The sequence below is a fragment of the Pelobates fuscus genome, chromosome 8 (assembly GCF_036172605.1).
Source record: "Pelobates fuscus isolate aPelFus1 chromosome 8, aPelFus1.pri, whole genome shotgun sequence".
NCBI classification, from domain to species: domain Eukaryota; kingdom Metazoa; phylum Chordata; class Amphibia; order Anura; family Pelobatidae; genus Pelobates; species Pelobates fuscus.
In genome coordinates this window covers 120,763,000-120,907,178 of record NC_086324.1, presented here as the reverse complement: position 1 = coordinate 120,907,178, position 144,179 = coordinate 120,763,000, and the positions used below count along the sequence as shown (strand labels likewise).

Below are 144,179 nucleotides of genomic sequence, written 5' to 3'. Positions count from 1 at the left end.
GTTCTTGCCTCCATCAGTAGTCTACAACTAGAGTGGGCGGAGTAACTGTTAGTATTTATTTACATAGCACATTTAATTGCAATGTTGTTGCCCAAAGTGCTTCACAGTTACATTAAAACATACAGTTATAAAAAATTAGCAGGTGTAAAAGGCTTTGTCTATGACATCACTTGCTGCTGCAGCCTTGCACAGGTCAGAGTATTTTGGCGGTTGCCATCTTCAAACGGTCGTATTTTAAAAACTATAATTCCTACAGTGAAGAGCTTTATATTGTGAGAATCACAAGACCCAGACCTACATTTTGATGTATAGTATGTCTCTGAGATATTAACAATGAAGGCACAGTCGCAGTTTAGAAATTGCCCTTCAAATGTGAGCTTTGCAGAGTGGAGTTTCAATGAATGTCAATGGAAGGCGTGAGTTGCAAACAAATGGTCATATTGTGAAAACTATCAGGACTATGGCTTAGCCGTGGACATTTCTAGTGGCAGCAGGGATAGCTGAACGTTTTGATATAAGATTTGTGTAGGTGGGCCTGAAAATGAGGGAGTGGTGGCAGTTTAGAAATCATGTCCTGATTTTTCAGCTTTTGCCAGCTCCCACTCTAGCTTTGCCATTCATTCCTATGGGACAAATTTCGCCACAAGAACGACGATATTCCGTGAACCATTCGGCGAAACGTTCCACAAAGTAATAGCAATCCGATCGGGAACAATCTGCACGTTTTGGTATATTTTTGTCTATGTAGTGTAAAAACTGTGGGAGGAGTTAGGGTGGCAAATTTGGCTATAATAAGAATAATAAGAATAATAATAATAATATATATGTGAGATAACATTAAGTGGTCTTGCTATGCAAGAACACTTAATAATATATATGTGAGATAACATTAAGTGGTCTTGCTATGCAAGAACACTTAATAATATATATGTGAGATAACATTAAGTGGTCTTGCTATGCAAGAACACTTAATAATATATATGTGAGATAACAGTAAGTGGTCTTGCTATGCAAGAACACTTAATAATAATAATATATATGTGAGATAACATTAAGTGGTCTTGCTATGCAAGAACACTTAATAAGAACTAGAAAAGCTACAATTTCTGGGGAAATTGTGTGAAGTGTTCTTGCCTCCACCAGTAGTCTACAACTGGAGTGGGCGGAGTAACCTTTATTATTTATTTATATAGCACATTTAATTGCAACGTTGTTGCCCAAAGTGCTTCACAGTTACATTAAAACATACAGTTATAAAAACATTAGCAGGTGCAAAAGGCTTTGTCTATGACATCACTTGCTGCTGCAGCCTGGCACAGGTCAGAGTATTTTTGCGGTTGCCATCTTCAAACGGTCATATTTTTAAAACTATAAATCCTACAGCGAAGAGCTTTATATTGTGAGAATCACAAGACCCAGACCTACATTTTGATGTATAGTATGTCTCTGAGATATTAACAATGAAGGCACAGTCGCAGTTTAGAAATTGCCCTTCAAATGTGAGCTTTGCAGAGTGGAGTTTCAATGAATGTCAATGGAAGGCGTGAGTTGCAAACAAATGGTCATATTGTGAAAACTATCAGGACTATGGCTTAGCTGTGGACATTTTTAGTGGCAGCAGGGATAGCTGAACGTTTTGATATAAGATTTGTGTAGGTGGGCCTGAAAATGAGGGAGTGGTGGCAGTTTAGAAATCATGTCCTGATTTTTCAGCTTTTGCCAGCTCCCACTCTAGCTTTGCCATTCATTCCTATGGGACAAATTTCGCCACAAGAACGACGATATTCCGTGAACCATTCGGCGAAACGTTCCACAAAGTAATAGCAATCCGATCGGGAACAATCTGCACGTTTTGGTATATTTTTGTCTATGTAGTGTAAAAACTGTGGGAGGAGTTAGGGTGGCAAATTTGGCTATAATAAGAATAATAAGAACTAGAAAAGCTACAATTTCTGGGGAAATTGTGTGAAGTGTTCTTGCCTCCATCAGTAGTCTACAACTAGAGTGGGCGGAGTAACTGTTAGTATTTATTTACATAGCACATTTAATTGCAATGTTGTTGCCCAAAGTGCTTCACAGTTACATTAAAACATACAGTTATAAAAAATTAGCAGGTGTAAAAGGCTTTGTCTATGACATCACTTGCTGCTGCAGCCTTGCACAGGTCAGAGTATTTTGGCGGTTGCCATCTTCAAACGGTCGTATTTTAAAAACTATAATTCCTACAGTGAAGAGCTTTATATTGTGAGAATCACAAGACCCAGACCTACATTTTGATGTATAGTATGTCTCTGAGATATTAACAATGAAGGCACAGTCGCAGTTTAGAAATTGCCCTTCAAATGTGAGCTTTGCAGAGTGGAGTTTCAATGAATGTCAATGGAAGGCGTGAGTTGCAAACAAATGGTCATATTGTGAAAACTATCAGGACTATGGCTTAGCCGTGGACATTTCTAGTGGCAGCAGGGATAGCTGAACGTTTTGATATAAGATTTGTGTAGGTGGGCCTGAAAATGAGGGAGTGGTGGCAGTTTAGAAATCATGTCCTGATTTTTCAGCTTTTGCCAGCTCCCACTCTAGCTTTGCCATTCATTCCTATGGGACAAATTTCGCCACAAGAACGACGATATTCCGTGAACCATTCGGCGAAACGTTCCACAAAGTAATAGCAATCCGATCGGGAACAATCTGCACGTTTTGGTATATTTTTGTCTATGTAGTGTAAAAACTGTGGGAGGAGTTAGGGTGGCAAATTTGGCTATAATAAGAATAATAATAATAATAATAATAATATATATGTGAGATAACATTAAGTGGTCTTGCTATGCAAGAACACTTAATAACTAGAAAAGCTACAATTTCTGGGGAAATTGTGTGAAGTGTTCTTGCCTCCATCAGTAGTCTACAACTAGAGTGGGCGGAGTAACTGTTAGTATTTATTTATATAGCACATTTAATTGCAATGTTGTTGACCAAAGTGCTTCACAGTTACATTAAAACATACAGTTATAAAAAATTAGCAGGTGTAAAAGGCTTTGTCTATGACATCACTTGCTGCTGCAGCCCTGCACAGATCAGAGTATTTTGGCGGTTGCCATCTTCAAACGGTCGTATTTTAAAAAACTATAAATCCTACAGTGAAGAGCTTTATATTGTGAGAATCACAAGACCCAGACCTACATTTTGATGTATAGTATGTCTCTGAGATATTAACAATGAAGGCACAGTCGCAGTTTCGAAATTGCCCTTCAAATGTGAGCTTTGCAGAGTGGAGTTTCAATGAATGTCAATGGACTGCGTGAGTTGCAAACAAATGGTCATATTGTGAAAACTATCAGGACTATGGCTTAGCCGTGGACATTTCTAGTGGCAGCAGGGATAGCTGAACGTTTTGATATAAGATTTGTGTAGGTGGGCCTGAAAATGAGGGAGTGGTGGCAGTTTAGAAATCATGTCCTGATTTTTCAGCTTTTGCCAGCTCCCACTCTAGCTTTGCCATTCATTCCTATGGGACAAATTTCGCCACAAGAACGACGATATTCCGTGAACCATTCGGCGAAACGTTCCACAAAGTAATAGCAATCCGATCGGGAACAATCTGCACGTTTTGGTATATTTTTGTCTATGTAGTGTAAAAACTGTGGGAGGAGTTAGGGTGGCAAATTTGGCTATAATAAGAATAATAAGAATAATAATAATAATATATATGTGAGATAACATTAAGTGGTCTTGCTATGCAAGAACACTTAATAATATATATGTGAGATAACATTAAGTGGTCTTGCTATGCAAGAACACTTAATAATATATATGTGAGATAACATTAAGTGGTCTTGCTATGCAAGAACACTTAATAATATATATGTGAGATAACAGTAAGTGGTCTTGCTATGCAAGAACACTTAATAATAATAATATATATGTGAGATAACATTAAGTGGTCTTGCTATGCAAGAACACTTAATAAGAACTAGAAAAGCTACAATTTCTGGGGAAATTGTGTGAAGTGTTCTTGCCTCCACCAGTAGTCTACAACTGGAGTGGGCGGAGTAACCTTTATTATTTATTTATATAGCACATTTAATTGCAACATTGTTGCCCAAAGTGCTTCACAGTTACATTAAAACATACAGTTATAAAAACATTAGCAGGTGCAAAAGGCTTTGTCTATGACATCACTTGCTGCTGCAGCCTGGCACAGGTCAGAGTATTTTTGCGGTTGCCATCTTCAAACGGTCATATTTTTAAAACTATAAATCCTACAGCGAAGAGCTTTATATTGTGAGAATCACAAGACCCAGACCTACATTTTGATGTATAGTATGTCTCTGAGATCTTAACAATGAAGGCACAGTCGCAGTTTAGAAATTGCCCTTCAAAAGTTAGCTTTGCAGAGTCAGGGCTGTCTATAATATGATTAGGACCCTGGGCAATGCATTTTCTTGGGCCCCCTGGGCCCTGCTCCTACCATTCCCCCCCCCCCAATTACGCCCAATGCGCAATCACACTGACAGACGTACTGGCACATACAGACACAGACAGACATTAAAACATTCACAGATACATACTGACACACACACAGACATACATACACACACAGACACATACACTGACATATACTGATACACACACACACATACACTGACAGATATACTGACACACACACTGACAGACGTATTGACACACACACAGGCATACTGACATACACACAGACACACTGACACACACACAGGCATACTGACATACACATAGACAGACGTACTGGCACATACACACAGACAGACATTAAAACATTCACAGATACATACTGACACACACATACACTGACACACAAATATATACTGGCAGACATACATACATACACACACACAGACACATACACTGACAGACATATTGACACACACACACACAGACATACATACAAACACAGACACATACACTGAAAGATATACTGACACATACACATACACTGACAGATATACTGACACACATAGACACATACACTGACAGACGTATTGACACACACACAGACATACATACACACACACACAGACACATACACTGACAGATATACTGACACACACAGACACATACACTGACAGACGTATTGACACACACACACAGGCATACTGACATACACACAGACACACTGACACACACACAGGCATACTGACATACACATAGACAGATGTACTGGCACATACAGACAGACATTAAAACATTCACAGGTACATACTGACACACACATACACTGACACACAAATATATACTGGCAGACATACATACATACATACACACACAGGCACATACACTGACAGATATACTGACACAAACACAAACATATACACTGACAGATATACTGACACACACAGACACATACACTGACAGACATATTGGCACACACACGCACAGACATACATACAAACACAGACACATACACTGACAGATATACTGACACACACAGACATATACACTGACAGACGTATTGACACACACACACATACATACAAACACAGACACATACACTGACAGATATACTGATACACACAAACACACGTATTGACACACACACACAGACATACATACAAAAACACAGACACATACATACACAGACAGGCCTACTGACATACATACACACACACATACATACACAAACAGACATACTTACACAAAAGCATACATTTAGCCACCCTCCAGGTTCTTACCTTTTTCTGGAGGGTGGTTTCCCTGGTCCAGTGGCAGGCTGAGGCCGATGGGAGTTCTCCTCTGGAACTCCGCTCTTCCTGCCATTCTCCTCCCGCGCGGCTCTGATCTTCGTCGGGAGGAAGTGACGTCACTTCCTCCCAGCCGGTACAGGAAGGGGCCCGATCGCGCTGTTTAAGCGTCACAGCGCCAGACCGGGCCCCTGCTCACACATGCTCTCCGGGTGGCCCTTAGTGCATAAGCCACCCGGGGGGCCTCCTTAGTGTGCGGGCCGGTGCGGCTCTGTACAGCCACACTGCCCGGTCCATGGGGGCAGCGCAAAAAGCAGGGCCCACGGGGCAGCTGCTCTGGGCCCCCCAGGAGCAAATGGGCCCGGGGCAGCTGCCCCGTTTGCCCCACGTTACAGACGGCCCTGTGCAGAGTGGAGTTTCAATGAATGTCAATGGAAGGCGTGAGTTGCAAACAAATGGTCATATTGTGAAAACTATCAGGACTATGGCTTAGCCGTGGACATTTCTAGTGGCAGCAGGGATAGCTGAACGTTTTGATATAAGATTTGTGTAGGTGGGCCTGAAAATTAGGGAGTGGTGGCAGTTTAGAAATCATGTCCTGATTTTTCAGCTTTTGTCAGCTCCCACTCTAGCTTTGCCATTCATTCCTATGGGACAAATTTCGCCACAAGAACGACGATATTCCGAGAACCATTCGCTGAAACGTTCCACAAAGTAATAGCAATCCGATCGGGAACAATCTGCCCGTTTCGGTATATTTTTGTCTATGTAGTGTAAAAACTGTGGGAGGAGTTAGGGTGGCAAATTTGGCTATAATAAGAATAACTAGAAAAGCTACAATTTCTGGGGAAATTGTGTGAAGTGTTCTTGCCTCCATCAGTAGTCTACAACTAGAGTGGGCGGAGTAACTGTTAGTATTTATTTATATAGCACATTTAATTGCAATGTTGTTGCCCAAAGTGCTTCACAGTTACATTAAAACATACAGTTATAAAAAATTAGCAGGTGTAAAAGGCTTTGTCTATGACATCACTTGCTGCTGCAGCCTTGCACAGGTCAGAGTATTTTGGCGGTTGCCATCTTCAAACGGTCGTATTTTAAAAACTATAATTCCTACAGTGAAGAGCTTTATATTGTGAGAATCACAAGACCCAGACCTACATTTTGATGTATAGTATGTCTCTGAGATATTAACAATGAAGGCACAGTCGCAGTTTAGAAATTGCCCTTCAAATGTGAGCTTTGCAGAGTGGAGTTTCAATGAATGTCAATGGAAGGCGTGAGTTGCAAACAAATGGTCATATTGTGAAAACTATCAGGACTATGGCTTAGCCGTGGACATTTCTAGTGGCAGCAGGGATAGCTGAACGTTTTGATATAAGATTTGTGTAGGTGGGCCTGAAAATTAGGGATTGGTGGCAGTTTAGAAATCATGTCCTGATTTTTCAGCTTTTGTCAGCTCCCACTCTAGCTTTGCCATTCATTCCTATGGGACAAATTTCGCCACAAGAACGACGATATTCCGAGAACCATTCGCTGAAACGTTCCACAAAGTAATAGCAATCCGATCGGGAACAATCTGCCCGTTTCGGTATATTTTTGTCTATGTAGTGTAAAAACTGTGGGAGGAGTTAGGGTGGCAAATTTGGCTATAATAAGAATAACTAGAAAAGCTACAATTTCTGGGGAAATTGTGTGAAGTGTTCTTGCCTCCATCAGTAGTCTACAACTAGAGTGGGCGGAGTAACTGTTAGTATTTATTTATATAGCACATTTAATTGCAATGTTGTTGCCCAAAGTGCTTCACAGTTACATTAAAACATACAGTTATAAAAAATTAGCAGGTGTAAAAGGCTTTGTCTATGACATCACTTGCTGCTGCAGCCTTGCACAGGTCAGAGTATTTTGGCGGTTGCCATCTTCAAACGGTCGTATTTTAAAAACTATAATTCCTACAGTGAAGAGCTTTATATTGTGAGAATCACAAGACCCAGACCTACATTTTGATGTATAGTATGTCTCTGAGATATTAACAATGAAGGCACAGTCGCAGTTTAGAAATTGCCCTTCAAATGTGAGCTTTGCAGAGTGGAGTTTCAATGAATGTCAATGGAAGGCGTGAGTTGCAAACAAATGGTCATATTGTGAAAACTATCAGGACTATGGCTTAGCCGTGGACATTTCTAGTGGCAGCAGGGATAGCTGAACGTTTTGATATAAGATTTGTGTAGGTGGGCCTGAAAATTAGGGAGTGGTGGCAGTTTAGAAATCATGTCCTGATTTTTCAGCTTTTGTCAGCTCCCACTCTAGCTTTGCCATTCATTCCTATGGGACAAATTTCGCCACAAGAACGACGATATTCCGAGAACCATTCGCTGAAACGTTCCACAAAGTAATAGCAATCCGATCGGGAACAATCTGCCCGTTTCGGTATATTTTTGTCTATGTAGTGTAAAAACTGTGGGAGGAGTTAGGGTGGCAAATTTGGCTATAATAAGAATAACTAGAAAAGCTACAATTTCTGGGGAAATTGTGTGAAGTGTTCTTGCCTCCATCAGTAGTCTACAACTAGAGTGGGCGGAGTAACTGTTAGTATTTATTTATATAGCACATTTAATTGCAATGTTGTTGCCCAAAGTGCTTCACAGTTACATTAAAACATACAGTTATAAAAAATTAGCAGGTGTAAAAGGCTTTGTCTATGACATCACTTGCTGCTGCAGCCTTGCACAGGTCAGAGTATTTTGGCGGTTGCCATCTTCAAACGGTCGTATTTTAAAAACTATAATTCCTACAGTGAAGAGCTTTATATTGTGAGAATCACAAGACCCAGACCTACATTTTGATGTATAGTATGTCTCTGAGATATTAACAATGAAGGCACAGTCGCAGTTTAGAAATTGCCCTTCAAATGTGAGCTTTGCAGAGTGGAGTTTCAATGAATGTCAATGGAAGGCGTGAGTTGCAAACAAATGGTCATATTGTGAAAACTATCAGGACTATGGCTTAGCCGTGGACATTTCTAGTGGCAGCAGGGATAGCTGAACGTTTTGATATAAGATTTGTGTAGGTGGGCCTGAAAATTAGGGAGTGGTGGCAGTTTAGAAATCATGTCCTGATTTTTCAGCTTTTGTCAGCTCCCACTCTAGCTTTGCCATTCATTCCTATGGGACAAATTTCGCCACAAGAACGACGATATTCCGAGAACCATTCGCTGAAACGTTCCACAAAGTAATAGCAATCCGATCGGGAACAATCTGCCCGTTTCGGTATATTTTTGTCTATGTAGTGTAAAAACTGTGGGAGGAGTTAGGGTGGCAAATTTGGCTATAATAAGAATAACTAGAAAAGCTACAATTTCTGGGGAAATTGTGTGAAGTGTTCTTGCCTCCATCAGTAGTCTACAACTAGAGTGGGCGGAGTAACTGTTAGTATTTATTTATATAGCACATTTAATTGCAATGTTGTTGCCCAAAGTGCTTCACAGTTACATTAAAACATACAGTTATAAAAAATTAGCAGGTGTAAAAGGCTTTGTCTATGACATCACTTGCTGCTGCAGCCTTGCACAGGTCAGAGTATTTTGGCGGTTGCCATCTTCAAACGGTCGTATTTTAAAAACTATAATTCCTACAGTGAAGAGCTTTATATTGTGAGAATCACAAGACCCAGACCTACATTTTGATGTATAGTATGTCTCTGAGATATTAACAATGAAGGCACAGTCGCAGTTTAGAAATTGCCCTTCAAATGTGAGCTTTGCAGAGTGGAGTTTCAATGAATGTCAATGGAAGGCGTGAGTTGCAAACAAATGGTCATATTGTGAAAACTATCAGGACTATGGCTTAGCCGTGGACATTTCTAGTGGCAGCAGGGATAGCTGAACGTTTTGATATAAGATTTGTGTAGGTGGGCCTGAAAATGAGGGAGTGGTGGCAGTTTAGAAATCATGTCCTGATTTTTCAGCTTTTGCCAGCTCCCACTCTAGCTTTGCCATTCATTCCTATGGGACAAATTTCGCCACAAGAACGACGATATTCTGTGAACCATTCGGCGAAACGTTCCACAAAGTAATAGCAATCCGATCGGGAACAATCTGCACGTTTTGGTATATTTTTGTCTATGTAGTGTAAAAACTGTGGGAGGAGTAAGGGTGGCAAATTTGGCTATAATAAGAATAATAAGAACTAGAAAAGCTACAATTTCTGGGGAAATTGTGTGAAGTGTTCTTGCCTCCACCAGTAGTCTACAACTGGAGTGGGCGGAGTAACTGTTATTATTTATTTATATAGCACATTAAATTGCAACGTTGTTGCCCAAAGTGCTTCACAGTAACATTAAAACATACAGTTATAAAAACATTAGCAGGTGCAAATGGCCCTGTCTATGACATCACTTGCTGCTGCAGCCTTGCACAGGTCAGAGTATTTTTGCGGTTGCCATCTTCAAACGGTCGTATTTTAAAAAACTATAAATCCTACAGTGAAGAGCTTTATATTGTGAGAATCACAAGACCCAGACCTACATTTTGATGTATAGTATGTCTCTGAGATATTAACAAGGAAGGCACAGTCGCAGTTTAGAAATTGCCCTTCAAATGTGAGCTTTGCAGAGTGGCGTTTCAATGAATGTCAATGGACTGCGTGAGTTGCAAACAAATGGTCATATTGTGAAAACAATCAGGACTATGGCTTAGCCGTGGACATTTTTTGTGGCAGCAGGGATAGCTGAACGTTTTGATATAAGATTTGTGTAGGTGGGCTTGAAAATGAGGGAGTAGTGGCAGTTTAGAAATCATGTCCTGATTTTTCAGCTTTTGCCAGCTCCCACTCTAGCTTTGCCATTCATTCCTATGGGACAAATTTCGCCACAAGAACGACGATATTCCGAGAACCATTCAGCGAAATGTTCCACAAAGTAATAGCAACGCGATCGGGAACAATCTGCACGTTTTGGTAAATTTTTGTCTATGTAGTGTAAAAACTGTGGGAGGAGTTAGGGTGGCAAATTTGGCTATAATAAGAATAATAATAATAATAATATATATGTGAGATAACATTAAGTGGTCTTGCTATGCAAGAACACTTAATAATAATATATATGTGAGATAACATTAAGTGGTCTTGCTATGCAAGAACACTTAACTAGAAAAGCTACAATTTCTGGGGAAATTGTGTGAAGTGTTCTTGCCTCCATCAGTAGTCTACAACTAAGTGGGCGGAGTAACTGTTAGTATTTATTTATATAGCACATTTAATTGCAATGTTGTTGCCCAAAGTGCTTCACAGTTACATTAAAACATACAGTTGTAAAAAATTAGCAGGTGTAAAAGGCTTTGTCTATGACATCACTTGCTGCTGCAGCCTTGCACAGGTCAGAGTATTTTGGCGGTTGCCATCTTCAAACGGTCATATTTAAAAAACTATAAATCCTACAGTGAAGAGCTTTATATTGTGAGAATCACAAGACCCAGACCTACATTTTGATGTATAGTATGTCTCTGGAATATTAACAATGAAGGCACAGTCGCAGTTTAAAATTGCCCTTCAAATGTGAGCTTTGCAGAGTGGAGTTTCAATGAATGTCAATGGAAGGCGTGAGTTGCAAACAAATGGTCATATTGTGAAAACTATCAGGACTATGGCTTAGCCGTGGACATTTCTAGTGGCAGCAGGGATAGCTGAACGTTTTGATATAAGATTTGTGTAGGTGGGCCTGAAAATGAGGGCGTGGTGGCAGTTTAGAAATCATGTCCTGATTTTTCAGCTTTTGCCAGCTCCCACTCTAGCTTTGCCATTCATTCCTATGGGACAAATTTCGCCACAAGAACGACGATATTCCGTGAACCATTCGGCGAAACGTTCCACAAAGTAATAGCAATCCGATCGGGAACAATCTGCACGTTTTGGTATATTTTTGTCTATGTAGTGTAAAAACTGTGGGAGGAGTTAGGGTGGCAAATTTGGCTATAATAATAATAATAATAATAATAATAATATATATGTGAGATAACATTAAGTGGTCTTGCTATGCAAGAACACTTAATAACTAGAAAAGCTACAATTTCTGGGGAAATTGTGTGAAGTGTTCTTGCCTCCACCTGTAGTCTACAACTGGAGTGGGCGGAGTAACTGTTATCATTTATATAGCACATTTAATTGCAATGTTGTTGCACAGTTACATTAAACCATACATTTATAAAAACATTAGAAGGTGTAGAAAAGGCTTTCTCTATGACATCACTTGCTGCTGCAGACTGGCACAAGTCAGAGTATTTTGGCGGTTGCCATCTTCAAACGGTCGTATTTTAAAAACTATAATTCCTACAGTGAAGAGCTTTATATTGTGAGAATCACAAGACCCAGACCTACATTTTGATGTATAGATATTAACAATGAAGGCACTGAGATATTAACAATGAAGGCACAGTCGCAGTTTAGAAAGAGCCCTTCAAATGTGAGCTTTGCAGAGTGGAGTTTCAATGAATGTCAATGGAAGGCGTGAGTTGCAAACAAATGGTCATATTGCGAAAACTATCAGGACTATGGCTTAGCTGTTGACATTTTTAGTGGCAGCAGGGATAGCTGAACGTTTTGATATAAGATTTGTGTAGGTGGGCCTGAAAATGAGGGAGTGGTGGCAGTTTAGAAATCATGTCCTGATTTTTCAGCTTTTTCCAGCTCCCACTCTAGCTTTGCCATTCATTCCTATGGGACAAATTTCGCCACAAGAACGACGATATTCCGAGAACCATTCGGCGAAACGTTCCACAAAGTAATAGCAATCCGATCGGGAACAATCTGCACGTTTTGGTATATTTTTGTCTATGTAGTGTAAAAACTGTGGGAGGAGTTAGGGTGGCAAATTTGGCTATAATAATAATAACTAGAAAAGGTACAATTTCTGGGGAAATTGTGTGAAGTGTTCTTGCCGCCACCATTAGTCTACAACTGGAGTGGGCGGAGTAACTGTTATCATTTATATAGCACATTTAATTGCAATGTTGTTGCACAGTTACATTAAACCATACAGTTATAAAAACATTAGCAGGTGTAAAAGGCTTTGTCTATGACATCACTTGCTGCTGCAGCCTTGCACAGGTCAGAGTATTTTTGCGGTTGCCATCTTCAAACGGTCGTATCTTAAAAACTAGAAATCCTACAGTGAAGAGCTTTATACTTCGAGAATCACAAGACCCAGGCCTACATTTTGATGTATAGTATGTCTCTGAGATATTAACAATGAAGGCACAGTCGCAGTTTAGAAAGTGCCCTTCAAATGTGAGCTTTGCAGAGTGGAGTTTCAATGAATGTCAATGGACTGCGTGAGTTGCAAACATATGGCCATATTGTGAAAACTATAAGGACTATGGCTTAGCTGTGGACATTTTTAGTGTCAGCAGGGATAGCTGAACGTTTTGATATAAGATTTGTGTAGGTGGGCCTGAAAATGAGGGAGTGGTGGCAGTTTAGAAATCATGTCCTGATTTTTCAGCTTTTGCCAGCTCCCACTCTAGCTTTGCCATTCATTCCTATGGGACAAATTTCGCCACAAGAACGACGATATTCCGAGAACCATTCGGCGAAACGTTCCACAAAGTAATTGCAATCCGATCGGGAACAATCTGCACGTTTTGGTATATTTTAGTCTATGTAGTGTAAAAACTGTAGGAGGAGTTAGGGTGGCAAATTTGGCTATAATAATAATAATAATAACTAGAAAAGGTACAATTTCTGGGGAAATTGTGTGAAGTGTTCTTGCCGCCACCATTAGTCTACAACTGGAGTGGGCGGAGTAACTGTTATCATTTATATAGCACATTTAATTGCAATGTTGTTGCACAGTTACATTAAACCATACAGTTATAAAAACATTAGCAGGTGTAAAAGGCTTTGTCTATGACATCACTTGCTGCTGCAGCCTTGCACAGGTCAGAGTATTTTTGCGGTTGCCATCTTCAAACGGTCGTATCTTAAAAACTATAAATCCTACAGTGAAGAGCTTTATACTTCGAGAATCACAAGACCCAGGCCTACATTTTGATGTATAGTATGTCTCTGAGATATTAACAATGAAGGCACAGTCGCAGTTTAGAAAGTGCCCTTCAAATGTGAGCTTTGCAGAGTGGAGTTTCAATGAATGTCAATGGACTGCGTATGTTGCAAACATATGGCCATATTGTGAAAACTATAAGGACTATGGCTTAGCTGTGGACATTTTTAGTGTCAGCAGGGATAGCTGAACGTTTTGATATAAGATTTGTGTAGGTGGGCCTTAAAATGAGGGAGTGGTGGCAGTTTAGAAATCATGTCCTGATTTTTCAGCTTTTGCCAGCTCCCACTCTAGCTTTGCCATTCATTCCTATGGGACAAATTTCGCCACAAGAACGACGATATTCCGTGAACCATTCAGTGAAACGTTCCACAAAGTAATAGCAATCCGATCGGGAACAATCTGCACGTTTTGGTAAATTTTTGTCTATGTAGTGTAAAAACTGTGGGAGGAGTTAGGGTGGCAAATTTGGCTATAATAATAATAATAATAATATATATGTGAGATAACAGTAAGTGGTCTTGCTATGCAAGAACACTTAATAACTAGAAAAGCTACAATTTCTGGGGAAATTGTGTGAAGTGTTCTTGCCTCCACCAGTAGTCTACAACTGGAGTGGGCGGAGTAACTGTTATCATTTATATAGCACATTTAATTGCAACGTTGTTGCACAGTTACATTAAAACATACATTTATAAAAACATTAGCAGGTGTGTAAAAGGCTTTATCTATGACATCACTTGCTGCTGCAGCCTGGGACAGGTCAGAGTGTTTTGGCAGTTGCCATCTTCAAACGGTCGTATTTTAAAAACTATAAATCCTACAGCGAAGAGCTTTATATTGTGAGAATCACAAGACCCAGACCTACATTTTGATGTATAGTATGTCTCTGAGATATTAACAATGAAGGCACAGTCGCAGTTTAGAAAGAGCCCTTCAAATGTGAGCTTTGCAGAGTGGAGTTTCAATGAATGTCAATGGAAGGCGTGAGTTGCAAACAAATGGTCATATTGCGAAAATAATCAGGACTATGGCTTAGCTGTTGACATTTTTAGTGGCAGCAGGGATAGCTGAACGTTTTGATATAAGATTTGTGTAGGTGGGCCTGAAAATGAGGGAGTGGTGGCAGTTTAGAAATCATGTCCTGATTTTTCAGCTTTTGCCAGCTCCCACTCTAGCTTTGCCATTCATTCCTATGGGACAAATTTCGCCACAAGAACGACGATATTCCGAGAACCATTCGGCGAAACGTTCCACAAAGTAATAGCAATCCGATCGGGAACAATCTGCACGTTTTGGTATATTTTTGTCTATGTAGTGTAAAAACTGTGGGAGGAGTTAGGGTGGCAAATTTGGCTATAATAATAATAATAATAACTAGAAAAGGTACAATTTCTGGGGAAATTGTGTGAAGTGTTCTTGCCGCCACCATTAGTCTACAACTGGAGTGGGCGGAGTAACTGTTATCATTTATATAGCACATTTAATTGCAATGTTGTTGCACAGTTACATTAAACCATACAGTTATAAAAACATTAGCAGGTGTAAAAGGCTTTGTCTATGACATCACTTGCTGCTGCAGCCTTGCACAGGTCAGAGTATTTTTGCGGTTGCCATCTTCAAACGGTCGTATCTTAAAAACTATAAATCCTACAGTGAAGAGCTTTATACTTCGAGAATCACAAGACCCAGGCCTACATTTTGATGTATAGTATGTCTCTGAGATATTAACAATGAAGGCACAGTCGCAGTTTAGAAAGTGCCCTTCAAATGTGAGCTTTGCAGAGTGGAGTTTCAATGAATGTCAATGGACTGCGTGGGTTGCAAACATATGGCCATATTGTGAAAACTATAAGGACTATGGCTTAGCTGTGGACATTTTTAGTGGCAGCAGGGATAGCTGAACGTTTTGATATAAGATTTGTGTAGGTGGGCCTGAAAATGAGGGAGTGGTGGCAGTTTAGAAATCATGTCCTGATTTTTCAGCTTTTGCCAGCTCCCACTCTAGCTTTGCCATTCATTCCTATGGGACAAATTTCGCCACAAGAACGACGATATTCCGTGAACCATTCAGTGAAACGTTCCACAAAGTAATAGCAATCCGATCGGGAACAATCTGCACGTTTTGGTAAATTTTTGTCTATGTAGTGTAAAAACTGTGGGAGGAGTTAGGGTGGCAAATTTGGCTATAATAATAATAATAATAATATATATGTGAGATAACAGTAAGTGGTCTTGCTATGCAAGAACACTTAATAACTAGAAAAGCTACAATTTCTGGGGAAATTGTGTGAAGTGTTCTTGCCTCCACCAGTAGTCTACAACTGGAGTGGGCGGAGTAACTGTTATCATTTATATAGCACATTTAATTGCAACGTTGTTGCACAGTTACATTAAAACATACATTTATAAAAACATTAGCAGGTGTGTAAAAGGCTTTATCTATGACATCACTTGCTGCTGCAGCCTGGGACAGGTCAGAGTGTTTTGGCAGTTGCCATCTTCAAACGGTCGTATTTTAAAAACTATAAATCCTACAGCGAAGAGCTTTATATTGTGAGAATCACAAGACCCAGACCTACATTTTGATACATAGTACGTCTCTGCAATATTAACAATGAAGGCACAGTCGCAGTTTAGAAATTGCCCTTCAAATGTGAGCTTTGCAGAGTGGAGTTTCAATGAATGTCAATGGACGGTGTGAGTTGCAAACAAATGGTCATATTGCGAAAACTATCAGGACTATGGCTTAGCTGTGGACATTTTTAGTGGCAGCAGGGATAGCTGAACGTTTTGATATAAGATCTGTGTAGGTGGGCCTGAAAATGAGGGAGTGGTGGCAGTTTAGAAATCATGTCCTGATTTTTCAGCTTTTGCCAGCTCCCACTCTAGCTTTGCCATTCATTCCTATGGGACAAATTTCGCCACAAGAACGACGATATTCCGTGAACCATTCAGTGAAACGTTCCACAAAGTAATAGCAATCCGATCGGGAACAATCTGCACGTTTTGGTAAATTTTTGTCTATGTAGAGTAAAAACTGTGGGAGGAGTTAGGGTGGCAAATTTGGCTATAATAATAATAATAATAATATATATGTGAGATAACAGTAAGTGGTCTTGCTATGCAAGAACACTTAATAACTAGAAAAGCTACAATTTCTGGGGAAATTGTGTGAAGTGTTCTTGCCTCCACCAGTAGTCTACAACTGGAGTGGGCGGAGTAACTGTTATCATTTATATAGCACATTTAATTGCAACGTTGTTGCACAGTTACATTAACCTCCCTAGCGGTATTCCCGAGCGTGACTCGGGGTTAATTTTCGCTGCCAGAAGCGGTAACCCCGAGTCACGCTCGGGGTAGAAAACTCAGAGTCTCCTTACCTTCTCCCTGCGATCCAGCGATGTCCCCGCTGTGATTGCCGGTGAGAGCCCCGGCGGATGCCTCCATCTGCCCTCCCGGATCCGTCTCTTTGAGCCGCAGAGGCTCATGGGTGCGGAACTGGGCGGGTAATTCAAATGTCTAAAAGTTCTAAAAGTGACACACACAAAGTTAGGTGATACAGTGTAATCCTGTCAGATTACATTGTATCACCTCAGATTTGACACAGTATCACCTCAGATCATCCTACACTGCCCTGCCTGCCCCTTTTGCTGTAATTTCTGCCCATAAAATAATTTTTTTTACCATGGCATCAAAGCGTCACTTTAGCATCTCCAAAGCGGCTTTGGATCAGATGAGTGACAGCGGCAGCGACACAGAGCCCCTCGCAGAATTGAGCGACGGCGATAGCGATTCGTGGCAAGATTCGTCATCCGACTCTGACAGTGACCAGAGTAGTGGCGACAGCGACGATTCTGCACCCGAGCTCAGTTATGTGCGCACTTGGTGCCTTATTGATTGCGGTATGGATGAGGTACCGCCGCCAAGATTTCCGTTTACTGGATCACCTGGGATGAAGGTAGACGTTGAGCACAATGATCCTTTGGCATACCTAAAATTATTTCTCTCAGAAGACGTCATTGAAAAGATTGTCACGGAGACAAATCGCTACAACGAGCAGCAATCAGCTACTCTGCATAGCAAGTTTTCCAGGAACAGAAAATGGAAACCGGTGACTAACGAGGACATCTGGAAGTTTCTGGGGCTAATACTTCTTCAGGGGGTGGTGGGGAAACCCCAGCAGAAATGGTACTGGACTACCAATAAATTGCTGGCAACCCCATTTTTTGGCACCATCATGTCCGAGTACCGATTTTCCCTCATAATGAAGAATTTGCACTTCACCAACAACGAGGAATTTGACGAAGCCACACATCCAGCGCCAAAACTCAAGAAGATCTGGGAAGTATACCAAATGATCCTAAAAAATTTCCAGCAGGCCTATGTGCCAGATAGAGACATCAGCATTGATGAAAGTCTGATGGCTTACAAGGGACGCCTCAGCTGGATTCAATACATCGCATCCAAGAGAGCACGGTTTGGAATAAAATCCTATATGCTCTGCGAGTGTGCCACTGGCTATATATGGAATTCCGTCATATACACCGGTAAAGGAACACAATTCAACCCCAGGTACAGCGGCTATGGGATGGCAACGTCATCAGTCCTTACACTGCTTGAGCCATTGCTGAATCAGGGGTATTGTGTGACAACGGACAACTTTTACACATCGCCTGAGCTGTACGAGTTTCTGATAAAACACAAGACTGATGGATATGGAACCGTTAGGGCCAACCGACGTGAACTGCCATCTATGTTTGCCAAGCAAAAACTGAAAACAGGAGAAATGGTTGCCTGGCAGAAAGGAAAGATGATGGCAATGCGTTGGCGTGACAAAAAAGACGTATGCCTAATGAGTACAGTGCATAACACCTCCACTGCCATGGTCCACACAAGAGGTGGGAAAGATGTCATGAAGCCACGACTTGTGATTGACTACAACAACACCATGGGAGGAGTCGATAGAGCTGATCAGGCGATGACATTTTATCCGGCTATGCGGAAACAACAAAAAAAATATTACAAAAAAATCTTCAGGCATCTACTGGAACAATGCCTCTGGAATGCCTATATACTGCACAAAGGAAAGAGTGACATGCCTCTTGTTCATTCTGACTTTATCTGGAAGGTGGCGGAGCGGATTTTTGTGAACTACCAAACGGCATCAGTGGCCGTGAACAGATCTGGACGTCGTGCTGTTGACGTTGTCAACCCAGAACGCCTGACTGGTCGTCACTTTATGGATTACATCCCGCCAACCGCAAAAAAGGAAGCACCTACAAGGATGTGCGTAGTTTGCTGCTCAAAGCGAGATAGCAATGGAAAAAAAATCCGAAAGGAAACCAGATTCCATTGCCCTGATTGTGATGTCGGTCTCTGTGCAGTCCCATGTTTCAAAATTTACCACACCCAGGATGTTTACTGAATTTTCTTTGTTTGACAAATTTCATTATTTATTACATTATTGAATAAAATTATATTATTTATTAGATTATAATTCATGATTTTATGTTTCAAACTTTATCACATCTGAGAGTACTTTTGGTCAGGTTTAAGAAAGTAATTACTGGCCTACAATACATAACACCAAATTTCCATGCAAAAAAATGGTACCGCTTTTGGTACAAAATTCCTGACATAATCATACCGCCAGGGAGGTTAAAACATACATTTATAAAAACATTAGCAGGTGTGTAAAAGGCTTTATCTATGACATCACTTGCTGCTGCAGCCTGGGACAGGTCAGAGTGTTTTGGCAGTTGCCATCTTCAAACGGTCGTATTTTAAAAACTATAAATCCTACAGCGAAGAGCTTTATATTGTGAGAATCACAAGACCCAGACCTACATTTTGATGTATAGTATGTCTCTGAGATATTAACAATGAAGGCACAGTCGCAGTTTAGAAAGAGCCCTTCAAATGTGAGCTTTGCAGAGTGGAGTTTCAATGAATGTCAATGGAAGGCGTGAGTTGCAAACAAATGGTCATATTGCGAAAACAATCAGGACTATGGCTTAGCTGTTGACATTTTTAGTGGCAGCAGGGATAGCTGAACGTTTTGATATAAGATTTGTGTAGGTGGGCCTGAAAATGAGGGAGTGGTGGCAGTTTAGAAATCATGTCCTGATTTTTCAGCTTTTGCCAGCTCCCACTCTAGCTTTGCCATTCATTCCTATGGGACAAATTTCGCCACAAGAACGACGATATTCCGAGAACCATTCGGCGAAACGTTCCACAAAGTAATAGCAATCCGATCGGGAACAATCTGCACGTTTTGGTATATTTTTGTCTATGTAGTGTAAAAACTGTGGGAGGAGTTAGGGTGGCAAATTTGGCTATAATAATAATAATAATAACTAGAAAAGGTACAATTTCTGGGGAAATTGTGTGAAGTGTTCTTGCCGCCACCATTAGTCTACAACTGGAGTGGGCGGAGTAACTGTTATCATTTATATAGCACATTTAATTGCAATGTTGTTGCACAGTTACATTAAACCATACAGTTATAAAAACATTAGCAGGTGTAAAAGGCTTTGTCTATGACATCACTTGCTGCTGCAGCCTTGCACAGGTCAGAGTATTTTTGCGGTTGCCATCTTCAAACGGTCGTATCTTAAAAACTATAAATCCTACAGGGAAGAGCTTTATACTTCGAGAATCACAAGACCCAGGCCTACATTTTGATGTATAGTATGTCTCTGAGATATTAACAATGAAGGCACAGTCGCAGTTTAGAAAGTGCCCTTCAAATGTGAGCTTTGCAGAGTGGAGTTTCAATGAATGTCAATGGACTGCGTGGGTTGCAAACATATGGCCATATTGTGAAAACTATAAGGACTATGGCTTAGCTGTGGACATTTTTAGTGTCAGCATGGATAGCTTAACGTTTTGATATAAGATTTGTGTAGGTGGGCCTGAAAATGAGGGAGTGGTGGCAGTTTAGAAATCATGTCCTGATTTTTCAGCTTTTGCCAGCTCCCACTCTAGCTTTGCCATTCATTCCTATGGGACAAATTTCGCCACAAGAACGACGATATTCCGAGAACCATTCGGCGAAACGTTCCACAAAGTAATAGCAATCCGATCGGGAACAATCTGCACGTTTTGGTATATTTTTGTCTATGTAGTGTAAAAACTGTAGGAGGAGTTAGGGTGGCAAATTTGGCTATAATAATAATAATAATATATATGTGAGATAACAGTAAGTGGTCTTGCTATGCAAGAACACTTAATAACTAGAAAAGCTACAATTTCTGGGGAAATTGTGTGAAGTGTTCTTGCCTCCACCAGTAGTCTACAACTGGAGTGGGCGGAGTAACTGTTATCATTTATATAGCACATTTAATTGCAACGTTGTTGCACAGTTACATTAAAACATACATTTATAAAAACATTAGCAGGTGTGTAAAAGGCTTTATCTATGACATCACTTGCTGCTGCAGCCTGGGACAGGTCAGAGTGTTTTGGCAGTTGCCATCTTCAAACGGTCGTATTTTAAAAACTATAAATCCTACAGCGAAGAGCTTTATATTGTGAGAATCACAAGACCCAGACCTACATTTTGATGTATAGTATGTCTCTGAGATATTAACAATGAAGGCACAGTCGCAGTTTAGAAAGAGCCCTTCAAATGTGAGCTTTGCAGAGTGGAGTTTCAATGAATGTCAATGGAAGGCGTGAGTTGCAAACAAATGGTCATATTGCGAAAACAATCAGGACTATGGCTTAGCTGTTGACATTTTTAGTGGCAGCAGGGATAGCTGAACGTTTTGATATAAGATTTGTGTAGGTGGGCCTGAAAATGAGGGAGTGGTGGCAGTTTAGAAATCATGTCCTGATTTTTCAGCTTTTGCCAGCTCCCACTCTAGCTTTGCCATTCATTCCTATGGGACAAATTTCGCCACAAGAACGACGATATTCCGTGAACCATTCAGTGAAACGTTCCACAAAGTAATAGCAATCCGATCGGGAACAATCTGCACGTTTTGGTAAATTTTTGTCTATGTAGTGTAAAAACTGTGGGAGGAGTTAGGGTGGCAAATTTGGCTATAATAATAATAATAATAATATATATGTGAGATAACAGTAAGTGGTCTTGCTATGCAAGAACACTTAATAACTAGAAAAGCTACAATTTCTGGGGAAATTGTGTGAAGTGTTCTTGCCTCCACCAGTAGTCTACAACTGGAGTGGGCGGAGTAACTGTTATCATTTATATAGCACATTTAATTGCAACGTTGTTGCACAGTTACATTAAAACATACATTTATAAAAACATTAGCAGGTGTGTAAAAGGCTTTATCTATGACATCACTTGCTGCTGCAGCCTGGGACAGGTCAGAGTGTTTTGGCAGTTGCCATCTTCAAACGGTCGTATTTTAAAAACTATAAATCCTACAGCGAAGAGCTTTATATTGTGAGAATCACAAGACCCAGACCTACATTTTGATGCATAGTACGTCTCTGCAATATTAACAATGAAGGCACAGTCGCAGTTTAGAAATTGCCCTTCAAATGTGAGCTTTGCAGAGTGGAGTTTCAATGAATGTCAATGGACGGTGTGAGTTGCAAACAAATGGTCATATTGCGAAAACTATCAGGACTATGGCTTAGCTGTGGACATTTTTTTTTTTTTTGAATTTGACAATTTTTATTTTGCTGTCAAGGGTAAGGGATACAGAAGGCAAGAAGGGAACGAGGGTTAAGTATATATTCATACGCAATATTTCAGTGATGATATACTTAAGGGTAGGGGGGTACAGAAGGCAAGAGGGAGACAAGGGGGGTAATGCACATATCCATACTCAGCGTTTCCAACAATGTGAACTGCCTGTCCAGATGTATACAGGTGCTGTCTAGTAGCTCGTTCGGGGGCTGCCCTTGGTTATAATCAAATACTTATTAAAGTGAGCCATCCCGTACTTCCTTGTTTCTTTGTGTGGATCGAGCTGGTGTGGAATGTGGGTGTAGGGTTTTCCCCATTATCGGTGGTGGGTATGTTGAGGTTTATAGGGTCAGGTTATGGGGAAGTAAATGTGTGAAGCACGTGGGGTAGTGTAGTCGTGGATGCAGTATGCTGTTGTGTCTCGTAAATGTGTGTAGTCGTAGTGTAGGTGCTATGTGTGTGTGATGCGTGTATGTGGTGTGTGTGTGTGTGAGCCAGCTTGTATATAGTTAGGTTGCCTCCTGTCGTGGAGGTCTCTCATTTTGAGGGGTTGCCGTTGTTAGTGTTTCATTGTGGGTTAGGTGGCTTGTTTCGGTCCCAAAGATTCCATGCTTCGGTCCAGTAGGGATTTGTTCTGCTGGATTTCCGTGCCATTATTTCATATGCCTTGGATGTTTCTACCGCTGTGATGCATTGAGTGATCGTTGGGGCTTTAGATTGTTTCCAATTTCTACTAATAGCTGCAAGGGCCGCTATACAGATGTGGTACAATAGATATTTGGTGTGTATGTGCTGTGTTGGAGGTAGTAGTAATAGTAGGAAAGTTTCCGGCATGGGAGAGATGCGCAGTTTGGTGCATCTCGATATTAATTCTAGTACTTGTGTCCAATATTGTAGCAATGACGGGCATTGCCACCAGATATGCAGTGAGGTACCTCGGTCTTGTTGACATCGCCAGCATACATCCGTTGTCTTCGGGTAGCTGTGTTTGAGGATGGTTGGGACCAGGTACCATCTGTACAGTATTTTGCGGGAGAGTTCTATGTGAGTTGTGCAGAGGGTGAGTTTCTTGTTGGCTTGAAATATGGTTCTCCATTGATCTTGCGTGAGTTTATGACCAATGTCCTGTTCCCATGCCTTTTGAAAGGAGGTCAGTTTTGCTGGATCTTTTGAGTTTGCGGAAGCATAGATCTGTGAGATGAGTTTCGTTGGCGGTTTAGCTTTGGTGCATATTTGTATTAATTTAGACCATTGTGGGTCCGGTGGTGTCGTGGTTTGTTGTGGTCTGTGGAGAGTGATCCAAGATTGCAGTTGGATATAGGAGAAGGTCGCTGTGTTGTTTAGCTTGTATTCTTCGCGTAGATCCGTAAGGGACTTGAGGTTGTTCCCCTGTAGTATTTGTGATAGTGTGTATATGCCATGTCTCTGCCAGAGTCTGTGATTAAAGTCTGGAATAAGTTGTCGAATTGTTTCAATCGGGGTCGCTGGCGAGAAGGGCTTTGTTACCCCTCTCTTTCGGCAGTAGTCATCCCATACTGAGAGGGTTAGTTTGGTAGGAGGCAGTAATTCTGATGGTTTAGGTCTGAGGCTGTTCGGCATCCATGCTAGCGCTGGAAGGGAGATTCCTTTGGCGTTATTCATCTCCAGTTCTTCCCAAGTCAAGGGGGTCTGTCGATGTGATGCTGCAATAATTGGAGTTATGTTGGCTGCCCTGTAGTATTTCTCTATGTCTGGTAGACCCATTCCGCCCTGGTCATGGGGCTTGTACATTGTGGTCATAGCCACTCTTGGCTTTTTGTGATCCCATATGAACCGGTTTATACTACTTTGCAGGTCCCTTAGGTAGGTTTTGGTAAGTTTGAGTGGGAGTGAGCGGAATAGGTATTGGATTTTTGGCATGATCACCATTTTTACTGATGCTATCCTGCCTGTCCACGATATATACTTCCCCTTCCAGCTGTGTAACAGAGCTTTAATTTCTGTGTGTAGTTTGGTGTAGTTCGCTTTGAATAGGGTATTGGTCGAAGGGGTAAAGTAAATTCCAAGGAATTTAATATGGTCATGTCTCCAGTCATATTTAAAGTTCTCCTGGAGAGTTGTCAATGCTGGTTTTGGGATGTGAATGCCTAGGGCTAGGGTTTTGGAGACATTTAGCTTGTAGTATGAACATGCACTGAAGCGGGATAGAATATTGTGGAAGTTGGGCAGAGATATGTGCGGCTGCTCCAATGTGAGCAAGATATCATCCGCAAAGATTGATAGTTTATATTCTTGGCCTTTGGATTGTATGCCATGGATATTCGGGTCGTTTCTTATTAGTTGTGTGAGGGGTTCAAGTGCCAATATATATAGTAGTGGGGAGAGTGGGCAGCCCTGTCTAGATCCGTTGGAAATATTAAACGGTTTTGATGCAAATCCACCATTTACCACCCTGGCTGTTGGTGAGGAGTATAGTGCTTGAATGACAGCTAGGAATTGTGGTGGGAATTCGAATTTTTGAAGTACCGCTTTCAGGAAGGGCCAGTGGAGCCTATCGAAGGCTTTTTCAGCGTCTAAGGACAGCAGGACACTGGGTTTCCTGCTTTCTTGTATCACATAAAGCAAGTCTAGGGTTTTTCTAGTGCCGTCTGTTCCCTGTCTGCCCCCGACAAACCCCACCTGGTCCTCCTGGATTAGGGAGGGCATGATGTGCGCTAGCCTGTTGGAGAAGATTTTTGCTATGATTTTAATGTCCGTGTTTAGTAGGGAAATAGGGCGAAGGTTTTGGCTCCTGTTCGGGGGTTTCCCTGGTTTGGGAAGAGTGGCGACATGGGCCATCAGCATCTCTTGTGGTAGTTGCCCTGTTTGTATGGCATAGTGGTATACCTTTTGCAGGTAGGGTGCTAGGATTGGTGCGAACTGTTTGTAATATGTATTGGTTAGTCCGTCTGGGCCAGGGGATTTTCCTGGTGGGAGTGAGTTGATAGTATCTATGATTTCCTGTGTAGTGATCTGGTGTTGTATGTCATCCCTTTGGGCGGTGGAAAGTGTTGGGAGTTCTACCGTTTGGAGAAAGTCATCTATTTCCCTAGAGGTCGGTTGATGCAGGTTGGGGTCTGTTTTGAGGTTATAGAGGGAATGGTAGTAATCTGCCATACAGTCATTAATGTCTTGCGGGTTATGTATTTTGTCACCTGCAGCTGTAATCAGATGTGGTATTTTAGAGTTAGTCTGTTGTTTTTTAAGTAAGTTGGCTAACAGCTTCCCTGCTCTGTTACCTTGAGTGTACGTTCTCAGTTTCAGTTTTGCTAAGATATGGGACGTTTTTTGGAATGTTAATGTGTTGATTTGGTCGGTGATGTCTTCTATGTCTTTTGCTTGGGCCTCAGTGGGGTGCAATATTTGGGCAGAGGTGGTGTCTCTTAGTTTTCGTAGGAGATCTAAGTGTTCCTTTTCGCGTTTGCGTTTTAGATACGATGCTCGACTGATGAGGTAGCCCCTTATGACCGTTTTGTGGGCCTGCCATATGGAGAATATTGAGGTCTCCGTGTTGTCATTAGTCTCGAAGTAGTTTTTTAATTCAGACGCCATTGATACTGTGAAGTCTTTGTCGAGGAGGAGGGACTCGTTGAGGCGCCATGGTGGTTTACCTCGGTGCAGGTAATTGGAATTTAGTGTCATTGTCAGTGGAGCATGGTCAGACCATACTATGTTTCCTATAGAGCATTCTTCTATGCGGGGAAGCATGTTACCAGAGGCTAGTATATGATCTATTCTTGAGTATGTTTTGTGTACTTGTGAGAAGAATGTGTAGTTTCTGTCCGTGGGGTGCTTCGTTCTCCAGACGTCATACAAGCTATTTTCGTGGATGAGTTTTGCAAATGCTTTATTGTTCGGGCCTAATTTAAGGTGTTTGTCTGAGGTGCTTGGGGTGGTCGAGTCCAGACGGGTATCCATCGTATGATTATAGTCCCCACACAGAATTTTGGGATCGTTTGTGTCGTATGGTAGTTTATTGAGGACCTTATGGAGAAAGTTGCGTTGGTGGTCGTTGGGACTATACAAGCATGCTAGGATATATGGATGGTCATTGATTCTACAGTGTAAGATGATGTATCTTCCCTGGGTGTCCTTTTTGACTCGTAGTGTTTCTACCGTTAGGGAGTTGTGGAGTAGTATGGAGACTCCTCTGGATTTGGAGGTGTGAGTCGCATGGTATTGCGTAGGGTATTCTCTGCGGGCAAAGTTAGGGACCCTATTGGTTACGAAGTGCGTTTCTTGGACGCAGACCACATCTGCTTTAATTCTCTTTATATCATCTAGTAGCATGCGTCGTTTATGTGGCGTGTTAAGGCCTTTGGTGTTATGTGAATAGATTATCATGTTCGGTGGTACTTGTTGTGGCGTGTGAGGGTTTTGTCTGTGGGTTCAGCAGTATTGACTGGCTCTTTCGTGTGACTGTGGTGTCGGGGAAGTAGTGGTGGTGGTGTGAGTGGGGTTGGGTGTTACAGTACTATGTACAGGGACCGTATGGTCTGGCGCGCTAGTCGCGCCGCGGGGTTGAGGAGCTAGGGCTTCCAAGTACGTGGCTAACGGGCTCCAATTTGTGTTTTGGCGTGGAGCTGAAACCATATGTCTTAAAGTGGTAAGATGAACCTGATAGTGTAACATAATAACAGTACAATATAACAGTAAACAACTTTGTAAAGAGGTAAGTGAGCAACGGTATGTTCTTCAACATTATAGATTAAGTGATTCTGGTATGTCCTATTCTTTTAGATAACCTGACTATACCTGGCCTCCCTGGCCTTAGTGTAAGCCTGCTGGCCTGCGGCAATTCTGGTCACCATAGATTACAGTGGACTTATGAAACATTGATCTTCTCGCGCCCAAGGGTTTAGCTTTGCAACTTAGGACGGGGTATGTGCCCTAGCTGTGCATGGGCAGCCCCCATTTGGGATCTCTTTACTGAGCTCCTGGCTCTCGTTATCGTTGTTAAGCAACAATTACCTCGGGCCTAGGGAATGGTCTAGTGCAGGCGACTCGATCTATCGCAGGGATGTCGTCTAGTCAGCCCCCCTGCGGCAGCAGTCCTAACCTAGGAGGGTCGGATGGGTTTAGGTGCTCGCAGGGGCGCTGGGGAGTCGGTATATACATATTAGTAAGGGGGACATGTTATACACGTGGCATATAAACAGTATGCATATACATTTAAGCTGTAATCTATTTGCAAAGAATATATTTGTTTAGTCAATGATACTTGCGGTAAGCGCTTTCAGCGCTTCCAGAGAGGTATGTCAGTTCATGTTCGTTGGTCGGTGTAGACTGCGGTCGGTGGAGTAGGCGTCTTCAGGGGGCTCCCTCAGAAGGCCCCATTTTTCCAGGCATTGCTGTCCTTCTTCTGGGGATGATATAACAAACGTTTTCCCTTGTCTGGACAGAATCAGCTTCGTGGGGAAGCCCCACCTGTAACGTATGCCTTTGTTGCGGAGTGTGGTGGTGATCTGGGTGTAGTCTTTCCTCTGGCGCAGCGTAGCTGATGATATATCCGCCATGAGGCGCACCGATGGAAAGTCTTCGTGCGGGGTATCCCTGCTGCGGTATGAGCGGAGGACCAGCTCCTTGATGTGGAAGTAGTGAGCTCTGAGGAGGACGTCGCGTGGGATGGAGTCTGGTAGGTTTTTAGGCTTCGCCACCCTGTGGATCCTGTCTATCAGGAGCATGTCCGCAGGTATGTCCGGGGCATAGGCCTTCATGAGACCTCGTGCGTGCGCTTGCAGGTCGTCTTGGAGGATTGATTCGGGTACTCCTCGGAGTCGTAAATTGTTCCTTCGAGCTCTATCCTCGTGGTCCGCCATGCGTAATTCCATGATCTCCACTTTGCAGCTCAGCTCCTGTAGTTGCTTGGAAACTGCGGATTGTGTGGAGGCTAGTTCTTGGCATTGATTTTCAACTACGGAGGTTCTAGTTGTTAGGTCCCTCACCTCTTTCTTTATCTGGTCAGCCGTTGACTGCCATGTGGAAATCAGTCTTGCTGCCATTGCTTCCATTGCCTGTTCGAAAGTGCTTTGAGTTAAGTAATCCATAGGCTTAGGATACTCCGGCCTTGTTGGCGTCGGGCTTGGGGTGGTATCCTCCGCGCCCTCGTGTTCCGCCGTCCGCATAATCTCTGTTGTAGAGGAGGTTTTTTGGCCGAAAAAGTTCAATTTTTCTGCTTTGAGTGCAGCTTTCCTCGCTTTAGATGAAGCCATCAGGTTTTATGTAATATATAGGTTTCAGCTCATCGATTATCGCAATTTAGTGGAGCCCTCGTGCCGGAGCAGAGATTCAGACGTCCATCTTGCTCGGCGGTTAGCCACGCCCCCAGCTGTGGACATTTTTAGTGGCAGCAGGGATAGCTGAACGTTTTGATATAAGATCTGTGTAGGTGGGCCTGAAAATGAGGGAGTGGTGGCAGTTTAGAAATCATGTCCTGATTTTTCAGCTTTTGCCAGCTCCCACTCTAGCTTTGCCATTCATTCCTATGGGACAAATTTCGCCACAAGAACGACGATATTCCGTGAACCATTCAGTGAAACGTTCCACAAAGTAATAGCAATCCGATCGGGAACAATCTGCACGTTTTGGTAAATTTTTGTCTATGTAGAGTAAAAACTGTGGGAGGAGTTAGGGTGGCAAATTTGGCTATAATAATAATAATAATAATATATATGTGAGATAACAGTAAGTGGTCTTGCTATGCAAGAACACTTAATAACTAGAAAAGCTACAATTTCTGGGGAAATTGTGTGAAGTGTTCTTGCCTCCACCAGTAGTCTACAACTGGAGTGGGCGGAGTAACTGTTATCATTTATATAGCACATTTAATTGCAACGTTGTTGCACAGTTACATTAAAACATACATTTATAAAAACATTAGCAGGTGTGTAAAAGGCTTTATCTATGACATCACTTGCTGCTGCAGCCTGGGACAGGTCAGAGTGTTTTGGCAGTTGCCATCTTCAAACGGTCGTATTTTAAAAACTATAAATCCTACAGCGAAGAGCTTTATATTGTGAGAATCACAAGACCCAGACCTACATTTTGATGTATAGTATGTCTCTGAGATATTAACAATGAAGGCACAGTCGCAGTTTAGAAAGAGCCCTTCAAATGTGAGCTTTGCAGAGTGGAGTTTCAATGAATGTCAATGGAAGGCGTGAGTTGCAAACAAATGGTCATATTGCGAAAACAATCAGGACTATGGCTTAGCTGTTGACATTTTTAGTGGCAGCAGGGATAGCTGAACGTTTTGATATAAGATTTGTGTAGGTGGGCCTGAAAATGAGGGAGTGGTGGCAGTTTAGAAATCATGTCCTGATTTTTCAGCTTTTGCCAGCTCCCACTCTAGCTTTGCCATTCATTCCTATGGGACAAATTTCGCCACAAGAACGACGATATTCCGAGAACCATTCGGCGAAACGTTCCACAAAGTAATAGCAATCCGATCGGGAACAATCTGCACGTTTTGGTATATTTTTGTCTATGTAGTGTAAAAACTGTGGGAGGAGTTAGGGTGGCAAATTTGGCTATAATAATAATAATAATAACTAGAAAAGGTACAATTTCTGGGGAAATTGTGTGAAGTGTTCTTGCCGCCACCATTAGTCTACAACTGGAGTGGGCGGAGTAACTGTTATCATTTATATAGCACATTTAATTGCAATGTTGTTGCACAGTTACATTAAACCATACAGTTATAAAAACATTAGCAGGTGTAAAAGGCTTTGTCTATGACATCACTTGCTGCTGCAGCCTTGCACAGGTCAGAGTATTTTTGCGGTTGCCATCTTCAAACGGTCGTATCTTAAAAACTATAAATCCTACAGTGAAGAGCTTTATACTTCGAGAATCACAAGACCCAGGCCTACATTTTGATGTATAGTATGTCTCTGAGATATTAACAATGAAGGCACAGTCGCAGTTTAGAAAGTGCCCTTCAAATGTGAGCTTTGCAGAGTGGAGTTTCAATGAATGTCAATGGACTGCGTGGGTTGCAAACATATGGCCATATTGTGAAAACTATAAGGACTATGGCTTAGCTGTGGACATTTTTAGTGTCAGCATGGATAGCTTAACGTTTTGATATAAGATTTGTGTAGGTGGGCCTGAAAATGAGGGAGTGGTGGCAGTTTAGAAATCATGTCCTGATTTTTCAGCTTTTGCCAGCTCCCACTCTAGCTTTGCCATTCATTCCTATGGGACAAATTTCGCCACAAGAACGACGATATTCCGAGAACCATTCGGCGAAACGTTCCACAAAGTAATAGCAATCCGATCGGGAACAATCTGCACGTTTTGGTATATTTTTGTCTATGTAGTGTAAAAACTGTAGGAGGAGTTAGGGTGGCAAATTTGGCTATAATAATAATAATAATATATATGTGAGATAACAGTAAGTGGTCTTGCTATGCAAGAACACTTAATAACTAGAAAAGCTACAATTTCTGGGGAAATTGTGTGAAGTGTTCTTGCCTCCACCAGTAGTCTACAACTGGAGTGGGCGGAGTAACTGTTATCATTTATATAGCACATTTAATTGCAACGTTGTTGCACAGTTACATTAAAACATACATTTATAAAAACATTAGCAGGTGTGTAAAAGGCTTTATCTATGACATCACTTGCTGCTGCAGCCTGGGACAGGTCAGAGTGTTTTGGCAGTTGCCATCTTCAAACGGTCGTATTTTAAAAACTATAAATCCTACAGCGAAGAGCTTTATATTGTGAGAATCACAAGACCCAGACCTACATTTTGATGTATAGTATGTCTCTGAGATATTAACAATGAAGGCACAGTCGCAGTTTAGAAAGAGCCCTTCAAATGTGAGCTTTGCAGAGTGGAGTTTCAATGAATGTCAATGGAAGGCGTGAGTTGCAAACAAATGGTCATATTGCGAAAACAATCAGGACTATGGCTTAGCTGTTGACATTTTTAGTGGCAGCAGGGATAGCTGAACGTTTTGATATAAGATTTGTGTAGGTGGGCCTGAAAATGAGGGAGTGGTGGCAGTTTAGAAATCATGTCCTGATTTTTCAGCTTTTGCCAGCTCCCACTCTAGCTTTGCCATTCATTCCTATGGGACAAATTTTGCCACAAGAACGACGATATTCCGTGAACCATTCAGTGAAACGTTCCACAAAGTAATAGCAATCCGATCGGGAACAATCTGCACGTTTTGGTAAATTTTTGTCTATGTAGTGTAAAAACTGTGGGAGGAGTTAGGGTGGCAAATTTGGCTATAATAATAATAATAATAATATATATGTGAGATAACAGTAAGTGGTCTTGCTATGCAAGAACACTTAATAACTAGAAAAGCTACAATTTCTGGGGAAATTGTGTGAAGTGTTCTTGCCTCCACCAGTAGTCTACAACTGGAGTGGGCGGAGTAACTGTTATCATTTATATAGCACATTTAATTGCAACGTTGTTGCACAGTTACATTAAAACATACATTTATAAAAACATTGGCAGGTGTGTAAAAGGCTTTATCTATGACATCACTTGCTGCTGCAGCCTGGGACAGGTCAGAGTGTTTTGGCAGTTGCCATCTTCAAACGGTCGTATTTTAAAAACTATAAATCCTACAGCGAAGAGCTTTATATTGTGAGAATCACAAGACCCAGACCTACATTTTGATGCATAGTACGTCTCTGCAATATTAACAATGAAGGCACAGTCGCAGTTTAGAAATTGCCCTTCAAATGTGAGCTTTGCAGAGTGGAGTTTCAATGAATGTCAATGGACGGTGTGAGTTGCAAACAAATGGTCATATTGCGAAAACTATCAGGACTATGGCTTAGCTGTGGACATTTTTAGTGGCAGCAGGGATAGCTGAACGTTTTGATATAAGATCTGTGTAGGTGGGCCTGAAAATGAGGGAGTGGTGGCAGTTTAGAAATCATGTCCTGATTTTTCAGCTTTTGCCAGCTCCCACTCTAGCTTTGCCATTCATTCCTATGGGACAAATTTCGCCACAAGAACGACGATATTCCGTGAACCATTCAGTGAAACGTTCCACAAAGTAATAGCAATCCGATCGGGAACAATCTGCACGTTTTGGTAAATTTTTGTCTATGTAGAGTAAAAACTGTGGGAGGAGTTAGGGTGGCAAATTTGGCTATAATAATAATAATAATAATATATATGTGAGATAACAGTAAGTGGTCTTGCTATGCAAGAACACTTAATAACTAGAAAAGCTACAATTTCTGGGGAAATTGTGTGAAGTGTTCTTGCCTCCACCAGTAGTCTACAACTGGAGTGGGCGGAGTAACTGTTATCATTTATATAGCACATTTAATTGCAACGTTGTTGCACAGTTACATTAAAACATACAGTTATAAAAAATTAGCAGGTGTACTAAAGGCTTTGTCTATGACATCACTTGCTGCTGCAGCCTGGCACAGGTCAGAGTATTTTGGCGGTTGCCATCTTCAAACGGTCGTATTTTAAAAACTATAAATCCTACAGTGAAGAGCTTTATATTGTGAGAATCACAAGACCCAGACCTACATTTTGATGTATAGTATGTCTCTGAGATATTAACAATGAAGGCACAGTCGCAGTTTAGAAATTGCCCTTCAAATGTGAGCTTTGCAGAGTGGAGTTTCAATGAATGTCAATGGAAGGCGTGAGTTGCAAACAAATGGTCATATTGTGAAAACTATCAGGACTATGGCTTAGCCGTGGACATTTCTAGTGGCAGCAGGGATAGCTGAACGTTTTGATATAAGATTTGTGTAGGTGGGCCTGAAAATGAGGGAGTGGTGGCAGTTTAGAAATCATGTCCTGATTTTTCAGCTTTTGCCAGCTCCCACTCTAGCTTTGCCATTCATTCCTATGGGACAAATTTCGGTACAAGAACGACGATATTCCGTGAACCATTTGCCGAAACGTTCCACAAAGTAATAGCAATCCGATCGGGAACAATCTGCACGTTTTGGTAAATTTTTGTCTATGTAGTGTAAAAACTGTGGGAGGAGTTAGGGTGGCAAATTTGGCTATAATAAGAATAATAACTAGAAAAGCTACAATTTCTGGGGAAATTGTGAAGTGTTCTTGCCTCCAACAGTAGTATACAACTGGAGTGGGCGGAGTAACTGTTATTATTTATTTATATAGCACATTTAATTGCAATGTTGTTGCCCAAAGTGCTTCACAGTTACATTAAAACATACAGTTATAAAAACATTAGCAGGTGTAAAAGGCTTTGTCTATGACATCACTTGCTGCTGCAGCCTGGCACAGGTCAGAATATTTTTGCGGTTGCCATCTTCAAACGGTCATATTTTTAAAACTATAAATCCTACAGCAAAGAGCTTTATATTGTGAGAATCACAAGACCCAGACCTACATTTTGATGTATAGTATGTCTCTGAGATATTAACAATGAAGCACAGTCGCAGTTTAGAAAATGCCCTTCAAATGTGAGCTTTGCAGAGTGGAGTTTCAATGAATGTCAATGGACGGCGTGAGTTGCAAACAAATTGTCATATTGCAAAAACTATCAGGACTATGGCTTAGCTGTGGACATTTTTAGTGGCAGCAGGGATAGCTGAACGTTTTGATATAAGATTTGTGTAGGTGGGCTTGAAAATGAGGGAGTGGTGGCAGTTTAGAAATCATGTCCTGATTTTTCAGCTTTTGCCAGCTCCCACTCTAGCTTTGCCATGCATTCCTATGGGACAAATTTCGCCACAAGAACGACGATATTCCGTGAACCATTCGTCAAACCGTTCCACAAAGTAATAGCAATCCGATCGGGAACAATCTGCACGTTTTGGTATATTTTTGTCTATGTAGTGTAAAAACTGTGGGAGGAGTTAGGGTGGCAAATTTGGCTATAATAAGAATAATAAGAATAATAATAATATATATGTGAGATAACATTAAGTGGTCTTGCTTTGCAAGAACACTTAATAACTAGAAAAGCTACAATTTCTGGGGAAATTGTGTGAAGTGTTCTTGCCTCCACCAGTAGTCTACAACTGGAGTGGGCGGAGTAACTGTTATCATTTATATAGCACATTTAATTGCAACTTTGTTGCACAGTTACATTAAAACATACATTTATAAAAAATATTAGCAGGTGTAGAAAAGGCTTTGTCTATGACATCACTTGCTGCTGCAGCCTAGCACAGGTCAGAGTATTTTGCGGTTGCCATCTTCAAATGGTCGTATTTTAAAAACTATAAATCCTACAGTGAAGAGGTTTATATTCTGAGAATCACAAGACCCAGACCTACATTTTGATGTATAGTATGTCTCTGAGATATTAACAATGAAGGCACAGTCGCAGTTTAGAAATTGCCCTTCAAATGTGAGCTTTGCAGAGTGAAGTTTCAATGAATGTCAATGGACGGCGTGAGTTGCAAACAAATGGTCATATTGTGAAAACTACCAGGACTATGGCTTAGCTGTGGACATTTCTAGTGGCAGCAGGGATAGCTGAACGTTTTGATATAAGATTCGTGTAGGTGGGCCTGAAAATGAGGGAGTGGTGGCAGTTTAGAAATCATGTCCTGATTTTTCAGCTTTTGCCAGCTCCCACGCTAGCTTTGCCATTCATTCCTATGGGACAAATCTCGGCACAAGAATGACGATATTCCGTGAACCATTCGGCAAAACATTCCAAAAAGTAATAGCAACGCGAGAACAATCTGCACGTTTTGGTAAATTTTTGTCTATGTAGTGTAAAAACTGTGGGAGGAGTTAGGGTGGCAAATTTGGCTATAATAAGAATAATAATAATAATATATATGTGAGATAACATTAAGTGGTCTTGCTATGCAAGAACACTTAATAACTAGAAAAGCTACAATTTCTGGGGAAATTGTGTGAAGTGTTCTTGCCTCCACCAGTAGTCTACAACTGGAGTGGGCGGAGTAACTGTTATTATTTATTTATATAGCACATTTAATTGCAACGTTGTTGCCCAAAGTGCTTCACAGTTACATTAAAACATACATTTATAAAAACATTAGCAGGTGTAGAAAAGGCTTTCTCTATGACATCACTTGCTGCTGCAGCCTGGCACAAGTCAGAGTATTTTGGCGGTTGCCATCTTCAAACGGTCGTATTTTAAAAACTATAATTCCTACAGTGAAGAGCTTTATATTGTGAGAATCACAAGACCCAGACCTACATCTTGATGTATAGTATGTCTCTGAGATATTAACAATGAAGGCACAGTTGCAGTTTAGAAATTGCCCTTCAAATGTGAGCTTTGCAGAGTGGCGTTTCAATGAATGTCAATGGACTGCGTGAGTTGCAAACAAATGGCCATATTGTGAAAACTATAAGGACTAAGGCTTAGCTGTTGACATTTTTAGTGGCAGCAGGGATAGCTGAACGTTTTGATATAAGATTTGTGTAGGTGGGCCTGAAAATGAGGGAGTGGTGGCAGTTTAGAAATCATGTCCTGATTTTTCAGCTTTTGCCAGCTCCCACTCTAGCTTTGCCATTCATTCCTATGGGACAAATTGCGCCACAAGAACGACGATATTCCGTGAACCATTCGGCGAAACGTTCCACAAAGTAATAGCAATCCGATCGGTAACAATCTGCACGTTTTGGTAAATTTTTGTCTATGTAGTGTAAAAACTGTGGGAGGAGTTAGGGTGGCAAATTTGGCTATAATAAGAATAATAATAATAATATATATGTGAGATAACATTAAGTGGTCTTGCTATGCAAGAACACTTAATAATATATATGTGAGATAACATTAAGTGGACTTGCTATGCAAGAACACTTAATAACTAGAAAAGGTACAATTTCTGGGGAAATTGTGTGAAGTGTTCTTGCCGCCACCATTAGTCTACAACTGGAGTGGGCGGAGTAACTGTTATCATTTATATAGCACATTTAATTGCAATGTTGTTGCACAGTTACATTAAACCATACAGTTATAAAAACATTAGCAGGTGTAAAAGGCTTTGTCTATGACATCACTTGCTGCTGCAGCCTTGCACAGGTCAGAGTATTTTTGCGGTTGCCATCTTCAAACGGTCGTATCTTAAAAACTATAAATCCTACAGTGAAGAGCTTTATACTTCGAGAATCACAAGACCCAGGCCTACATTTTGATGTATAGTATGTCTCTGAGATATTAACAATGAAGGCACAGTCGCAGTTTAGAAAGTGCCCTTCAAATGTGAGCTTTGCAGAGTGGAGTTTCAATGAATGTCAATGGACTGCGTGAGTTGCAAACATATGGCCATATTGTGAAAACTATAAGGACTATGGCTTAGCTGTGGACATTTTTAGTGGCAGCAGGGATAGCTGAACGTTTTGATATAAGATTTGTGTAGGTGGGCCTGAAAATGAGGGAGTGGTGGCAGTTTAGAAATCATGTCCTGATTTTTCAGCTTTTGCCAGCTCCCACTCTAGCTTTGCCATTCATTCCTATGGGACAAATTTCGCCACAAGAACGACGATATTCCGTGAACCATTCAGTGAAACGTTCCACAAAGTAATAGCAATCCGATCGGGAACAATCTGCACGTTTTGGTAAATTTTTGTCTATGTAGTGTAAAAACTGTGGGAGGAGTTAGGGTGGCAAATTTGGCTATAATAATAATAATAACTAGAAAAGCTACAATTTCTGGGGAAATTGTGTGAAGTGTTCTTGCCTCCACCAGTAGTCTACAACTGGAGTGGGCGGAGTAACTGTTATCATTTATATAGCACATTTAATTGCAATGTTGTTGCACAGTTACATTAAACCATACATTTATAAAAACATTAGCAGGTGTAGAAAAGGCTTTCTCTTTGACATCACTTGCTGCTGCAGCCTGGCACAAGTCAGAGTATTTTGGCGGTTGCCATCTTCAAACGGTCGTATTTTAAAAACTATAATTCCTACAGTGAAGAGCTTTATATTGTGAGAATCACAAGACCCAGACCTACATTTTGATGTATAGTATGTCTCTGAGTTATTAACAATGAAGGCACAGTCGCAGTTTAGAAATTGCCCTTCAAATGTGAGCCTTGCAGAGTGGAGTTTCAATGAATGTCAATGGATGGCGTGAGTTGTAAACAAATGGTCATATTAGGAAAACTATCAGGACTATGGCTTAGCCATGGACATTTTTAGTGGCAGCAGGGATAGCTGAACGTTTTGATATAAGATTTGTGTAGGTGGGCCTGAAAATGAGGGAGTGGTGGCAGTTTAGAAATCATGTCCTGATTTTTCAGCTTTTGCCAGCTCCCACTCTAGCTTTGCCATTCATTCCTATGGGACAAATTTCGCCACAAGAACGACGATATTCCGTGAACCATTCAGTGAAACGTTCCACAAAGTAATAGCAATCCGATCGGGAACAATCTGCACGTTTTGGTAAATTTTTGTCTATGTAGTGTAAAAACTGTGGGAGGAGTTAGGGTGGCAAATTTGGCTATAATAATAATAATAACTAGAAAAGCTACAATTTCTGGGGAAATTGTGAAGTGTTCTTGCCTCCACCAGTAGTATACAACTGGAGTGGGCGGAGTAACTGTTATTATTTATTTATATAGCACATTTAATTGCAACGTTGTTGCACAGTTACATTAAACCATACATTTATAAAAACATTAGCAGATGTGCAAAAGGCCCTGTCTATGACATCACTTGTTGCTGCAGCCTTGCACAGGTCAGAGAATTTTGGCGGTTGCCATCTTCAAACGGTCGTATTTTAAAAACTATAAATCCTACAGTGAAGAGCTTTATATTGTGAGAATCACAAGACCCAGACCTACATTTTGATGTATAGTATGTCTCTGAGATATTAACAATGAAGGCACAGTCGCAGTTTAGAAAGTGCCCTTCAAATGTGAGCTTTGCAGAGTGGAGTTTCAATGAATGTCAATGGACTGCGTGAGTTGCAAACATATGGCCATATTGTGAAAACTATAAGGACTATGGCTTAGCTGTGGACATTTTTAGTGGCAGCAGGGATAGCTGAACGTTTTGATATAAGATTTGTGTAGGTGGGCCTGAAAATGAGGGAGTGGTGGCAGTTTAGAAATCATGTCCTGATTTTTCAGCTTTTGCCAGCTCCCACTCTAGCTTTGCCATTCATTCCTATGGGACAAATTTCGCCACAAGAACGACGATATTCCGTGAACCATTCAGTGAAACGTTCCACAAAGTAATAGCAATCCGATCGGGAACAATCTGCACGTTTTGGTAAATTTTTGTCTATGTAGTGTAAAAACTGTGGGAGGAGTTAGGGTGGCAAATTTGGCTATAATAATAATAATAACTAGAAAAGCTACAATTTCTGGGGAAATTGTGTGAAGTGTTCTTGCCTCCACCAGTAGTCTACAACTGGAGTGGGCGGAGTAACTGTTATCATTTATATAGCACATTTAATTGCAATGTTGTTGCACAGTTACATTAAACCATACATTTATAAAAACATTAGCAGGTGTAGAAAAGGCTTTCTCTTTGACATCACTTGCTGCTGCAGCCTGGCACAAGTCAGAGTATTTTGGCGGTTGCCATCTTCAAACAGTCGTATTTTAAAAACTATAATTCCTACAGTGAAGAGCTTTATATTGTGAGAATCACAAGACCCAGACCTACATTTTGATGTATAGTATGTCTCTGAGTTATTAACAATGAAGGCACAGTCGCAGTTTAGAAATTGCCCTTCAAATGTGAGCCTTGCAGAGTGGAGTTTCAACGAATGTCAATGGATGGCGTGAGTTGTAAACAAATGGTCATATTAGGAAAACTATCAGGACTATGGCTTAGCCATGGACATTTTTAGTGGCAGCAGGGATAGCTGAACGTTTTGATATAAGATTTGTGTAGGTGGGCCTGAAAATGAGGGAGTGGTGGCAGTTTAGAAATCATGTCCTGATTTTTCAGCTTTTGCCAGCTCCCACTCTAGCTTTGCCATTCATTCCTATGGGACAAATTTCGCCACAAGAACGACGATATTCCGTGAACCATTCAGTGAAACGTTCCACAAAGTAATAGCAATCCGATCGGGAACAATCTGCACGTTTTGGTAAATTTTTGTCTATGTAGTGTAAAAACTGTGGGAGGAGTTAGGGTGGCAAATTTGGCTATAATAATAATAATAACTAGAAAAGCTACAATTTCTGGGGAAATTGTGTGAAGTGTTCTTGCCTCCACCAGTAGTCTACAACTGGAGTGGGCGGAGTAACTGTTATCATTTATATAGCACATTTAATTGCAATGTTGTTGCACAGTTACATTAAACCATACATTTATAAAAACATTAGCAGGTGTAGAAAAGGCTTTCTCTTTGACTGTGGCGAAACCAGCTTCGCCACTGTGAACTGGAGAGGCCTGGCTGCTAGCCTCCTGCCCGCTGACTATGGCCCCTGGACATATTGCACTTTAAAGACTATATTTGGGCATGTACTAATTTGTATTGCTGCTACTGGCCCTTTAAAATCAGCAATGGACATTTTGGGACTACTGTCCCTTTAAGACTGTGGAGCGTAGTACAGTAATCCTGCCTTTAATACTTTCATGTCATGTATGTATTTTTGTATGCAGTTAACCTGGGTTATATATGTGTACAGCATTCATCTGATTGTTCGGTAGAATCACTCCATTCATTGTATTGAGGAAACTACCGAACAACCAGACCACCCAGGACTAAGTGTGCCTCCAATTACCGTTTGCAACAATGTTGCAAACGGGTAATTGGCAATCATGTAATGTGTTCTGTGTCCTCTGGGTGGCCGCCATTCAGGAAACAACCACGTGGCGGCGGCCATCTTAAACTACCGAACAGCGGTGTTTTGCCGTCGAGTGTCTGGAACTAAAATCGGACACTTGACTAGGCAAACACCGCTGAGACCTCCATACTTCCAGAAATTCGTATGGAAACTACCGAATGACCCGCCGTTCGGTAGAAAGAACCCCACAAACAAGGGAATTCATTCAAACCCTCTCCAGGCTCTATAACACAGGCAATTCGCCTGTTTTCATTCCCTTGTTTGTGACCGACCGCAGGGCCAAAATGCATGGAACTGATTTCGGATACTTTACCCATGCGGTCGGTCAATACTTTAAAGTTCCATAACTCCTGAACCATTTATCCGAATGGGCTGATTCTTGCATATGTTGTCCCCCTGAATAAGGGCTATCAGGGGATACCTGTTTTGGAGGTGTAGCATATGTATTTGGGGTACATCCAGGAATTGGGGAAAAAGGTGTACAGTATAATTGTGTTAAGTGTTAATCTAAGGGGAGGAAATGTGTGGGAGGTACATCCATGTGATTGGTTAATTTCATCCTCCCCCTGGGAGTGTCCTGTATGTACTTGTTGGTAATAAAAGCCAGACTGGGTGTCCCAGTCCAGAGTTCCTGCTTAACCCTCAAAATGAAGTGTCGTCTCGTTCTTGGGGGGGATTGGATTGTAAGCTGACTGCCAAGAGTGTAAGCCGATTGTATGCTTTTCTTGTTCAGCTGTTCCAGTTCGGAGTGTTATTTTGTATCCAGCTCGTGAGTTCTGATGTTCTGCAGTAGCTGTGCCTGTCTATGGAAAAGGGGATTATCGCCTAAACGCATTTTTCCCCTTGTATGCTGAAACGGTCCGTTACATTGACATCACTTGCTGCTGCAGCCTGGCACAAGTCAGAGTATTTTGGCGGTTGCCATCTTCAAACGGTCGTATTTTAAAAACTATAATTCCTACAGTGAAGAGCTTTATATTGTGAGAATCACAAGACCCAGACCTACATTTTGATGTATAGTATGTCTCTGAGTTATTAACAATGAAGGCACAGTCGCAGTTTAGAAATTGCCCTTCAAATGTGAGCCTTGCAGAGTGGAGTTTCAATGAATGTCAATGGATGGCGTGAGTTGTAAACAAATGGTCATATTAGGAAAACTATCAGGACTATGGCTTAGCCATGGACATTTTTAGTGGCAGCAGGGATAGCTGAACGTTTTGATATAAGATTTGTGTAGGTGGGCCTGAAAATGAGGGAGTGGTGGCAGTTTAGAAATCATGTCCTGATTTTTCAGCTTTTGCCAGCTCCCACTCTAGCTTTGCCATTCATTCCTATGGGACAAATTTCGCCACAAGAACGACGATATTCCGTGAACCATTCAGTGAAACGTTCCACAAAGTAATAGCAATCCGATCGGGAACAATCTGCACGTTTTGGTAAATTTTTGTCTATGTAGTGTAAAAACTGTGGGAGGAGTTAGGGTGGCAAATTTGGCTATAATAATAATAATAACTAGAAAAGCTACAATTTCTGGGGAAATTGTGAAGTGTTCTTGCCTCCACCAGTAGTATACAACTGGAGTGGGCGGAGTAACTGTTATTATTTATTTATATAGCACATTTAATTGCAACGTTGTTGCACAGTTACATTAAACCATACATTTATAAAAACATTAGCAGATGTGCAAAAGGCCCTGTCTATGACATCACTTGTTGCTGCAGCCTTGCACAGGTCAGAGAATTTTGGCGGTTGCCATCTTCAAACGGTCGTATTTTAAAAACTATAAATCCTACAGTGAAGAGCTTTATATTGTGAGAATCACAAGACCCAGACCTACATTTTGATGTATAGTATGTCTCTGAGATATTAACAATGAAGGCACAGTCGCAGTTTAGAAAGTGCCCTTCAAATGTGAGCTTTGCAGAGTGGAGTTTCAATGAATGTCAATGGACTGCGTGAGTTGCAAACATATGGCCATATTGTGAAAACTATAAGGACTATGGCTTAGCTGTGGACATTTTTAGTGGCAGCAGGGATAGCTGAACGTTTTGATATAAGATTTGTGTAGGTGGGCCTGAAAATGAGGGAGTGGTGGCAGTTTAGAAATCATGTCCTGATTTTTCAGCTTTTGCCAGCTCCCACTCTAGCTTTGCCATTCATTCCTATGGGACAAATTTCGCCACAAGAACGACGATATTCCGTGAACCATTCAGTGAAACGTTCCACAAAGTAATAGCAATCCGATCGGGAACAATCTGCACGTTTTGGTAAATTTTTGTCTATGTAGTGTAAAAACTGTGGGAGGAGTTAGGGTGGCAAATTTGGCTATAATAATAATAATAACTAGAAAAGCTACAATTTCTGGGGAAATTGTGTGAAGTGTTCTTGCCTCCACCAGTAGTCTACAACTGGAGTGGGCGGAGTAACTGTTATCATTTATATAGCACATTTAATTGCAATGTTGTTGCACAGTTACATTAAACCATACATTTATAAAAACATTAGCAGGTGTAGAAAAGGCTTTCTCTTTGACATCACTTGCTGCTGCAGCCTGGCACAAGTCAGAGTATTTTGGCGGTTGCCATCTTCAAACAGTCGTATTTTAAAAACTATAATTCCTACAGTGAAGAGCTTTATATTGTGAGAATCACAAGACCCAGACCTACATTTTGATGTATAGTATGTCTCTGAGTTATTAACAATGAAGGCACAGTCGCAGTTTAGAAATTGCCCTTCAAATGTGAGCCTTGCAGAGTGGAGTTTCAACGAATGTCAATGGATGGCGTGAGTTGTAAACAAATGGTCATATTAGGAAAACTATCAGGACTATGGCTTAGCCATGGACATTTTTAGTGGCAGCAGGGATAGCTGAACGTTTTGATATAAGATTTGTGTAGGTGGGCCTGAAAATGAGGGAGTGGTGGCAGTTTAGAAATCATGTCCTGATTTTTCAGCTTTTGCCAGCTCCCACTCTAGCTTTGCCATTCATTCCTATGGGACAAATTTCGCCACAAGAACGACGATATTCCGTGAACCATTCAGTGAAACGTTCCACAAAGTAATAGCAATCCGATCGGGAACAATCTGCACGTTTTGGTAAATTTTTGTCTATGTAGTGTAAAAACTGTGGGAGGAGTTAGGGTGGCAAATTTGGCTATAATAATAATAATAACTAGAAAAGCTACAATTTCTGGGGAAATTGTGAAGTGTTCTTGCCTCCACCAGTAGTATACAACTGGAGTGGGCGGAGTAACTGTTATTATTTATTTATATAGCACATTTAATTGCAACGTTGTTGCACAGTTACATTAAAACATACAGTTATAAAAACATTAGCAGGTGCAATTGGCCCTGTCTATGACATCACTTGCTGCTGCAGCCTTGCACAGGTCAGAGTATTTTTGCGGTTGCCATCTTCAAATGGTCGTATTTTAAAAACTATAAATCCTACAGTGAAGAGCTTTATATTGTGAGAATCACAAGACCCAGACCTACATTTTGATGTATAGTATGTCTCTGAGATATTAACAAGGAAGGCACAGTTGCAGTTTAGAAATTGCCCTTCAAATGTTAGCTTTGCAGAGTGGCGTTTCAATGAATGTCAATGGACTGCGTGAGTTGCAAACAAATGGTCATATTGCGAAAACAATCAGGACTATGGCTTAGCCGTGGACATTTTTAGTGGCAGCAGGGATAGCTGAACGTTTTGATATAAGATTTGTGTAGGTGGGCTTGAAAATGAGGGAGTAGTGGCAGTTTAGAAATCATGTCCTGATTTTTCAGCTTTTGCCAGCTCCCACTCTAGCTTTGCCATTCATTCCTATGGGACAAATTTCGCCACAAGAACGACGATATTCCGAGAACCATTCAGCGAAATGTTCCACAAAGTAATAGCAACGCGATCGGGAACAATCTGCACGTTTTGGTAAATTTTTGTCTATGTAGTGTAAAAACTGTGGGAGGAGTTAGGGTGGCAAATTTGGCTATAATAAGAATAATAATAACTAGAAAAGCTACAATTTCTAGGGAAATTGTGTGAAGTGTTCTTGCCTCCACCAGTAGTCTACAACTGGAGTGGGCGGAGTAACTGTTATTATTTATTTATATAGCACATTTAATTGCAACGTTGTTGCCCAAAGTGCTTCACAGTTACATTAAAACATACAGTTATAAAAACATTAGCAGGTGTGAAAAAGGCTTTGTCTATGACATCACTTGCTGCTGCAGCCTTGCACAGGTCAGAGTATTTTTGCAGTTGCCATCTTCAAATGGTCGTATTTTAAAAACTATAAATCCTACAGTGAAGAGCTTTATATTGTGAGAATCACAAGACCCAGACCTACATTTTCATGTATAATATGTCTCTGAGATATTAACAATGAAGGCACAGTCGCAGTTTAGAAATTGCCCTTCAAATGTGAGCTTTGCAGAGTGGAGTTTCAATGAATGTCAATGGAAGGCGTGAGTTGCAAACAAATGGTCATATTGTGAAAACTATAAGGACTATGGCTTAGCCGTGGGCATTTCTAGTGGCAGCAGGGATAGCTGAACGTTCTGATATAAGATTTGTGTAGGTGGGCCTGAAAATGAGGGAGTGGTGGCAGTTTAGAAATCATGTCCTGATTTTTCAGCTTTTGCCAGCTCCCACTCTAGCTTTGCCATTCATTCCTATGGGACAAATTTCGCCACAAGAACGACGATATTCCGAGAATCATTCGCCGAAACTTTCCACAAAGTAATAGCAATCCGATCGGGAACAATCTGCACGTTTTGGTAAATTTTCGTCTATGTAGTGTAAAAACTGTGGGAGGAGTTAGGGTGGCAAATTTGGCTATAATAAGAATAATAATAACTAGAAAAGCTACAATTTCTGGGGAAATTGTGTGAAGTGTTCTTGCCTCCACCAGTAGTCTACAACTGCAGTGGGCGGAGTAACTGTTATCATTTATATAGCACATTTAATTGCAATGTTGTTGCCCAAAGTGCTTCACAGTTACATTAAAACATACAGTTATAAAAACATTAGCAGGTGTAAAAGGCTTTGTCTATGACATCACTTGCTGCTGCAGCCTGGCACAGGTCAGAGTATTTTTGCGGTTGCCATCTTCAAACGGTCATATTTTTAAAACTTTAAATCCTACAGTGAAGAGCTTTATATTGTGAGAATCACAAGACCCAGACCTACATTTTGATGTATAGTATGTCTCTGAGATATTAACAATGAAGCACAGTCGCAGTTTAGAAAATGCCCTTCAAATGTGAGCTTTGCAGAGTGGAGTTTCAATGAATGTCAATGGAAGGCGTGAGTTGCAAACAAATGGTCATATTGTGAAAACTATCTGGACTATGGCTTAGCCATGGACATTTCTAGTGGCAGCAGGGATAGCTGAACGTTTTGATATAAGATTTGTGTAGGTGGGCCTGAAAATGAGGGAGTGGTGGCAGTTTAGAAATCATGTCCTGATTTTTCAGCTTTTCCCAGCTCCCACTCTAGCTTTGCCATTCATTCCTATGGGACAAATTTCGCCACAAGAACGACGATATTCCCAGAACCATTCGGCGAAACGTTCCACAAAGTAATAGCAATCCGATCGGGAACAATCTGCACGTTTTGGTATATTTTTGTCTATGTAGTGTAAAAACTGTGGGAGGAGTTAGGGTGGCAAATTTGGCTATAATAAGAATAATAATAACTAGAAAAGTTACAATTTCTGGGGATATTGTGAAGTGTTCTTGCCTCCATCAGTAGTCTACAACTGGAGTGGGCGGAGTAACTGTTAGTATTTATTTATATAGCACATTTAATTGCAACGTTGTTACCCAAAGTGCTTCACAGTTACATTAAAACATACAGTTATAGAAACCATTAGCAGGTGCAAAAGGCCCTGTCTATGACATCACTTGCTGCTGCAGCCTTGCACAGGTCAGAGTATTTTTGCGGTTGCCATCTTCAAACGGCCGTATTTTAAAAACTATAAATCCTACAGTGAAGAGCTTTATATTGTGAGAATCACAAGACCCAGACCTACATTTTGATGTATAGTATGTCTCTGAGATATTAACAATGAAGGCACAGTCGCAGTTTAGAAATTGCCCTTCAAATGTGAGCTTTGCAGAGTGGAGTTTCAATGAATGTCAATGGACTGCGTGAGTTGCAAACAAATGGTCATATTGTGAAAACTATAAGGACTATGGCTTAGCTGTGGATATTTTTTGTGGCAGCAGGGATAGCTGAACGTTTTGATATAAGATTTGTGTAGGTGGGCCTGAAAATGAGGGAGTGGTGGCAGTTTAGAAATCATGTCCTGATTTTTCAGCTTTTGCCAGCTCCCACTCTAGCTTTGCCATTCATTCCTATGGGACAAATTTTGCCACAAGAACGACGATATTCCGTGAACCATTCGGCGAAATGTTCTACAAAGTAATAGCAATCCGATCGGGAACAATCTGCACGTTTTGGTAAATTTTCGGCTATGTAGTGTAAAAACTGTGGGAGGAGTTAGGGTGGCAAATTTGGCTATAATAAGAATAATAATAATAATATATATGTGAGATAACATTAAGTGGTCTTGCTATGCAAGAACACTTAATAATAATATATATGTGAGATAACATTAAGTGGTCTTGCTATGCAAGAACACTTAACTAGAAAAGCTACAATTTCTGGGGAAATTGTGTGAAGTGTTCTTGCCTCCACCAGTAGTCTACAACTGGAGTGGGCGGAGTAACTGTTATTATTTATTTATATAGCACATTTAATTGCAACGTTGTTGCCCAAAGTGCTTCACAGTTACATTAACCCCTTAAGACCGCAGGACGTACTATGCCGTCCTTATTTTGGTGGCTCTAAAAGCCGCAGGACGGCATAGTACGTCCTGCGATCTTATGTACTTACCCGGTGATCGCGGTATGGGGGACTTACCTGGGAGCCCAGGGAGTCCCCCTGCGTCCTCTTCAGCCGCCCAGGGCCATGTGATCACGAGGTCCTTGCGAGGACCCCGCGATCACATGGACGGCATAGCCGTCCAAGGCATTGCCAGCAGGGGGAGTGCCTGTAATGACAGGTACTCCCCCTGCTGTCTGAAAAAAAAATAAAAAATGTTAAAACAGTGTAAAAATAAATTATATATACTTAGATCATATATATATTTATTATATATATGATCTAAGTATATATGTACACACATATACACACATACACATAAATATGCATACACTGTCTACGTGTATTTTAATATTAATATATACATAATTATATATATATATTAATATCAAAATACACGTACAATGATATTGATTAAATATATATATAATTTTCATTATATATATTTATATATAATAAAAAATAAATAAATATATAAATACGTTAAAAAAATAAATAAAAAAATAATAAAAAAATAATAAAAAAAAAATAGAGAAAAAATATATAAACATGCGTAATTTCGTTCTAACTGTATTTTAAAATTAATATATATATATTGATATCAAAATACATGTAGAACGAAATAATATATATATCTATATACATAAGTATATACGTATATATCACTATGTATATACCTATATATAAATAAAAATAATTTAAAAAAATTATATACATATATATACACACATATATATATACACACATATATATATAATAATTCTACACATATATTTATGTAATAATTTTACATAATTAGGTCATTTTATTAATTACAATTTGCAGGACCTGCCTGCCAACCCAGGCCAAAAGTTCAGGGAATTACATTGTCTAGCACTATATTTAACTCTGTAACTTTCCAAGACACCATGAAACCTGTACATGGTGGGTACTGTTTTACTCGGAAGACTTCGCTGAACACAAATATTAGTGTTTCAAAACAGTAAAATATATTACAACGACGATATCGTCAGTGACAGTGACATTTTTTGCATTTTTCACACACAAATGGCACTTACACTGACGATATAATTGTTGTGATATGTTTTACTGTTTTGAAACACTAATATTTGTGTTCAGCGAAGTCTCCTGAGTATAACAGTACCCCTCATGTACAGGTTTTATGGTGTTTTCAAAAGTTACAGAGTCAAATATAAGGTTTGCGTTTCAGTTTTTTCACATTAAAATTCGCCAGGTTGCCTTTGAGACCGTATGGTAGCCCAGGAATGAAAATTATCCCCATGATGGCATACCATTTGCAATAGTAGACAACCCAGGGTATTGCAAATAGGGTATGTTCAGTTTTTTTAGTAGCCACTTAGTCACAAACACTGGCCAAAATTTGCGTTCAAATTAGTTTTTTGCATTTTCAAATATTAACACTAACTTTGACTAGTGTTTGTGACCAAGTGGCTACTAAAAAAGACTGGACATACTCAATTTGCAATACCTTAGGTTGTCTACTTTTGCAAATGGTATGCCATCATGGGGGTAATTCTTATTTCTGGGCTACCATATGGTCTCAAAGGCAACGTAACCAATCTGGCGAATTTCAATGTAAAAAAACTGAAATATGTAACACGCTATATTTGACCCTGTAACTTCCCAAAACACCATAAAACCTGTACATAGGGGGTACTGTTTTACACGCGAGACATCGCTGAATACAAATATGTGTATTGTATTGCAGTAAAAGCAAACAGTATTATGACATTCACAGTTAGAATGTCACGTAGAACTAAAAAAATTAAAAAAATTCTTATTTTCTCCCATTTTTTAAATATTTTTTTCATATTAAATTATGTTCCATATCTAAATATTTGATGTTAAACGAAAGCCCCGTTTCCCCTGAATAAAATGATATATAATAATGGGGGGTGCATTTAATATGAAAGAGGTGAATTATGGTTGGACAGATATATAGCGCAAATGCCAGGTTTTGTTTACGTTTTTTTGGATCACAACTTGTACATTTGGCTGCGGTCTTAAGGGGTTAAAACATACAGTTATAAAAACATTAGCAGGTGCAAATGGCCCTGTCTATGACATCACTTGCTGCTGCAGCCTTGCACAGGTCAGAGTATTTTTGCGGTTGCCATCTTCAAACGGTCGTATTTTAAAAACTACAAATCCTACAGTGAAGAGCTTTATATTGTGAGAATCACAAGACCCAGACCTACATTTTGATGTATAGTATGTCTCTGAGATATTAACAATGAAGGCACAGTCGCAGTTTAGAAATTGCCCTTCAAATGTGAGCTTTGCAGAGTGGAGTTTCAATGAATGTCAATGGACGGTGTGAGTTGCAAACAAATGGTCATATTGCGAAAACTATCAGGACTATGGCTTAGCTGTGGACATTTTTAGTGGCAGCAGGGATAGCTGAACGTTTTGATATAAGATCTGTGTAGGTGGGCCTGAAAATGAGGGAGTGGTGGCAGTTTAGAAATCATGTCCTGATTTTTCAGCTTTTGCCAGCTCCCACTCTAGCTTTGCCATTCATTCCTATGGGACAAATTTCGCCACAAGAACGACGATATTCCGTGAACCATTCAGTGAAACGTTCCACAAAGTAATAGCAATCCGATCGGGAACAATCTGCACGTTTTGGTAAATTTTTGTCTATGTAGTGTAAAAACTGTGGGAGGAGTTAGGGTGGCAAATTTGGCTATAATAATAATAATAACTAGAAAAGCTACAATTTCTGGGGAAATTGTGTGAAGTGTTCTTGCCTCCACCAGTAGTCTACAACTGGAGTGGGCGGAGTAACTCTTATTATTTATTTATATAGCACATTTAATTGCAACGTTGTTGCCCAAAGTGCTTTACAGTTACATTAAAACATACAGTTATAAAAACATTAGCAGGTGCAAAAGGCCCTGTCTATGACATCACTTGCTGCTGCAGCCTTGCACAGGTCAGAGTATTTTGGCGGTTGCCATCTTCAAACGGTAGTATTTTAAAAACTATACATCCTACAGCGAAGAGCTTTATATTGTGAGAATCACAAGACCCATACCTACATTTTGATGTATAGTATGTCTCTGAGATAGTAACAATGAAGGCACAGTCGCAGTTTCGAAATTGCCCTTCAAATGTGAGCTTTGCAGAGTGGAGTTTCAATGAATGTCAATGGACGGCATGAGTTGCAACAAATGGTCATATTGTGAAAACTATTCGGACTATGGCTTAGCCGTGGACATTTTTAGTGACACCGCGGATAGCTGAACGTTTTGATATAAGATTTGTGCAGGTGGGCCTGAAAATGAGGGAGTGGTGGCAGTTTAGAAATCATGTCCTGATTTTTCAGCTTTTGCCAGTTCCCACTCTAGCTTTGCCATTCATTCCTATGGGACAAATTTCGCCACAAGAACGACGATATTCCGTGAACCATCTGGCGAAACGTTCCAAAAAGTAATAGCAATCCGATCGGGAACAATCTGCACGTTTTGGTAAATTTTTGTCTACGTAGTGTAAAAACTGTGGGAGGAGTTAGGGTGGCAAATTTGGCTATAATAAGAATAAGAATAAGAATAATATATATGTGAGATAACATTAAGTGGTCTTGCTATGCAAGAACACTTAACTAGAAAAGCTACAATTTCTGGGGAAATTGTGAAGTGTTCTTGCCTCCACCAGTAGTATACAACTGGAGTGGGCGGAGTAACTGTTATTATTTATTTATATAGCACATTTAATTGCAACGTTGTTGCACAGTTACATTAAAACATACAGTTATAAAAACATTAGCAGGTGCAATTGGCCCTGTCTATGACATCACTTGCTGCTGCAGCCTTGCACAGGTCAGAGTATTTTTGCGGTTGCCATCTTCAAACGGTCGTATTTTAAAAACTATAAATCCTACAGTGAAGAGCTTTATATTGTGAGAATCACAAGACCCAGACCTACATTTTGATGTATAGTATGTCTCTGAGATATTAACAAGGAAGGCACAGTTGCAGTTTAGAAATTGCCCTTCAAATGTTAGCTTTGCAGAGTGGCGTTTCAATGAATGTCAATGGACTGCGTGAGTTGCAAACAAATGGTCATATTGCGAAAACAATCAGGACTATGGCTTAGCCGTGGACATTTTTAGTGGCAGCAGGGATAGCTGAACGTTTTGATATAAGATTTGTGTAGGTGGGCTTGAAAATGAGGGAGTAGTGGCAGTTTAGAAATCATGTCCTGATTTTTCAGCTTTTGCCAGCTCCCACTCTAGCTTTGCCATTCATTCCTATGGGACAAATTTCGCCACAAGAACGACGATATTCCGAGAACCATTCAGCGAAATGTTCCACAAAGTAATAGCAACGCGATCGGGAACAATCTGCACGTTTTGGTAAATTTTTGTCTATGTAGTGTAAAAACTGTGGGAGGAGTTAGGGTGGCAAATTTGGCTATAATAATAATAATAACTAGAAAAGCTACAATTTCTGGGGATATTGTGAAGTGTTCTTGCCTCCATCAGTAGTCTACAACTGGAGTGGGCGGAGTAACTGTTAGTATTTATTTATATAGCACATTTAATTGCAACGTTGTTGCCCAAAGTGCTTCACAGTTACATTAAAACATACAGTTATAGAAACCATTAGCAGGTGCAAAAGGCCCTGTCTATGACATCACTTGCTGCTGCAGCCTTGCCCAGGTCAGAGTATTTTTGCGGTTGCCATCTTCAAACGGCCGTATTTTAAAAACTATAAATCCTACAGTGAAGAGCTTTATATTGTGAGAATCACAAGACCCAGACCTACATTTTGATGTATAGTATGTCTCTGAGATATTAACAATGAAGGCACAGTCGCAGTTTAGAAATTGCCCTTCAAATGTGAGCTTTGCAGAGTGGAGTTTCAATGAATGTCAATGGACTGCGTGAGTTGCAAACAAATGGTCATATTGTGAAAACTATAAGGACTATGGCTTAGCTGTGGATATTTTTTGTGGCAGCAGGGATAGCTGAACGTTTTGATATAAGATTTGTGTAGGTGGGCCTGAAAATGAGGGAGTGGTGGCAGTTTAGAAATCATGTCCTGATTTTTCAGCTTTTGCCAGCTCCCACTCTAGCTTTGCCATTCATTCCTATGGGACAAATTTTGCCACAAGAACGACGATATTCCGTGAACCATTCGGCGAAATGTTCTACAAAGTAATAGCAATCCGATCGGGAACAATCTGCACGTTTTGGTAAATTTTCGGCTATGTAGTGTAAAAACTGTGGGAGGAGTTAGGGTGGCAAATTTGGCTATAATAAGAATAATAATAATAATATATATGTGAGATAACATTAAGTGGTCTTGCTATGCAAGAACACTTAATAATAATATATATGTGAGATAACATTAAGTGGTCTTGCTATGCAAGAACACTTAATAATAATATATATGTGAGATAACATTAAGTGGTCTTGCTATGCAAGAACACTTAATAATAATATATATGTGAGATAACATTAAGTGGTCTTGCTATGCAAGAACACTTAACTAGAAAAGCTACAATTTCTGGGGAAATTGTGTGAAGTGTTCTTGCCTCCACCAGTAGTCTACAACTGGAGTGGGCGGAGTAACTGTTATTATTTATTTATATAGCACATTTAATTGCAACGTTGTTGCCCAAAGTGCTTCACAGTTACATTAACCCCTTAAGACCGCAGGACGTACTATGCCGTCCTTATTTTGGTGGCTCTAAAAGCCGCAGGACGGCATAGTACGTCCTGCGATCTTATGTAGTTACCCGGTGATCGCGGTATGGGGGACTTACCTGGGAGCCCAGGGAGTCCCCCTGCGTCCTCTTCAGCCGCCCAGGGCCATGTGATCGCGAGGTCCTTGCGAGGACCCCGCGATCACATGGACGGCATAGCCGTCCAAGGCATTGCCAGCAGGGGGAGTGCCTGTAATGACAGGTACTCCCCCTGCTGTCTGAAAAAAAAAAAAATGTTAAAACAGTGTAAAAATAAATTATATATACTTAGATCACATACATATACACACATATACACACATACACATAAATATGCATACACTGTCTACGTGTATTTTAATATTAATATATACATAATTATATATATATATTAATATCAAAATACACGTACAATGATATTGATTAAATATATATATAATTTTCATTATATATATTTATATATAATAAAAAATAAATAAATATATAAATACCGTATATACTCGAGTATAAGACGAGTTTTTCAGCACATTTTTTGTGCTGAAAAACACTCACTCGTCTTATACTCGAGTCAGTTGTCTGTATTATGGCAATTTTCATTGCCATAATACAGACAAGGACCGGGGGCTGTCAGGAAGCTGTAACTTACCTTCACCGCAGCTCCTGTCAGCTCCCTTCTCTCTCCTCCGTCCGTACAGCTCCCAGGTCAGCTCCCTCTGCAAATCTCGCGAGAGCCGCGGGGTCAGAGCGTTGCCACGGGTTACCGTGGCAACGCTCCGCGCGGCCGCGAGAGTTGCAGAGGAAGCTGACCTGGGAGCTGTACGGACGGAGGAGAGAGAAGGGAGCTGACAGGAGCTGCGGTGAAGGTAAGTTACAGCTTCCTGACAGCCCCCCTCCTACAGCCCATCCACTGGACCACCAGGGAGTGAGAGCCCCCCTCCCTGGCCAGCTAACAAGCAGGGAGGGGGGACGAAAAAAAAAATAATAATAAAAAAAAATAAATAAATAATAACATTAAAAAATATATATATATTACAATAATAATTAATAAAATGCCCACCCCCACCAATGCTCTGCACTCACACACACACACACACACACACACACTGCACTCACACACACTGCACTGCATTCATACACACTGCATACATACACACATACACACACTGCATTCACACTGCACTCATACACACACTGCACTCAATTCATTATATACACACTGCACTCACACACTGCACTCATATACACACACTGCATTCATACACACACTGCATACACACTGCACTCATACACACACTGCACTGCATTCATTATATACACACTGCACTCATATACACACACTGCACTCATTATATACACACTGCATACACACTGCACTCATACACACACACTGCACTCATATACACACACTGCACTGCATTCATACATACACACTGCATTCATTATATACACACTGCACTCACACACTGCACTCATACACACTGCATACACACTGCACTCATACACACACTGCACTGCATTCATTATACACACACTGCACTCATATACACGCACTGCACTCATATACACGCACTGCACTCATATACACGCACTGCACTCCATTCATTATATACACACTGCATTCATACACACACTGCATACACACACAGCATTCATATACACACTGCATTCATACACACACACACTGCATTCATTATACACACACTGTAAATAAATATTCAGTTAATATAACTTTTTTAGGATCTAATTTTATTTAGAAATTTACCAGTAGCTGCTGCATTTTCCACCTTAGTCTTATACTCGAGTCAATAAGTTTTCCCAGTTTTTTTGGGTAAAATTAGGGGCCTCGGCTTATATTCGGGTCGTCTTATACTCGAGTATATACGGTACGTTAAAAAAATAAATAAAAAAATAATAAAAAAATAATAAAAAAAAATAGAGAAAAAATATATAAACATGCGTAATTTCGTTCTAACTGTATTTTAAAATTAATATATATATATTGATATCAAAATACATGTAGAACGAAATAATATATATATCTATATACATAAGTATATACGTATATATCACTATGTATATACCTATATATAAATAAAAATAATTCAAAAAAATTCTATACATATATATACACACATATATATATACACACACATATATATAATAATTCTACGCATATATTTATGTAATAATTTTACATAATTAGGTCATTTTATTAATTACAATTTGCAGGACCTGCCTGCCAACCCAGGCCAAAAGTTCAGGGAATTACATTGTCTAGCACTATATTTAACTCTGTAACTTTCCAAGACACCATGAAACCTGTACATGGGGGGTACTGTTTTACTCGGAAGACTTCGCTGAACACAAATATTAGTGTTTCAAAACAGTAAAATATATTACAACGACGATATCGTCAGTGACAGTGACATTTTTTGCATTTTTCACACACAAATGGCACTTACACTGACGATATAATTGTTGTGATATGTTTTACTGTTTTGAAACACTAATATTTGTGTTCAGCGAAGTCTCCTGAGTATAACAGTACCCCTCATGTACAGGTTTTATGGTGTTTTCAAAAGTTACAGAGTCAAATATAAGGTTTGCGTTTCAGTTTTTTCACATTAAAATTCGCCAGGTTGCCTTTGAGACCGTATGGTAGCCCAGGAAGGAAAATTATCCCCATGATGGCATACCATTTGCAATAGTAGACAACCCAGGGTATTGCAAATAGGGTATGTTCAGTTTTTTTAGTAGCCACTTAGTCACAAACACTGGCCAAAATTTGCGTTCAAATTAGTTTTTTGCATTTTCAAATATTAACACTAACTTTGACTAGTGTTTGTGACCAAGTGGCTACTAAAAAAGACTGGACATACTCAATTTGCAATACCTTAGGTTGTCTACTTTTGCAAATGGTATGCCATCATGGGGGTAATTCTTATTTCTGGGCTACCATATGGTCTCAAAGGCAACGTAACCAATCTGGCGAATTTCAATGTAAAAAAACTGAAATATGTAACACGCTATATTTGACCCTGTAACTTCCCAAAACACCATAAAACCTGTACATAGGGGTACTGTTTTACACGCGAGACATCGCTGAATACAAATATGTGTATTGTATTGCAGTAAAAGCAAACAGTATTATGACATTCACAGTTAGAATGTCACGTAGAACTAAAAAAATTAAAAAAAATTCTTATTTTCTCCCATTTTTTAAATATTTTTTTCATATTAAATTATGTTCCATATCTAAATATTTGATGTTAAACGAAAGCCCCGTTTCCCCTGAATAAAATGATATATAATAATGGGGGGTGCATTTAATATGAAAGAGGTGAATTATGGTTGGACAGATATATAGCGCAAATGCCAGGTTTTGTTTACGTTTTTTTGGATCACAACTTGTACATTTGGCTGCGGTCTTAAGGGGTTAAAACATACAGTTATAAAAACATTAGCAGGTGCAAATGGCCCTGTCTATGACATCACTTGCTGCTGCAGCCTTGCACAGGTCAGAGTATTTTTGCGGTTGCCATCTTCAAACGGTCGTATTTTAAAAACTACAAATCCTACAGTGAAGAGCTTTATATTGTGAGAATCACAAGACCCAGACCTACATTTTGATGTATAGTATGTCTCTGAGATATTAACAATGAAGGCACAGTCGCAGTTTAGAAATTGCCCTTCAAATGTGAGCTTTGCAGAGTGGAGTTTCAATGAATGTCAATGGACGGTGTGAGTTGCAAACAAATGGTCATATTGCGAAAACTATCAGGACTATGGCTTAGCTGTGGACATTTTTAGTGGCAGCAGGGATAGCTGAACGTTTTGATATAAGATCTGTGTAGGTGGGCCTGAAAATGAGGGAGTGGTGGCAGTTTAGAAATCATGTCCTGATTTTTCAGCTTTTGCCAGCTCCCACTCTAGCTTTGCCATTCATTCCTATGGGACAAATTTCGCCACAAGAACGACGATATTCCGTGAACCATTCAGTGAAACGTTCCACAAAGTAATAGCAATCCGATCGGGAACAATCTGCACATTTTGGTAAATTTTCGGCTATGTAGTGTAAAAACTGTGGGAGGAGTTAGGGTGGCAAATTTGGCTATAATAAGAATAATAAGAATAATAATAATAATATATATGTGAGATAACATTAAGTGGTCTTGCTATGCAAGAACACTTAATAATAATATATATGTGAGATAACATTAAGTGGTCTTGCTATGCAAGAACACTTAATAATATATATGTGAGATAACAGTAAGTGGTCTTGCTATGCAAGAACACTTAATAACTAGAAAAGCTACAATTTCTGGGGAAATTGTGTGAAGTGTTCTTGCCTCCACCAGTAGTCTACAACTGGAGTGGGCGGATTAACTGTTATCATTTATATAGCACATTTAATTGCAACGTTGTTGCACAGTTACATTAAAACATACATTTATAAAAACATTAGCAGGTGTGTAAAAGGCTTTATCTATGACATCACTTGCTGCTGCAGCCTGGGACAGGTCAGAGTGTTTTGGCAGTTGCCATCTTCAAACGGTCGTATTTTAAAAACTATAAATCCTACAGCGAAGAGCTTTATATTGTGAGAATCACAAGACCCAGACCTACATTTTGATGCATAGTACGTCTCTGCAATATTAACAATGAAGGCACAGTCGCAGTTTAGAAATTGCCCTTCAAATGTGAGCTTTGCAGAGAAATCCATCCAATCAAAGTTCTTTGGAATTTCCCCACGCTTGTAAAATGACACAGAGCACTGTGATTGGATGGCTTGAAATCCATCCAATCACAGTGCTCTGGATCATTTTACAAGCGTGGGCGACAGTAGGTCCCCCCCCATTGTAATTTACAAAAAAAGGTTTGCCCCCTGACTAGTATTTTACAAGCACAGCCGGCATTTGAGGCTGCCTGGCAGTGCCGTTATCACAGTAATACTGGCAATTCAAAAGATATTTTTCTCAGTATAAACGGAGATTACTCTGCAATACCAGCACCAGCCAGTAGGGGGTCACTGTGTGTGGAGAGAGGCAGGGATAGGAAGTTACAGCATATCCCTCCCTGCCTCTCTCTACTCACTGATGCACAGGGGAGCAGCTACACAGCACAGAGAGTCCAGATAGCAGAGACAGCCTGCAGAGACAGCCTACAGCTCAGGGAAGTGTCCCCAAGTCTCCCAGTGTCCCCAAATATCTGTCTCCCAGTGTCCGCATGTCTCCCAGCCAGTATCCCTAGTGTCTCAGTGTCCCCATGTCTCCCATTGTCCCTATGTCTCTCAGCCAGTGGCCCTAGTGTCTCAGTGTCCCCATGTCTCCCAGTGTCCCCAAATTTTTCAGTGTCCCCATGTCTCCCCAGTGTCCCCATGTCTCCCAGCCAATGTCCCTAGTGTCTCAGTGTCCCCACGGCTCCCAGTGTCCCCTAGTTTCCTAGTGTCTGTGTACCCATGACTCTCAGTGTCCCTAGTATCTCAGTGTCCCCATGTCTCCCAGTGTCCCCAAATATCTGTCTCCCAGTGTCCACGGGTCTCCCAGACAGTGTCCCCAGGTCTCCCAGTGTCCCCAAATTTTTCAGTGTCCCCATGTCTCCCAGTGTCCCAATGTATATGTCCACAAGTGCCCCCATGTCTCCCAGTGTCTCCAAGTGTCTCAGTGTCACCCAGCCTCCCAGACCGTATCACTAGTGTCACAGTGTCCCCAAATTTGTCAGTTTCTCCATGTCTCCCAGTGTCCCCATGTCTATGTCCACAAGTGCCCCATGTCTCCCAGTGTCCCCAAGTGTCTCAGTGTCCCCATGCCTCCCAGCCAGTGTCCCTAGTGTCTCAGTGTCCCCATGTATCCCAGTGTCCCCATGGGGGGGAGGCAGAAGGGAAACAGGACACTGAGACACTAGGGGACACTTGAGGACTCTGAGACACTTGGGGACACTGAGACAGTTGGGGACACTGTGAGACATGGGGATGCTGAGACACATGGGGACGCTGTCAGACATAGGGACATAGTGTCTCCATGTCTCCAGACAGTGTCGCTAGTGTCACAGTGTCCCCATGTCTCCCAGTGTCCCCAAATTTATCAGTTTCTCCATGTCTCCCAGTGTCCCCATGTCTATTTCCACAAGTGCCCCATGTCTCCCAGTGTCCCCAAGTGTCTCAGTGTCTCCATGCCTCCCAGCCAGTGTCCCTAGTGTCTCAGTGTCCCCATGTATCCCAGTGTCCCCATGGGGGGGAGGCAGCAGGGAAACACGAGGACACTGAGACACTAGGGGACACTTGAGGACACTGAGACACTTGGGGACACTGTGAGACATTGGGATGCTGAGACACATGGGGACGCTGTCAGACATAGGGACATAGTGTCTCCATGTCTCCCAGTGTCCCCATGTCTCCCAGCCAGTGTCCCTAGTGTCTCAGTGTCCCCTAGTCAGTCTCCCAGTGTCTGTGTCCCCATGTCTTTCAGTGTCCCTATTGTCTTAGTGTCCCCAAGTCTCCCAGTGTCCCCAAATATCTGTCTCCCAGTGTCCCCATGTCTCCCAGTGTCCCCAAATTTGTCAGTTTCTCCATGTCTCCCAGTGTCCCCATGTCTATGTCCACAAGTGCCCCATCTCTCACAGTGTCCCCAAGTATCTCAGTGTCCCCATGCCTCCCAGCCAGTGTCCCTAGTGTCTCAGTGTTCCCATGTATCCCAGTGTCCCCATGTATCCCAGTGTTCCCATGTCTCCAGTGTCTGTGTCCCCATGTCTCCCAGTGTCTGTGTCCTCATGTCTCTGTGTCCCTAGTGTCTTTGTCCCCATGTCTCCCAGCGTCTCCATGTCTCCCAGTGTCCCCATGTCTGTATCCACAAGTGCCCCCATGTTTCCCAGTGTCCCCAAGTGTCTCAGTGTCCCCTGGTGTCTCAGTGCCCCTGGTCTCACTGTGTCCACATGTCTCTCAGTGGTGTCCCCTAGTATCCTAGTGACACGGGAAATACTGAGACATGGGGAGAAATGTGGACACTGAGACACTGGGAGACTAGGGGACTGGGCGACATGGGGACACTGACACTGTGATACATAGGAACACTGATGCCAGGCTGACCTTCCAATTCTTTGGACAGACATGCCCCCTTTTTGGGCATGTTCGCCCCTTTTAGCAGTGATGGTCACGTGATTCACGTCAGTGGCTCACCCTTTTACTCCGTCTATTGACTTCCTGCTTCACTGGACACTGCTGTTAGGGGGTATGCATTTACTTGAAAGATAAAAGCATAAATTAGAGAGAGATTAGCATAGAGTATGTGTTTTCTTATAGCTGCATCCTTTGAGTTTCCCTCCAACACCATCTCCACCAGATACATGACGCTTTGGAGGTATGACTATTTTAGTGTTTTTGGTTGATAAGATTCTGTAATTAGGCCGCATCATAATTGTCAGCACCAGGCCCACTGGTCTCTTAATCTGGCCCTCCCCCACCTCCCCCCATCCCTAGTGCTCTCCCCTGCCCCACTGTCCCTTACTGATCTCCCCTGCCCTTAGTGCTCTCCCTTGCCCCACTGCCCCTCAACTTCTGCTCTCCCCTAACCCCTTCCCTTGGTGCTCTCCCCGCTGTCCCTTGGTGCTCTCCTCTCCCTTATTTTAGTGATCTCCCGTCCTGTCCCTCAGAGCTCTTCCTTCTCCCCCCGTCCCTTAGAGCTTTCCCATCCCCTCTTGTCCCTTACTGCTATTCTCTACCCCCTGTCCCTTCGTGCACTTCCCTATCCCCCCCTTTGTTTATTAGTGCCCTTCCCTACCTCCCTGTCACTTAGTGCTCTTCCCTTCTCCCCCCTGGTCTCTCCTCTCCACCCCTGTTCTTTAGTAGACTCTCCTCTCCCCCTCATCCCTTAGTGGTCTTCCCTCTCCGCCCCATCCCTTACTGTTCTTCTTTCCCCCCCCCACCCCTCCGTACTAGTGGTCCTCTACCCTTACCTCTACCTCCTAGCGGTCCTCTCCCCCCACCTCCACTCCTTAGTAGACCTCTCCACTCCTTGGTGTTCTTCTCTCCCCCCACCCCCCGTCCTTAGTGTCTTCCCTCCTCCCCCTTATGTGCCTCCTACCACCCTCTGTAGCATGGCCGAGCGGAGCGGACCGCAATAGAGGAGCTTCAGTTTCCTGTACCCGGCCAGTTACAGGAAACTGAAGCTTCTGTACTGCAGTCTGCTCCGCTCGGCCATGCTACACTGAGTGACTGGCAGGAGGGAGCACTGTGCGCTTCCCTCCTGACGGTCACTCTAGACCTGTGCCCCCCTGCCTGGTGCACCGCCTTATGGATGCACCAGCCCTCCTGAAAAGCGCACTTTACAGAACTGTCCTGGGTGAGTGACTTGCCCGGGACAGTCTCCAACTTGCAAACGGGACAGATGCTTGGCGCTGATCATCCTCGCCTCAACCAACATCACAGGGCCTTGCGTAGTGCAGTCACATGCTTCTCATAGAAAAGCCTGTGATTGGACCGTTTTGCCAATCCAAATATTATTCACACTGTTCAACAATGTATGGATTTTGTTATTCAGGCCCTGAACAGGCCTGAATTTGGTCTGGATTTCAGACGAACTGAAGCCGCTCAATGGCTTAAATCTAGACTGAATGTTTAAAGTATTTAGTGGGCAAAATGTTAACCCACAGTGGCATGAGGGTATGTGCCACATTAAATAGTTCAAATAAATAAAAAACCTATGGGGGTCAATAAGACACCCATAATTGAAGAAGGGAGATATAAAACCTGTATAAAGCAATAATAGAATACAGTGTGAAAGGTGCATTGTGGACAAATTAAAATAAACTTTACAAGTAATTACTGCTCAGCTGCTTCAACACCCAACACCAGCCTCAAAATATAAAACCAAGTGGAGCACTAAAAGAATATTTGAAAAACGAATTAAATTATTTTTATGAAAAAAAAAAGATCAAAATAAAAAAAAGAATATGAAAAAAGAGAAAGAAAATGCAGCACAAAATTAATCCATCTTTGCCCTGCGTGGGCTCCCCCCAACTCAGCAACTCAGCTCTCATTGGCAGATCTAGCCAAAATAAACTGGCACTACTGCTTTGATCGCACAATTACCATTTAAAGTTGAATATCTTTCAGGTCTGTTGGTTGCATACTGGAACTCTAAGTTCCTGAGTGATTTCCGAGTTTGGAAACTGGAACACCAGATTTTTCTCCATCTTGAGCGTCTTTGGGGTTCCCTTTAAATTGATCTATTTGTCTCCTTCAATCAACATCTGCCTTGGTTCTTCATTTGGTACCTAGGAATGAATTATGCATTTCCTCCATTCATCTTGATCCCTTGAGTATAATCCCAAACCTCAGGAAGAGAACCACGCTTATTTTGGTAATTCCACCGTGGACAACTTAGCCTTGGTGCCCACATTTGTTGGAAATGTTCATAGATATTCCCAGAATTCTAGCACTATACGACAAAGTTTTGATGGAACCCTAGGAAAATCCTCACCCTTTATTTCTGTTCCAACAACTTACTGGTGCCCTATTTAATTCCAGGCTGTCCAAAATTGATTGCAAATTTTCAAACATGACTAAAGACTAGAGTTGAGTGGACACCTGGATGTTCGGGTCCGGCGGGTTCGGCTGAACTTTGAAAAAAAGTCCAGGTTCGTACCCGAACTTGATCCCGAACCCGAACCCTATTGAAGTCAATGGGGACCCAAACTTTTGGGCACAAAAATGCCTCTAAAAAGTCCTGGAAAGGGCTAGAGGGCTGCAAAAGGAAGTAAAATGGGGATAAGAATAGAACAAGTGCCCTGCAAACAAATGTGGATAGGGAAATCACTTAAAATAACATAAAATACCTACAAATTAAAAATACAGCTGAGCCATAACATAGCACTAGATGGAATCTTTGATTTTAGCTATGGAAGAACATAAATCAAAATCTAAAGCATGGCTGTCAGGAGGATCACCAGAATTAGCCATTTGAGAGAGGGTTGGAGAGCAAGGTATTCTCTTTCATTGTTCAAACTGAGCTCAACTCCTGATGCATGGAGAAAAGGCATTCACAAGCCTCTGCTATTGTGTACAGTTTATACTAAGTGACCCATAGGTTGAGGAGGCGGTGACCGTGGCCGTGTAGGTGGAAGCAGCGGTGAAAGAGGAGGAGGTAGCCAACACTGTTTTTTATATATATATATATTTTTTTTTTTATTTTTTATAATTGGGGTAGCCCCCAAAATATTGTGACATATAAAAAAAGAAACATTTGCAGCCGGCGGTGCATTTCTTGCAGTCCTGATGCATGGAGAAATGCTCAACTCCTGATGCATGGAGAAAAGGCCTTCACAAGCCTCTGCTAATGTGTACATAGTTTATACTAAGTGACCCATAGGTTGAGGAGGCGGTGACCGTGGCGGTGTAGGTGGAAGCGGCGGTGGAGGAGGAGGTAGCCAACACTGTTTTTTTATTGTTTTTTTTTTTAAATTGGGGTAGCCCCCAAAATATTGGGACATATAAAACAAGAAAACAAAGATTAAGTGCACTTGAGTATAACAATGGCTGGGTGAGGCCGGTATAAATGTATCTTCTGCCTGGTTCATTTTAATAAACGTGAACTTGTTCATGTTGCCTGTGTACAGGCTGCTGCGCTTGTCTGTGATAACGCCCCCTGCCATGCTAAACACACGTTCAGACAATACCCTGGCTGCAGGGCAGGCCAGCACCTCCAAGGCATAAAGGGCAAGCTCAGGCCATGTGCCCAATTTGGAGACACAGAAGTTGAATGGGACAGACCCATCAGTCAGTACGTGTAGGCATGTGCACACGTACTGTTCCACCATGATGCTGAAATGCTGCCTCCTGCTAAGACGTTCCATATAAGATGGTGGTGCTGGTTGTTGTGGCGTGCTGACAAAGCTTTTCCACATTTCAGACATGCTAACCCTACCTTCTGAGGTGCTGGCGGTGCCCCAGCTGCGTTGGCGACCTCTGCCTTCGCCATGTGCTTCCACTGAGCCCCTGGTGTCAGTTGGGAATGCCCTCAGCAGCGCGTCTACCAGCGTGCGCTTGTAGTCGCGCATCTTCCGATCACGCTCCAGTGAGGGAATTAAGGACGGTACGTTGTCCTTGTAACGGGGATCCAGCAGGGTGGCCACCCAGTAATCAGCACAAGTTAGAATGTGGGCAACTCATGTGTGCCAGGCTGCCCAGAGGCAAGGACAAGCTGCCCTCTGTGGGAGGTGTATCGTGTGTGTCCTCCGTATCCCCCAGCCACGCTTCAGTGATGCCCACGAGCTGCGTTGGGTGCCACCCTGCTGTGAACACGGTTTATCCTCATCCTTATCCTCCTCCAGAACTGTGCCCTGGCTGTACAATTGTGTACCTGGCCTATGCTGGTGCAGGAACCCACCCTTCAAGCCACTTGTGAATGATAACCGTGAAAGTGACCCCTCTTCCTCCTGTTTTTTCAAGGAGACATAGAAGTGGCATAGTAAGGCTGAGAACGGCGTCATCGGCACTGGCCCTGTTGGTGGAGTACTCGAAACAGTGCAAAATGGCACACAGGTCTCGCATGGAGGCCCACTCATTGATGGTGAAATGGTGCTGTTCCGCAGAGCAACTGACCCGTGCGTGTTGCATCTGAAACTCCACTATCGCCTGCTCCTGCTCGCACAGTCTCTCCAGCATGTGCAAGGTGGAGTTCCACCTTGTGGGCACATCGCATATGAGGTGGTGAGCGGGAAGGCCGAAGTTATACTGCAGCACAGACAGGCAGCAGCAGGGTGAGAACGCGGAAAGCACGCACAGATGGCCCGCACTTTCTGCAGCAGCTCTGATATATCTGGGTAGGAATTTCTGCACCACCAAATTCAGCACATGCGCCATGCAAGGGATGTGCGGCACACCGGCTAGGCCCAGAGCTGCTACGAGATTTCACCCATTATCGCACACCACCAGGCCGGGCTTGAGGCTCAGTGGCAACAACCACTCATCTGTTGTTCCATGCCCGTCCACAGCTCCTGCGCAGTGTGGGGTTTTCCCCCCAAACATATGAGTTTTAAAACAACCTGCTGTCGTTTCCCCCTGGCTGTGCTGAAGGTGTTACGCTGCCCGAATGAGGTGGTGGTAGAGGAGGAAGAAGTGGAGTAGGAAGAGGAGGCAACAGGAGGCAAAGAGAAATGCCCTGCAATCCTCGGTGGCGGAAGGACATGCGCCAAACTGCTATCCACATCAGGCCCAGCCGCCACTACATTTGCCCAGTGTGCAGTTAGGGAGATATAGCGTCCCTGCCCGTGCTTACTGGTCCACGTATCTGTGGTTATGTGCACCTTGCCACAGATGGAGTTGCGCAGTGCACACCTGATTTTGTCTGTCAATTGGTTGTGCAGAGAAGGGATGACTCGCCTGGAAAACTAGTGGCGGCTGTGAACCACGTACTGTGGGACAGCCACCGCCATCAGGTTTTTAAAACTGTCCGTCTCCACCACACGGAATGACTGCTTTTCAAAGGCCAGGAATTTTGAAATGCTGGCATTCAGGGCCAGGGATCGCGGGTGGGTAGGGGCGTACTTCCTCTTTCTCTCCAGTGTTTGGGAGATGGACAGCTGAACGCTTCCATGGGACAGTGTGGAGATGCTTGGGGACGGTGGCGGACGTGGTGGCGTTGCTGCCACATCCTCTGTCTGTCACTCCAAAGGTGGAGGAAGAGGCCGAGACAGCAGCAGAAGAGGAAGCAGGAGAAGCCTGAGACCTTTCTTGGTTTTTGATGTGCTTACTCCACTGCAGCTCATGCTTTGCATGTAGATGCCTGGTCATGCAGGTTGTGCTCAGGTTTAGCACGTTTATGCCTCGCTTCATGCTCTGATTGCACAGCGTGCAAACCACTCGTGCCTTGTCGTCAGCACATTGTCTGAAGAACTGCCACACCAGGGAACTCCTTGGAGCTGGCTTTGGTGTGCTCAGTCCCTCGGTGCGGTGGGCAGTAGCAGGAGTACCGTCTAGGGGACGGCTGACCCTGCTCCCTCTTATGCTGTGTTTGTGCCTCTGTGCGACCACCGCCTCTTCCTCCAAACTGCACACGTCACTCACATGACCTTCATTCCATGTGTGGTCTAGGACCTCATCATCCTCTACATCATCTTCCACCCACTCATCAACCCTGCCCTCCTTGCCAGTCTGCACACTGCAGAAAGCCACAGTAGTTGGCACCTGTGTTTCGTCATCATCAGAGACGTGCTGTGGTGGTCCTTGCATGTCCACATCCTGACACATAAGTGGTTGTGCATCAGTGCACTCAATCTCTTCAACTTCTGGAGCAGGGCTAGGTGGATGGCCCACAGAAACCCCGCCTGCAGAGTCATCAAAAAGCATAAGAGACTGCTGCATGACTTGTGGCTCAGACTGCTTGGCTGATTTGCAAGGGGGTGAGGTGAAAGACTGATGGCCATGGGCTGCAGGTGCCAACTCTGAGCTTTCAGCAGGGGGCTGGGTGGGAGACCATGTGCAGGAACTGGAGGCACTGTCAGCCATCCAATCTACTATCGCCTGTACTTGTTCTGGCCTCACCATTCGTAGAGCGGCATTTTGGCCTACCAAATAACGCTGAAGGTTCTGTCGCCTACTTGCACCTGAGGAAGGTGTTTCACTTGTGCGTGTAGCTGGCACAGATCGACCACGTCCTCTCCTTGCAACAGGAGCTCCACCAACACCAGCAGCACCGCGACCAGGGCCACGTCCCTTATTTGAGGCTCTTCTCATTCTTTGCGTTCACCGACCAAACTAACAGATGGTTTATGTCAGGCGACAATATAACCGCAAATAGTCAACTATTTTTTTTTTTTTAATTTTTTTTTCGTTTATTGGACTGCAAGAAATGCACCGCAGGCCATAAATGTACTATTTAGCACCAAAACAATTAGAATGTTTACAACTGCGCTGTAAGCGCACTATTTGACGCTTCTATTTTACTCTCAGATATGAAGTGCAGGCCGCAAATGTACTATTTAGCAGTTTAGCACCAAAACAATTAGATTGTTTACAACTGCGCTGTAACCGCAGTATTTGACGCAAATTACCACTAATGAAAAAAAAATAAAAAATGTTCATTTGGGGTATATTCAGGGCCGCCACCAGAAATGTTGGGGCCCCTAACTCAGCTCAGGGTCTGGGCCCCCTGGGGCCCGCCTCCAAATACCGCCCACAGGAATACACACACAGACATAAACACACACACACACACTGATACAAAAGGACACAGATAAATACTAACATACACACATACTGAAACAGACATACACACACGCATAAAAGGCATACAGGCATACCTACTGACACACACATACTGAGACATACACACATATACAGACACAGGCATACATAGTGACAGACAGACACATACTAACATACAGACACACATGCATGAGGACATAAAGTCACATACATACATACATACAGACATACAGACACTGACTTACATACACACCTACATTCACAATGGCATACAGACATACATTCAGTCTGACCGGGCCCCTGAAGATATAGGGCCCATTGGGTGTCCCTAAGTGCATGGGCCACCCAATGGGCCCCATCAGCGTGCGGGCGCCGGTGCAAGTGCACCAGCGGCAATTCCGCAGCTACACGTGGGGCCCGGACAGCCGGGCCCCCCGGCAACCGTTATGGTTGTCACCCCCTGATGGCGGCCCTGGGTATATTTAATAAGCAGTGGTTTTTATTTATCTTGGAATTGGGCAGTTGAATTACCTTAAGCTTTTGACTTCAGTAAAGCATATCAAAGTATAAATATATACCATTCAGGCTATGTTGGCAGGTCATAATCCAATTGATAATCTAAGAATAATCTAAGAATGTGGTGGAATCTCGGTAAAAATAAATTTAGTAGGCCGAGATTACCACGTGGCATGTGTACGTGCATATGCTGACGTATCGATCAGTTGGTTGCACGAGGCAAGATACGATCAGTAGTGTACAGAGCATGTGCAAGAATACAGGATGTAGTATTCCCCCTCCTCCATTGTGCTGGACAAGCCATGCGGTCAAGCAGGAAGTTAATTCTTATTTGTATTGATTGGTCAAGAGAATGTGCGGGTGGAGCTTAATATGGGAGGAGTTATGTGCCTATATAAGGAGCCTGCACTATTGTCCGGGGCTCAGAACTTGTGGTATTTTGGTGACGCTAGTCCCTCTGAGTCCTGATCGGTGATCCAATAAAGAATCTCTTCCTTCCTGAAGAAACCTGTGTCCATCTCTCTGTGCTTCGCTTCCGTCAGTTTCTCCGGTATCATTTGGTGCATTGGCCGGGAAGCTCATCGTTCAACGGTAGCTGAGAGGCAGAGGCGTGAGACGGTCTATCTTTGCCCACGTTCTCTACGGCTGCACCCCTGAACTTCTGCGTGGACCTCCCTTCGTCTCGGCGCCACTGGTCTGTTGTCCAGGAGATCATCGGCCTCTACGTGAGAAGTGCTGGGGTGTCCCCGTCGATGAGTGTGAACTCAGGTTCAGGAACGAGGAGGTAAGACAACTGCTGTTTTAGACGGCAGACCCACTAGGGGTATACCGATTGTGCGGTAGGCCCATAAGGGGTTATTTGTGTATGGAATCTGCCCCCTCTGTCGGAGGGAAGGAGCGAAGGCGCACCGCTCGATCGAACGCTCTTTAGTCAGACCGTTTGATTTTGTTAGTCAGGCGGGGCTCTGGTGTAAATAGCCCTAGCCGGACACCGGTGTCTTGTCTAGACTAGCGTTCTAGGGTGTATATTTTGTTCGCTAGGTCGGAGGGACCGGGAGACTAAGCGGCGTCTGTGTAAATTCGGTTCGCTAGCTCTCAACCTATCTTGGCTAAGTGGGAAGGCGTGTAAATTTGGAACCCACTAGATTTTTGATAGTAATCGACTAAGAGGCGTCTGTGTAAATTCGGTCCTCTAGCTCGCTATATGTGGTGCTTGGGCAGTATGGCTAACCAAAACGTATGTAGATTGTTTTTAGGTAGTCCATTCAAGGTACTGGCCAATAGTTTAGTTGGGAATTGTAAATGTGATAAAGATTGTTTAGTAAAGTGTATATCTTGTTAGATAGCGCGAGCTCAGCCGTCTAGCGAGAGTGTTAATAGTGTGTTGCTGTATTATAGTGCACGGTACCATAACCCTGTATATTTACTGACACTGTATATAAGTACTAATCATTGTCGTCCATTGCATGTTTAACACCATAACCACTAATAATTGTATTGTGACCTTAACTTGTGCTTTGACCTATGCTAACCGTACTGTAACCGCTATTTGTAAAAGACGATGTTACTGGGGTGTGTTATAGACGGGTAATTCGTATATAGAGAATTATAGCGTGGGTGACTGTATAGTTTCGCCAAAGGGCATAATATTGATTATCTAGTGACTGGTGTAACAGCTGTGTGTGTACGGGAATTCCCTGAGTGTTTTATTGTGTTATTGTATACGTTTCACTTGGTAACCGTACCACGTGGTGCTGTTGCCAGAGGAAACGGGTGTGACTGTTGAATAGTACGCGTGCATAGTATTCGTTGTCAACGACGTTCCATTGATAAGTATGGGCGCGTCGCAGTCAACGATTCCGGATCCCTTAGGTTGTATGGTGAAGAATTTTAAAAAGGGATTCAAAACTTGTGATTTTGGGGTTAAAATGTCTCCTGTACGTTTGGTCACTTTGTGTACTAGGGAGTGGCCTACTTTGGTTGCGGCATGGCCGCCACGTGGCAGTTTGGATCCAACTCTGGTACAGCGCTTACACGTGGCTGTATCGGGTAGGCCTGAACTTTACGGCCAGTTTCCTTATATTGATTGTTGGAGACAGGCCGTAAATGACTCGCCAAAATGGCTTCAGACATGCCACGAGGAGCAATGTCGCCTCATGGTAGCTAGGACTTGTTTGTCCACTAGGACTGGTGTTAGGCCCATTTTGGACACGCCCCCTGAGTCCGAGATCCCTTTGCCGCCCCCTTACTTTCCGTTAAGAGGAAGTGACGCAAATGCAGGAAGTCCTGCAACCCTTCCCTCATTACCCTCATCCACTTCCGCTTCCTCCTCCAGTACAGAATCCACCCCCTCTCGTACTAAATCTCCCCTTCCGGAATCAGAGCCAACCCCCATTAGATCCGAATATCCTGATTTGGCGCCACTTCAGACTTCCGGTCAAGCTTCTTCTAGCTCGACTCGAAGTGTTTTATTTACAACCTTTTCCCAAAACCAACCTCCCACATCCCCATACCCTATTTCTCCCCGACTGGAACCTATGACTGACGCCCCTCCACGTAGCCCCATACAAACCCGACAACTGACCGGTACCCAACAATTAAAACACTATCAGATGCCTCTTCGTCTGAATCCTGGGTCAGCCTATATCGATGCCGCAGGCCAAATGGCACATGCTGACCCAGTCTTTGTATATGTCCCGTTCACGACAACCGATCTCTTAAATTGGAAGACCCACAATTCCTCGTATACTGAGAAACCACAAGCTATGACTGATCTGTTCACCTCAATAGTACAGACACATAACCCGACATGGGCTGATTGCCAGCAGTTATTAATGACTTTATTCAACAATGAGGAAAGGACAAGAATTAATCAAGCGGCCATTAAAGCACTAGAGGATAAAGCCCGTACTTTAAACCAAGCCAATCCATCAGCATGGGCCGCAACACATTATCCCAACACCGATCCCGATTGGAATGTAAATGGTGCTGATATGGTTCAACTCAGAGCCTATAGAGACGCTATAATTGCTGGCATGAAAGCCGGAGGAAAGAAAGCCATTAATATGTCGAAGACAGTTGAGGTGATTCAGAAAAGTGATGACGCGCCCAGTGTCTTTTATGACCGATTATTGGAGGCATACCGCTTGTATACCCCCTTTAATCCGGAAGACGCAGATAATTCCCGAATGGTGAACTCCGCCTTTGTCAGCCAAGCTTACGGAGATATTAAGCGCAAGCTACAGAAGTTAGAAGGGTTTGCAGGTATGTCCATCACCCAACTAATGGAGGTAGCGAATAAGGTATATATGAATAGGGAAACAGAAAGTAAGAAAGAGGAAGAGCGCAAGATGCGTAGAAAGGCAGATATGCTAGCGGTAGCGATCGCAGGCGTAGATAGACGGGGCCCAGATAGAGGCGATAGTAAGTGGAATGAGGAACCTCTAAGTAGAAATCAGTGCGCATACTGTAGGGAAGAAGGGCATTGGAGAAATGAGTGTCCTCGAAGAGAACAGTGTGAGAGAGACAGACCTAGGACAGGTTATGGAAACTTTAGAGGCAGAGCGAGAGGTAGAGGAGGCCCCGGAGGGAGTAATGGTAATAGAGGGAGCAATGGGAACAGAGGAAGTGTTAGGGAAGATAGGTATTTCCCAGCAGCGCAAAGGTCCCGCGATAGAGAAGGCAGGGACTTTGTAGGATTGGCTGACACGGTCATGGAGGACTATTGAAACCGACCGGGCTCCATCCCCCTTGGTCGAGCGGAGCCTATGGTCGATGTATCAATAGGGGAAAAAAGGAGTGCGTTCATGATCGACACTGGTGCTGAACATTCAGTGGTGACTAATCTAGTTGCTCCTCCATCTGGAAGGACTATTACTGTAATAGGAGCAACTGGAAGAAGTGCTTAAAAACCGGTTCTTAAAAGTCGACTCTGTACATTGGGAGGCCACGTAGTAAAACATCAATTCCTTTATATGCCTGAATGTCCAGTCCAATTGCTGGGACGTGATATGCTATCAAAATTACAAGCGCAGATTACGTTCCTACCAAATGGAACAACATCCTTAAAGTTTAATGGACCTTCAGGTATTATGACATTATCCGTACCAAAGGAAGAAGAGTGGCGACTTTATACAGCGTTGACTAGCCAAAACCCTAGGAGTGATGAGTCATTATTCAACATACCAGGAGTTTGGGCAGAGAACAACCCACCAGGACTGGCCCGCAATATTCCACCTATTAAAATTGAACTAAAACTTGGGGTTTATCCAGTGAGCCTAAGACAATATCACATCCCGCAGAAGGCTAAGAAGAACATCCAATCTTATCTGGATAAGTTCATACGGTATGGTATCCTAAAATTCTGTACTTCCCCCTGGAACACCCCATTGCTGCCTGTTCAAAAGCCCGGTACAGATGAGTATCGACCTGTGCAGGACTTGAGAGCAGTCAATGATGCGGTTGTTAGTATACATCCAGTTGTACCCAATCCATATAACCTGCTTGCTTTAATTCCGGGCGGGGCTACTTACTTTACAGTCTTAGACCTCAAAGATGCCTTCTTTTGCCTCCGAATTGCCGCAGAAAGTCAATGTATTTTCGCTTTCCAATGGGAGAACGCTGTAACGGGCTCAAAACGCCAAATGACCTGGACAAGACTGCCCCAAGGGTTTAAAAATTCACCTACCCTATTTGGTTCAGCTCTAAGTCAAGATCTACTGGATTTCGAGTCCATCCCAGGAGAGTGTGTATTGTTACAGTATGTAGATGACTTGTTGATAGCAGCAGTTACAAAAGAAATCTGTCAGCAAGCAACGCACGATCTACTACACATTCTCTGGAAGGCAGGATACAAGGTGTCTAGAAAGAAGGCTCAGTTGTGTTTGCCAACTGTCAAATATCTGGGATTCCATATCTCTGAAGGTCAAAGAATTATGGGGCCAGAGAGAAAAGAAGCTGTGTGCCAAATACCGATACCCAAGAATAGAAGACAAGTGCGAGAATTCTTGGGGGCAGCAGGCTTCTGTAGGATATGGATTCCCAGCTACGCGATACTGGCAAAACCTCTGTACGCAGCTATCAAAGGTACAGAGCACGACCCCTTCTTATGGACCCAAGAACAGCAAACGGCATTTGAAGATGTGAAGAAGGCTTTGATGAGTGCCCCGGCATTAGGTCTACCTGATCACACACGACCATTCTACCTGTATGTACATGAGCAAAGAAGAATGGCTGTGGGAGTATTGACACAGTACTTGGGATCATGGCAAAGACCTGTTGCCTACATGTCTAAGCAATTGGATGCAGTGGCCAGCGGACTTCCACCTTGTCTAAGAGCCGTAGCTGCAGCCGCCCTGCTAGTAGCTGAAGCCGATAAACTCACTCTGGGTCAAGAACTTTATGTACGAGTCCCACATGCAGTACAGACGTTGTTGGATTACAAAGGAAATCATTGGTTTAGTAACAGCCGTATGACCAAGTATCAAGCAATGTTGTGTGAAAACCCAAGAGTGCATTTAGAGACTGTAAACACCTTAAATCCAGCTACCCTTTTGCCACAACCTACTGAAAGTCAACATGATTGTTTGGAAGTAATGGATGAAGTATTCTCAAGTAGACCAGATCTTCGTGATTTTCCCATCCAGAACCCCGATGTTCAATATTATACCGACGGCAGTAGTTATGTGAAAGAAGGGATCCGCTATGCAGGATATGCAGTGACAACAATAGACAAGGTGATAGAAGCTCGGCCACTGGCGAAAGGAACATCAGCACAAAAGGCAGAATTGATAGCACTGACACGAGCGTTACAATTGGCTGAAGGTTTAAGAGTGAACATCTACACGGACTCCAAATATGCGTTTTTAACCACTCATGCCCACGGAGCTTTGTATAAAGAAAGAGGACTACTGAATTCAGAAGGCAAAGAAATCAAGTACGCAGCTGAAATCCTACAACTATTGGAAGCAGTGTGGGAGCCGAAAGAAGTCGGTATCATACATTGTCGAGCGCATCTGAGAGGAGATGGTGATGTAACCAAGGGAAATCGGATGGCAGATAGTGCAGCTAAGCGTGCTGCTGAATCAGGAAGACAGGAATATGTGGGGCATATAGCTGCTCTTATACCAACTCCACTGTCCCAATGGACTCCAGTTTATACAGCTCAAGAAGAGGAGTGGTTAAAGACTGAACCAGGAAAGTATTTGGAGAACAAGTGGTATCAGCTAGAAGATGGAAGAATAGTCATACCAGCATCACTAGCGGTAGAAATTGTCCAAAATTATCACAACGGGACACATTCTGGGAGAGACAGCACAGAAGAATCTCTCAGAAAACATTTCTACATACCAAGATTGTCCAACTTGACTCAGGCCATTGTACGAAGATGTGTAACGTGTGCTAAAAATAATGCAAGACAAGGACCAGTAAAGCCACCAGGAGTCCAGTTTATGGGGGGACTCCCCATGTCCGATTTACAAATTGACTTTACAGTGATGCCTAAGTCAGGTGGACATCGTTACCTGCTGGTAATTGTGTGCACCTATTCAGGCTGGGTAGAAGCATGTCCTACTCGTACAGAGAAAGCAGGAGAAGTTGTGAGATTCCTGCTACGAGAAATAATACCCCGATATGGACTACCCTGTTCTATAGGATCGGACAATGGTCAATAATAGGTTGAAGAGGACCTTGCTCAAATGAGCTTACAGTCTATAGGAAGTGGGGTATTAGAAACATTAGGATAGGAAATATCAAGTAGGAGTGAAGCAGAGCTGGAGGAGAGAGCAAAGCACTATCCCATAGGGACAGGTATGTAAGGGAGAGATTACTCTGGGAGGCCATACGCTTTCCTGAAGAGATGGGATTTAAGGCCCTTCTTAAATGATTGAAGACTAGGGGAGAGTCTGATGGCAGTAGGCAAGTTATTCCATAGGAGAGGAGCCGCCCGTGAAAAGTCCTGCAAGCGTGAGTTGGCCGTACGGGTGCGAGCAGCGGTCAGGAGGTGGTCGCGGGCAGAGCGGAGGGTACGAGGAGGGGCATTCCTCTGGATCAGTGAAGAGATATAAGAGGGGCTGGAATTGTTCAGTGCTTTAAATGTATGGGTTAGCACTTTGAATTGACTCCTATAGGATACAGGGAGCCAATGTAAGGACTGGCAGAGGGGCGAGGTGTGAGAGGACCGACTGGATAGGAAAATCAGTCTAGCTGCAGCATTCATTACAGACTGTAGCGGGGCAGTACGGCTTTTGGGGAGACCAATCAGGAGAGGGTTACAGTAATCCATGCGGGAAATTACTAGAGCATGGACAAGCTCCTTGGTAGCATCTTGCGTAAGAAAGGGGCGGATGCGGGCTATGTTTTTGAGTTGGAACCTACAGGACTTGGCAACAAACTGGATGTGAGACTCAAAGGTGAGACCAGAGTCAAGTATGACGCCAAGACAGCGCGCTTGTAGGGATGGACTCATGTGGATATCACTGACTTGAAGGGAGAGTGAGAGAGGAGGATCAGTATTAGGAGGAGGAAAGACAAGGAGTTCAGTTTTAGAGAGGTTAAGTTTGAGAAAGCGTGATGACATCCAGTCAGAGATGGAAGAGAGGCAAGCAGTGACACGTTGCAGGACGGCCGGGGAGAGGTCCGGTGAGGAGAGGTATATCTGAGTGTCATCAGCGTACAGGTGGTAGTTGAATCCAAAAGAGGCAATAAGTTTTCCAAGAGAGGCAGTATAAAGAGAAAATAGAAGGGGACCAAGGACAGAGCCTTGGGGAACTCCAACCGAGACAGGGCGAGGGGAGGAGGTATCCTTGGAAAAGGAGACACTAAATGAGCGTTGGGAGAGATAGGAGGAAAACCAAGAGAGGACAGAGTCACAGAGACCGAGTGATTGAAGAGTTTGAAGGAGGAGAGCATGATCAACGGTGTCAAAGGCAGCAGAGAGGTCAAGGAGAATTAATATGGAGTAGTGACCTTTGGATTTAGCGGAGATTAGGTCATTAGTCACTTTGATAAGAGCGGTCTCAGTAGAGTGGAGAGGGCGGAAGCCAGACTGAAGAGGGTCAAGGAGAGAGTTGGAATTAAGGAAGTGAGACACACGGGTAAAGACAAGTCTTTCCAAAAGCTTTGATGAGTAAGGGAGCAGGGATATGGGACGATAGTTCGAGGGGAAGGACGGGTCAAGAGATGTTTTTTTCAGGATAGGTATTACAGTGGCATGTTTAAGGTCAGCATGATTTTATTAATGACACAGAGGTATTATGCTTTCTCTTTCCTTTAATTTCCCTCAGCAGAGAAGAGAGATGTATACAAAAGAGAACCGAATAAACATAATATTGCATAGTAACTGTGTAACCAATCAGCATCCAGCATGAGGTATATCAGGGGTTGTACTCCTCTTTCCGTAGCGATCCGAAGACCAGCAGAAACTTCAAACATAGAACAGAACTGAACTGAAAACCGGATAGACGGCTTCTGTAGGATAACGAAACTCTAACCCCTTCCCAAGGCATCATGGTGATTGAGGAAGCACTCAAGCTAAAAAAGAAGAAAACAATGGCAATATCGAAACATTGAATGTGTGTAAACGTAACAGTATAATACATACAATCAGAAACATATATCGTATTCCACAAATATGCACAACCAACCATCATCCATTGGTGACTTCATAAATCAGAGATCCCATGCTTACTTACCGTAAAAGGCTATAAATGCTTGATCATAATAAAAAATTTCCAAAGTTCCAACCCAAAGGTAAGGGTGGGTGGGAATAATACTCACCTCCGTGTCATTAATAAAATCATGACATCATGTTAATAGCAAAAATCTGGGAACCAACTCTGAAAAGTGTTGTATTTGTCTAAAATAAAAGTTGCTGAAAGTGGATTCTGTAGACCAATCCGCAGCCTTCAGGATGTCTTCCAGTCTGCAACCAACTATTGAAGCTATCGATACCAGCCGAGGAGAACAGCCATTAAGCCCAGTGAGCCAAGGTAGTTGTAGACACTGGTAGATGATGTCTACTAAACGAGATGAAGAGAGGACCGTCTTGTGATGGTCGCAACAAAGAAGTGTGTAGCTCGTATTCCTTCAGGCATAAAATCAGACACAGATTAGGTTGTTCTGGGAATCTAGGGTAGAAGATGTTCTTGGTCGAATACTTTGTCCTCCGCGCAATATCGAAGCATACTCCTTCAGGGGTGAAGACCCGGGGCGACGCAATCCAACGCTCTGCCATCAGATACCTGTTTGCATGACAGCAAACAAAACAGCATGAGTAATTTGGCCGATAGTTGTTTCAGAGATGTCAGTATTTTGCGGCCAGGAGTCCAATAGGTTGAAACCCACATTCACATCCCAAAATGACCCATACCTCGGTTTTGGGGGGGCGTGAAAAACGAATACCTTTGAGTAGGTGACAAACCATCAGGTTTCTCCTGATTGGGACACCCTCTAAACCTTTATGTCCTGTAGAGATAGCTGATCTGTAAAGGTTTACGGTATGAAAAGTCTTGCCTGATTCGAAAAGGTGTGAAAGGAAGCTCAAAATCATCTTCAGAGGAGCTGATACAGGATCCAATGACTGTTCCAAGCACCAATCATCAAGTTCCTGGTGACCAAGCGTTTGCCAGGAGTTGGGCAGTTGTGTGCGAAACATCTCAGATTGCCCAGGCTGCCCGGAAATGAGCTAAGCCAATAGACGTAGAAGTCCCTGGTCTATGAGTCCGTGGCTCTCCCCGTCCGAGTTGGTCTGGAGGAAAGATTTGTCTGGCAGTAATCGCAGGTAATCCACTACCATCTCCATGAGATGTGGAAACCAAGGTTGCGATTTCCAGAACGGAGTTATCAGGACTACGGTGCCTTTGCAATGCCGTAGGTATGCCAGAGTCCGAGCGATTAGATTGAACAGGGGGGGGGGGGGGGGGGAGGAAGGCATAAGACCGGTTCCTGGACCAATCTTGAAGGAATGCTTCTATTGCCAAGGTTTCTGGATCTGGTCTCCAACTGAAGAACTGATGCAGTTGGGTATTCAATCGGGATGCGAATAGATCCACATGCAGGGGTCCCCAGAGGTTGACAATTTCCTTGAATATGAAAGGTTGAAGCTTCCAATCTCCCATGTCCCTCATATAACGGGAGTTCCAGTCAGCCGTGTAATTCTCCTGGCCCGTGATGTGTTCCGCAGTCAGAAGTCTTGTGCCAGTACCGCTAATACCAGTGATCTGGTTCTACCTAGGTAGTTTTTGTGGTGGACGGCGGACACATTTTCTAGTTTGAGAAGGATCGAACCGGAGATGCTCTTGGGTGAGAGACTGCAAATGGCAAATGAAGCTGCCAATAATTCCAGGCAATTTATATGTAGAAACGATTCGTTTGTGGACAATTTGCCTCTGGTGGATATGGGTCCTCAATGTGCGCCCCAGCCATGTAAGCTTGCATCTGATTCTATCACTAGATCTGGAGTGGATCCAAACATTTCCCGTCCGTTCCACGCTTCCATGCGGTCCAACCACTAGGTCAGTTCTTCCCTGGATTCTTCGTCTAGCGAAATGTGCGTTTTGGTGAAACACATGTTTAATGGAGGTCTGCACTTTATCCAGCGCCGTGGAGGTCTTCACGAATGATCCCAGGTCTTTGACAAAGGAGTCGCCAAAGAGTAGGCCTTTAGTGGCCGCCCCTGGTTCGCTGGTAGCCATGCTAGACAATTTTGGCTCTATTTTAAGGAGAATGGCCATCCTGCGCTCGGTGGACATGGCCGTATTGGCGTTTCCGACCATGCGTTGCAGCCATCCAAAAGCCACCTCATAATCCAGTTGGGTTTCCCCCAACTGTGCCGCTTCCAGAATTGAGTACAGCTTGGTAATTGGGCCCAGGGTGTCCAAGAATTTATCTTGGCAATTACGTAGAGAGAAATCAAGGCCCTTTGGACAATCTGTGGGTCCACTTCAGAGGTTTTTGCTACCATATCTGGTATAATAGGGCAGGGGCATTCAGCCCTCGGTTTATTACAGCCCTCTTGGCAGAGGGGTTTACGTACCCTTAGCGCCAAGTATTACACAATATGCTCAGGTGGTTCCCACTCTGCGGAGTGTGGGTGGTGTAGGTCATCTGGGTCGAACACCATTAGCGTCCCGGAGTTCGCCTGATCCTGCCAAGTCTGATAGCTCGGTCATCAGAGCCTTTTTGGAGAATGCAGAGGCAAACTGCTTCCCTGCAAGGTCCTCGCCCTCAGATATCTCGGCCTCATAAAGATCTGAGTAAGTCTCGTCTGATCCCTCCTCCTCACTTTTGCCCGAGTCAGACAGTAATTCTTAGGCTTTTGCCCGGCAAGTGGCTGCGTTGCGCGGTTGTTGCACGCCATCATGGACAGCCTCAGGCGTGTTAGTCAAGCCAGGAGTCTCCTGATCGAGTGGAGGGGGTATAGAGTGTTTCCACTTCCACCGGCAAGGTTACACTAGGTCCTGCAGCGCTCTGCATAGGGGTTTGGGAAACAGGGTGTGCCTGCATCAGTGCCTGTGTAATTAACTGGGTAATCGTGGAGGATATGACTCCCATGGCCGATGTTCAGGCCTTACTAATGGGATTCATCATAGTCACGTCCAACAGGCTTTGGAATTCCTCTGATGCAATCAAGGTGGCGTCATCCATGGGGTCAGAGGTAGGAGCCCTGGGAAAGGTCAGAGGCTTACAGAAGGCCCATCGCCAGTAGACTGCATACTGAGAGTCAAACAACCACAGTGCCCCAGTAAAGTGTGTTTAATTGGTATAATTAGCCCAGCAAAGTCACTTAAGGCAGAACTAAACTTATTAAGAAAGACACAGGGTAAAATGGGAGAAGTGGTAAGGATTGCTTAATCCAGTCACAACTACTTGGAGGAGCTAGCAGGAAAAAAAAAATAGTATACAAGAACAAAACACAGTTAGAATGAAATTACATATGTATAATTTTTTTTTTCATCTATTATTGTAATTATACGTGTATATATATATATGTGTGTGTAACATCATTCTAAGTGTATTTTAATACTAATATATTTGCTTATATTAGTATTAAAATACATTACGTATGACGTTACATATATATATATATATATATATATATAAGATGTATGTGTATATACACATGTATATAATTTTTGTAAATATTATTCTAAGTGTATTTTAATACTAATATATTTGCTTATATTAATATTAAAATACACACATATATATATATATATATAGTCATACGTAATGTGTGTGTGTGTGTGTGTGTATATATATATATATATACACAGTATATACACACATACACACACACACATATATATATATATATATATATATAAAACGTCATACAAGTTTTTTTGCATTTTTCACACACGAATGGCACTTTTACTGACAATATTATTGTTGTAATAAGTTTTACTGTTTTAAAAACACTTATTTTTGTGTTCAGTGAAGTCTCCCAAGTATAACAGTACCCCCCCTATGTACAGTTTTTATGGTGTTTTGTAAAGTTAGAGAGTCAAATATAAGGCTTGCATTTCATTTTTTTCACATTGAAATTTACCAGATTGCTCATGTTGCCTTTTGAAACCGTATGGTAGCCCAGGAATAAGAGTTACCCCCATGATGGCATGCCCTATGCAAAAGAAGACAACCCAAAGTATTGCAAATGGGGTATGTCCAGTCATTTTTAGTAGCCACTTAGTCACAAACATTGGCCAAATATTAGTTGTTTTTTGCTTTTTCACACAAAAACAAATATGAATGTTAACTTTGGCCAGTGTTTGTGACTAAGTGGCTACTACAAAAGACATACCCCACTTGCAATACCTTGGGTAGTCTACTTTTGCAAATGGTATGCCATCATGGGGGTAAATCTCATTCCTGGGCTACCACACGGTCTCAAAGGTAACATTACTAACCTAGCAAATTTCAATGTGAAAAACCTGAAAAATGGAATGTGCTATATTTGACCCATTAACTTTCCAAAACACCGTAAAAACAGTTAATGGGGGCTAATGTTGTACTCCTGAGACTTTGCTGAATCCAAATATGTTCTCTTTTTGCAGTGAAAGCTAACAGTATTATGACATTTACAGCTAAAATGTGAGGCGGAACTACAATTTTTTTTTTTTTTTTAAATTTAATTTCTCACTGTTTTTTTCCATTTTATTCATAATAAATTGTGTTTCATACATGAATAGTTCATGAGTAATGAAAGCCCTGTTTCTCCTGAACAAAATGATATATAATAAGTGTGGGTGCACTTAATTTGAAAGAGGTGAATTACGGTTGGACAGACATATAGCGCAAATTCCAGTTTTTGTTTAGATTTTGTTTTGATCAGAACGTGTACTATTGACTCCGTCCTGAAGGGGTTAAAGGAAAGAGAAAGCATAATAGGAGCCTTCATGTGTTTAAAAAAAACATTGCCACCCTTTTTCTTAAATTGACTGTTCTACTTTGTTTAATATCTATTAAAGGTTTCAGACGAACGAGACTTAAACATCCCACGCTGCTATTTTACACCTCAAGTAGTTCAGTTTAAAAATTTCAGACATGCCAAAACCAATATTAAATCAGTTTTTATCCCTGTTTTATAGAACACCCTCATCTGTGTGTGGTCTAATGTCTCAAATCCAGAACATCCTTGATCAGGCATTCAGATAAACCAAAATTGCTAATTTTCTATTGAAAACCACCACATCTACCCATTTCCTCAGTTACTCTGGCTAGATGGGATTGAAACACTGTGTTTAGCAGGGATTGACATTACTAAATTTGACCTTCATTCCGGAAGCTGGATGTTTACTTTCTGATATTCTAAAAGCCGCCAGTTGGTGTTCTGATACTACTCTTAAACTTTTTATTTCCATTCTATTACTAATGTCTTTGGGTCTATGGTAACTATGTTATTATCTATGGTATGTCATCATGTGTTCTTCTTTATAATGTAATGTTTATTATATATTTTAACTAGTATAATAGGAGCCTCCTGTCTGCAATAAAAGTTTAAGATTTTTCCCTATCATATTGCGTAAGAAAATAGGGATTTTATTAAAGACAGGAGGCAAGTATTAACCCTCCCAACATTAACCCATCACTTTGTCTCCTTTTATTTTTCCTGTATAGCTTAACCTGCATAATATTCAATGGACTTTCTTCCGTGATCTATTCTTATCAAGTTTCTACAGTTATGATTTATTTTCAGGTGTCGCAGCTTGAAAAAGGACATGGGTTACTTTCTTGGGACTTATATTATCTGACTGGTTATCTGTGTTCTGCAGTTGAAATCAAAATTATTTGGGGGACGGGGCCAGACCGCCATGCTGTGTGGATGCAAGGACAATCAGCTCCTGCAGTCTTTCAACTTTTAAGCTCACCACAGCAGACAACTTACCTTTGTAACCCCTGGAAACTGCACTCCAAGATGCAGAGCAGTGCTGGTTCTGAGGCTGAGCCTGAAAAGTGCCTCTCTGTCTCTGAGAGGGAGAGCCTTGGTCCACGCGGCTGAGGCCTACTCTGGCAGTGAGTGGAGTCGACAGCCGCAGCCCTGCTATCCTGCCCAACTGCGGCAGATTGGATCCTGCAAAAAACACCACCCTAAGCAAAGGCCTTGTGTCCTGATGGGCCCCAAGAGCTGGCTGGCTACCTTAACCCCTTCAGAACGGAGTCAATAGTGCACGTTCTGATCAAAACAAAAACTGGAATTTGCGCTATGTCTGTCCAACCATAATTCACCTCTTTCATATTTAGTGCACCCACACTTATTATATATCATTTTGTTCAGGAGAAACAGGGCTTTAATTTATCATTAACTATTCATATATTCATTTGCATTTCCGCCTGACATTTTAGCTGTAAATGTCATACCATTTTTAGGTTTTACTGCAAAAAAAAAAAATACATATTTGTAATCAGCGATGTCTCACAAGAACAACAGTACCCCCATTAACAGATTTTATGGTGTTTTGGAAAGTTACAGGGTCAAATATAGAACGTTCCATTTTCAAATTGAAAATTTGACAGATTAGTAATGTTACCTTTGAGATGGTGTGGTAGCCCAGGAATGAGAATTGCCCCTATAATGGCATACCATTTGCAAATGTAGTCTACCCAAGTTATTGCAAGTGGGGTATGTCCAGTCTTTGTAGTAGCCACTTCGTCACAAACACTGGCCAAAGTTAGTGTTCATATTTGTTTTTGTGTGAAAAAGCAAAAAATAATATTTGGCCAGTGTTTGTGACTAAGTGGCTACTTAGAGACTGGACATCCCCCACTTACAATACCTGGGGTTGTTTTCTTTTGCATATGCTATGCCATATTAACCAATCTGGCAACTTTAAATGTCAAAAAGAAATGCAAGCCTTATATGTGAATAACTTTCCACTGTTATTCTCAGGAGACTTCACTAAACACAAATAGTGTTTTAAAAACAGTAAAACATTACAACAATAATATAGTCCATAAAAGTGCGGTTCTTTTTTTTTTTTTTTTTAAACAAACACCTCACTTTTACTTAAAATATCATCGTTGTAATACAATTTACTAGTTTGAAACACTAATATTTGAGTTCAGTGAAGTCTCCTGAGTAAAACAGTACCCCCTATGTACAGGTTTTATGGGGTCTTGGAGAGTTACAGGGTCAAATATAGTGCTGGCGAATTAAATTATCTGCACTTTCTTCCTGTGTTGTCAGGCATGTCTATCAAATTACATAATTATGTTAAAAGATTAAATATATACATAGCATTTTAATATATGCATTTATAGCTATTTAAAAATTCTATGTGTATACTAATGTAATTATATCATCCATACATTTCTATTTTAATTTTACACGTCTAATGATTTGTTATTATTCTTCCCACCAGCAGGAGGACTGTGACATTTCAGCCGGCCCACAGCTCTCTTTGAGAGCAATCACATAGCCCCCGGGGGCTTCTTTTGCTGTGGGAGGGCTGCGTGGGCTGTCAAGCAGTCCTCCCGAAGCAGAGCGCCGGGTTAGGTGAGTATACTGGGCGCTCCAGCCTTTACGGCGTTCTATGCCGGCTGCAACGGCTTTAAAGCCCATTTAATATGGGACAGCATAGAACGCCGTAACGGCGGTAAGTGAGTATCTCAGTGAAAGTGTGTGTGCCAATGACTGTATTGGTAGTGAGTATGTCAGTGCATGCATCAATGAAGGCATGTGTCTGTCAGTCCAAAAAGTGGCCCTGACCTAAATTGGTGATGCAAATTTAGATTAGGGGGTGCCCGAATTTAGTGGTGCCTAGGGCAGCACAATTCCGAAATACACCACTGACCATCCTGTAGATATAAGATCCCTATAGATTGTCAGATAATCACATGAAAAACCAAACCATCTACAGACCTAAAATAAAATATACACAAAGGGTTATTTACTAAAGTGAGACTTTGATACCTAAAATAACATTTTCTTACTTTATTCATTGACCCGAGTAGAGTACTATTTTTAAACTTTAGATCCACTTAATATAGAATATTCTAGTTTTGTTTTATGAATTACTGATCATTTTCTGCAGGGTGTGGGAATAAAAATAAATGAAAATGTGGGTGGGAGGTATTTTATTTACATCTGCTGCTTTTTATAGTTGTTTCCAGTTCCACTCAGAGGCAATAAAATGGCAGATTACAGTTAGGCAATCATTAAGCCCTTTTGCAATAAGTTACTGTAAGCTTCATACAAATCTATTTATGTGTCTTAATTTAGATTTATTACCACTAGATATCCAAGCACACTTACCTAGAATGTACTTCCTCATTGTTTGCAACTTTGCTGCCTTGGGCATCTTCACAGAAATGCAGTACAAACATTGTACATTCAGCATTACTTACATGCACACATTTGCACCATATAGACAACATTACAGGGTTTAAGAAAGAGTTACATGATGTAAACAAAACAAAGTAGGGCTCGTTCAGGTACACAATAGGTAACTGCTAAATATAATTTATTTTAACAATTCCAGATGCCTTCTCATAACATTTCATACAGAAATATGGAAGTATTGTTTGCAATATTGCAGGCTAGTGTAGTTTCCAAAATACGTAGTGTCCACAACAACCCAACAGTTAAAGTTATTGGCCAGAATTTGTGGCTCAGATTGCTAGTAACTTAGTTGTGGCTGCAGTAATATTAAGGTGGCAAGAAAAAAATGGAAAATTCAATAGGAAAATAAAAGTTTACAGTAGACTGGCAGCATACTGCAAATTAGTGTTTATTAGTTTTAGTCCATTTAATTTATTTAAACTACAAGATTTAGAGAGGAAAATATAGTGCATACATTTTAGAAGCTGAAGCCGTCTTTGTGCAAATTTGGCACATCAAATGTAAAGGCTTCATTGGAAGCTTCCGGCTGCATGGCAAGTGCATCATCCGTATCCTGTCAAGAGAAAATATACAATCCTGGTCACTATAAAACAGTCATGAGTTTCACAATACACTAAACCAGCTTTAATTTGGAAGAAAAAAAACCCAAACAGAAGCACCATATTGACAGCTGTAGTGGTGATGTGAGAAGTGCCTCGGTAACCTTCTAGGTTAAGTAGCCAGTTTGCCATCTATTTCACAGTTTACCAGGCGTCTGAGAGACAGTCATTCTTCCTGTACAGTTTAATTTGACTACTTACTAACCTAGCCTGGGAGGGTTCATAAGCACCACTACTGTGTGAAGTGTGTGGGGGGGAGGAAATGTGTGAGAGATAGATAGATAGATACACACAAAATTAGATTTGTTCATTCCAGCTGAATATCATTACTCCAACCATCATGATCACTTCTGCTTTTTAGAGTGGTCATGGTGGTGGGCTTCTGGGTGTGCAGCATATCAACACGAATCACTGCACACCCAAATATTTGTGTGCTAGGGGCAGGTTGCACCTCTGGTGGAATACAAGCACAAGATTGTTTTTCATTAGAGTGCTCTACCATAGGCTTTGCCACAGTATCTTAGCTGTTCCTAGAACTGCACTCTTTTGAACAGAGATCTCAGATGTCCCACCTGGAATCTGCTGAAGCTACTTAAAACAGGTGTGTGGGGTGGCACATTTCCAGTAATCTTAGTCTTATTAGCCCTCAATTTCAAGTAGGCTTTAGTTATTTTACCATTTTAAAGTAACATCTAAAGTTACATACAAGCCATTTCACAAGTTGGATCATACTTATCCACTAAAGTCTAAAAATCTATTTTAACAAAATATCAAGGGAGATTTATCAAGGGAATATACAGGTGCTATTTCGTGTGCCTACTGTTAATGTTCAGACATTTTACTGGTTCCCATGGCGATTGCTTACTAGTAGCAATTACTTGATTTTGCTTTAACAGGTCTCTCCTATGAGGTTATACACACACACACACACATACCTCTGAGAAGTATTTTTCTATGAGAGCCAGAGCAGCATGATAAACCATATGATTGTCATGTGTTTGAAGAGCTTCAATCTTTTCTAATCCTCCTAGTTCCTCCACTACCATACAAAGTTTTTCCAGCTCATCAAGCTTCTCTGCAGCCTGAAATATAAAAGAGAATTTAATATCTTCACATGCAGTGCACTTCTAAAGTCAAACACAAATATGTTCAGAATATCATAAGAGAAGTCCATAACAAGAGCACTCCAGGACCAAGACAGAAAAATGAAGCCGTATAAGTGAGGATTATGTTCTAGTTCTCCATAACTCACCAGGAATATGTTGGTAATGGCATCCAAGATTACAAGAATCGTTTTACTGTCCTTAACCGTGAGGAGATCGAGCAAGGGTTCCAAGACGCCACACTGAACTAACTGAACTACTTGTTCCACAGTACCACCACTGGTGAAGTTTGTGACTGCCCACACAGCTTCCCTCTGTGCCTTGAAGTCTCCCTAAATGTTAGAGGATAGAAGGGAAGAGGAAACATTTAAAAAAAAAAAAAAAAGAGAAACGTGTAGTACTGTTAGAACATGGACTGCCAGTCACATCACTCCAGACATTAGTGATAAATATTTCACCCATGATGCCAGGGTTTCCCCCAATAGGTGGCCAAGCATCACTTATAATGAAGCTCAAACAGGTGGGTGTTAATCTAGGCTGGTGAGGAGGTTTAACAAAGTCTTTAAATCCGACAGTTGTCTCTGAATGGACTGCCAAACTTACTCAACCACACCCCATCTAATTTTCTTTACATTTCGAGAGAAATGACAGGTGACATGTGCAAAGTTATATTTTCAAAATCAACTGAAACCCATTTTATCTACTTTATATTTCCTTTAAAGAAAAATAAAAAAAATAAGCATCTTGTATCTTGACAAATCCATTGAAAAGTAACTGCTTACCTTCTTTAGCAGATCTATAAGTGGAGGAAGGAGTCCACATGTAATGATCTGTTGTATCTGAGAGGATGATCCAGCAGCAATGTTACTGAGTGCCCATGCTGCCTCCTTCTGAATGCTTGGCTTATTGTGTCGGAGGAGCTGAGGTAGGACTGAGAGGACCCCTGCATCAATTGCTACCTGTGTCTGCTTGTCTGTCCCAGTGACTATGTTTCCGATAGAACGCAACGCAGGTGTCTGGGGAAAATGTGTAGATGCAAAGTTTAACTATGTAAGGCTTCATACATAGGTCGCAGAGTAACATAGTCAGTAGCAACGGGTTGAGTTTAGAGATTAGTGGGCCTTTTACTCGAACTATGCCCATTATATACTCAAATCTTTTACAATACCACAAACCCATTGGTTTACATATTTGAAGAAAAAAAAAGTTTTAGAGTGTCAAAATCCACCGCCTGATGTTAAGAGGATCAGAGTCATAGATTAGCCTGAAATAAAGGCTTATTGTCTTTTCACAATTTGAAGGACCAACATAAAGCCAGCAGGTGACATCACAAATCTTGCTAAATTAAGTATGTGTTCTATACCATGTGAGGGGAGGGTGTCTGCATCCAAAGACAACTTTAAGTTTTGGTGCTCAGAGTCCCATTAATTTAGGTTTCCATCCTCACCATGTCAACTGGACTTTGATGCTAGAATTCTGAATTGGAAAATGGATTTCAATTTGCCTTACCTCAATTTATTGCCAGCTGCAAGTAACCTCAGCACTAGAGACTACACTTTAGAGATTCCAGAGTTTATTGAAATATCAAATACACAACCATAGATCACATGAAGAGGGATGTTATATTATAGCCATCTCTCTTTTAGCCCAGAAAGTTTGGCCAAATATCCCTTGCTCAAAGGTTGGACCAAACTGATCATTTCAGAATACACAATGATCTTACAATATGAGCCAGGCGATTGGTTAGCCTGTCTAACAATACCTTTTTGTAAGAATTACACCAGAGCCAGTTATTTACCTTCATCTCCACCTCCCCAGTTATTAACTACCTTTAATTTGTGGTTTAGCTTATTTAACATTTCATATATAACAGCACTACAGACTAAGTACTTTTGGATGTCATGTAGATACATTTCTATACAACATTGTGCCTTGATTGCATGACCGATTGTAAACAGCACAGAGCGCATGGAGAGGGAAGAAAAAACCTACACCACAAACAAAAACCCAACTCACCACAATGCTTAGCTCAATATTATTCATTAAATGAATTATTCTGTCAACAGCTCCAGTTTTTACCACCACATCAATTCGGTCATTAGAGCCATCAGTGAGGTAGGATATGGCCCAGCATGAATCTGACAGGATATCCTTATCTTCACCGTGCAGAAGCTGTGTTAACACTGGTAGAATTTGAAGTACAGCTGACATAGGTGGATATGGGTTCTTATTGCGGCAAAGATTAGATAGGGTCCAGGTAATGTTCCTTAGATAACCAATCTGCAATGAAAGTTTGCCATAAGATTTGTATTGCTTAGCACAGTGATTTACACACTTAATGCTTTCAGTCTGATCTATGATGGATGGCCTGTCCTCATCTGATTCTGTCAGGTTTGGCAATCCTGTATTTCCTATATTGACCCAATGAATTTCACCAGGAGGTGGAGTGCAAGATCACCTCAAAAGTCAGGTGATTACCCACAGGGGGATTATTCCAGGTGTCCATTGCTATGGCATGTAAACACACACACACACACACATACACATACACATACACATACATACATATATATACCCCACCAGCATCCATCCACTTGGACATGTGATGCACACATTGTATAACAAAAATGGTGTGAAAGTGTGAAGTGGTAAAGGGAATATAGGCCAGGCAAGTAACTGAAAGGGGCACTATATACACTCACCAGAACAATTACATTAAGCTGTAGTTTTTCTGGTGACTAATCATTCCCTGTAGGCATTTTCATACAAACACTACATTTTCAGAGAAAAGGCAGTGTTTACATTGCCCCCTAAGGATACCTCCACTAGCCACTCCTCAGATGGCCACTGCTGTACAGTATGCAGCACTACCGTTCTTCGTCTCCATGCACTGCTGAGTTTTCCCTCATGGAGATGCATTGATTTGATGCATCAATATGAGGTGGTGCTAATTGGCCAAGCCAGTGATTGGCCCTGTCCCCATCCCGCCTCTTTGCCTATTTCAGCAAACCCATTTGAAGGGTGTAACAGTTGCAACACCTTTAACTACCAGAAGTGGAATACATTATATATAAATTGGAGACATCACTCTTCTAATAAATGCCAGAAACAACGTGTTCAAGGACTAAATAAAAGCAAATGTCAGCTAGAATGCATACCGGTGTATTGGGTGTAACCAAGGCAAGCAGTGGAGGAATTACATTGCAGTTAATCAAAGCATCTCTGTACATTGGTCCATCACCTGAGCAAGGATAAGACGATAAAAGTTAGACTATGAAAGATTAAAATATATCTAGTGCGCCAGTACATGGGATAGTATAATTTAATAAAAAAAATATATATATATATATATATATATATATATATATATATATATATATATATATATATATATATACACACATACACACACAGTATCTTGTTTTGGCTAGTCATTGTTACTTCTACTTTTGTAGTTGGCTTGTTCTTTATTCCCCCCAAGTAGGATTATGTACTACACAAGTCTGTACTGTACAATATGTCTTGTATCAACAATATTCTGTGGCATACGATCATGTACCCCAATTTTCTTTGAGTAATTACAAAACTTTAAAAAACAAACAAAAAAAAAAAAACTAACATTATAGGCACCCAGACCACTTCATCTCATTGAAATGGTCTGGGTGCAGTGTCCCTGTCCCCCTTAGTCCTGCGATGGAAAATATTGCAGTTTGAGAAACTGCAGACTGCCTATAGTGGCTGTCTACCAGACAGCCACTAGAGGTTCTTCTGGGAGTTTAGCAGACTCTAGGTTGCCTAAATGATGCTGATGCTATCCATCATATGCAACATCCCCATAGGAAAGCTATGAGGCAATGCTTTCCAATGGGAAGGGCCTAATGTGCTGATTGCTGCGTATGCTTTAGGTCCCCAGTTTGAGGACGTTGAAGGAGAAGCACTGACCTAGCACCAAGGGAAATAGTTGCTGGAATGGGGCAAGTAAAAGGCAACTATGCCCCGGGGAGGTGGAAGCATACTATAGGGCAGGGGTAGGCAACCTTTTAGCAGCACAGTGCCAATATAGGATTGTGATGTCCCGTAGCATGCCGGTCCTATTTTTTTAAATTGAGGTGTGTATGCTGCCGTATTCTGCTTGTGTTTTTATACTGTAATTGCTTTGTATCATTGTATTTGTGCTTATATGAGCTATTATATTGTATATGTTCAGGAGTAGTTTGTGGTATCGTGTATGATACATATGAATGTGGGCTGTGTATGTGGGCTGCTTGTGGAATTGTGTGTGTGGATGGATATGCCACATTGTGTGTTTGGTAGTGTGTGTATGTGTGGGGGCTGTTTGGGGTATTGCATGTGAGAGGCTGCATGTGGGGTTGTGTGCATGTATGTGGATTATTAGCGGGTTACGTTTGTGCGGATTGTATGTATGTTTGTTTGTGGGCTGTTCGTATTATTTGTATGAGGCAAGGGTTATTAGGCATTTCTGTGTAAATCTAGCAGTGTGGGTGGCTTCCCTGGCTTCCAGTGGGGACCAGGCTGGCCAGGTACAGGTGAAGGGCAGGAGCTGCAATATCCGCTGTTGGCTGCTCTACCACAGTGTGGATTCCTATTCACAAGTGCTGGGAGGAAGTGATCTGAGATCACTTACTCTATATCCTGCAATGCATAAATTGAGGATTTACCTTCACCACCTTTTCATATAAGCAGATATCTGAAGTTTCACTGTAGCAGCCTTGAGTGCCGTGTAAAGACACCTTGAGTGCCGTGCATGGCACTAGTGCCGTAGGTTGCCTACCCCTGCTATAGGGTTAAGAATAAAAACTTGTAATCCGAACACTATAGAATCACTTTAACATTGAGCAATAAACATAGCGGGTCAACTTCAGGCAATAGTTCCTTTTGGTCATGAAGGATGTCCTTTTCATATAGTTACAAAATGACAAAAATGGTGTTTGAGTAAGAATACTAAATCCCATGATACCTACATTTACTTAAAAAAAACAAAAAAAAAACATTTAAGCATTTCTGCAAGTCTTACCAGCAATATTTCCCAATGCCCAGACTGCCTGTTCACTGATATAAGGATATGGAGACGATATCAGAGATATGAAAGCAGGAACAGCACCACCATCCACTACCGATTTAGTTTGATCAGAAGTACCAGAAGCTATATTTGTTAGAGCCCAGGCTGCTTCAAATTGTAGGGTGGGATGATCATTGCGGCTCAAGAACCCCACAAGCTTTGGAATTAGCCCAGCCTCTATGATATCATTGAGAGGAGGGTTCCGCTCACGAGACAGAATTTTCCTTAGGTGCGGGGGAAAATAAAAATAAATAATTTAAACAAAAACCACCTACAGACACACACTTACACAAACTCAAGTAAAGAGGTTACACATAAAAGATGGCAGTCCTATTTGAATGGAATTAGTTGGCTGAGAATCAGCTGCATTCCATCAAGAGAGATTGAATAGACATCACTATACTTCCACTGCAGGGATATCTGAATAGATGACAAGACTGCTAGAGCCAGGGACACAATGTCAAGTATCAGACCGGTCAAGATTTTGACTGCTTACTGTAAGAAGGGGACTTCACCATAATTCCTGCAGGCTGTTATAGTGCTTAGTCTGCTCCTTTAAGTTTTACAGAGACCCAGTGTTACCATAGTTAGCAACTGAGAGGTACCTTGCAGCCTGTGTACTCTTCAGTTCAAGGTCAACATTTCCAGAGTTCATTCCTTGCACTATTTCATCCAGAGATAGTGGCAATGCCTGCAAGATATGAAATTGCAAGATACATGACATAAGCTAGTTTACTTTTGCAGTTACACACCACTGCATGTCTTTTGGGTCTCTAGCACACCCAGAGGTGAATTTTCAGTTGCCAATGACTAGTGGACATTGAGAATGGCTTTAAAGCATCTAAACGAGTTTCAAGAGTTCTAGGAGACCAATATATGTGCTTAGTCACTGCAGATCTAAGGCATGTTATACACACAGATCACAAAAGGAGGCTTTTTGATAAGGCCCTTGAGTCATATGGTCTAATTGCAACATATGGTTACAATGCATCAGTTAAAGGGACATTTAGCACCAGAAACACTACAGCTTTGTGTAGTGGTTAAGAGACTGCCCCATAATATATTACCAGGTAGATTTTTATAAAACTAAATGTGCACACCATTTGAGAAAAATAAAATAACATTCCTGCTGACTCACCTCAAGGCAACCAGAGTTGACACTCCTTTAAAACTTTTACAGATTAAAATATAAGTTTGTATTCCGCAAAGAGAAGACAAAAATAAAAAAAATATAAAAGACTTTCCTTTCCCTGGTAGACTCAGATTCTACAAATAGGATTATCTACGCACAGTAGACTTTTTCCCCCCCTTTAGCAAGATAACATTTAAAAGGTCACTACTTTCAAGTGGTCCTGGTGCTCTGAGTATGTGCACCCCATTTCACTATGAAAGAGCGCAGTTTAACTCCTCTGCTGTGGGAGGTGTAACTCCATCTCTGGTGGAATCATTAAGGCATTATTACCCAGCAGTTTCGGTGGCAGCATGCACCACTTTGCTGCATGTCAACCTTCAACCAACCCGCAAGGAGAACACTCCTTCTGTGGATTGAAAAGTTTATTCCGAAACCCTCCTCCCACCCACACCTCAAAAAATATATACGGTGTGACTCACCACAGAGTTTGTTTTCTGCTCTGGAGATAAAGGATATTCCTCTGGAAAACTAGATACATTCCTTCTTTTCAAGATCTGTTCATCTTTTTTTGCTTTCCTAAGCTCCACACTGACTTCCACCCTCCGACGTCTCAGTTCCTGCAAGAGATTATATACACTGTACAATTCTGTCCAATGATACATGACTGTTTCAATATTTGTAGACCAAAATTACACAAATTTCAGCATTTCAATGTAGAGATTAATTTAAGCTTACAAAAGTGATTTTTTTTGTTAGAGCCAGCATACAACCACCATAACTACATTTGACTGCAACAGTTCTGACGCAGATGTTATGTTGATATCCGTGGGATTAGTCGGTTTAAATTTGTTTGGCCTAACCCAAAACAGAAAGCATACGTTCACGCCTTAGGGACTAGTTTATAGGTTCTAATCTTACTTTAACAAAAACTTAGCAATAGACATTATTGCACCACTTCCCACAGCTATTGCTCTGAGGTGTTATGTATGGAGGCTACAGACAGTGTTTTACTCTTGCACATGCACGAGAGTACAGTACTGATGTGGTCATCTGTCTTCTCCCAAGTGCTTTTAATGCCCTAGGAGTGTGACACCCAAAGGGAGCTACTATGAGGCAAGTACAACTCCGCTGGACTCCTGGGCCGACACACCCCAAAAAGCAATGCCACCATCAGGGGTCTTTGCAAAATAGGCAGAGACCCTGGAAAGTGACACCTGCTTTAATATTGCTCACCGAGGCAGTGATCATTAGGCTTTAGTTATATTTGTTCAATCTTGCGTAATTAGCTTGGTTATACCACAGACAGACAATTACACTACAAGAACCAATGTAGTTAATTCTGATACCCCAGTTTTCTGTTAAAATACCATACATAACCCAGTGGTAGTTTAAAGGAACAATACAATGCAGGGCTTTATGGAGGCGAGCCAACAGCCTGCATAGGAAGGTACATCTCTCTGGCATTATTAGTGGGGTTAATGTCCAAGTAAAAAAAAAAAACTGTTCAAAAATAAAATTTTACTGTGTGTATGCATGTATTATTTACAAAAATAATACATACACACAATCCAAGAGTAACAGGTCAATCCAGATACCATAAACACTACAACAAGCTCTAGTAGTTATTGTGGCAGAACGCCTGGGTACCTCCTCCAAACACTTCACCAGGACACCAAGTACGTCCAGCCCCAGTGGCAGGTCTACACTTTGTGAGGCCTTACGCAAAATTCAGATATGAGGCCCCCCACTAACACCCAAAGTGAAAAAAAAAATACATACATACACACTGTGTGTATAAGGTGCTGTAGCTGTATTGGACAAGCTTGTAGCGCTGGATACAGAGAGCTGGTCTCTGTATTTATGGTTCAGAGACTTGCCGTGTCGCGGCTCCCTGTGCCGCAAGCTCTCCAACTGTAGTTATGGCATAATTTGCAAACAACGAATTTGCAATAAACAAATCTGATTAGCAATTATGCTAATCATTTATACACTACTGCGGGGTATGATTACTGCCTGTGTGTATTTCTGAGTGTCTGGCATTGTCTACCTGTGTATATGCATGAAAGTGTGTCTGACCGAGTGTATCCTTGTGAGTAAATGTAAGTCCTTATAAGTATGTGTCTGGGGTAGCTGCTTGCAGTGTGTAGTGTTTATGGGGGCGGCCTGCGACCTTTGTGCATGTTTGTATGATTAATGTCTTCAGTTTGTGACTGTGACAAGGGAAGTAAAGGGGTAACTGTGGCAGGATGAGGGAGGTAAATAAGACAGGATTGGAGGGGGGGGGTGAGTGTAACAGAACGAGGAAGGGTGAGAATATTAGGGGGATGGTTGTGACATGGTTGGAGGAGGGAGTGTGACAGGGCATGTGGAAGTGTAACAGGATTGGAGAAAGTTAATGTGACAGGCTGCATGTGCCATAGTTGGGGGTGTATCACAGAGTTGGGGTGAATGGGCCATGTTTGGAGGAGGCAGTGTAACAGAATGAGGGGAGGTGAGGGATTGAAGGGGTTAATGTGGCAGGATTAGATTAATGTAGAAGGGCGAGTGTGGCAGGGTTGTGGGGAGAGTGGCACAGTTGGAGGCTTATGTGGTAGGGTGAGGAGGGTGAGTGAAACAGACTGAGAGGATGAGTGACAGGGTTGGGGACTGTGTGAGTGCAAGAGAAGGTGAGTCCGACAGGATTAATGGGGGTTAATGTGAGAGGGTAATTGTGGTAAAGCACAGGTGACTTTGGTGGGAGGGGGTGAGTGACAGGATGAGTGGCTGGGTAAAGGGGGGAGACCGTGTGTGGGGCTGAAAGTTTTTGGGAATGGTGATAGTGTATGTGGTGACAATGTGTGGAGGAGGGCTGTGACAGAGTGTGTGGGTGGCTGTCATCCCACAGCCAGTAAGGTGGGTTGTGACAGGGTAGGGGAGTGAGGGGACTGTGACAAGGTGGAGGGGCTGTGGCAATGTGTGGGTGGCTGTGACAGGGCAAGTGGGCTTGAGGGTCGAGGGAGTGGCTGTAAATGTTTAGGGGCAGTGACAGGGAGTAGTGAGTGGAGGAGCTGAGACAGTGGGTAGGAGGGCCTGTGATAAGGGGCAGGCAGGACGGAGGGACAGTGACAGAGGGTAAGGGTGGGGAGTTGGAGGGGCAGTGACAGGGAGTTCATAAATAGGTCCTCGGGTGACCTCTCTGCCCAGTGGTCTGGCTCTCAGGTCTGCAGCTCCGCTGGGAGTGAGCTGCAGACCACGTGGTAAATCTCGTAATCTCCAGTCAGAGTGTTGCAGTGGTAACCCGCGACAACGCTCTGACAGGCGGGAGATCGCGAAACACTTCAGTATGCAGCGCACTCCCGGCGGAGCTGCAGACAGGCGGCGCTCTCTCTCCTCGCACCTGGTGGCATTATGAGAAAGCCGCCAGGCCCCCCTCCTGTGTCGGGTCAGTCTCTGACTGAAGACCCGACATAGTAGTCTGCCTTGAGGCGATTTAGGCAGCCACGAGGCCCCTGTCAGCGTGAGGCCTTAGGTGGCTGCCTAAATTGCCTAATTAGGCTCTGTCCAGCCCCTAGCCACCGCAGCTTGGCTGGGGTCTTGCCGTCTCCTCCCACCCTGGACCCAAATCCTGGATCCAGCTCCCAATGGGTAGACCTCTCCTCTGGAGTATAGCTAATTATAGCCAGTCCCCACACATTAGCGGAGACTTAATGCTGGGAGTAATTTTGTTTAATGCAGGAAAGCACTAACAATTTATACACAATTTAACCACCAACAGCCTCACTTACATACAAAAGGGTACATAGAGCACTATAGTTCAAGGAAGGGTGGGGACAGACAATAGCAAGGGCTGATGGAGATTAAGGAGGGACAAAGCAGCTAGTTTAAACAGGTCTGGCAGTGTCCCTGGGACAACACCATCCTGGGGAAACAATAGGACAGAAAAAAGGGGGAGAGGGGAGAGGCACATACAAGCAATACATTCAACATACTCCTCTGTGCCTGAGAGATAATGGAGTCAGGAACTGTGCAGACTCCATTATCTCCAGGTACAGAAAAATAAAAAATAAAAATAGTGATGGCAGACTTTGGACTTGCAAGAGTTCACTTCAGGGAAGCAGTACGTAAAAGTCCCTCCACACTTTCACTGTGTGCGCTGAGACAGGAGATTTCAATTTAAATAGTTTTTTTCATATCACAAAAGAAAAGAACTATGTATTTTATTTATTAGAATAGTAGAACAACAAGTGTACATTTTTCCCAGATTACATTATTTGCATTGTTAGGTTCTCTAAACTTATTCCAAAATTACAGTTTACGATCTTAACATTTAATAAAAACACATACAATTTCCTGGTGAATCACGGAGCCATAAGGTTGAAATGAGTGAGGGAGATACCCATGAGCTAAAGGCTCACTGGGTACAAAAAAAAAACCCCACAAGAATGAAATCACTTTATCTCCATTTTCCCCTCCCCTATCCTTGATATTTTCTCCCCTTTTCCTTCTTTATATTTACATTCTTGCAGCGGAATGAACCTTACACTTTATTCCTTCTATGGGCTGTCCATATTCCTCCCCCCCATTAGGTCATGTTTTTACTTCTATTTTGTGTGGGGGACAGACCACCCTGTCCCTGGATTATCCAGCTATTTACCCTGCTGGCATGGTTGTTCAGTAAATTGCATTCACCCCCCATATAAATAGTATTCTGTTCGACAACCGAACAAATCACTGAACGCCAGATCATATGTAAAGTGTGCTGCTTGATGACCCCAGTAACCTCAGTTAACACCTCCATAAACCGCAATAACACTAACATTCTAAGCGGTCGGCTGCTGCCCTTTAACCATGAACAGAGACACGTGTGTTTGGTCGTCAAGTGTATGGAACTAAAATTGGACACTCGGCGGCGTGAACACCGCTGGGACTTTCACCTCCGGTTATGTTTGGCGGAATCCATATGATCAGAGTGGCGTTGGGGGGGAGCACACTCTCGTACAATATACATGAGATGAGCGTACACACGAACAACTCAATCGTTCGTTTTTAGTAGGTTTTGTACTGCCGAAAGACAGTATAAACTATACCCCAGTGGCGTTTCAGCTGCGTTCGTGGGATTTGAGAGCTTTTTGGATATGTTGGGCACTCAGACCCAGGCTATCCAGGGATATAGGACTTTAGGGGGAATGTTATTGTTAACGGTTTGTTTTGGGGAGTGTTATTACTGTATATGTCCTGGACCTGACAGTTAATATAAGTATGTTGTGTATTTTGTCTCAGTCTACTCTCAGGTCCAGTGGGGAATGCCCCTGGAGTATGTGTCAGGAAACCTCTTGCATGGGGATTCACCTAAAAGGCAGTGTGTGGCTCTGTTAAAACCAGTTATACCCCACAATTTGAGTGTCATCCAGCTGCTGGGGATGAGGTGGGAGATTCCTGGATTTTACTGTGTTTGGCTGTTCCGGAGTAATCAGCGGAGGAGTGTCCCTGCTAGGACTATGACTCCGCTACAATTCTGACACTCCACAAGTAATGTCATAGAGTTCCTTGATCAGGCATCCCCAGCTGTTTACCATATTTACTCCAGGACTGCCAGATATACTGTATGTGCCATTGAGTTAATTACATAAATATTTTTCCATGTCAAACTGATAATCTGGGCCATAATATCTCTCCAAGGAGAAGTTTCAGTTTTAAGCCAATACCTGTCCAAGAAAATCCTAAATGATAGGAGAAAAAATGTTTCAATAGGAAGTTTAGATTTAGTCAGTTTCGGCAGATCCATGTGGAAGAGAAATAGTTTTGGGAGTAACCAAGATGTTAAAACCAAAGACAGTCAACAGTAAAGTGTGCAGGATGCATTTTATCTTTTTAGATCTTCACATTCCCACTATATGGTGGTGCATGGTACCCTGATGTTTTTTACATCTCCAACAAACATCTAAGTTACATGACCAAGGAGATTTAAGTCTTAGCTCGGATAAGTCTTTTACGCAAAGCTACTAGTTTCAACTTGAAGCCCTAATTTGCCAGTTTGACAGAGTTAGTCAAGTTAAACTAGTGCAGGAACTGTAATATGGCGCAGTATTACAATAACATTTGTTATGGTACCTAGTGTGTCCCTTTAGTTAGTTATTTTTTTTTGAAAAGTTACTACTTGTGAGTGAATTTAAAGTCTACACAAAACTACTACAACTTCGTGTCAATTTAGTCCAGAACACTTACGTCTGCATTTTTGCCTTTGTTCTTAAACTTCTTCATCCGGTCATCAGTCTCATTTGCGGTTGGCATTTTGGCTTCAGTTGTACAAAAAAAAAAAAAAAAAAAAAAAAAGAAGACTTTGAACCTACTCAAAACAGGAAACAAACATTTCATTGAGAAAAATAAAATAAAAAAAACCTACTACAACTACAGTGATAATGGGAAATAGCAAGCCAGAACATCACAGAAGAGAATTACAAACACAGTGGACATAACCAATACATTTTAAAGTTAAATACCAAATAATGGGGGAAAAAAAAAAAAAAAAAAAAAAAAAAGAGAAGAGAAAAAAAAGCCACCCACTGTGATAGATTTAAAAACAACCACTATAGGCACCCAGTCCACTTCAGGTCAGTGAAGTGATCTGGGTGCCAGGTCCCCCTAGTTTTAATCCTGCAGCTGAAAACTATAGCAGTTCTGCAAAACTGCTAGGTTTACATTGCAGGGTTCATTGAGGTTCTAGTGGCAGTCTACCCGAAAGCCACTTCCACGATTCGCAGTGTGAAAAGTTGCATTGAACTCATGTTGTACATCCATAGGAAAGCTTTCCTATGGGCAGTTTGAATGCCCACGCGGCTTCAATCGGGAGCTGAGGTCGCTGAGGGAACTAAGGGGAGAACTTCCAATGTAAAGGGGACATGCTGGCTTTGTTGCCAGCATCTGAAAGGAGTCACCCTGTTACTGTACTCCCTAACCTTAGTTACTACGTTCCCTCAGCTGCACTCTGACTCCCTAATCAAGGGCCGTAACTGCAAGGGAAAGGATATTGTGGGATGCAGGCAAACAAATTATCAATATATTAAATAAAAATAGTTGCACTTTATATGGAGTAACACTGGATATAAGGTACCCCGCCAGAGTGCCTTAAGGTGGCTACTGCTGTTGCAATCTTTGTCAGCAATTAGGTGCCCCTGTGCATCTGCACAATTTGAAAGCTTTTAACCCCTTAAGGACACATGGCATGTGTGACATGTCATGATTCACTTTTATTCCAGAAGTTTGGTCCTTAAGGGGTTAAAGGCCAGCCCTGTTGAAGAACGACAGAATTCTAGTTTTGTTTTCTACCAACCACAACAGAAAGTTTTATGTGCTGTCAAAAAAGCACAAGTGATTATGGACATACAGATACCATTTAAATCACTCATCTTGCGGCACGCTTAGCCACACATCCCTTGCCTGTGACCCCAGTCAGTCAATCTGATCAGGGAGAGATGTAAATAATGAAGTTGCAAAAATAAATAAAAAATATACAGGCTTTCATGGCTCATAGAAATTACAAAAATAAAATTCATAGAAAGTAGACAACCAGAAACTCAAAATAACAACATGCTTCACTGTATTTTGAGGGGCAGGACAGAATCAAACAATACAAGAAGCAACATGGTTAGTTGGTCACCAACTAGATCAGTATAGAGAGCCTAGTTTAACTCATAAAAAATAAATAAAACAAAAGTTACAGACTAATGCTGGCTATACAGAAAAAGAGGTTTCTTGTAGTAATGGTATAGAGCACATCATACCTGAAGCTTTATTGTAGTGGTTTAGGTCTCACCCAGAGATACTTATTAAAGACACACTGCGAAGGGTAGTCCTTACCAAACTTCCATGTGCTACATAGGAAGATGCATCACTACACAAACCTTTTTAATAATGCTAATGGTGTCTGGACATCCCAGAATATCATTACCAACCAACAAGGGAGGGGGGGGAAGCAAACCAGTACTGAATATGCTATACTTCAAACAAAACAGCAACTCACTCACTTACACTCAGGCAATTCACAGACCAATGACTCAGTGCAGCTGACTGTTTGGCTTTAAATTACCCACAAGGCGTGACATGTTACATGCAGCCAATTAGAGGGAAATAACTGAAATACTTCTCCACCCCTGAAACTAGTCTGAGCTGTCTGCTAATCTGGATACTTTCCAGCAGGCGGTGCTACACTAATGTTCAGTATCAGAAAAAAATTGCTTTCCCTATATACAGTACCTATTAAATAAAATGTGTTAAAAAAAATAGTGATCACAATACAATATATTTTTATTTTATATGTTTAAACCTATAAACATATACTCATAGGAAACAAGTGTCCATCAAGTTCAGCCTTTCTTTATTGCATGGTCCTAGAGCCCACTGTGTTTAATGATGCGCTTGCGCTGAGAGGGCAAAGGACAGTGCCCTGGTACCCCCCGGACACCAGTAAACTAAATTGTAACAGGAGGCAAGACTCTAAAATTGGTCCTGACCGGCCAAAAGTGGGCGACATTGCATGCATATTGTACTGTGTGATGCATGTGCACAAACAGGGTAATTTATTACAGTGAGAATTGTTGAGAATTCATAGTGATTTCAAAGTGAATTTCAAATTTAAGGTCATAGTAGCTGATCTAAATGTATAATTGACTGGGTGAATTTTTCCAGTTAGGCTTTTTTGGCCTTTAATTGAAATTCACTTTGAATTTTCAACAATTCTTATAACCCTGTGTATCTTCCAAGAGGAGAGATGCAGACACTTATAGGATTATTCACTAAACAGTGTTAGAGTTAAAGAAATGTAATTGTCAGGAATTCAAAGTGAACTGAAAAAGAATTTAAAATTCCAAGGAACACTCCAGGCACCAAAACAACTTTAACTCAATTAAGTTGTTATGGTGCCAGGAGGCCCTCAGGTGCATTCTTACCTTCAGGGGTAAAACCATTTTCGAACAATTTAACCCTGAAGTTGTCTCCAGCGCCGATATCAGCTCCCTTCCGGGGGCATTCGGCTTCTGAAATGTCAGATTCAAAAAGCGCGGAGTGCAACCGGGCAGGGGCACCATTGATTGACTGAAAGTGGGTTGCTGACGCTCTCAACCAATCAGTTACTGCCCATTCACAAACCTGGCTTGGAAATGCAGTGTTCCTGGCCATCGGCATTCCCCGCTTTGTGAATCTAAAATATCGGAAGCCGGGTGCCTCTGGGGGGAGCTGAGATTGGTGCTAGAGGGAACTTCGTGAGAATGTAAGAATGCGTCCGGGGGCCTCCAGGCACCATCACAACTTAATTTAGATTAAGTTGCTCTGGTGTCTGGAGTGTTCCTCTAAGTCCAATTTAGCTAAACCAAAAAAATCTCAGTCAGCTGTTCTTCTAGTTCAGCAACTGTGGCCTTAAATTTAAAATTCCCTTTTTTTTAATTCCCAAGAATTCTCACTTTAGTAAATATGCCCATATTATTATTATTGTTGTTATTGCCATTTATATAATGCCAACAGATTCCGTAGCGCTTTACAATATTATGAGAGGGGGGATTTAACTATAAATAGGACAACTACAAGAAAACTTACAGTAACGATAAGTTTAAGAGGCCCCTGCTCAAACGAGCTTACAGTCTATAGGAGGTGGGGTATAAAACACATTAGGACAGGAAATAGCAATCAAATAAGGTGGGAGTGAAGCATAGCTTGAGGAGAGCGTAATGTGCTGCTCTTTAGGAGAGAGCAAGAGACAGGTATGTGAGGTAGAGGTTAATCTGGGAGGCCATAGGCTTTCCTATAAAGATGGGTTTTAAGACACTTCTTAAAAGATTGAAGACTAGGGGAGAATCTGATGGCGGTAGGCAGGCTATTCCATAGGAAGGGAGCCGCCCGCGAGAAGTCCTGCAAGCGTGGGTTGGCTGTACGGGTGCGAGCAGCGGACAGGAAAAGGTCAAAGGCAGAGCAAAGAGACTGGGAAGGGGCATACCTATGGATCTATGAAGAGATATAAAAGGGGCTAGAATTGGTCAATGCTTTATAGGTATGGGTTAGCACTTTGAATTGACTTTGACTTGGTTCTCAACCTTCCTAATGCCGCGACCCTTTAATACAGTTCCTCATGTTGTGGTGACGCCCAACCATAAAATTATTTTTGTTGCTACTTCATAACTTTAATTTTGCTACTGTTATGAATCGTAATGTAAATATCTGATATGCAGGATGTATTTTCATTGTTACACACTGCTGTGTGTGTGTGTGAGAGGGTGCTGTGTGTGTGCGCGCGCTGTGTGGGTGTGTGGGCGCTGTGTGTGTGTGAGGTAGCTGTGTGTGTGTGTGAGGGCGCTGTGTGAGTGTAAAGGTGCTGTGTGTGTGAGGGTGTGGTGTGTGTGTGTGTAAGGGTGCTAAGTGTGAGGGTGTTGTGTGTGTGTGTTTGTGAGAGTGGTGTGTGTGTGTGTGTGTGTGTGAGGGTGCTGTTAGTGTGAGGGTGCTGTTAGTGTGTGTGTGCTGTGTGTGTATGTGTAAGGGTGCTGTGTGTGTATGGGTGCTGTATGTGTGAGGGTGCTGTGTAAGGGTGCTGTGTGTGGGTGGGTGCTGTTTGTGTGTATTGTGTGGGGGTGGGGGGACCGTTTAGTTAATAGCCCCCTTCCTTCTTACCTTTTGTAGGGAGGGGGGACTGTGCTGCTGCTATCCCTGGTGGCCCAGTGGTGAGTGTTGCTGTGGCAACCCTCCGACCTCGCGAGAGGAACCCGGCGGAGTTAGTGTTAGTGGTGTTGGGTTTGTGTGGATTGTGTGTATGGGATGATCATATTATTTGTATGAGGGGAGGGTTATTGTGCATTTCTGTGTATATCTAGCAGTGTGGGTGGCTTCCCTGTGTTCCAGTTGGGACCAGGATGGCCAGGTACAGCTCAAGGACAGGAGCTGCAATAGCAGCTGCGGGATGTTCTACTACAGTGAGGATTCACATTCTCAAGTGCTGGGAGGAAATGACCTGAGATCACTTCCTCTACGTGCTACAATGCATAAATTGAGGATTGTCCTTTTATTATTATATTTATATAGCGCCAACAAATTCCGTAGCGCTTTACAATTGGTGGACTAACAAACGTGTAATTGTAACCAGACAAGTTTGACGCACAGAAACAGAGGGGTTCAGGGCCCTGCTCAATGAGCTTACATGCTAGAGGGAGTGGGGTAAAGTGACACAAAAGGTAAGGGAAGTATTAGGGAAGTAGATAGGTAGAATAGTATTCACAGAAGACTTAGTGTGTGTTTTTTTGTAGCCATTAACAGTTTAATTTATATGCTTTTGTGAAAAATTTAGTTTTTAATGATTTTTTGAAGTAGTGAAGACTGGGTGAGCGTCTAATGGAGAAGAGAAGGGAGTTCCACAGGAACTGGCAGCCCTAGAGAAATCTTGAATGCGAGCATCAGAGGTGGGAGTACGAACAGAGGATAGATGCAGGTCTTCGGCAGAGCGTAGGGGCCTAGATGGGACATACTTGTGTATTAAAGAGGATAGATAGGTGGGAGTAGCAAGAACCAGAATTTTATATTGAGCCCTATATCTTACGGGAAGCCAATGCAGGGACTGACAGAGGGGTGAGGCATGGGAGGTGCGGGAGGACAAGAAGATGAGCCTCGCCGCCGCTGCATTCATTATAAACTGCACTGGGGCAAGTTGGGAGCACATAAGACCACTCAGAAGTGGATTGCAGTAGTCAAGGCGAGAGTGGACAGTTGCATGGACCAGCACCTTAGCTGCATCTGATGTTAGGTAGGGGCGGATGCGCGCAATGTTTTTGAGCTGGAAGCGGCAGGATTTGGCGATCGACTGGACATGAGGGGTGAAGGAGAGGTCGGAGTCCAAGAGAACACCTAGGCAGCCAGCCTGCGTGTTGAAGCTAATGGTAGCACCATTAACATGGAGGGAGACAGAGACTGGAGTAGCAATACTTGATGGAAGAAAGACCAGAAGCTCTGTTTTGGACAAATTGAATTTAAGGAAGTGGGCAGCCATCCAGTTAGAAATAGCAGAGAGGCAGTCAGAGACACTAGTCAAGAGGGGCGGGGAGAGATCAGGTTAGGTTCCTGTTCTAAGGACTTTTCTAGAAACTCTGTCACTACTCATTCACCTGCCTCCATCGGCAATGATCAAAGTCACATTATTACCTAGTTATTTACGGTGATTAAAGCTGTAAGTGTGGCAGGGTTATTTACTAAAGTGAGAATTTCACATTTCAGACCAAAGTAGCTGAACTAAAAGCATAGTTGGTTTAGAGATGTTTCTTTGACCTGAGGTTTGAAATTCACTTTGAATTCTCACTTTATTGAATAACCCCGTAAGTGTAAATCTTGAGAACATCAAATGATGTGACTGATGTGAAAACTATCCATGTCAGTTTCTGGAATCATTTTGTCTTAGAATCCATGCAGTTTCTCCACTAATAATGTTTGGATCTATACAAGATGCAATTGATGGTTTGACTGATAAATTCATTTACCGGTAACTTATTTTATCTGTTATACCAGTCAGCATCTGAATACTTACTTTTGCAGTAAAAAAATATCCACTTAATTTATGACTGCAGTGGATGCTCTTGTGTAGAGAACCTATTATTACTACCTTTTCTTCTCTAACTCTTAAAACGTTTTATACTGTGTTGTAAAAGATTAAACCGTAATTTTCTTTCTGACAGCATCACTTATGGGCAAAGCTTCTCCCCAAGACAGGAATAATTAATTGAATAATTAATACAGTCAATCAGTGGCGGATCCAGAGCCTGATCTCGGGAGGGGCACTTGTAGATTATTTAAATAAATAATCCAGACACAATAACCACTACAGCTCAGTGTAGTGGTTATAGTGCCAATAATGCCAAGACCCCCTCCCAGAGTAAGTAGTCAAACTGTTTAAGAACTGTTTGACAACTTACCTGAGGTCGTCTGGGAAATGGGGCTGTAGTAGGGCAGAGGAGCAGTGGTATGTGTGAGTGGTGCAATGTGTGAGGGGTGCAGTGTGTGTGTGTGTGTGAGGGGGACAGTGTATTAGCAGTGTGTGTGTGAAGGTGTGTGGATCAGTATGTGTGTGTGACAGTTACAGTGTGTGTGTGTGTGTATTGCAGTGTATGTGTGGGGCAATGTGTGTGTATGGGGGCAGTGTGTGTATGTAGGGGCAATGTGTGTGTATGGGGGCAGTGTATGTGTATATGGGGGCAATGTGTGTGTGTATATGGGGGGCAGGGGCAATGTGTGTGTGTGTGTATATGGGGGGCAGGGGCAATGTGTGTGTGTGTGTGTATGGGGGGCATGGGCAATGTGTGTGTGTGTGTGTGTATGGGGGGCATGGGCAATGTGTGTGTGTGTGTGTGTATGGGGGGCAGGGGCAATGTGTGTGTGTGTATGGGGGGCAGGGGCAATGTGTGTGTATGGGGGCAGTGTATGTGTATATGGGGGCAATGTGTGTGTGTATATGGGGGGCAGGGGCAATGTGTGTGTGTGTGTGTGTATGGGGGGCATGGGCAATGTGTGTGTGTGTATGGGGGGCAGGGGCAATGTGTGTGTATGGGGGCAGTGTGTGTGTATGGGGGCAGTGTATGTGTATATAGGGGCAATGTGTTTGTGTATATGGGGGGCAGGGGCAATGTGTGTGTATGGGGGCAGTGTATGTGTATATGGGGGCAATGTGTGTGTGTATATGGGGGGCAGGGGCAATGTGTGTGTGTGTGTGTGTATGGGGGGCATGGGCAATGTGTGTGTGTGTATGGGGGGCAGGGGCAATGTGTGTGTATGGGGGCAGTGTGTGTGTATGGGGGCAGTGTATGTGTATATAGGGGCAATGTGTTTGTGTATATGGGGGGCAGGGGCAATGTGTGTGTGTGTGTGTATATGGGGGGCAGGGGCAATGTGTGTGTGTGTGTGTGTGTGTGTGTGTATGGGGGGCAGGGGCAATGTGTGTGTGTGTGTGTGTGTGTGTATGGGGGGCAGGGGCAATGTGTGTGTGTGTATGGGGGGCAGGGGCAATGTGTGTGTATGGGGGGCAGGGGCAATGTGTGTGTGTATGGGGGGCAGGGGCAATGTGTGTGTGTATGGGGGGCAGGGGCAATGTGTGTGTGTATGGGGGGCAGGGGCAATGTGTGTGTATGGGGGACAGGGGCAATGTGTGTGTATGGGGGGCAGGGGCAATGTGTGTGTATGGGGGGCAGGGGCAATGTGTGTGTATGGGGGGCAGGGGCAATGTGTGTGTATATGGGGGCAGGGGCAATGTGTGTGTATGGGGGGCAGGGGCAATGTGTGTGTATGGGGGGCAGGGGCAATGTGTGTGTATATGGGGGCAAGGGCAATGTGTGTGTATATGGGGGCAGGGGCAATGTGTGTGTGTATGGGGGGCAGGGGCAATGTGTGTGTGTGTGTGTGTGTGTATGGGGGGCAGGGGCAATGTGTGTATATATGGGGGGCAGGGGCAATGTGTGTGTGTATGGGGGGCAGGGGCAATGTGTGTCTGTGTGATAAGAAGGATTTTTCTTTTAATGTGTGTGTGTTTTTTTTTTAAATTAAATAAATGTTATGTCCCCCCTCCCTTCTTACCTTTACTGGGAGGAGGGGGGACATCTTTCGTTCCATGGTGGTCCCAGTGGGGTTCATTGGTGGTCCCAGTGGTAGGACTGAACTCTAGCCCGCGCTCCAGGGCTAGAGTTCACTCTCGCGAGATTTGGAGCGTTGCCGTGGTAACCGCGGCAACGCTCCAAATCTCGCGAGAGGAGGACCCGGAGGAGCTGCTGGTAACTCCCAGCTCCCGGGTCCTCTCTCCCTCCCCTGCCGGTCGGCTGTCAGCAATGTGCCTGCGGACCGGGGAGGGAGATCACTGATCTCCCTCCCCGGTCTGCAGGCACAATGCAGGGCTGGCACTTGGGCAATGTCAGCCCTGCATTAGCCGGCAGGGGAGAATCTCGGGGGGGGGCAATTGCCCCGTTGCCCCCCCCCTGGATCCGCCACTGCAGTCAATAAAATCTCCCTCTCTCCTGAGCTCCCCTGTCTATTAAAAAGCTAAACTAAAAATCCCATAAGGGAGTGTAATGCTGCCATGTAAAATAGCCAGGAAAAGAAAATTACGTTAAGCTCTTATGCTCACTTTGTGGATCCGTTGCCCTCCTACTCCCTGGACTGGTGGGGATTATCCCAGTCCCTGCTGGACTGCCTCAAACCATTTCCCAAGTAACAAACTCTCGTTCCAAGCTGCTACCTAGAAACAAATCCAATTCTCAAGATGGCAGATGCCCTTTTTACTGACTCATAGAGTCTGCATACGTCCCAGGATGTTCACTTTCACTTTGTGGCAAGTTTATTGAGTTGACTGGATGAACTCTTTGCACGCTTTTGGGTAAAGCTCAAGGAGTGAGCCACAGCCACCCCAATTATGCCTCGGGAGGAAGGCCAGGGAATTACGATACAGTGACAAACGCTCCTTCCCACGTACGTTTGCCACGAACTCCTGAAGGAGTGTGGAAGCTGGCCTCCTGCCCACCGACTATGGTCCAGGTCTGAGACACCATTTGTGAGTTACTCTGCCCAGCCGCCATTAACAGCTTTCCCTGGGTGCCCCTAGTTCAACACTTTCCATTTATTCGAATGGAACCGAATGCTAGCTCCCTGGCAGCTGTTTGCATGAACCAAACACCACGAACAGTCCTCAGCGGTACTCAGCGATGCTAACAGTGTGTTTGGGGAGGCTGTGTGTGTTGGGGGTGATCCTGTGTGTGAGTAGGTGATGGTGTGAGGGAGGGAGAGTGATGTGTGAGGGAGGGAGGGGGTGATGGTGAGAGGGAGAGGGGGTGATAGTGAGAGGGAGGGGGGTAATGGTAAAAGGGAGAGGGGGTGATAGTGAGAGCGAGAGGGGGGTGATGGTGAGAGGGAGAGGGGGTGATAGTGAGAGCGAGAGGGGGTGATGGTGAGAGGGAGGTGATGATGAGAGGGAGAGTGGGTTGATGGTGAGAGGGAGATGGGGGTGATGGTGTTGTGGTGGAATCTCGGTAAAAATAAATTTAGTAGGCCGAGATTACCACGTGGCATGTGTACGTGCATATGCTGACGTATCGATCAGTTGGTTGCACGAGGCAAGATACGATCAGTGCTGGATCCATTGTGCTGGACAAGCCATGCGGTCAAGCAGGAAGTTAATTCTTATTTGTATTGATTGGTCAAGAGAATGTGCGGGTGGAGCTTAATATGGGAGGAGTTATGTGCCTATATAAGGAGCCTGCACTATTGTCCGGGGCTCAGAACTTGCTGTATTTTGGTGACGTTAGTCCCTCTGAGTCCCGATCGGTGATCCAATAAAGAATCTCTTCCTTCCTGAAGAAACCTGTGTCCATCTCTCTGTGCTTCGCTTCCGTCAGTTTCTCCGGTATCATTTGGTGCATTGGCCGGGAAGCTCATCGTTCAACGGTAGCTGAGAGGCAGAGGCGTGAGACGGTCTATCTTTGCCCACGTTCTCTACGGCTGCACCCCTGAACTTCTGCGTGGACCTCCCTTCGTCTCGGCGCCACTGGTCTGTTGTCCAGGAGATCATCGGCCTCTACGTAAGAAGTGCTGGGGTGTCCCCGTCGATGAGTGTGAACTCAGGTTCAGGAACGAGGAGGTAAGACAACTGCTGTTTTAGACGGCAGACCCACTAGGGGTATACCGATTGTGCGGTAGGCCCATAAGGGGTTATTTGTGTATGGAATCTGCCCCCTCTGTCGGAGGGAAGGAGCGAAGGCGCACCGCTCAATCGAACGCTCTTTAGTCAGACCGTTTGATTTGGTTAGTCAGGCGGGGTCCTGTGTAAATAGCCCTAGCCGGACACCGGTGTCTTGTCTAGACTAGCGTTCTAGGGTGTATATTTTGTTCGCTAGGTCGGAGGGATCGGGAGACTAAGCGGCGTCTGTGTAAATTCGGTTCGCTAGCTCTCAACCTATCTTGGCTAAGTGGGAAGGCGTGTAAATTTGGAACCCACTAGATTTTTGATAGTAATCGACTAAGAGGCGTCTGTGTAAATTCGGTCCTCTAGCTCGCTATATGTGGTGCTTGGGCAGTGTGGCTAACCAAAACGGATGTAGATAGTTTTAGGTAGTCCATTCAAGGTACTGGCCAATAGTTTAGTTGGGAATTGTAAATGTGATAAAGATTGTTTAGTAAAGTGTATATCTTGTTAGATAGCGCGAGCTCAGCCGTCTAGCGAGAGTGTTAATAGTGTGTTGCTGTATTATAGTGCACGGTACCATAACCCTGTATATTTACTGACACTGTATATAAGTACTAATCATTGTCGTCTATTGCATGTTTAACACCATAACCACTAATAATTGTATTGTGACCTTAAATTGTGCTTTGACCTATGCTAACCGTACTGTAACCGCTATTTGTAAAAGATGATGTTACTGGGGTGTGTTATAGACGGGTAATTCGTATATAGAGAATTATAGCGTGAGTGACTGTATAGTTTCGCCAAAGGGCATAATATTGATTATCTAGTGACTGGTGTAACAGCTGTGTGTGTACGGGAATTCCCTGAGTGTTTATTGTGTTATTGTGTGTGTTTCACTTGGTAACTGTACCACGTGGTGCTGTTGCCAGAGGAAACGGGTGTGACTGTTGAATAGTACGCGTGCATAGTATTCGTTGTCAACGACGTTCCATTGATAAGTATGGGCGCGTCGCAGTCAACTATTCCGGATCCCTTAGGTTGTATGGTGAAGAATTTTAAAAAGGGATTCAAAACTTGTGATTTTGGGGTTAAAATGTCTCCTGTACGTTTGGTCACTTTGTGTACTAGGGAGTGGCCTACTTTGGTTGCGGCATGGCCGCCACGTGGCAGTTTGGATCCAACTCTGGTACAGCGCTTACACGTGGCTGTATCGGGTAGGCCTGAACTTTACGGGCAGTTTCCTTATATTGATTGTTGGAGACAGGCCGTAAATGACTCGCCAAAATGGATTCAGACATGCCACGAGGAGCAATGTCGCCTCATGGTGGCTAGAACTTGTTTGTCCACTAGGACTGGTGTTAGGCCCATTTTGGACACGCCCCCTGAGTCCGAGATCCCTTTGCCGCCCCCTTACTTTCCGTTAAGAGGAAGTGACGCAAATGCAGGAAGTCCTGCAACCCTTCCCTCATTGCCCTCATCCACTTCCGCTTCCTCCTCCAGTACAGAATCCACCCCCTCTCGTACTAAATCTCCCCTTCCGGAACCAGAGCCAACCCCCATTAGATCCGAATATCCTGATTTGGCGCCACTTCAGACTTCCGGTCAAGCTTCTTCTAGCTCGGCTCGAAGTGTTTTATTTACTACCTTTTCCCAAAACCAAGCTCCCACATCCTCATGTTCTAATACCCCCCGACCGGAACCTCTAACTGACGCCCCTCTACGTAGCCCCATACTAACCCGACAACTGACTGGTACCCAACAATTAAAACATTATCAGATGCCTCTTCGTCTGAATCCCGGGTCAGCCTATATCGATGCCGCAGGTCAAATGGCACATGCTGACCCAGTCTTCGTATATGTCCCGTTCACGACAACCGATCTCTTGAATTGGAAGACCCACAATTCCTCGTATACTGAGAAACCACAAGCTATGACTGATCTGTTCACCTCAATAGTACAGACACATAACCCGACATGGGCTGATTGCCAGCAGTTATTAATGACTTTGTTTAACAATGAGGAAAGGACAAGAATTAATCAAGCGGCCATTAAAGCGCTAGAGGATAAAGCCCGTACTTTGAATCAAGCCAATCCATCAGCATGGGCCGCAACACATTATCCTAACACCGATCCCGACTGGAATGTAAATGGTGCTGATATGGTTCAACTCAGAGCCTATAGAGACGCTATAATTGCTGGCATGAAAGCCGGAGGAAAGAAAGCCATTAATATGTCGAAGACAGTTGAGGTGATTCAGAAAAGTGATGAAGCGCCCAGTGTCTTTTATGACCGATTATTGGAGGCATACCGCTTGTATACCCCCTTTAATCCGGAAGACGCAGATAATTCCCGAATGGTGAACTCCGCCTTTGTCAGCCAAGCTTACGGAGATATTAAGCGCAAGCTACAGAAGTTAGAAGGGTTTGCAGGAATGTCCATCACCCAACTAATGGAGGTAGCGAATAAAGTATATATGAATAGGGAAACAGAAAGTAAGAAAGAGGAAGAGCGCAAGATGCGTAGAAAGGCAGACATGCTAGCGGTAGCGATCGCAGGCGTAGATAGACGGGGCCCAGATAGAGGCGATAGTAGATGGAGTAGGGAGCCTTTGAGTAGGAATCAGTGCGCGTATTGCAAGGAAGAAGGGCATTGGAGGAACGAGTGTCCACAAAGAGAGCAGTACGAGAGAGACCAACCCAGGGCAGGTTATGGAAACTTTAGAGGCAGAGCGAGAGGTAGAGGAGGCCCCGGAGGGAGTAATGGTAATAGAGGGAGTAATGGGAACAGAGGAAGTGTTAGGGAAGATAGGTATTTCCCAGCAGCGCAAAGGTCCCGCGATAGAGAAGGCAGGGACTTTGTAGGATTGGCTGACACGGTCATGGAGGACTATTGATACCGACCGGGCTCCATCCCCCTTGGTCGAGCGGAGCCTATGGTCGATGTATCAATAGGGGGAAAAAGGAGTGCGTTCATGATCGACACTGGTGCTGAACATTCAGTGGTGACTAATCTAGTTGCTCCTCCATCTGGAAGGACTATTACTGTAATAGGAGCAACTGGAAGAAGTGCTGAAAAACCGGTTCTTAAAAGTCGACTCTGTACATTGGGAGGCCACGTAGTAAAACATCAATTCCTTTATATGCCTGAATGTCCAGTCCAATTGCTGGGACGTGATATGCTATCTAAATTACAAGCGCAGATTACGTTCCTACCAAATGGAACAACATCCTTAAAGTTTAATGGACCTTCAGGTATTATGACATTATCCGTACCAAAGGAAGAAGAGTGGCGACTTTATACAGCGTTGACTAGCCAAAACCCTAGGAGTGATGAGTCCTTATTCAACATACCAGGAGTTTGGGCAGAGAACAACCCACCAGGACTGGCCCGCAATATTCCACCTATTAAAATTGAACTAAAACTTGGGGTTTATCCAGTAAGCCTAAGACAATACCACATCCCGCAGAAGGCTAAGAAGAACATCCAATCTTATCTGGATAAGTTCATACGGTATGGTATCCTAAAATTCTGTACTTCCCCCTGGAACACCCCATTGCTGCCTGTTCAAAAGCCCGGTACAGATGAGTATCGACCTGTGCAGGACTTGAGAGCAGTCAATGATGCGGTTGTTAGTATACATCCAGTTGTACCCAATCCATATAACCTGCTTGCTTTAATTCCGGGCGGGGCTACTTACTTTACAGTCTTAGACCTCAAAGATGCCTTCTTTTGCCTCCGAATTGCCGCAGAAAGTCAATGTATTTTCGCTTTCCAATGGGAGAACGCTGTAACGGGCTCAAAACGCCAAATGACCTGGACAAGACTGCCCCAAGGGTTTAAAAATTCACCTACCCTATTTGGTTCAGCTCTAAGTCAAGATCTACTGGATTTCGAGTCCATCCCAGGAGAGTGTGTATTGTTACAGTATGTAGATGACTTGTTGATAGCAGCAGTTACAAAGGAAATCTGTCAGCAAGCAACGCACGATCTACTACACATTCTCTGGAAGGCAGGATACAAGGTGTCTAGAAAGAAGGCTCAGTTGTGTTTGCCAACTGTCAAATATCTGGGATTCCATATCTCTGAAGGTCAAAGAATTATGGGGCCAGAGAGAAAAGAAGCTGTTTGCCAAATACCGATACCCAAGAATAGAAGACAAGTGCGAGAATTCTTGGGGGCAGCAGGCTTCTGTAGGATATGGATTCCCAGCTACGCGATACTGGCAAAACCTCTGTACGCAGCTATCAAAGGTACAGAGCACGACCCCTTCTTATGGACTCAAGAACAGCAAACGGCATTTGAAGATGTGAAGAAGGCTTTGATGAGTGCCCCGGCATTAGGTCTACCTGATCACACACGACCATTCTACCTGTATGTACATGAGCAAAGAAGAATGGCTGTGGGAGTATTGACACAGTACTTGGGATCATGGCAAAGACCTGTTGCCTATATGTCTAAGCAATTGGATGCAGTGGCCAGCGGACTTCCACCTTGTCTAAGAGCCGTAGCTGCAGCCGCCCTGCTAGTAGCTGAAGCCGATAAACTCACTCTGGGTCAAGAACTTTATGTACGAGTTCCACATGCAGTACAGACGTTGTTGGATTACAAACGAAATCATTGGTTTAGTAATAGCCGTATGACCAAGTATCAAGCAATGTTGTGTGAAAACCCAAGAGTGCATTTAGAGACTGTAAACACCTTAAATCCAGCTACCCTTTTGCCACAACCTACTGAAAGTCAACATGATTGTTTGGAAGTAATGGATGAAGTATTTTCAAGTAGACCAGATCTTCGTGATTTTCCCATCCAGAACCCCGATGTTCAATATTACACCGACGGCAGTAGTTATGTGAAAGAAGGGATCCGCTATGCAGGATATGCAGTAACAACAATAGACAAGGTGATAGAAGCTCGGCCACTGGCGAAAGGAACATCAGCACAAAAGGCAGAATTGATAGCACTGACACGAGCGTTACAATTGGCTGAAGGTTTAAGAGTGAACATCTACCAAGTATGCGTTTTTAACCACTCATGCCCACGGAGCTTTGTATAAAGAAAGAGGACTATTGAATTCAGAAGGCAAAGAAATCAAGTACGCAGCTGAAATCCTACAACTATTGGAAGCAGTGTGGGAGCCGAAAGAAGTCGGTATCATACATTGTCGAGCGCATCTGAGAGGAGATGGTGATGTAACCAAGGGAAATCGGATGGCAGATAGTGCAGCTAAGCGTGCCGCTGAATCGGGAAGACAAGAATATGTGGGGCATATAGCTGCCCTTATACCAACTCCACTGTCTCAATGGACTCCAGTTTATACAGCTCAAGAAGAGGAGTGGTTAAAGACTGAACCAGGAAAGTATTTGGAGAACAAGTGGTATCAGCTAGAAGATGGAAGAATAGTCATACCAGCATCACTAGCGGTAGAAATTGTCCAAAATTATCACAACGGGACACATTCTGGGAGAGACAGCACAGAAGAATCTCTCAGAAAACATTTCTACATACCAAGATTGTCCAACTTGACTCAGGCCATTGTACGAAGATGTGTAACATGTGCTAAAAATGATGCAAGACAAGGACCAGTAAAGCCACCAGGAGTCCAGTTTATGGGGGGACTCCCCATGTCCGATTTACAAATTGACTATACAGTGATGCCTAAATCGGGTGGACATCGTTACCTGTTGGTAATTGTGTGCACCTATTCAGGCTGGGTAGAAGCATGTCCTACTCGTACAGAGAAAGCAGGAGAAGTTGTGAGATTCCTGTTACGAGAAATAATACCCCGATATGGACTACCCTGCTCTATAGGATCGGACAATGGTCCAGCTTTTGTTCATCAGTGCCTACAACAACTGACTCATATGCTTGGTATAAAGTGGAGGCTTCATACAGCATATAGACCCCAGAGTTCTGGTAAGGTAGAGAGAATGAATAGAACTATTAAGAATCAGTTGGCTAAAATGTGTCAGGAAACCCAACTTAAGTGGAACGTTCTCTTACCCATAGCTTTATTGCGAATCCGCAGTACCCCTACCAGAAGGATGGGCCTCTCTCCTTTTGAAATCATGTATGGGCGACCACCTCCCGTACTTGGTAACTTAAGGGGGGACTTGAGTCAGTTGGGAGAAGGAATTACTCGGCAGCAGGTTGTAGAGTTGGGTAAGACTATGGAGGAGGTACAGAAATGGGTACAAGATAGATTACCTGTGAATATTTATCCCCCAGTTCATAGTTATCATCCAGGAGATCAAGTGTGGATTAAAGAGTGGAATAATGTACCGTTAGGGCCCAAGTGGAGAGGTCCTTATGTTGTTCTTTTGTCTACCCCTACAGCGATAAAAGTAGCCGAAGTGACTCCGTGGATACATCACTCCAGGGTTAAACCAGCAGCAGTCGATTCTTGGCAAGTTACAGCAGATCCAGAGAATCCCTGCAAGATCTGGTTAAAACGCACGACTCAGTCGGAGTAACGAGGAACTTGTGTGGATTACAAAATTTTATTGTTTCAGGGATTTGGTGCGTGAGTGAGAGGGCCATAATAAAGCCTGTCCGCCCACCGACGTATAGTATATAAGCCAGGGAAAGTCTCAAAGGGACTCCTGTGAAGACGAGCAGAACTCCATTCCCTGCAGCCCTTACATCCTGGAAGCTGAGGTGCCTTCGCACGGACGAAGACTGAGGATGACGGCGAAAGATGTGTTCTTGATAATGTTTATTTATGTGTATTTTTATATTCAGGAAGGTAGAGGTACCGACACTCCTAGCTGTGAGGTATGCATTAAGACGACAAGAACAGGTAACCATATTTCCCAAACCCTAATTTGGCATTCACAATACGAGTGTAAAGGAGATGTATCAAGATGTAGATACCTAAATATAGAATATAGTGTGTGCCATTTAGGAGTAGGAGAACCTAAGTGCTTCAGTCCAGAGTATCAACCCCGTACAATTTGGTTGACTCTCAGGAATGGAGATCCTCAGGGGACCCTAATTAACAAGACAGTATTAGAATCCGTACATTCTTCGGGTGTTCTGCTATTTGATGCGTGTAAGGCGATATCAAGTGGTAGAAAGCCGTGGAATGTATGTGGGGATCTTAGATGGGAGAGGACGTATGGGTCTAACGATAAATATATTTGTCCCAGTAGTAAAAATAAATATGTGAGTCCTAGATGCCCAAATAGAGATTATAACTTTTGCCCATATTGGTCTTGTGTGGGGTGGGCAACTTGGGGACAGACAGTAGACAAAGACATGATAGTGACTAAGTTGCCTACCAGCCCATATTGTAAGTCTATGGAATGCAATCCAGTCCATATACTTATAAATAACCCCGATAAGTTCTTAGACAAGTATGGTAATTTATTTGGGTTTCAAATATACGGGACGGGTTTAGATCCTGGGACAGTATTGTTTATAGGGATAGAGACTGATACGGTATCCTCCCAAACTCATCAAGTATACCATTCCTTTTATGAAGAGATGAGCATAGATAATAAGATCCCCCATAATGCTAAAAACCTGTTCATTGATTTAGCCGAAAGTATTGCCGGTAGTCTTAATGTTACCAACTGCTATGTGTGTGGAGGTACTAACATGGGAGACCAATGGCCTTGGGAAGCAAAGGAGGTAATGTCCGGTTCTGAGGCAGTTGACCAATTAATATCTACACAAGCCGATTATCATATGAGTGTTAGAGGTAAATCTGAGTGGAGATTAAAGACCTCCATCATAGGTTATGTTTGCATAGCAAGGAAAGGAATAATGTATAATACTTCTGTAGGAGAATTAACTTGTCTAGGGCAAAAAGCTTATGATGATGATACAAAGAATACAACTTGGTGGTCGGCTTCAAATGTCTCAGAACCATCTAACCCGGTTGCTAGATACGCCAATTTAAAGGATGTGTGGTTTGATTTATCCATCACATCTACCTGGAGAGCCCCAGCAAATTTGTACTGGATCTGTGGTAAGAAAGCCTATTCGGAGTTGCCACAGGACTGGGAAGGGGAATGTGTGTTGGGTATGCTCAAACCATCCTTCTTCTTGTTACCTATTGAAACAGGTGAGACTTTAGGTGTTAAAGTGTATGATGTGAATCATAGGAAGAAAAGGGGACCCATAGAGATAGGCGCCTGGGAAGATAATGAATGGCCTCCCCAGCGTATTATAGATTATTATGGGCCAGCCACGTGGGCAGAAGATGGTACCTTTGGTTATAGAACCCCTATTTATATGCTCAACCGTATTATAAGATTACAGGCGGTGGTTGAGATTATTACTAACGAGACATCACAAGCGCTCAATCTTCTAGCGAAGCATAATACCAGGATGAGGACAGCAGTCTACCAAAATAGATTAGCCTTGGATTACCTTTTGGCAGTAGAGGGAGGTGTATGTGGGAAGTTTAACCTGAGCAATTGCTGTCTTCAAATAGATGACGAAGGGCAAGCAATAGCTGAGCTTACTAGCCATATGGTTAAACTAGCGCATGTGCCTACTCAGGTATGGAAAGGGTACAATCCAAGTAGTTGGTTTGGTAGCTGGTATGAGTGGTGTGGAGGGCTTAAGGCAGTGGTAGGTGGAGTCCTGCTGATTTTAATGTTGTGTCTACTCCTGCCATGTCTTATACCCTTAGTAGTTAGGTCTGTGCAAAGCCTGATAGAAAATATAGCAGAGAGGAAGGCTGCTGCACAGATAATGGCAATTTATAAATATGAGGCTCTAGATCAGGGAGAACCAATGCAGGAAGATGAGTGTTGAAGATTCATATCATAAGATAAGTCTGGTCTGGTTCAGGGTAACTTGCGGTGTATGCAAACCAAGGTTAAGTGATGCCTCAAGTAATTGTGAAATATCAAGAGGCATCAAAGGGGGGAATGTGGTGGAATCTCGGTAAAAATAAATTTAGTAGGCCGAGATTACCACGTGGCATGTGTACGTGCATATGCTGACGTATCGATCAGTTGGTTGCACGAGGCAAGATACGATCAGTAGTGTACGGAGCATGTGCAAGAATACAGGATGTAGTATTCCCCTCCTCCATTGTGCTGGACAAGCCATGTGGTCAAGCAGGAAGTTAATTCTTATTTGTATTGATTGGTCAAGAGAATGTGCGGGTAGAGCTTAATATGGGAGGAGTTATGTGCCTATATAAGGAGCCTGCACTATTGTCCGGGGCTCAGAACTTGCTGTATTTTGGTGACGTTAGTCCCTCTGAGTCCCGATCGGTGATCCAATAAAGAATCTCTTCCTTCCTGAAGAAACCTGTGTCCATCTCTCTGTGCTTCGCTTCCGTCAGTTTCTCCGGTATCAGTGTGAGGGGGTGATGGTGAGAGGGAGAGGGGGGTGATGGTGTGAACGAGAGGGGGTGATGGTGTGAGGGAGGTGAAGGTGAGAGGGAGAGTGATGGTGTGAAGGAGGGGGGTGATGGTGTGAGGGAGGGGGGTGATGGTGTGGGGTGTGATAATGTGAGGGCGGGGTGATGGTGAGAGGGAGAGGGAGAGGGGGTGATAGCGAGAGGGAGGGAGGGTGATGGTGTGAAGGGGGGGGGGGGTGATTGTGATAGGAAGGGGTTGCCTGGAGGTCCAGTGGCCATTACATCTGGTCTGCAGCTCCACAGAGCTGCTGACGGTGAATCTTGCGAGACCCATCAGAGCGTTGCTGTGGTAACCCGCGGCAATGCTCTGATTGGCCAGTTCTTGCGAGACACATGGTCTGCGAGTGCCGACCGGGCAGCCAGGAGGGGCTTCGCTCAGTATGCCGCCGGGCCCTCTCCTGGTGTCGGGTCCTCGGTCACTGACCAAGGACCCGACACAGTCTGCCCTCAGGTGGTTTAGGCGGCCGCGAGGACCCAGTCAGCGCAAGGCCTTAGGCGGCCGCCTAAACCGCCTAATTAGAGAGCTGCTCCTGATGAGCATGCCCACTGGGGGGCGCCAAAAAAAATTCTGCACCCAGGCGCCTGTGACCCTAGGATGGGCCCTGTTTCCCATAATGCTTAGACAGGTGATAACATTTCCATTGCAGGGCATTAATGCATATAGTAGTAGATGAAACATAAGTTTTAATTTATAGTCTCTTTTAGTATAGGATATCTATTTAAAATGTGATGGGACTGTCCCAGCAAATAAAACAGGGCACTTAGTAATGTCATGACCTCCATCTCCAGTACTGGCATGTGCCACTTCTTCGTTGACGTCATGGCCTCAGCACGTATGTACGTAATGCTTGGGCGGCGCGCATGCTCACTGCAGCTCCCCCGCCTGCGTGACTTTTCCTGTGGGGACCCAGTGTGCGCATGCGCGTTACTGCTCCCTGCCTGTCAGCAGCTCTTCCTTCGCTCCGGCGCCGGGTTCGCGTTGACTGACCAGAGTCCGCGAATCAGTACCGCTCCGGTAAGGGCCCACGCCGCCGGTTTACGGTTCTTACCGATAGGTGAAAAGAGATTCGTGTATCTTCATCGGGTTGGTGAATGATATGTTAGCCCAGAACCTGTAGGCCCGAGGAAGCAAAGTGTATGAGAGCAATAAGCACCGGGCGGGGACAGCGAGTAATCACTGTGTACCCGCATCATATCACTACCGTATTCATTCTATATGGCTTTATTGTTATACACCACTGAAGGTTAACAGTGGCACTACAGACGGCTATGCACTACATTTCCCATGATGCTCAGCTTGCCTTAAGACTGGCTGAGCATCATGGGAAATATAGCTCAGAAGCACCTGGGGTGCCAAGGTTAGCCATTAGTGTCTTATACTGATTGCTCTGACCTAATATGGAGAGTGCCAGATACTGCCTGGTGACTGAAACACATTAAAGTCTACACAATAAGGTGGGAATGCTTGTAAATGTCCTCTGAATGCTAGTTACCTAGGGTGTTTGCAAGGTGACTTACTAGCTGTTATAGAACTGCAACTCCTATCATGCTTTGTCATCATACAAAGCTCCATGGAGTTTGTTACTCTACAGCTGCTGGTAAAACTGTGTTGGGCTGCAGTATTGGCCACTGTCTTCGGATAAATTGTACATACAATCGTAAGGGTTCTATGTCAAGCCAAAATAATGCAATATAAGAAGTTGAAAATTCTATATATAATCACGAGTGTTGTTAACATGTGAGCTTTACTTTTAATAACATACAATATTTGCATTTTCTTTGGCAGCAGATTTGAAAAACTGGTTTTGCGATGGTACGTTTTATAACTGGGTCCCTAAAATGTGCTTTTGCTGATGGACAAATAAAAAAAAAAAAAATGACAGTTAGTATGATAGTCTTCCACATTCTCAGCAATTCTAAAAGAATGTTACTTCCTACTTTTCATTGGCACTTAACAGCAATGACATTGTTCTTTGTAGATACATGAATTAAAAGGTTTTCTTTAGTTTCAAAACATAGCTTTAACAGGTGGCTGAAGTTGATATGAACTTGCTTTAACAGGCAGGGTGACGTGTATCTGCATATGTGAAGAACTTCTCATGCCATGTAGCTTTTTCATATTTCAAACGCCAGAGTAAAAAACTGATGTCTGCGGAGGGTACTGAAAGACCGCAGGATCCTACATAAATAATTGCATTTTTCCCGGTAGCTTTGCCTTTTTTTGTCAAGTTTTGCCATGCTTCGTAAATACACTAAGATACAGTAATCTCTACTTTTTCTTAGTACATCTTTTGCTAGGAATTTGCTTAGAATTAAAGTGAAATTCCAACACAGTCAATGTGAGTATTTCATAAAGGTTTTTATCTTTATAAAATACTAATTTTGGAGGAAAGACTTTAAGTCCTCTCTGGTCAGAAGCATCATGCACAATGGCTGTCTGAAACTGATCCAAGAGAGATTTAAGGATGACTGTCCCTGAGGAGCAACATTCAATGAGGATTCCCAGTTAAAAGTGGTAGTAAGGTTTAACCGTATTACAAAGTATAAAAAAAGAAACCCACTGTTTTCCTTTGACGCAACCCTTGTGAAATAGGATTTTTAATGCTAAATCTTCTTGATTTCATCCATAGTTCAATAATCTTCAGTTTTCTGCCTGAAAACACTCAAGAATGTCCTTGCACCAGTTTTTACTTGAACCCATCAGCTGCCATGCCTGGAACAAAGATCTCACTCGTAAGTGCATCCATCTTGTTATTGTTGTTTTCCTGGGCTTGAAGAAGCACCATAACAGCTCCAACTCTCTGTATGTGAAAGTTGGAAAGGCTATTGACGAGGTCCATTTCTGCTGTATCCAATACATAGCAGAGGCGCCTGTTTTTAAGTGCCTTCAGAACCCTGTGTTGTTTTCACATGGAGCATGGATAAAATATGAAGTTTGTCTGTGTATTTCTGAACACTCGTAGATACATCATGAGGATCTTTTTTCAGAAAAGATCCTCATGCCACGTCAAGGCAGACCTCTTAGTTTGGTCCTAACTCTAACCATTCGCCTTGCTTCCTTGAGCTCCTGGCAAAAATATCTCTAATGAGACAGAAAGGGGTATTTTTTATATACATCCCTACATGCTTATTAACCCTTAATAGGGAACACATGGGATGGGCAGCAGCATTGCAACCTAGCTGTGTAATACAAAAGTGAATACAAATTGCAATGCTGCTGCCCATCCCATGTGTTTCCTATTAAGGGTTAATAAGCATCTAGGGATGTATATAAAAAATACCCCTTACTGTCTCATTAGAGATATTTTTGTCAGAAGCTCAACGAAGCAAGGCGAATGGTTAGCGTTAGGACCCACCTAAGAGGTCTGTCTTGATGTGGTAGGTGGGCATACCCTCTCATGGCCACTGGAGGTAACTAAAAACCTCCATTTGTTTAAAAATACATAGGGATGTGGAAAGAGCGCAGGTAACTTTTTTCCTTTGGTTTTTACTATATGTATTTTGGCTGATGTGTTTTTTGGTTTAAACTTTGCAATTCACTTTGATTTCCAGGCAACTTTTACTTTAGTGAATAACCCTGGAAAGTGAATTGCAAACATAAGGTCAGAATAGCCGTACTGGGAATATTCTCAAGGCCTGCTTTGCTTTCAGGTCAGTTACAGTGGCCATACATTTGAAATTTACTTTGAATTATCACTTTAGTAAATAAACACTAGAGTCTAGCATGACTACACTTGCCGATATGTGTGACAGAAGTGTGTTGAACAGGTTTTCAGCCTCCATACACTGTTTCTTTGAAAGGCCACTCCAACCCTTCAACAAATATATTTACAATGCCTTTAGGACGTTAATATTGAGTCCCCAGCCCCACAAATACTACCTAAAACTTAAACTTGCCTTGAGAATCTCCTGGTGCCGATATTCGTCACCCCACACTGACATCACCCTGTACTCGCATGCTCTAATCACAGACTTCTCATGGAAAGCAGAGGGAGACCGAATGCAGCACACAGAGACTTAAAAATGTTACGTCTGTTTGCACCGTGCAGTGCATGCTGATTGACATTTTTATGTACACAATTAGGTGGGTTGTCCTCCAGCACACAATTAACAGTAACTCTGTATTTGCAGTGTTTCAACACTGCATATACAGACTACCACTATGACCACATCAAATACTGAAGTGACCATGGTGGTTAAAGGCTCACTATAGGGTCGGGAACACAAAAATGTATTCCTGACCCTATAGTGCTAAACCCACCATTTAGGTGTCTTGCCCCCCTATAAAATTTTAAAACTCACCTTATTTCCATTGGTCTCTTCCCCTAAATTGACAGGATAGTTAAAGGATAAGATCCACATAAATTAAATTCAGTAACATGTAAATATACCCACTTTTTGTAATTCTATCATGTCCTGAAAAACGTTGCCAGTGCACTTTCCATAACATAGTTCTGCCTCAGACAAGTTTGCTTTTACTTTATATTGTAACAATCGTTTTTAACAGTATGAGATGAATTAGTTGCTTGATTATAGTGGCTTCATTATATTAATTGTTTTTTTACTTCTTACTTCACTTTTTGTTCTTCAGAGATTGCCATCAGCCCAAATAACCACGAGGTTCACATCTACAAAAAAAGTGGGAATCAATGGGTGAAGGGGCATGAGTTAAAGGAGCACAATGGACACATAACGGGTAAGATGTTGTGTAAATAATTTTAATTCTGGAAAAGGCTTTACTGCTCCACGAGCTCATTTTTAGGAACAAGAGTCTTTACTTTGTGTTTATTGTTTTACAGTAAAAGTTAGATGACTAGAGTGTACAAATATGACAATCATCAGATTTAAAACTGATTTTGGTCCATTTTTATTCTACGGAGTATAATGTGTAGAGTGTGTTTACTAGGGGTGGACTAATTATTAGAGCCAATATTCTGCATTTTTAAAAATCTAATTTGCGATTATTGCTGATAATGTACACCCTTCTCCCAGTCACCACATGCTGTCTTTTTAAACTGAAACTTGCTGCCAGCAATAAAGAGCCATGTCATGACTTAACGTTAAGGGAAGGGAGGTGAAACCTTGAATATTCTACTGTAAAGTACTGGACTAGCTGACAGAGTAAAAGGAGTGTGGTTGCTGTCAGCAATCACACTCCTATCAACCGTACTGCACGTACTGGGATATTCATGATCCCAGCATGTACTGGTTATCTGAGAGTGATTTGAGTGTGACTGTTGACCGCAATCACACTCCTATCAGTACATACTGGGATCACTGGCTGCCTAAGAGTAAGGAGTGTGATTGTTGTCCGCATGTTTGTTTAATACCAGATTTGTTGTTACTTTTTTAAAACTTGAAATGTACACAATATCAGCACCAGTTATCGGCAGTTGATCCCTGGTGTTTACCACCCTTTTCTAATTTCTGACATGCTGTATTGACAATCCTTTTCGACCTGAAAATATCTGTCATCTGCCAGCTATTCCTCGTCCTCCGCAAGCTTTTGCAGAAGAGATGTATCTTTTTCAAAATGGCAGTAATGGAACTGTGCAAGTATTCTTTACCTTATGGGTTTTCCCATTTCCTCATGGAATGAGATGCGGTTCAAGTAGTTTTTATTTCTACCAAAAATGCATGCTTCTCCCATCATACAAAGATATCATTCTCTGATGTGTTCTTGCTCCAAGTATCCAATGCAGTTTGACACCGATTCAAGCTCTAACTGTCCATGTAGAGCAGGAGTAGGCAACCTCCGGCATGCCAGATGCTGTGAACTAAACAGATAATGTATCCACCCAATTTTATATTAAGTCAAACTGAGCGCACTCTTGTCTAATCAAGGGTTGTGCGAATAATTGCCTGAGAGGATGCAGGTAATTTGCGTTATGTGCCCTACTGAGTGATGGGATATTTCACCATACGTTGGTTGGGAGAACTTGGACATAATGGCCTATAGTTGCCTTGGGCAGTTATCTTGTACTGAGTAAGGTACTCCAGGTAAGCAGCCGAACGTGTGGCAAGGAGCTTAAAATGTGGAGGCTATATTGCTTAACTGTGTATTTGGCAGTGGACTTGCGGAGCAAGATTATAGAGTGTGAGGTGTATCATATGAACATAAAACTATGAAATGAACAGGTATATGAAACTTGTGTACTGTAGTTAGAACAGTATGAATCAATACGCGTTGACACTGGGATATGCAGCTGCAAATCTCAAGTCGGAAAGTCCGCTGTTCCTCTGGGCACAAAGGGATTTATTTCTGCAACACTCCAGGACGGACAGGTATCCTTTGGTGCTATTGTCGCTGGGAGACCATTGACTGGAGGAAAGTTGGAGCCTCGGAGAGATGTTATAGGAAGTGTGTCTTGCCGGCATGTTCTGCCATCTGGGCCCCAATTTTAAGGGATAGAATTCTCCCGAAGCTGCTGGGTTACTTGGCGAAAAGCTCTGCGCCATCTTGTAATGGTGTGTCTTGAGAAGTCCCTGTAAAATATCAGGCTTGCTCCTTCAAAGGTAACCGTAGGAGAGCCTCTTGAGTCCTGGACAAACTTAATTAGTGCATCCCGTGGTGTATCTTGGGGCTCCTCGGTAGCTCTGGGGAGACGAAAGCAGTTTACACTATAGGTTTAGGGAAACACGTTTTTGTTCCTTTAAAGTACCAATATCCATTTGGTAGTTTTTACTGTGTCCTTGATGACTACATACACATGCCCAGATGTTAGTACTGAGATGTTCTGGATAGTTTAACCATTCATGACTGAAGAGGGTGACTTCCCTCACAAGGAATCCCATAGTATCTGGGTAAGAGGCAAGCCTCTGTAAGGTTCTTCTAAATAATATATTTGTTTGTTTAAAAAAAATAAAAGTATGCCTTTTCAGCATCTGGAGGTCAATTTTTTTTGGCTATGCACTCACTCTGAGCCTGCAAGGGGAGGAAAAAAGAGAAAGGAGGACAGAGTTTTGCAAAATTATCAGCTGAGGGGATAGGGAGGCAGGGAGGGCTTCATTCAGTGAGTGAGGGCAGCCAATAAGCTTCCCTTTGCATGCTCTGCCTGCAAGGGAGAGAAGCAGTTATGTCTGTCTGCAGCTTGCAACATCCAGGCTCCTACCACAATGTCCACTTCAAAAAGCTGAAATGGTCATGTTGGTTGGAGTAACACTTCAATTTATGTAGAGGAATCTTTGTCGTCTTTGACTTTTTCTCTTGAAAACGTTCTATGTGAATTTCTCTTACTTGTTTAGTCATTACAAAGTAAGTTTGTGTGTATGAAACTATTGGTTTTAGTTTAAATATTTTGGGAGGCCAAGGGTCTTATTCATTTATTTATCACGGTCTGCTACATAAAATTAGCATTTTGGAGTTTTATGATAACATGAATGCATTTTTTTCCTTTTAAACTTTTGGGGGAATGATTCTGGGATGCAGTTTAACGTTGGTTCCTATTTTCTATATGAAATAATGTGTTGCTTATCTGCTTTAACATTCCTAGGCATTGACTGGGCTCCTAAAAGTGACCGTATTGTGACCTGTGGAGCGGACCGCAACGCTTATGTGTGGAGCCAGAAGGATGGAGTTTGGAAACCAACATTAGTTATCCTGCGTATCAATCGTGCCGCAACCTTTGTGAAGTGGTCTCCTCTTGAGAATAAGTTTGCTGTGGGGAGTGGAGCTAGACTTATATCTGTGTGCTACTTTGAGTCAGAAAATGACTGGTAAGTTCCTATTTGCTTACTGTACTAATATGCCTGGTAGACATGAAGGATTGAGAACTATCAATTTATATGTGCATAGCATTAGCCCTCTTCAGCTCTGAAATAGCACGTGCTAAAATCTTTTTCAAATAAAGGAGCGTAAAAAAAAAAAAAAAAAAAGCATGAGGAACATTGTGAAGTGTAGATAGATATGGGTACGCAAACCTATACATATCAGTGTATGCACCAATATGCATATCAAATGTTTTTTTCTTTATTAAATTCTTATTCTTATTAAATCTGACCAACTGTTTTTAACAGTTATCAGTTTTTATATTATAACTGTACTTCCGGATATAAATCTAAAATACCAGTAATTTTGCTTTTATTGACCTTGTTTTTCACAGGTGGGTGAGCAAGCACATCAAGAAGCCAATTCGTTCCACAGTGCTTAGCCTGGACTGGCACCCCAATAATGTGTTGCTTGCTGCAGGCTCCTGTGATTTCAAGACCAGGTAGGATACCAGTGAAAAATCTGCCAAGATCAAGCAATCTACAAATGTACGTAGAAAGTTGTGATACCCTAGACCAGTGGTTTTCAACCCGTGTGCCGCCAGCCACCTAATCGTGTACCACAGACACAATGAATTCAAGGTTGTAATGGGTTGAATATAGTCCTTAAATATGTATGACTTTGTTTTGGGTTTTATTCTTCTTCGTGTCAGAATTAAAATTGGGTTTCAAGTAAATATGGGATTTGTACGCTGCTGCAGCAGGTAAAAGAAGAAAATAATCTGGATGCACCTTGGAACTTTTTCTCTCACTGAAGTATAATTCGGTCCAAAAAAATCCAATACTAGAGAGCGAGATCTATCTCTATCGTCTAATAGAAGTGACTAGGGCTGCAGAAATAATTTGGCTTAAGGAGAATTGAATGGTGAAACTGCAGGGGTTAACTGAAGATGATTTTTTTTTTTCTTCTCTTAGACAGTCGCTTAAATGTTAGCATTTCACGAACGTTTTACCAAGAAATCATAGCTGTAAAGTGTTTTGATGTATGCATATCTTATTGGAGTATAGCCTTTTCTCCTTACACTATAATGTTTTGATCTGTTTATTCTAATTACCTTCTCTAACTTTTCAGGGTATTCTCTGCTTACATTAAAGAAGTTGATGAAAAGCCAGCTAGCACTCCATGGGGTTCCAAAATGCCATTTGGCCAGCTCATGGCTGAGTTTGGAGGAGCTGGTAGTGGTGGTTGGGTGCATAGTGTTAGCTTTTCAGCAAGTGGCAACCGCTTGGCTTGGGTCAGCCATGATAGCATTGTGTCTGTAGCAGATGCTTCTAAAAACATGAGGTAAGATCCATTTGTAAACTACTGCAAACAAAATCTGTTAAACACTACTAAAAATCTCACTAATGTGTGTTTTGGTTTCTTTATCTCTGAATTGCTTGCAAAGCATCATGGCAGTTGTAGTTTCACAGCAACTGTCATCTGTCAGACCCGGCTCCTCATTAAGAGCTTCTTTTAGCTTTCCTGATCTAAGCCCTGCTGTGCAAGACTAGCTTATTGGCTGAAAGTGTCAGGTGATTGCTTTCAGCCAATGAGCTAAGCCCTGCAGTTTCTGGCTCTCTGGTTGATGTAGTGCAGGTGAGGAGTTGTAACTGGCAGACCACAGGTAAGACCCCAAGCTGTTCTAAAATGGGTTGACTAGCTTGGAGTGTTCCTTAAGTTAATCAAATGACTAAACAATTATAGAACATTTGACATATCTGCATGTTAAGCAAATTCTAAATAAATATATATTTGAACCTATCTAGATAGTATGGGTGCCCTTCCCTTCTTCCTCCAGCCCTGACTTTCTTTGCCTGCCCAGCCATAAACATCCCAGTACAGCTCATTGAGAAGTCTTTGCAAGGCAGGTGCTCTGGTAAATTGCCTGCCTCTTGAGTTTAGCTCTACTGAGTTAAACTTCGAGGAAGTAGTAGGATCTGTTGTCTGACAGCTAGTAACAAGGTTTATTTATAAAGTTGCCAATTTCTACTGTAATCTGCACTTGTTGTAAAATGAAAAAAGAGGACACCACACGTAAAGCATTTCAGCAAGCTAAAGTGCTTTAGGTGTTTGGAATGTTCCTTTAACATGTTCTTGTCATCATTGTGACCTCTTCCGCACTGCGGTCCTCATCCCTGCCTAGTGGAAAATATAGTTTCAAAACAAAAATGGAACCACACTTTTCCACATTCAAACCACAAGGTGCCTAAGGCGATTCAAGGTTGGCACAATCTCCATACAATGATACAGCAACAAAGGGGGTATGGGCACTCAAGGGTTATTCAAAAGGTAGATTTAATTGAACATAGTGTACACAAGCAGCAACATTTTGACCTCTGTGGGCTTTATCAAGTTCACACCACAGTTTACAAGAATAGTATATATAGTAATTAATATTAATGATTACTAACTTAATGAAAATTGTGCGGAAGTTATGTAAGTTGTTCCTCCTATGTATACTATTCTTGTACACTGTTATGGTAGCTTGAATAAAAAAAAAATGAAAATAAAAAAACTCCCATAGAAGTCAAAACATTGCTGCTTGTGTTCTACACTATATTCCATTAAATTGGCCTTTTGAATAATTTTAGAGTGCCTGGACCACCTTTGTTGCTGTACTAGAGGAAAATTTAGGGCCCCACTTCCTTTCTACTCTCAAAGGAAAACAATTTAATATGTAAATATGTAATAGGTGAAAAGTTTCTGTGAAGATGCAGAGGAATTTTTCACCCAACCCTACACAGTGCTGCCCATTGTAGCACTTTGCAGTAGTGGGTGAATGCATAATTTTCTTTTCAGGTTACTGTGCATGTAACTAAATGTGACTTATTGTATTTAGAAAGACCACTGTGGACAATTAATTTGTATATAGTTTATAGATACCTATTTCTGACTGTGTATTATAATGTGTGAAAAAGCAGAAAACAAAGGAAAGATAATCCACGCTTATAGTATGTAGATCTATAGGTGAAATCACACAAATATAGATATTAAAAATTATACATACATGTATGGTAACAATAGAGGCTTGTTTAAAATATTTGAGGTAGTATATAGTAACAAATGCACACTGACGCTTTAAAGAGCTATATAGAGCTCTGCTGTTAAAGGCGGGGAGGGTACAATCCCCATCTCGGGGATATATATACAGCAGCAGTGGTGATGATACTGTCTTGATAAAGTGCAATATGTAAAAACACAAACCGGAATATCCAATAGAGTAGTATGTAAGATACAAAAACTACTTTCTGAAGTAGTAGTAGGTATTTTACTCACTTTTTTTATTTTATTTTTATATTCTTTATTTTTGCGAGTATTCGCCAAAAGATAACAAGACATATGAAACTTATAGGAACATAAGGATATATATCTATCTCTCTCAAGAACTGGGGGTTTCAAAGCAGTAGTCAACTGCTGCCAGGGGTTCCCTCTGTTTGGACAGTGTGTGTTAGGTCGGTGTGTTATCATGAGGGGAGCTAGCTTGGGATCTTGTAGTGCCTTATCGCCCTTGTCAGTGTCTCGCTATGGGCTTTGTGCTCTATTAAGGCGTTTGGTGGGGCGGGGTGGATAGCTGGTTAGCCTCTGCTGGCAACATTACTTGCTTATAGAACATAACCTGGGGTGAGGCTTAGGGTGTGGGCCGTATGTGCATAGGGCTTATAGCTAGGTGGGGAACGGCAGCCATTTGTTGCACACAATGTGAAAAAAGGGGGGTGTAAAATTTAACAGTAGGCTAATCTTGTAGCTCGCGGAGCCAGTGTAGTCCTGCATTAGGGTAAAGTTCTCCCTGCGGTGGGTCTCTGCGACCGACAGTCATGTGGGCCACGCTAAGTGCGGGCCAGGTGCAGATGAGTCGGCAGGTGCGGTCTTCAGGTAGGTTGCTCACGTCCCCCTTTCCTGGGTACGAAGGGAGTGATGCCCTCGACTGTCCATGTCGGGTGGTCCATCCGTGGCACCTTCTCTGCTGGTATTCCCAGGAGCCGGAGGAATGCTGGTGCTTCCAGGAGGGATGTCAGCTTGTGCTGTTTGCCGGCCTTGTCAACCAGGATCCGACGTGTGCCCCAACGATAGGGGATCGCGTGCTCTTGTAATAGCTGGGTGACTGGCTTGAGGTTTCTCCGCCAGATGAGTGCATGTCTGGATAAATCCCGGTAGAATATTAGTTGTGCCCCCTCAAAGGACACCGCTGCGGAGTCCCTCACCGCCGCCATGATTGTTCCGCGGTCATAGTCTCTGGACATTTTCAGCAGGACGTCCTTAGGTGCTTCGTGGACTGCGCTGGGAGCCTTAGGGAGGCGAAAGCAGGAGTCCACCGCCACCTGCTTAGCCTGTTTGGGCAGCAGCAGTGTGACGATGAGCCTCCGGCAGTAGTGGGGGAGCTCCGCTCCGGCAACTGTTTCGGGTATCCCCCGGATTCTGAGGTTGCGGGCTCTAGCTCTGTCCTCCAGTGCAGCTATTTGCCCCTGCTGGTCTGCGCATTGTTTTTGTAGGGCGCTGATGGCGGCGTCAGTGGCCGATTGAGCCAGTTTGGTGCTTTCCAGGTCCTCTTCCACTGCCTTCACTTTGTCAGTGAGTTTGACCACCGCATCCCTGATCGGGGCCATGTCTGTCTGGAACATGGCTATAATTTTGACCATTAAGGCCTTGATGTCAGACTTGGTTGCTGGTGCAGAGTCTGCCAGCACAACAGTTGGTGACCGTGTGTGTGGCACTGTGTGTGGCCGGGATGGCAGATAGAAGTCAGCGAGGGCGTCGTCATCATCCGATGATGTTGGTGTGTAGGCCTCAGCCGCCTCCATTTTGGCTGTGCCTAGCCGCGGCGCCGTGTGGAGGAAGTCTCCGATATTGCGGGAGCCCGAGCCCGGACCGCCCGGAGTTTCTTTGCTTTCTTCCCCATACCTGGGGCAACGTGCAGGTACTTTTGGGGCTCAGTGGCAGGTTCGGGATCCTCTAATTGTCGGTTCGACAGGTTTAATGCACGGAGCTGTTCCGATGTGCGTCCAGCTCATGCAGGCGCTGGCTCCGCCCCTTTACTCACATTTTGGTGGTACAATTCCCCCCTGGGATATGTAGGTTCCGGAAGTGTGAGGTTCTGGAAACCAAGGGTATATGAAGTAAATGCCAAATAAATGAAAAATAATTCAATTTACAAAGGAAAGATAATCTTTTACTCTCTCACAAGGTTGAGGAAACCTTGTATGATATGATCTGCAGCCTTCAACGATCTCTATAATTCATAGTGAGCACCTATACTCTATATCTACTTTGCTAAAAAGCAAGCACTAGCATCTACGATGTCCAACTTGGCGTGCAAGAAAGTGTCTGTGCAAAAACTAGGGTATTAGCAATTTATTTATTGGCATATTACATAGCAACATTAATGCAAATCTTTTCTATGTCTGTCTAGAACTGAGTTTATTCAACCATGTCTGTCTGAGTTTTGTGTACTCAACGTCAGTGCTGTTGTTTTGCAAATTGTGCAGTGTTTGACAATATATCTGCTATTCTAATGGACATAAACTAATAAAACAAATTCATAACGTGTAACCAAAATAACGTGAAAGATGTGTAACACATTTGCACTTCTGACTCTAGTGTTGCCCAGCTGAAGACAGAGTTCCTGCCATTACTGAGTGTCATCTTTATATCTGAGAATAGTTTGATAGCAGCGGTAAGCCTCTTCTTCAGCTACTTTCTCACAAATCTTATGTGCACCGATTAATCAGTTTTATTTTGTTAGCAAAAAAACAATGTGTTGACCCACCAAATGTTATATTAAACATACATTCATTAAATGAATGCACCTAATCAAACACAAATATTAAAATTGGCATCAGTTTTAAAAAGGCACATTATGATGCATATGAAATTATTTTCATCTGCTTTCAGAGATCTTTGTTCTCATACCTATGTACAACCCTTCCCTCACTAAAACATATTGTACCTAAAATGCCTCTGAGAATAAATTGATTTAGGACTCTCCTTTATATTCTCCACAGGTACCGTAGTTAAAAAAAAAAAAATGTAGATTATATTTATATGGTCCTTTTTCTCATATTGATAATTAATTGTGCTGTTTGCATAGCCCTTTATGCTGAGAATTTGAAAGTTTTATGATTTTTTTTTTTTTTTATTAAAGCATATTTTGACAGGTACACATGAAAAGTATTCAAATACAATTTAAACCTGTCCAAGCAGATATAACCATATTACTTTCCTTGGTAAATGTAGTGTTTTTTTGTTTTTCTGACATATTTTTGTATCCTAGGGCCATGATTGTTGTCCTATGCTGTTCACTTATGATGATCATGACACCTTGACTTTCATTACTAAATTGGACATTCCAAAGCAGAGCACCCTTCGTAATATCTCCGCAATGGAGCGCTTCCGAAACATGGACAAAAGAGCCACTACGGAAGATCGCAATGCCACACTGGATACACTGCATCAGAACAGCATCACGTAGGTATAGGGAACACAGGGCTCGAAAAGGATAAAATCCTTGCTTTTGTGAGATTGGTGAATAAGGACATGGCTTACAAGAAAGCACACAGGGTAGCTAAGAGTGCGGTAAAATAGTGTAACTTACTAGGCCATGCTTGAAGGTTGTTTTGCAGCATATGTGAGCCCTGTATTGCGGGATCATTGAATTAGAGTACTGATGGAAAAATTACTTGTCTTGTATACATTTTGAATAAATCTGTGTGCTAGCCCTCTATGCTGAAAATAATGCAGACGCTAACATACAATCAGGATTATACACAAAAGTGTAAATTCTTGGGAATTCAACATACATGGCTATTTATTATTATTTTTTTATTAATAGTTTAAAGGTTGTACAATGAAGGGTTTGTGTCACAAACCCCATAAAATAAACTGTAGGATTGTAAGTGCTAGGCTGAACGATGTGCTTAACATTCACAAGCATGTTCTAGATCATGAGTAGGCAAACTACATTTTCCTTGATACGTTGCCAGTATTATGGCTGTAAGTGCATTATCGGAGATAGTCTGGAGTCCTCAAGGTTGTTTAACCCTGTTTTATACTGTGTGTTTGCAAGAGTAAAGTTGCAAAGTAGAAGTGAAAGCAATACTGTGCTCCATACCAAATCTAACACATGCTCTTTCTACAACAGCCAAGTGTCCATCTATGATGGAGATAAAACTGATTGCCGCAAATTTTGTACAACTGGGATAGATGGAGCCATGACAATTTGGGACTTTAAGGTGAGATTTCATTTTCATATAATTTCCAACACACAGGAAGCAAATTTAAACACTGATTCAGTGTGTTGAGTACTGTTGAGACATCTGTACAGGGTGAGTCATAAGTCTGATATCACATATATACCCCTTCATATTAGATTTATATTTTCATTCTCTTATAAGTAGTAAGGAACTTCCTTGCATGTGACTGACCTATATCCGTAACATGTGTATATCCATTCTATTATTACTTTAAGCTTTTCTATGTTATGGGGAACAAGTAATGTTATTGCAATGTGAAGGCTACCTTAAAGGGACACTGTAGGCACCCAGACCACTTCAGCCCATTGAAGTGGTCTGGGTGCCAACTCCCATCACCCTTAATCCTGCAAGTGTAATTATTGTGTTTTTTATAAACTGCAATATTTCCTTGCAGGGTTAAGTCTTCCTCTTGGGCTATCTACCAGACGGCCACTAGAGGGACTTCTGGGTTCTTAGACTACCTTTGGTCGTCTAAACGACGCTGGACGTCCTCACGCTATGCATTAGGACTTCGCTTGACTCTCCATAGTAAAGCATAGTAAAGCATTGAATAATACTTTCCTATGAGGAAATCCTAATGCGAGTGCGGCCATTGCCACACATGCACATTAGATCTACCATGCAGCTGGACGTGGGCGGAACCTGACCCAGCGCTGAGGGGCATCGGCGCTTGACTCATGGGAGTGTCTGGAGGGAGGGGGGCTCTCAAGGATTCTACAGTGTCAGGAAAACTGGTTTGTTTACCTGACACTAGAGAATCCCTTTAACACAAAACCGTTTAAGGTAATAATAAAAAAAGACATGACATACTAGTGCTTGGATTCAGCTGGCAAGCAGTCTTATGTGTTTAGAACCAGGGCAGGAAGACCTCCCCATGTTCCCTTATTTGCCTAAATTGATAATCTGTCTTATTTACCTACTACGTTGATTCTATGGCTGACTGTATATTTGTCTGTTTTATTTAGTTGTCTATCACTATTTTAAAAAATGTACAGCTTCCTCTATTTATATTGATTGGTCAGATATTTTCCCCATTTTGGATGTTGTTCTTCATACCATAGCCTGTCCGATACTCTGTTAATATCTACAAATGTATCCTTGCACAACAACAACAACAAAAAAATGTCTTCTAGCAGTCGGACTGGATATATGTATAGATTAAAGGATTAAGAAACTCAAACTGTCATGTTATGCATTTAAAGGTTCACCCTAAGCATCAAAACCATTATAGCCTCTTAATTGTAAATGTCCCTGCAGCCTCTTGATTGTAAAAATTGCCTTTTCTGAGAAAGGGCAGTGTTTATTTTTATACTTAAGGCCACCTCTAGTGGCTGTCACTCAAAGAGCAACAAGAGGCTCATCCTGGTGTAGCCCTGCTTTTATTACAGGCCAGATGGTTAGTATCTTCTCACTCAGCATGAAGACTCCAAGTTATCCCCATAAAGATGCATTGACCTAATGCTTTTCTATGAGGTGATGCTATTTGGCGCAGCATGTTGTAATCCATGCATGCACATTAGCCCCCCAATGCTTCCCTCTTGGAAAGCATTGGTTTGGGTGAGATCATCAATGATGATGTAGCCTGGGGAGGAGTGGCGGCCACATGGAGACCAGCACAGCAGGTGCTGAAGGTAAGTAAAAAATGCATACGTTTCTAGTTTGTATCTCTAACATAATTTTCCTTTAACTAAAAATTACTTTGATTTCACAAAACATACTAACACTTGTACATCTAAAAAATGAATCTCTAATTATAGCGACAGACATGATTCTCTTGCATGTAAAGAAAACGACTCACAAATGTGAACATAAACTAGTATTTAGAGGTGTCACAAATTTTCCTTTCTACAAAATCTTTAACTTGTGTATCATATTCTCTTTAAGACCCTGGAATCCTACATTCAAGGATTGCGAATAATGTGAAGAAGGTGCAGCAACACGACCAAAACAAAATGAAGCAGGACTTGCTGACATCTAGAACTAGGTGGAGAACCCTTCAAAACATTGCTGACCCCTCCAGCAATAAACGTGTCACAATTGCTAATGTCCACCTACACATTGAAGCTAAAAAGCATGTTCTCCTTCTGGAAAAGTGTAACCTCCCGTTTTAAAGCACATTGTGTGTACAGTTTGCAGACCGGATTACTTACTTCGTACCTTCGTTACGTTGCTGACAATCTTTGGTGAAGACGGTTAACCATGAAATCAGCTAATGTTTTGTTTTCATTTGAGTTGTTAATTTTTTTTATTTTTTTTTTGTTGTTTACCAAAGCTGCTTTTGGTAGTTTCTGTGGGGAACATTACTAAATTAAAATAATTTTATGTAAATTGTCTGCTAGAAAATAAACAATGCAGAATGTGGCAGTTATTTATTTTATTGGCATTTTACCACTAATCCGTTTTTACCAGCTTGTGCGCTATATATTATCTTTTCTATTTAATTCTGCCTTTAAGCTGTAGTAAATTTTATGAAGCTCTCTAACCTTTAATTCCATTTGTTTTAGACTTCAGAGCAAAAACTTTAAGCATTACGTTCTATCTACCACAATCTGCTATTACATACATTGAATATTGTTAGTGTTTTACTACAGACTATAATTAAACAAAAAAACAAGTGATCATTAAAAATTAAAAGGTGTGTTAAGGGTGTTCCTAAAAATATTTCTATTGATTTTGAGGTTTATGGGGGTGTGAGGTTTTTCACCCTTTACCCCAAAGATTTCCACAGCTTGTTTCCATTAGGTATAACAAAGAAATAAAACATAAGCAACCAGAAAATACACATGCTGTATAAATGTACCAATGCTCTCTGGTAAAATAGAAGCAAATCATTTATTTACAAATATAATGTGAATGATCATACAGGCTAGATCAGACCGATATTGCCAACAAAAATGTAAAAACAAAAACAAAAACACCACAAATGCTCTTGAAATATTCCAGTGCCAAATAAATCCTCCACAATGCAGTGTGCTATAAACCACACTCTTGTATATTCTAAACTTTTTTTTTTTTTACACATTTCAACATTGCTGCATAAAAATAATGCAGTACAAAATTACTTAACAGAAATAAACATGCAACCGGTATGGTTTAAAAACCCGGGGGGCGGAGCCAGCAGCGCAACGGAGCGGACGCATCTCTGTGAGCTCCGACTCCAACTTACCTTCACAGACCTAAATCGGGGGGAAAAAACCCGCAAAATACCTGAAAACCCGACCGCAGAAACAAGGTATAACATGGGCAGAAAATCTAAAAAACCAAAGGCTGATAGAAGCCCTCCCGGACGAGATATCGGCGAAATGCTACGGAACACGCAGCAGGCCGCTTGGTCCAAGATGGCACTGGAGGAAGATATTGCCTCATACTCATCCGGTGACTTCGACACAGACCTCATGGAGGCAGCGTCCTTCGGGCCAACACCAAGCCGTAATACAGGGCCCAAAACACCCGGAGACCCGGTCACAGCAAGCCAAATTAAGGAAATGCTGGCTGAGTTGCGCAAGGACCTTTCTGCCGACATGGCCTGCTACAAGGCGGCCATAGAAGGTGCACAGACAAAAATCGCCCAGCTGGAGGCCTGTACAAGCACCCAGGACTCCAGATTAACACAGGTGGAACAAAAAGTGGCTGAACTGGCAAAACAGTAACATGACACAGCAGACCGTCTGGATGTCATGGAAGACCAAAGGAGACGCCACAATCTAAAAGTCCGAGGTATACCTGACTCAGTCAGCTTCCCTGAGCTACCCCATTACATCAGGCGCCTCCTGGGCGCCCTGCTCCCGCCAAAACAGACAAAGTCCCTGAGGCTGGACGGGCTGTTCAGGCTACCGAAGCCGACCCGAGCTCCAGCAAATGCTACTGCAGACCTCATCTTGCGATTTCAGGGCGTGTCAGACAAAGCAGCACTCCTGACCGCACTGAGGGGTAAAACTCCCTTCTCGTTTGAAGGCAGCAGCCTAACGTTTTTTCAGGACATTACCAAGAACACCCTTGCCTGGCGTAAATCATTGCAGCCGTTATTGCACCATCTCCGCTCTAGAGAGCTGCCCTACCGTTGGGGGAACCCGAGAGCGGTATCGTTCACCTACCATGGGACCACACATAGAGCACAGAACTACCAAGAACTGGCTTCACTCCTAACATCCACGGGTATACTACAAGCTGCACCCGCAGAACGGCCAGGACTATCCAGAATCAACCCGGCTACCATAAAGGAGTTTACCCCGAGGGAAACCATGAGATCAACACCGGCCAGCCTACCGACTTGAGCCGTTCAAGGCTTTATCCTGATCTTACTTTACGTCATCTGAGACTCTTACAAACACAAACCTTTGATATGTTGTGATATGGTTTAATTGGTTTCAGTTTAGATGCTTTGTGTAGTCCAACCCCGATACCCACCTAGAGGTTGCAATCAAAAATGCAATCAAAAATTTTTTCACTACTTTACCCTTAAAAAACCAGTGCAGAATGCTTTAAACTATGTACACACCAATAATGTCTATTACCTGTTGTTTCTGTATTTTATCCTTGTCATTACCGAATGATATATTTACCACTGCACTGCCAAAAATAAAGAATTAAAAAAAAACAAAAACCCTTGTATCCTTTTAAAATACAATACTATTGCCAAACTTATGAAGGCAAAGCTAGTGGCAACCCTAAAGGAGGTATTTGTTCATTACATACATGCAGCAGAAAACATTGAGGCAGTAGGTGTTGAAATGAAGAAAATCCCCCACACCCCAAAAGAAATAATATCTGCTCATGGTCTCGAGATATTTCCAAAGTCACCGGACCTCTTCTTAGCACAACTTTTTCCAGCAAAAAGGACCCTATTAAATTTCATGATTCCCACACAGTAGAAGAGAAAATCTTACTGTTTAATTCAGTGATTGTAGAATCAATAGAACTTCTAGCCCCGATGAAAAAAACTTGTCTAGTAAGACAAGTAGATAAAAACCCTCCCTGGTTTAATCAGGTGACCAGGGAGATGAAATGGCGATGTCGAGCAGCTGAAAAACGGTGGAGAAAAGATTACAATACCGACCTTAAATTGGAATATTTAAAATCTTTAAAATTATATAAATCTAGTATTAAAAATACGAAAAAACAATATTTTACAGATAAGATTACAAAAGCGAAAAACTCAGCGGCAGAGCTTTTTCGCACAACAAACCTCTTAGCAAATCCTAACTGTTCGCTTCCTCAAGAAGAAACATCTCAAAAGTTTTGTGAATCCCTTTCTCACTTTTTTAAACAAAAAATTGATCTAATTAGGAGCAACATAGTGGTGGAACCTGATGCAGAAATTCTTACACCCTATGATGGCTCGATGTTCTCGAATTTTAAACCCGTCAGTACATCTGAGATCTTGATCATCCTCAAGTCTCTCAGGGCATCGTCCTCATCGCTGGATCCCTGCACTGCTCAGCTGGTGAAGGATGCCGCTGATGCTTTGGCCCCCTATATTGCAGACATTGTTAGTATGTCATTTGCCACCGGAGTTGTTCCTGGCATTCTGAAGCAGGCTGTGGTTATTCCTCTGCTGAAGACACCAACTGTGCCACGCTCCGAGTTGAGCAACAATCGACCTATTTCCACCTTGCCTTTTTTGGCCAAGATCATCGAGAGAGCGGCGGTATGGCAAATTCAGCCTCACCTGGAATCTAATCACATTCTGGATGACTTCCAATCGGGATTTCGACCTGGTAGAGGGACAGAGACTGCCCTGGTTAAAGTCCACGACGATCTCCTGTGGGCCTTGGACAGAGGGGAGGAAATTGCCCTGGTACTCCTGGATTTATCGGCGGCCTTCGATACCATCGATCATGATAGATTGACAGAGAGGCTACTTACTGTGGCTGGTGTGGATGACAGGGCGCTGGCTTGGGTGACCTCGTTTCTCCACGACAGGGTTCAAAGGGTAAAATTGGGGACATTTTACTCCTCTAACATCTCCCTGACGTGTGGAGTCCCCCAGGGTTCGGCTTTATCTCCAATCCTATTTAACATCTATATGAGGCCACTGACCCATATCATCCGCCGCCACATGCTTCCCTATCATATCTATGCCGACGATACCCAGTTGTACTTTCGCCTGGCCAAGAAAAAGAAAAAGGAGGATCAAATCAATCTTTCTTCCTGCCTACAGGATATCCAGTCGTGGATGGGAGCCAATTATCTAAAACTTAATGGCTCCAAAACTGAATGCATCATCTTCAGTAACCAGGAGGTGAGTAGTATCTTTCCCTCATGGCCGGACTCGTTTTCTCCATCTCCGAGTCCTGCCACCAAGGTCAGAGATCTGGGAGTCATTTTCGACTCCAGGTTGACACTGAAGCCCCAGATTAATCAGGTGGTAAGCTCTTGCCACTACCACCTGAAGCTTCTGAGGTCTATTTTTAGATTCATTACCCCCTCCGATCAAATCTCGGTGGTCAACGCCATCATCGGTAGCCGATTGGACTACTGCAATGCTCTGTACCTTGGACTGCCTCAGAACATCATACACAAGCTACAGTTGATACAGAACGCAGCTGCAAGGCTACTTACGGGTGTGGCCCGCAATGACCATATCACTCCATCATTAAGAGCCTTGCACTGGCTGCCCGTTCGTGAACGGGTTCTGTTTAAAAATGGTTGTTTGGTATATAAGGCAATCCATGGTATGGGACCAGACTATCTGAAGGATAAATTCACACGCTATGCTCCCAGTCGATCCTTGAGATCGGCTGATTTAGCCTTATTGAAGATTCCAAATTTTAAAAAGAAAAAGTGCGGAGGGAGAACGAGTGATGTTCAGGGAGCGCAATTTTGGAACTCCCTGCCTCTGACATTAAGACTTGAGAATGATCTACTGAAATTCCGCCGGAGCTTAAAAACAGTTTTATTTGCTCAGGCGTATGGGATGACATGAAATTTTTAACTTGGTTCAAATGCATGTGATTATAATGCTGTGGTTTTGCTGGATATTGTTTTGTCTGTTTTTATTGCTGGTATGCGCATCGAGACCCTATGGGTAATAAGACTGCGTTTTCTTAAGAATTTTTAATAAATAAATAAATAATAATAGTTTGATGCAAAATGCAACAGTTGTGTAAAATTGCTGAAGAAAAATTGCCAAGTGAAGAAAAAATTAGAAATATGACTTTCATAGTGCCCCATATGAAGTTCAGCCACACTTTTATGTGGGGTCCATCATTATTTTTTTTTTTAAAAAATGTTTTCATTTTTTAATTAATTGTGTCTCGTGTGCTGCTATAAGACAGTATTGCACAGATTTCTCTTTGCAATTTTTAAAGAGCTACCAGAGGCTGAATGGCAGACAATTAGAGCGATTCGGCAGCTAGGTAGAGATGGTCTTGTGGATGTATCGTCAACAGTAAAATCGTCCAGTTTGCTCTGGTTAGAAAGATTTTATGGATGGAAAATATCCCAATTTCAGTAATAGAGCTTTGTTATAGGTACCGTAGGCATTGGTTCTAACAGAAGGCATTGATTGGATAAGAGTATTTTGTCCGCATAGGTTTTCATGGGTGCGGTTTTTTTTTTTGGCCTGTGGATGTTAGCAGACCTCACTTGTCATGAACTGAACTTTATCCTAGAATTTGAAGACTCAACGGGACTTGTATTCTTCTCAAGTCTCTTTAAATATGTTTAAATTACTAAATCCAACTGATTAAAAAAAGTATTTCTTGCTTTATAAAAGAAATAATAAAATTTTTTTCAAAAATAAACAGATGCATTTAATTGAGTATATATTCCTTTTAAAAAAAACTTAAAATTGAGCAAAAATAGAATTGTCATGAAAAATGTAAAGTACAGTGGAGTTTTCATCCTGACACAGTCCCCATTTGTCTCCTGTTATCCAGTTAAATGGAAGGTGACAAAGCTGAGACAAAATGTTTCCTTAAGACACCTTTCTGTAAATGTTTTAGTTGCACACACAAAAAAAGTAAATAACCCAACAGAAACAGTACTGCTTAATTGCCTTGCCATCTCTTGCAGCACATCTATGGAAATGTCTGTTTACAGACGGGAAAGTAAGCTAGGCTTCATATCTATATGCAGGTACTGTTTTTTTCCTGTCCTGCCCCAGGTTGGAAACATGTCTGCCATGAAAGGCAGGTTATTTTCTTTTTTCAGTTCTTAATTTTTGACAAGACCGTTATTGTTAAACATTGCAGTAAAAGTAAGGTGCACTCAAAGTTACACGATATACAGGTCCTATTATAGGACATGTCACAGAAAACCAAAAAAGCAAACTGAGTAGTAGAAGATACAGTATCGGTATTCACTGGGCTTAAAACCTTGATGAAAGGCAAGCTGAAATGAATTCAGAGTTGTTCATGAGTAAGTGCCCATTAATCGGTTTCAAGTACAAATACAAGAATGATAAATGTCATCTCACACTGCTCACAAGCCTGTGAATACCAAGTTTAAGAGCTTCGGATAGAAAGAAAGAGTGAAGGAAAGAGAAGAAAACGAAAAAGAGTAGTCCCAGAAAAGAGGGCATTTCTTCCAATTAGCATAGGGAGTGTCTCCACAAGGAGAAGGGATGGAGGCAATCTGTTAGCAAAACAGAGGAGCAGAGAAGGTTGAAGATGCAGGGGCCTTACCCCACACCCTCCATCCCCTATACTCCCATGTCACTGGTCAGCGATGTGTCCCTGACTTGTGCTGTCAGGTTGTCCATGAGATAGGTATTGTGAAGAAAATAGACTTATTTTAGGCACTTTCTTCTGTTTATTCATGACTTTCAGCTGTATTCGTTTATTTGAGATTTTATTGGTTCGGTAGATTAAACTACCAAACACCGACCACCCTCCTGGCTCATTACTTTTCGAAGCGCTCTCTGGGCGGCCGCCGTTTGTATATGCGAATGCTACGTGGAAGAGAAAATGGCGGCCATCTTGTTTGCACGAAAGGAGGCAGCAGGACTTGGTCGTCGAGTGTCTGGAACTATAATCGGACACTTGACTTCCCGAACCACCACTGAAACATATGAATGCCTGCTTCTTTTAGTTGCTGAACAGCCAGGAGAGCGCCATTCGGTAGTTTGGTTCATACGAACACTGGGAACAATCGCTCCTATGAGCCAGGAGCCTCCATTCGTGCTTTTATTCGGTTTTATGCAAATTATCAAAAAATGGACAATGTTTTACAGGCTTCCCAGATATCCTGCCATTCCACCACCTCAAGCGTTTTGCCTAGATCTGTCTCCCATTGCTCAGTGTAAAGCAATCCATCCCATTCTGTTGTGTTGGAGCTTAAGTAAGCGTAAAGGGAAGTGATCAGACCCTTATGAAAACTATGAGACACATGTTCTCACAAAATGTTAGCTGTGTGCATGCAGCTTCCCTAACTTGAGGTTGCTGAGCATAGTCCCTAATTTGGAGATATCGCAAAAAAGTCTGCGGGCTTCAAAGGCTGTTCTGTCTTTTAATTTGTCAAAGGGTGGCAGACCCGTTGCAACCCCTTATATTCAATGCCTTCAAAATCATGAGCTCTCAGACCCAGGGGAAACACCCTAATTCTCAGGAATGTCATCATGGGGGAAGAGGCATTGGCCAGTCCATATCTGAGCGCAGACCCGAAGGGAGACCAAAAAAGCTGGGCAATTGGTGCGTATAAGGACTATGTGCTCCTTGGGAACCCACATATAGAACTGTGGGACATCCGCACCCATCAAACAAAGATTTTTTTTTTTTTTTAAAACCTCCTCCTCTCCTTTCGTCTGGGGGAGTATGCCACAATGCTACTTGAGCCAATTGGGCTAATACAGGTTACTTTTACTGTCATCTAATAAGGAAAATATTTTGTCTAACTCAGCGGTTCTGAAACTGTCTGACGGGTACACAGGGGCATCGTGAAATGTTTCCCCAGTACTAGTATTATAGAACCGGGAAACATTTTGGCTGAACAGAGGCCCGTTCGGGTGCCGCGGTTCCTTAAGACCACGGCTGGGCCCCTGTAGTGTTGGCTGGCTGCAAGGGAGTGACAGCCTGTCACTTCCTCCCATTTTCTTGCTGAGAGACAGCGCTGGAAGGAGGCGGCAGATGCACAGGCAGAGTCAGGATGAGTGGAGGAGAGAGTTGCATTAAGAGCTTCTCCAGACCCCTAACTCCCTTCAGCCAGAAGCAAGACCAGAACTCCAAGACACCCAAAGTAAGCTAACAGGAGGGTGACTGTAGATATAAAAATATGACTTGTGGGGCGGGGCCGGGCCGCCGAGCAGAGCGGTCGCAGGACAGCTCGGCTCCTGCAAAAAAGACACAAAAAGCTTGAATATCGTGATTGTGATGGAAATAACCCACCAAATCTGCGACCCTCAAAGTGTCCGGGCTGCTTGAGCTGGGGAGAGACTTGCTCCCGGAGTTATAGTCCCTCAGGGGAGAGGGGCCGCTGTGCCAGGCGGGCCCTCGCCTGGTGGTGAGTGGAGCGGACGGCCGCCGCGACACTATCCTGCCCGAAGGGGCCCGACACAAAGGAGCTATCTGCGGTCCCGGTCCCCCCCCCTCTGGACCGGGGGGGTGATCCCGGTCCCCACCCTAGGCCCACCAACGAGCAGCATACCTGCGCCAGGCTGAGATGGAGACCCAAGCCTCTGAGGAAGAACACAAGATGGCGGAGTCAGTGAGCGGGAAGTTGGAGGTACGCACCTCACACTGGTGTCAGGCGGACATGGGCCAAGAGGAAACCGGCGAGTATCTGCTGAGACCCATTCTGGGTCAAATCAAGCGGCGGAGGTGAAACCGGGATCATGCCGAGCAGCAGCACAAGCAAGCGGCGGAGGCCTACACCAGCAAGGTACACAAACAGCATGTACCCCTGGGGGGAGAGACAGTGCCCCGGCGACGAAACCCTGCACACTATGATTCACAAAGCACCGTGAAGATGCCGACTCA

General features: G+C 42.6%; 2 protein-coding genes across 4 annotated transcripts; one reads left to right on the top strand and one right to left on the bottom strand.

Moving 5' to 3' along the window:
• Positions 1-84,416: 84,416 nt before the first annotated feature.
• On the bottom strand, positions 84,417-119,417 carry KPNA7 (karyopherin subunit alpha 7). 3 transcript variants are annotated; one of them, XM_063430264.1, is made up of 11 exons: positions 119,316-119,417; positions 98,429-98,499; positions 92,704-92,841; positions 91,698-91,783; positions 91,048-91,316; positions 89,171-89,253; positions 88,029-88,292; positions 86,795-87,028; positions 86,162-86,344; positions 85,845-85,991; positions 84,417-84,863 (listed from the first exon to the last, which is right to left on the bottom strand). In XM_063430264.1, the coding sequence occupies exons 2-11, from the start codon at positions 98,492-98,494 to the stop codon at positions 84,768-84,770; spliced, it is 1,566 nt and encodes a 521-aa protein (XP_063286334.1). In that variant the 5' UTR covers positions 98,495-98,499; positions 119,316-119,417; the 3' UTR covers positions 84,417-84,767. The 3 variants fall into 3 exon arrangements, with proteins under 3 accessions (XP_063286334.1, XP_063286336.1, XP_063286335.1); XM_063430266.1 differs by lacking the exon at positions 119,316-119,417 and adding an exon at positions 100,232-100,265; XM_063430265.1 differs by lacking the exon at positions 119,316-119,417 and adding an exon at positions 100,105-100,192.
• On the top strand, positions 119,169-135,624 carry ARPC1A (actin related protein 2/3 complex subunit 1A). The gene is made up of 10 exons (XM_063430268.1): positions 119,169-119,281; positions 120,897-120,999; positions 122,858-122,962; positions 125,760-125,982; positions 126,369-126,476; positions 127,106-127,318; positions 131,612-131,687; positions 132,285-132,478; positions 133,152-133,242; positions 135,148-135,624. The coding sequence occupies exons 2-10, from the start codon at positions 120,936-120,938 to the stop codon at positions 135,184-135,186; spliced, it is 1,113 nt and encodes a 370-aa protein (XP_063286338.1). The 5' UTR covers positions 119,169-119,281; positions 120,897-120,935; the 3' UTR covers positions 135,187-135,624.
• The last annotated feature ends 8,555 nt before the right edge of the window (positions 135,625-144,179 follow it).

What these genes read in the sequence shown, in the direction of transcription:
- KPNA7 (XM_063430264.1), bottom strand. Translation starts at nt 98,494, where the DNA reads ATGCCAACCGCAAATGAGACTGATGACCGGATGAAGAAGTTTAAGAAC. An exon ending in ACAAAGGCAAAAATGCAGAC is followed by an intron (nt 92,842 to 98,428) that starts GTAAGTGTTCTG and finishes AATCTCTTGCAG; the next exon opens with GAACTGAGACGTCGGAGGGT. An exon ending in TAGAAAAATACTTCTCAGAG is followed by an intron (nt 84,864 to 85,844) that starts GTATGTGTGTGT and finishes TTCTCTTGACAG; the next exon opens with GATACGGATGATGCACTTGC.
- ARPC1A (XM_063430268.1), top strand. Translation starts at nt 120,936, where the DNA reads ATGTCCTTGCACCAGTTTTTACTTGAACCCATCAGCTGCCATGCCTGG. An exon ending in GATGCTTCTAAAAACATGAG is followed by an intron (nt 127,319 to 131,611) that starts GTAAGATCCATT and finishes TTCTGACTCTAG; the next exon opens with TGTTGCCCAGCTGAAGACAG. An exon ending in CTGCATCAGAACAGCATCAC is followed by an intron (nt 132,479 to 133,151) that starts GTAGGTATAGGG and finishes TTTCTACAACAG; the next exon opens with CCAAGTGTCCATCTATGATG.